The sequence below is a fragment of the Brachyistius frenatus genome, unplaced genomic scaffold (genome assembly GCF_029030835.1).
Source record: "Brachyistius frenatus isolate BFR_SWC_R1_liver_20210118 unplaced genomic scaffold, ASM2903083v1 Contig_18, whole genome shotgun sequence".
In the NCBI taxonomy this organism is placed as follows: Eukaryota; Metazoa; Chordata; class Actinopteri; family Embiotocidae; genus Brachyistius; species Brachyistius frenatus.
In genome coordinates, this window is record NW_027210617.1 from 348,464 (window position 1) to 492,642 (window position 144,179).

Consider the following 144,179-nt stretch of genomic DNA (forward strand, 5'->3'; position numbering starts at 1 on the left):
GAAAGATTATGTTGCAGACATTCATACCGGCACAAATCTATGCGTTATCTGTCTGACAGCCTCGACAATACTTTAAATCAAATAAACTAATAAAATGCTACTATAAGTTATCCATTAACTTAATTTGCAGGTTAGATTGTCACATGCCGAGTACGTCTGAACATAAGCACGCATTCACTCATTGATGCCTACAGAGCTGACAGAGGGGATTTGTATTCATTTATTACTCCACTTTCAGAGGTTTAGCCATTTAGCTGATGGGTTTATGCAGGAAATAAAAACCTTGCAATGGGTGAACAGATTCAGAAGCTTATTGAAAGGCTCATACACGCTGCCTTTGTAAATACTGAACATGGGACCTTCTGATGAAAACCCTCCCTTGGGTTCCCTGTTGACCACTTAAGCAGAGTACATGTACATACTGTTCATAGTTGCTCTCACCACAAGCCAAAACTGAGAAGCATAATGAAAAGCCAAAAGTATGATTATTTGCACAAAATCAAAAAAGATGACCATGATCTGGAACCATTTGCAAATGTTACATAACCATATATGATAAGATGATAGGAGACTGCAGAGAGTATATATATACAGTATAGTGGTGTAAACTGATTCATATTGCAGGACACATACACACACAGCCATTAGCTTGCTCTAAGCCTGAGTCTGCTTCTCTGATCTGTTACAGTCTTGAGTAACACAAGCACAAAGCTTGCTGTGTGTGAGGGTTAGTGAGGTCCTCATAGGGTTGTAGATGTAATTTCCCAGATCAAAGTTGACGATACGGCAGTGAAACTGAAGATGTTGTGAGACAGCACTGATATGGGGGATACAATGGTCTCATTTACAGTGGGTACGGAAAGTATTCAGACCCCTTTAAATTTTTCACTCTTTGTTTCATTGCAGCCATTTGCTAAAATCAAAAAAGTTCATGTGTCTGTAAGGAGGCCCGGGCAGCTCTGCTTCGCTCTTCTGAACAGAACCAAGGGATTGCGGATTGTCACATGGTTATGTATGTTTCCATTCTCATTACTGTTCTTGATTATTTTTGTAAACTATATTCTGGATGCAGAGCAGGGAATCAGTAATTGCTGATAGAACCACTACTTTATTATTCGGAACTTTTGACCATCAACAAAGACTCTGTGTGACAGTAGATGCAGAAACATAAACAAAAACTGTGAATGAAACCTCAAAAGAATAGACAAAGAACTCCTCAATAAATGTTTTGGACAGAATTAAGAGTCTGTTATGCAAGGCCAGTGCTCTCTAATGAGGCTGTGTTCAGGACTTTGTAGAGCATGAATAATGTGTTTGCATGAACTTAACCAACTTACTAAGTTCTCTTACATAACACGGACGGCTGGGGTTTCGATGTGTGTGTGCTAAGCCAAATACCAATGGCGCTATTACTCAGTATATTTGTTCTTTGCCTACTGCCAAAAGGCTTTCATGTGATAATAAACAAATCAGTGAAGCAAATAGGGTCGACGGGGTGTAAATTTGTAGCTGCAGTTCATCTAATAATTTGAAATGCAGCAGCTTGACAAAACAGAAGGCTGGAAAGATCGGTTATATACCACTGGTGCCTTATTCAGCACAAGTTGAAAGACAAAGCAGGAGATCCAGAGACAGAAAAAAGGCAAGAGAGAAAGAGGAGCTGTGGCTCAATACAGCAGCCACAGAGAGTGGTGCAGATCCTTCCACTCTATCATACTGTGCAGTATGATGTAGTGAAAGGTGACAAATTAAGTTTAATGAACTTAATGAAAAAGAGGATCAGGATCTAAGTTCCTATCACTTAAAATGATGTCATTCTGAGCTCATAAAAAAATTATGAAAACTCATAAAACGTCCAAGTCACTTTCTCATTATTTGTGCCGAGAGTCAACGCTTCCTCGCCTCTTCCGGGGTTCTGCTGTATCCCAGAAACTATTGATCCTTCAGCTTTAATGCAATCATGCTCCCCATACACCAGTTGTTGACGCTGGGGTTTTAGACTAATGCACCCTGAATAAACACTGATGTGATCATGGGCAATAAATGAAAACAAACGGCGCACAATAACAACAGTTTAAATCATAAGAGACAACAGGTAAACAGCAGAAGAAAAAAAAAAAAGAAAAAAAGATATAGATTTGGTATGTCTACCTAATCAAAGCAAGAGACTAAAGTATGAGTAAAAAGCTTTTATAACATAGTAATCTGTATAGAGTATGTCTTCTCATAACGATGCCCACTGTCGACTGTTGAGCAAGGAGGGCACAATGACCTTGTGTTTTTGTGCATTACTTGACTAAAGATTTCCATTACACCTGATGAAATACCAAAGATAGCACAAGCTAAACATATTTTAAACTGGAGGAAATACTAAATTTTATAGGTAATTCAAAATGCACATGAATTTACACGTTCTGTCATATAAGCAAATTGTTTTCAAGTCATACAAGAGCAGAGAATTGCGTGTTATCAGATTCAAATCTCTGAGTCTTCACTGCAGAACAGAACCAGAGAAATCTTTAAAACAGCAGAGAATTACAGCTATCGCAGATGATGCTCAGTGTCAGAGAAAATTCTTTTGACTGCCTCAAGCAGAAACAACCGCCTTCAATGATAAGGACTCTCCTGTTCCTAGATTAATAGTATCTTTGTGAAATCTTCCAGCAGGATGAGAGTTAGTGTTTTATATCCTCAAAAAACAATGTTAGGAGAGGAGGGGGGGGGGGGTCTTGTAATCACCACCGTCCTGTACTGAATACAGTAAATAGTGAGTCACCAAATTGATATTACAGCTTATCAGAATTTAGTTCTGGTTTGTTACTCGAACAATAAACTAATTATATCTGTCAGCTTGATTCATCAAAGTCAGACGGCTGAGTTATTGGCTATGTTCTGCAGAAATGTTCTCAGTGGGCTGAAGTCTTAAACTGTCAATTTCTGTGCAGTAGATTGGCATTGACTTTGCAAGGGGAGATTAAAATGTCATGCTGTTGCGGGTTGAGAAACTGGAAATTGATGGCTTCCAGCGGTTTTCCTGAATCATTTCAGGAAGTAGTTGATTTCAGACATGCTGTTGCTGTTACTTCAGAGAAGCCTTTGGTTTTTTTCTCTCTTTGGAAAAAAAAACTGATTTACAGTGGAGCTTGAAAGTTTGCGAACCCTTTCGATTTTTTTTCTATATTTCTGCATACATATGTTATCACAAAAACCTGGAGATGACTTCTACTAGTTAAGTGTGATAATACTAGATTTTCTCTATGAAAACTGGAAAATGTGTCATGTCCACCTGCAAGAATTTGTTGGCATCGTCAAACACGAGTTGTGATGAAAGATTCAATATTCTTTAATGAGAGATGATAGCAAACCTGTCCAATCAGCTATGTCCTTTTATTTGTGTTTTCTTACATCTGCTTCTGATACTTCATATTACAGATGCTTGATAACCGTTTTGTCTTGTCAGAAAAAGAAACAAGCCATTCACCTTACGTGCAACTCAATAATCACTAAATTCATGCTTAATTTTCTTAACTTTAATTAATTAATTCATGACTCAGTTAAACCTTTTTCAGAATTGTTGTTGAGTGGAAATTGACACTTAGGGGAAAATATTTTCTCATCTGCAGCCTGTCACGGTGTGAAGCACTGGCTGGCTTGGTGAGAGATGCAGAGTGGAGGGAAAATATGAACCCAAAACTCCTTCCCCCCCTGAGGCTTTTGAGGCTAATCACTGTTTAAAATTTAGAGTGAAAGTTTGCTTTCTCTAAACACACACACACACACACACACACACACACACACACACACACACACACACACACACACACACACACACACACACACACACACACACACACACACACACACACACACACACACACACATTGCTGAGACATAGTAATGACAAGATTATGTAACCATAGCCACATTCACAGCTTTGTGAGGCTGTACATAGGTATCTAAGGCCTTTCAGCTGAATGCTATTATCGGCATGCTAATATGCTTTGAATGACAACATGCTGATGCTTAGCAGGTTTAGTGTTTACCATGTTCACCATCTTAGTTTATCATGCTAGCACTCTAACATTTGCTAATTAGCGCTGATGGCATTAGTGCTGCTGGTACTTAGTCATAAACCAAATTATTGGACAAATTATTATTTTGATCTGATGCTGGCATCAGACAAAATGTCAGGAGGTTTTATCTTCTGGAGAATGTGTCCACCAAAATGCATTGCTTCATCCAGTAGACGAGACATTTCACTGGATGAGTGAAAACTTTGACCTCTCAGTGGCCCCTTAAGGAAAAAAAAAAATCACAGGAGTATCAAAGCAATAGAGATTCAACATCTGGGGACCATTGGTACCTGTGGAAAATTTCATGCAATCCATTCAAAAACTGTGTTGAGAGGGATTTCACTCTGAACCAAAGTAATGGACCAACTGACCGAGATCACCATCCCTCTGGCTTTGCTGCTGGCATGGCTTCAAATAAAATGATACAAGTGAAAATACACGAATTTCCAGAAGCACATTGTACAAAATATGAAATGTAATATAGAACCATTTTTACAGAATAACTGTCCAAGCAGAGGAAAAGAGAGGAATACCACTACGATATTGCAAAGTCTAAAATGACATAGTCATGTAAAACTATTAAAACCCAATTCTAAGCTTGTAGAAACTAAAACATATAAGAGTGAGCAGCTGGTATTGTGATGACATTAAGTGCTTCTGATAAAAGGATTCAGTTATTCTCCAGCCAGTAGCGATGGATTAGCCATGAGGAGGAGACCTCAATGGAACACATGAGATTACAAGTCTATTGATCTCAAGGTGATCCTTCATGCAAATTCCCTTCAAACCCCAAGGAACAAACCCAAAATTCACTTTGTGCCTGTGCGCCTGTGCATTCATTATGGAAGAGAGCACTTCACAATGCTATTGAAACTCGTGCTATTCAATCTGTACATCAATGGAAATGTTCAAAAAGACCTTTGTTAATCATAGTTATATATCATATAAATTACTCGTAAATCACTAAAAACAAACAAAGAACAAATTCCAATTTATCTAATTGAGCTGGTGAGATGTAAAGGACATTGCATCTTAGGCCAAAAAAGGAACAAAAAAAACCTCACATTTCCCATTTTTCTTTATATAAAGCCTTAAAGAAACATATATTGAGGACTGAGAGAAGCATTTAACCTACTCTCCTTTTTCTAGTCAAAGACAAGACTGATGTACTCTGAATGTGTTCAAAGTGATGCCACTTCCTTCAACACAAAGAGACGAGAGTGTTTTGCAGCCTGCACTGTCTGGACAGAAAGACGATTTAAAGGCGCTTCTAAGAAGAGTTGTACTATTTACCTACAAAGTTCCTCAGGATCAATAAAGATGTTGAATTTCAGGAGTATCGCAGGGTGGATATCTGGCATTTTGTTTAATGTAAAGTAAGTGGGATGTCTAAATTATGAAGCAGGACTCGAGTTTTGTATTTACTGGTGTGCAGTTATACGTTTTAAAACCAAAACATTTTAGAGGGGTGTCGAGGTACATTTTGGTACCGAATGACAAGACATTTTTTAAATTTTAGATACCACAGAAGCAATTCAGTTAATGTCATGACAGCATCAAAGTTCAGCAACCAAACCTTTAGAAAACACAGCACTCCGGTGTAATATATTGTATATAATAACGTAATTATTAAAGACAATAGCTGAATTATAAGAAACTGTGAGTGTCAGGACAGCCAACAAAAACTTATTTACTGTAGCTGTGCTCGTACGTCACTCGATTTGCAGTCACAGAAGCAAGTAACAATTCATGTGACACATCATCATCACTGGCCCAATTTAAAACCTCAATTTCCTGTAGCCTCTAACCCTAAAGACACTGTTGCCTTCAGAAGACTAAAAACCCAATCTGTGTTCCTTTTTTTCTTCATTTTGTCCAAGGCCTCTCAAAAGAGAGTGAGAACAGAGGAAAGTAATAACTGGTTTCACTGCAGCATGTGCTACAACACGTGCTTTTTACTAAGACCTGAGTCTCATTGTTTTTGTCCCTTCTTGTTCTTCTTTTAACCATTTATTTTTGTCTCAATAGACCCTAAAAAGAAAAGTGTGTCGTAGTCTGAAAACTAAAGTAGTGGCATCAAATGTACCTCTTCTTCAGACAACCATGACTGGCGCAATTACAGAGGTCGATAGAAGAATCTTTTTCATCTAAACTCTGAGTAAAAACTCTAGAAATATCATTTCAGTACAGCATGAAGAGAAAAATGTTTGTGGTGCAAGTGGCTACCCTGGCGGCCTTAGAGAGCTTCTTGGCTTTGTTGGTGACAGAGAAGGACATGATTTACTTCCGTACATGAAGAAACTGAGAGATGAAAAGGAAGCTGCTTCCATAGAGAGCAACAGATTCTACTGTGGAATCTGAAGACGCATGTTGTGCCATTGAGTGTGTCATCTGTCACCATAACAACGAATGCCAATTGAGTGTGCATCGTTTATAACAGCCCGGGCTTCAGTGTAAACGTCAAAAGATCAGCTTCGGTTTACACAGTTAAAAAGTCGTACCTATCAATCCCCTGTTTATTTCAGCCCCAGTTACAGCCACAAATAACCGTAGCAGCCAAAACTATGAATAAATGTATGTCATGTAGGGCTGTGTTGTATCGTACTGTAGTATGTTGTCGAGAATACTGTTATGGGAAAAATAGCCTGAAATACTATAATATTATGTTAGCGCCATATTGCCCACTGTAATTGTAGATGACACAATCTTGGGTGAAATGACTGATGACATTTATGTGACTGTAACTCTGTGGAATATAATTGTATGAAGTGCGGCAGTGAAAACTTCAGCTTCATTTTCAAAAAAAAGTGAGCACTAACCTAGTCACCCACTGCAGCATAACCCAAGTCAGTTCTTAGAAATGACATAAAATACACAGGCTCATGTGAAGTGTTCAAATAATATTTTTCAAGGTCCAGTAGCACATGTAGCTTTCTGTGCAGGCTGAGAGCAATCGGTGACAAATTAATTTAATCTGTAGGAACATTCAGTCTGATTTATAAAATTCACAGTCACGTTGACATCCATAAAGATTACGAATGGTCGACTTGTCACTTCAGGCAATTTTGTTCAATTTTGTTTTCTATAGGAGCTCATTTCATTTATCAGTGGATCCTTGTCGGGTTCAGTTTCTGTGTGTGAGGATGTCAAGGGGAAACAGAGGCGGAGAAAACATCTGCTGTGCTCTTGTTAGGTAAATATATCAGGCTATCCATGACCTGTGTGTGAGGCACATGTAGAAGAGCGCAATCAGTTTAGGAGAAAATGGAAAAAGATCGAATCTGTTGTGTAGTCAAAAAAGGTGAAGCAACTTGAGGTGAAGCAGAAGTGAAGGCAGAGTCTCCTTTTTTTTGTTCTTGCAACTTAAAATAAAGACTATCTTAATGCACCAGTTGTAAATTGTTAGACAGTTTTCAGTGTCATATGGCTTCTCTGCAAATATGGCTTTGGTGTGTCCGAAAAAAAGAAATGAAAAAGATAAAACATTACTATAAACAAGAAAGAAAACGAGGGAGATCCCTGGAAACAGCAGCATGTGTAGAGTTTCAGCTGGTGTCTGACAATGTGCATTTCTCTTAATTTGCATAATTGTAATGGCTGAAGGTCATTCTGATCTTGTGTCTTTATGAACCAGTAATTAATCCAACAAAGTGAAAGACACTGACAAGTGTCTTGAATCTATCTTGAAATACTGAGGAAATTTCTCAAGGCAAGAATCAACAGATCTTTTATCTTGTGCCTTTCATTTACTGAAAGGCAGTTCTTTTCAGTGAACCTTACCTATTGCAGCTTTACAGATATGGATTTTCTTTTATGTAGCAGTTCTGTACCTCTTTGTGTGCACTGTACCATGGTGGACACTTTGCATTCAGCACTGACTTATTCAAATGTTGACATTTACAGCCCTTTTGTTCTTGCTCTGGTTTATGTAGTGACCTGACTTTCGCACTAAAAATGAAAAAAGTTGCAGTATACCTACACTAACCTCACTCTCACCTCATCCCTCCATCTCTGAATTAGACTTTCTGTCCCCATCCACCATTTGCCCACTACCTCAGCGAATCAGGAAGCTGTCAGACAGCCATGGGCAAATGCAATACTCTCAAGGGCTCTGACTGATTTGAGTAATCAAATATGAAGCAAACAGAGGGCGACTGGGGAGAAAGAGGTCATCCCTGCAACTAGATAGTGTGATTGTTCTGTGTACATGCCCCTAGCTGACTCTGTGTGACAAGAAGACTGGAAAATCAAACAGGTGGGAGGAGAAAGGAGAAACAATTACTTGCCTAAAATACAGACATAAAAGACAAATCTTGCTCTAAATGAAAAGATATGAAACACAACCATTCATTCACTTTGTATGAAGAGAACCCAGTCAAGCCTGGAAATATATTTACCTACCGAGATATGATTCAGATATGATGATATGCAGAGAAGAGTTTCTTTCCTACTTCATGGCAAATCTGTGTCATAAGAGCTGTACGCTAAGGTGCAAGCACACCTGGCCACCTGGGTGCCCAATTATAAGGATTTCTGTTAAGAAGAAAAAGTCAAGCTGTTGTAGCTTTATATCATATTGAGAGCTGCATGCCTTTTAAATGTGATTTAATGAATTTATGAAAAAAGTAACCATCTAAATCTTGTTGGTATCTGGTTATAGATGGAGGAGAGGGGTGATTTAATTACACTTCATGTCTTTTTGACAGCAATACTTTTCAGCATGATCTAAAATCCGTTGTCAGGTTGTTCAGCAAAGCTCGTGTTGACACTGAGACTATCAATACCTTTTGTTCAAAGTAAAAAGTATTGAGTGTCCTCTCTTTGAGTTGACAGCTATTTTCTTACTTGTTAATTTTCTCATATCCCAGATCCTGTTTTTAGTCATACATTATTGCACATAATGATTCAGATTAGCGTAAACTTTTACTCAATTCCAAAGATTGAGAGCCTCTGAAGAGGCTACTTATTAATGTAACAGTTAGACAGACTTTAGTATCACCTTGGAAACTGCATATTTGAAAGTCCCTCCCTGTTGTTCTCTGTCTTGCTCTCTGACAGTCAGTCCTCAGTCTTCATCGCTTTCATGTCAAATTATCCCTGTGAAGTAGTGACTGAGTGCAAGTTAATTATGAGAAAGACAGATAGAAGAAAAGAGCGAGGGCGGTGACTTGTCTGGCCAACACTCTATTTCTCCCAATTACTCTGCAGGCGGAGAGCTGCCCCCGGCTGACTGGAGCACCAATTAACATCCACAGTGAGAGGCTTTAGGAAACCTCTCTGAGTCAATGCTGTGACCTGACATTCACCCCGGCATCACTGCATATTAACAGCCAGCCAATGAGGCCATAATGAGATCACGCCCAAGCAGAGGGTGGAAGGTAGCCTGCATCTCTCAGGACAGAACTTTGGCACAACACACTGGCTGGGAAACCAACAGGAGCTCTGGATTGTGGAGACCAAAAAAGTGCCAAACAAAGTGAATGCTGTGCCAGAAGTTAACTGGAACCACAGTACTTCCACAGTGCCCCCAACAGGACAATTTGTGAGGCTTGGTCATAGGCCACGTCCAGACTGAACAACATTTTCAAATGAAAACGTATCAAACAATACATATGAGCTTTTTAGCACTTTTTCAGAAAAATTTATGTCCATACCAACATGCCTGAAAACGCATATCATACACATACACTGGGCATGCCAACAAAAACCAGTGTTACATCGCATTTGATGACCCATCAGATGCCATGACTTTAGGCTAAGAATATCAGGGCACGTACACGAATCTGATGGTTCGCCAAATGCCGTGCAACGCCAGTGCTCCATGTCGAGCTGATAACGACGCTGGATTTGTGAATTGTCAAAAATTTCTCGAATAATAGATCGTCTCACGTTCATGGAGGCAGTAGTAGAATTATAAAAAGCAGAATTTAACTGCACAACAGCTGAAACCATTGACAACTAGGACAGCAATGCCTTTCTTCTGGAAAACGGTAACATGGGCGTGACGAATCTGGGAAGGACATGTCGTGACTGACGATGGGTGTGTGCAACATCATTTTTCATAAGTCTGGGTTTCTGGTGCATGTAAAATAATCTAAACTCAAAGGTCCACTTCCCTGGCTTCTGTAGCTTTCATCCGCAGTTCTTCTCAATAACCAGGGTGCTAACCTTGTTGTTATGTGACTGAAGTTCCACCTGAGACAGCTGAAACGAAGTCACACCTATCAATTTAAAAAAGCTAAGATAATTAGCACTTGCAGCTCTACAAAGAAAGGGTGTCATAGCAAAGAAAGTGGAACAGTAAGGTATCACAAAGCCACTGACAACATGATCCCATTTCACCCTCTGGGAACCCAGCTGAATAGGAGTGTGCACAAAATGCCAGAGCAGTTATGAAAAATAGTTATGAAATTGTTGAAGCCACATAAAATACAGGAAATACTGTATATTACTGAAGGAACACAGGGTACTGTTTGATGTGGCAGGTGGAGCTGGAAATCTGCACAGTCCTGTCCCTTCAGCCTCACTGTAAACAGAGAGAGGAAGAGGAAGAGAGAGGAAGTTAATATGCAAGTTGAGGTGATGAGACATATTTGTGAGGGATGACAGCTCTGGCCTCTTATAGCTGTAATGAGCTGCAGAGCTGAGGTCTGGACCGCAGGTCATCAGGTCTCGCACATGCACACGAGTGTCTTTCTACACGTGACGATAACAATAAACACAAAAAAGTCTGAAACTGCAGGGGGGAGGATTCTTGTCTTTACAACAAACTGAACAACAACAAAAACAAATCCTGATTTTGTGTGCCGTGCTCACTGGAGAATCTCTTCTCAATTTTTAGCTAACACGCTCCAAAGACACAGAAGAGAACAAGATGACACTTCCAGGTCAGATCCATTGAATTTTGTCTTTCACTGGTATCAGATGCAGTCTGTGTGACAGATGCAAACTCACGAAACTCAGCCTTGAAGATGAGCAAAGTAATGTGAATACTCTGAGAATGTGACAAAGCACCTCTCACAGGTTCAAAACACTTGCTGCGCTCACACTTCAGGTGTTACTTGATTTAAAAATATATCCTGGGTCCTGCTGAATCTTTTCCTCCGTATATTGAAATAGATCTTCAATTGATATCTAATTTGTTTTGTGGTTGAGCAATAGGTTTTGCCATTTTGTGCGCGCACACACACACACACACACACAAAGCCAAACCGAGGCAGCCGTGGCTCGAGAGGTGGAGTAGGTTGCTCACTGACCGCTGTGTTTGTGATCCGATCACCCATTTCTTCCAGTCCACATGTTAAAGTGACCTTTGGCAAGACACTGAATCACAAATTACTTCTAATTGTATGTTAAGATAAAAAAAAAAAAAAAGATGATAAAGCACATACAATGACACAATACTATATATTATAATTTCCCATACGTTGTTGCCTCTCAGTGTCAGTTATATATTCCATTATAAAGCTTGAATTGTTAATGCATGTGGTGTTGCTCAATACCGACTGACCTGAAAACTAAGCACAAATTGTTCTCTCCTTTCTCACTGCACAGATCGATGTCAGCTGAACAGTATGTGGAGATATGCTGTTCCTTTCTTCCTTTTGCTTTCTCTTGCTGTCTCTCTCTCTTCTTGCCTTACACACCCCTCCCTCTCTCTTTTATCTCCATTAAAGGACTGAAATTAAATCTTTGGCAAACATCCTGCAGTAATCCTGGATTCCAGGACTCTGCACTTAAACTGAGATCAGCCTGGGATCACTCTGTCCTCTTCTCGTCTCTCGCTCTCTATTTTGCTATATTTCCTCCTCTTCTTGTATCATTTTGTTGAACATGCAGGTCACAGACTGAGACACAGTAACTGTTTTTTGTCATGGCACTCCTTTCTCTCCCAGAAAAAGTTTAATACTTTGTCGAGGGGGTCCTTCAGTTTCACTGATACATAATGGTAATCATTTAACACCACTTCCAATTAAAATCAAGCTTTTAAGTAATTGAACGTGTCCATGTGGTGGTTTTTATGTGCTTGAAGACATCTAATGAATCAAAGAAGCAGTCAATGGTTGAGCATTTTCCCTTTGGAGCTGAAAAACATGCATTCAGACGGACAGGGTTTTTATATGCCACATCTAGGGAACCAATCCAGTCAACTTTTCATATAATCAAGCTGCTGGTTTGAGCTGCAGGCGAGCAGCGGAGGGCTGGGTGGAGATAGAGGCAGAGACTATTTGCATAATTATAGAGCCGCGCATACGGAATGAAGGCAAAGATGTAGAGCTACAGCTAACACAGTTTAAGATATTAGGGGAACTTTCTTTAGAAAAAAAATTATTGTAATGTGTAATTTTGATGACATGGGATGAGTTTTGATTAGTTTAATCAGTCTCAAACAAAAACTTTCCGATCTCTTTACAATGATTATTTTTGTCATATAATAAAGGAATAATTCACACAAGATTGTAACCAGGTCTGATTTTTTTCCGGGGCAGAAGGTAAATTGGGCACTAATGTAATAATTGGTAAGGTGCACAGTTTTAATATAAAGACATAAGTGGAGTATTTATATCATCTAATACCTTCAAGCATCATGTGTCTGTCTCATTACCTTCTCACGCTTTGCTATGCTGATAGAGATGATTTTGGTTCTTCTACACATCTGTTTGGGGGTTCAACCGTTAGAAGTGCCATTTAGGATCTTTGATAATTGCAGATATAAAAGTCCTATGTGAACACGGCCTTAGATTGCATTGTTAAACAATGTTCTGCTGCACATAGAAAATCTGCTTATACTGTGTATCACAGGACATTTAGAATCTGGTGTGATTAATCCGAGGGAAAATTTGTAAATTGCTAAAATAGGAGGGAAAACATATTATAGTCACAAATGAAGTTTGCACTGAGCTAGAAATTATTCAAGCACAAGTCCAGCTTCAAGGTCAGACTTGTATGGACATTCAGCCAGTAACCATCCAGGTGGAATGAAAGTTTTTTTTTGACAGGACTTGAGACAGATCTCTGTATATGGTGCGAGTGAAGCTGAACATCATAACTGAGTGAAGGATAGTGGGCAGAAGATTTTGTCAGCTGGTTCAGTAATGAGTTCAGCTTGTTTGCACAAGTGTATTTTTAGCCTCTCACTCAGAGAGCAGAAACACTGAATATTATCTCACTGCTGTGAGAACAGATCACCTCAGGAGACAAGAGGTGGTGATAAAGTGGTGCAACATTCAACAGCATCGCAGCAAAACTAAGCACGACAGTCAAGCTACCATACATGATTTTTTTTTGACAATGTCTATCCTCTTTCCCCAGTAGTTCACGAGACGCTTAATGTTATTTTTTTAATGACAATTTGATATTTAATTTAGTATTTACACTGAGTTTGTGTTATTATTTCGGTTAGCCCGGGAGCAAGCCAGTTAGCCTGTTAGCATCGGCGTGTGAAGAAATTGAACCAGAGAGCACCGCTGACCCAAAGCTGCAACAACGTCAACACTTCCGGCCCGAGACGAGTCGGGTACCTCAGAATAAAAGCACCAGTGGTTCTGCCTTGATTCAGTTCATTATAACTGTGGTTTATTTAACTCACAAGTAAAGCAGTAGTATAGCTTTAAGACAAAAGGCATTATACAATGATGTAATAAAACTCAAAAATGACTGCCTGACATGTTATGTGCATTGTTTTTGGACATATAACTGAAGATATACATAGTCTCTAGAAGATTTACTTCCCCCATGATTAAAAAAAGTTTACAATAAGTATACTAAATCTAAATTGAATCACAATACTTGGGAAATTACCAGTACTAATAAATCAATAAATAACTCAAGTGTCTTGATAGTATCGGATCGAGACATAGGCATATTGTCTCAGCCCCACTTAATGGAGTAATCTCTAGTTATAAAAGAGGTGTTGTATTTTATGTGAACCTCTTTTGGTTGGAAAGTGTACCAGGAAAATGTGTATGTATAATTCAGAGTTGACCTCGTTAAAAAAAAACAAAGTATCCTCTGTCCCTATACTGATCACATCCATAGACATGAGTAGCATTTATTTACACATTATTCTTGCTTGAGTTTCGTAACTCTTTCAGCTACTGTGTCTCCATTGCATGTTCTCCAAGTGTGTGAATTTGGCACTCGGGCCTCTCAGAGCGAGGCGTGTGAGAAGTCTGACCTACATTAATGACTGGCTCATCCTCGTCCAGGTTTTTTTTAACCAATAGCAACACTCAAGCAGAATCAAAATAGAAACAGTAATTACTGAGTGAGTAACTCCAGTATAGTCTGCCCAAATGTCCCCTTCTCCTCGTGTAGGGTTATCTCAGCAGGTTAGACAGAGATGAGCAAAAGTGAAACCCAGGATTGAACCACGGCAGTGTAAGGGAGAAACATGGAGAAATAAACATGTAATGATTGTACTGTAAGCTAGCATCACTGTAACGGGCCAATCTCTCATTTAAAAGTAAAGTTAGCAAAGAACAACCAATGAGAAAAACTGCAGATAATACCTTATTCATAATGTATTTCTATGCCTCTAAAAAGCACTCTGAATTGTCTTGTGTCTGAATTATGCAACACAAAAATGGTTGCTAAGGATTTATAAACAAGACTTTATGGTCGAGGCAAAATTCAAAAGGAATTGTTCACATGTATGGAACTTATGTTCTGTTTGATGACATGATTGTACTTTTTTTTTAAATATAATTGGAGGTTTATCTTACATTGACCAGCACAGTTTTATAGAGCTATACAAACTGTTCATGCGTTGTATAATTTTAGATGTGAATAAAACTCTTGCCACAAATAAAGCATTGTGTCTGAATCACAACTCTCAGCAGCTCCTCTCGAGAGGCTTTGAGTAGTCAAAAAGGAGAATCTGTTACATTGCCAAAATACATTGTATGTTTTCAAAAAGGTTTTCATGAGACAATAAATAGTATGCTGACTGGGATAATAACTGCAGAAAAATTGCGCTCATTTTTCGAAGTTACATGATTTCAAAAGGGATCTGTTCCAACCAAAATCAAAAAGTCCTGCATGAGCAGGATAAATACTCTGTTAGCACTCACAAACAAGCACAAAAAAGAAAAAGCCCACTGTGAAGGGCACACCGATAGCTCAGCGGTAGAGATGGGGTTTGTGCAGCTGCGAGTGAGTGCGTTTGAAGGGGTGGGAGGGTGGGGAGAGCACGACACAAGCACGTGTCATGGCCGCCTGCTGTGGCACCCTGGTGCCTTGTGGGGAGGAAGAAAAAAAAGCGGGCCGATTGATCACCTGCTGCAGTCCACAGACCACAGAGAGACGCGGAGATAGAGGGAAGCAAAAATAAGAAAAAGAGGATTTAGGGATCAGAAGAGAAAACAAACGCAAAACATGATGAAGGGATCAAAGGAGAAAAGAAGGAGAGACAGAAAAAAAGAAGAGGGAAAAGGAAAACAGAGAGAGAAATAGATGAAGAGAGATGAAAGAGACTTTCTCGCCACCATAATAAACTGTTGTTAGGAAGAACCTGCAGCCAGAAGGACATACAGGTGGAGGTGGAGGGGTGAAACCATCTATTACCCTCTTGTTTCTAATGACATTCAGTGCACGTGTCGGGCACATGCGATGACGGAGGCGCTCTTTTCTTTGTTGATTACTGTGAATCACGTTCAAAGGTTGTCAGTGTGTCTTCTGAGTGAGAAATTATTGATGCCGATATCGAAAAAATGCTGCGAAGAGGAGGTGAGAGGGGAAAGGATTCACTAAGAAAATACTTTATTTACCTACAGCTGTTTGTTTTTTTCTTCCCGTGCTTACTTTTTTAAAGTGGAAACACACTTTGTTTCACAAACTACCATCCTGTTATCTACACAAAGAACAATCTCGGGTCTCTGTGTCCATGTTAATTGGAAGGGGACATTACTTATCAGCTTTTTGAAAGTGTCTGTATAAACCGCAAGTCATTTTTCATTATCCTAAAAATGTCTTCATTAAAAAGAAAAATCTCTGCTCTGAAAATGTATTCAAAAACTTCCTCTACATATTCGACTGCTGGCCTCAGTTTAACAAACTAAACACGTGCCCATTTGCATTACCAGGAGAGCTGCGTCTTTATAAACATGATTAACTCTCCTGCAGATTCACATGGTGTGAGGTGACAACATGAAGCCACCACACTCTGATGATGACTGCTATTTCTGAAGCAGCATTTCCGCTGCACACCAGTGGGTTCTTAATGATACTGTACAACATAAGAAAAACACAGCTCGATCAGAAAAACAGTTCATCTGAATCAATCCGACAGTCCAAATTGGAGTGCTTGTGTACTATATGAAACTGAGGTGTGCTTATAAGTACAAGGGCTGACAGAGCTGTTAATCACCTTGAAACATACTTCTCCTCCTTAAAAACATAAAACCCTTTTTTTTTTTTTAAAAAAGCAGGGTCGTGCTACTTTATGTGCCATTTCTTCTGAACCGGTTTTTCACAAAGGCAGGGCTGTGCCACACTCACAGACACGCAGCAGAGTAGAAGAGGCAGAACAGAGAGTGGAAACAGGTGAACATACAGTTAACATACTCGTTATGACTCCAAACTGCTAAAAATCGGACCAAAATATGAGCATTTTTAAAATGCACCCTACCTGTATCTGCCGAAAGTAGCAAGGATGCCCTGCTGCAGATCAAACTAGCAGTCCAACTCAGAGCTGCACCCCCGACCAGCACAGGAAGACAGGCTTTGATTAAGGTAAGAAATACGCCTTTTCAAAACTGATATTTGTAAGGTTCGGTGAACAAATAAAAGCATAGCCCTCTACCTTAGAGAACTATAAAACCTGAGCTCACCTTAACTGCAAAAAACGCAGCAACTAGAGATGCTGCACTGAATTACTCACTGAATAACAACAAATAAACAATAAACAATAACAATAAACTGCTGTATGTCGCAATACATTTCTAGCTTGTAATAAAGCTAGCCTAACCTCATAAAAATATTCCACTCAACACCTGACACCTAAAAAACAAATAATGAGTCAGCTACAGATGGAAATTACAGGATGGCCGAATATCAGCAAAGCATGTGAAAGGGAAAGAGGATGAGAGCGGGAAATGGAGAGCGATAATGGACGGGGGGACAGACGGAGGCATAATGAGTGATAGATGAGTTGTGAATGTAGGTCGCCAATACAGAAATGTGTGTCAGTGTGTTAAAAACAAGGGATATAACCTCAGGGTGGAGCATGACAGACAGAAAAAGAACAGTCCACCAAACAAACAAAAACACATGATTAGATGAACAATGTGGGAAAAGGTTGCTAAACGTAGCAGGAGAGTGGATCTAGAAGTCAGGAGAGAATTAGAAAGCAAAGAAGAGACAAAGTAAAATGAGAGAATGATGCCGTATATTTTATGGCAAATCGATTCTCTGTTTAATTATGTATGGCCCTGGACTGCTCGGGAATCACAATGTGTAACCATGCAATTAACAGTCCAACGGCGGGTTCAGTGCAGAAGAACAATTAAGCACAGAAATGTAAACATTGTTCAAATATTTAACTACAGACAGACAAGAGGTCATTTAATGTTTTTATTCAATTTTGTACTGCCACTGCAGAGATACTTTGTGTTTGAAATGGCCCTATTTTTCTTCTAATGCAGCCGAGTTAGATGTCTAACGTTAAAACATTCCTTTGTCTCCTGGGTTTGTGGAACATTTTAAACCAATGACTGTTGTGATCTGTGCAGCTTACAGCGCAAAAACAACTCAAAGTCATAGGTTTTCAGTCATTCTGGTGTGTCTTCTGTCCCCTCTCATCTCAAACATGTCAATATGTACTAGCATTTGAAAAGAAATACCTCAACTTTCCAACTTTCAATTTGAGACATAAGTACAGTGAACTTCAGTCAACAATCAGTCACTGAAGTCTCCCAGGCTCTAAACTGCAGTTTACAATGTTTGCCAAGTTCTTTTAGAATTGATTAACTAAGACATTGATTTAAACCACAAACGAAAATCTTTTAAACCGACCTGAGGCGATGGCTAATGGTAATAAATGAACAACAGGCCATTATAAGCCACAAAAAAAATCCCTTTGTGCATCAAAACTGTACTGTGCCTTCGAGGCAGGAGGTACACATATCCTACACGTTATCTAGTGCTCTCAGTCAGTGCTCACCAACAGTAACACAAACACAAATTTACATGTTGCACTGCATGGACTTCATGTTACTGCCTGGAATAGGGAGAGATAATGTGTGCGCATGCAAATGCATTGTCCCATTTCATGATTAGCTACAATGTTCCCATCAGAGAACAGCAGCGCCTCCGTTAGGTGGCCCACAGGATATTTGTAGCATATTTCATGCATCGTGAACAGAACATATAGTACAGCAGAACACACTGAATGTGTTTGTGCTGCTGGCTCAGTTCAGTCAGTGATTTCCATCCTTCTATTAATATAGCAATCTGTATGTCCTTTGATGACTCACTATATATATATATTTACATATTGCAGGCATGTGCATGTTTTCTTTTTTTTAAGCTTTTGTGGTTGAAAATGAAAAATAGTTGACTATGACTTGACTAATAGACTTGTTTTACTGGTATGAGTTTCTTTAGGTCTTCCTCTACCCATCTTCTTATTTCTATCTTTATCTTTTGTGTATTCCAAACTTTATGAATAGCTCCTCCATCTATTTGCTGCATATATAAATTTAGCATAGCTTATTTAAAGATTCACTTTGGTTCAGTAATCAAATTAACAAATTTGTTATTCAAGTTTGAAAAATCCAGAGCAATGCCAAGAGCATGGCATGTTTCTCCAATCAGCTCGAGGAAAGATTCATGCTGTTTTCTCATTTTAGATGAACACGTGTCAAACTTCAAAGTGCCTGTACCAAGCACAAGAGAAAACTTTGCAGGCAGACTAAGTGCAGATGACAAAATGCACAACAAACATCTTGCTCTGCCACCTCATGCTACCGAGGCCTGTAGCCCAAATCACAGCGCCAGCATAGACGGGAATGAGAGCAGCTGCGATCAAACTGGCATTGATAAATCAAACTTCCCCTGCAGTGATACCCATAAATAATGATCCGTGACCAAAGTTACGCAACACAATTAATTGGAAGCACAGCAGCATCCATTTGCATTTCCAAGAAGACCCAAATACCATCCCCCCATTAACTGCAGCCTCAGCGTGTAGTAGAGACAGTGTTAGACAAACTGTGTGTGGATTTGTGGGTTTCTGGAGCAGCTGTGTATTTTGTGTGTCTATGTGATGGTATGCATTTGTGCACAGGGTGTGCTGGACAAAAGTGTTTGAGATTTCTCCGTAGTAATTTGTCCACTCTCATCATCTTCCTAGATTTTGTCTGATGCCTCATCTGACTCCATAAATATGTGAAATTTTATAACATGAAAAAGCATACACAGCAACAGATGCAACCGTGTGCATACAAAATGTGTGTGTATGTATGTGTACCGTGTGTAGAAGATCAAAGTTTCCATGGCCGGTGTCACTCGAGCTGAAGTCACAGCAGAGACGTGTGGCTGGACAGGGTGCTACGCCAGGCTGAACTGGCAGCCACTCTGGGGCAGACGGAGGAGGTGACACTGCCATGGGGGTGGGACGGGTGGTTGCACTGCTGTCCATGTGATATCTAGTTTGAGTGGTTCAAGACATCAAACTGGAAAGATGAAGACGAAGATAGGATCAGATTTTATCAAAAGATATCCCTCAACGGCACTACATAACCTGTCACATAAAGATGCAGTCTGTTCTATAAAGGCTACAAACATACCACCATGTGAACACAAAATGTAGAGAACGCCTGAAAGAAATTCCTTTAAATTTGACAAAACTGCTCACTCATTCCCAGCGATTGATCTTCTGTGCTGTAAAGTTCGAGATGAGTGTGAAGCATCTACGTTTTAGAATTTGTAGCTTTTTTGCAGCAACATCCATATTTGCAGCATTGTTTACTGTCAATTAGCTTTATTGGACAAGAATGTTGACACATAAGGATTTCTTCAATACATATATATTATACGAGTTTGTGCAAACACAGATGTAACAGTAATTTGCTTGGTTCTAGTTATATAAATTCCTGAGGAAAAAACTTGTAAGGCATGGCATACAAACCAAGTTTTATGGCTGTCAGGTGTGTAATCCTATCTCAACCGGAGGGCGGGAGCACGATAAAAATAAATGGAGCACCACGTAATAATTATTGAATCAACTATTCTGCTCTCCTGGTCCTGAAATTTACCAGACTAACCCATCAAACGGTCTTAACAGAGACAAATAATGCGGTTTTGCAAAGATGATTAAATCTACTTTATTATAAGAAATTACCGTCTCTCTGATGGAGTTGGGATGAAACAGCCAAACTGTAACTGCCATGGTCAGCAGCTGGTCAGCTACGGTTTGCCTTAGGTATTATTTCTCATTACTCAAGTATTGAGTCATAATGATGCACACGTTGGCGTTAAACGTTAAATCTCTCGAGGAAAGCAACAGCTGTCGATTGACGGACAGCTGGAACATGATTGTAGGTACAAAGCATGTCTATGTTGTGTGTGCAGTTGTCGAAAAGTTACAGTCATATTAGGTATGAAACGCTCAAATGGGCATACATATTGCAACAATAAAAATCACAGAGGGCAACCTTGGGCCGCTTTTATACACAAAGAGAAGGACACTGTTGCTTAAAAATGCACGCCACATATTCAACAAGGTCATCTGCGTCAAAGCGAGTTACAATACAGCCCCTGTGGGTGCACTTCAGTTCAAACAGCCAGCGTTGACAGTAAGGAGCTTTGCAGCTTGCTTTTCATATTGCAGCTGGCAGAAATTATATTGAACTAAAATTTTTTTTTTAAAGTCCATTGCTATGTTGCTGATTTAAATTGAATCAAAGCTTTTACTCCAATGTGGAACAAAACTTAAAGAGCAGCACTTATACAGCAGTTTTAAATGTGCAGCTGTTTCATCAACGGTGCGCTGATGAAACAGCTGCACATTTAAAAGCTTGCTGGTTTGTAAAGTACCTTCTGAGGGAGAGGGAGGAGTAATTTTCATTAGTCATCCCTCTTTTGACACAGCGGGCTCATCTGAGAGAGAAGAAATGAGCACAAAGAAAGGAAGAGTAGTGTGATTGGAGCAGTGGGAGCACCTGTGTGCTGTTTGGAGGCAGAATGTGGGTCAAACTGGCAAAGCCTGACACTTTTCACCAGCAGTGTCAACAGAACATCCCTCTGCTCATCAGGACAAATTGAATTACCCTGTGACTTTCACAACTGCCTGTGTGTGCCTGCATGTATGCTAACACAGACATTTTTTTTTTTTTTTACATCTGCTCATCTTCAGCCTCATCACAAGAGATGTAATCAGTCAGCTACTCACCTGCAGGTACAACCCCCCCCCCCCCGCCCCCTCTCTCTTTTATTTGCCCTGTGTTTCTCTCTGCGTCATTCACAGCTTTGATGTCACTCTTGGCCTTTCTCTTTCATCCCTGGTATTCATCATTTTTCTTCCCTAACATATGGCAAAGTACTCTCATAAGAAAACAACAAGCCATTTAAGTGAGTAACATGACCTACATTGTTGTATAACCTCACTTTGTCACCTGAGATAGAACAGAGAGAAAATTGTTTAGAGCTGAGCACTTACCTAAACATTATGTTTCAGATTCAAGCAAAGATTTGCCCCATAAGCCAGAAGAAAAGCATAATAAAACAGTGTGGGCTGAGTGGGATCATTCATGAAAAATGGCAAGTAAATGGTGTAATATTCTTTTTAGATCAAAACCAGGGATTTAAAAAAAATTGTTTTTAATTGTTGGATAGACATATATATATATATATATATATATATATATATAAAAAAATCGAAGGTATATGTGATTATTATCAGTAATGTGTTACTATTGCCAGAAGGTGGGAGTAATGCACCTAAAAGCTCTTTCCCAAACACCATTAAGCATCAAAAGAAGAAAAGGAACATGTTGCGACCAGATGTCTGTAAAAGGCGTGGTGCTGTGATATCAGATGTTACGGTACAAAATGCATAAAAATGCAAAAACTGCAAGCAACATCAAAAAGTTCTGTGTGGAGCTCCTGCAAAAGAATACATGAAAATGAGGTGCAGTGCAAACTGACATGTAGAGCTAGCAAATCATCGGTCTACAACAGCTGTGCAAAGTCATTTCAGAGCAAAGCACTGAGCCGATGGTCCATCCACGCATCAACAATCAACAGCTAGCTGTGTCACCAAACGAAGTGATTTTGATGTTAGACATGCAGAGCAAAAAAACAAACAAAACAGCCGTTATCTCAAAGATGAAGCGAAAGACATGTCTCTCATCAGCTTTGTCAAAAGGAGTGGGTGTGGAAGTCTGGTGGTATTTGTTGAGTGCAAGTTTGTGAGACTATCTTTCTGTGTATGTGTGTGTGTAGTTGCATGTGGGGAGAGGGTCTTCCAGTAATAGTTGACTAGTTCCCAGCAAATATTAAAACTGAATTTTTGCTTAAAAAGTGAAGGTGTACGAGAAAATGTGGAGTGAACTGAAAGCTGTTTCATAAGCTAAACTTTTACATTTGACTGATGCTGATCAGTTGAAGACAACTTATATTTTTTAGTAAATGTTCATATTTGGACATAAATCTTCTTTTTTTTTGTCTGAGTGATAAAAATGTAAAAGAGAGCAAAAAGAGCAAGGCTTTACTTTCATCTGCGTGTGAGTGAATTTCCCTTTCCTGCACATTAGCGGCATATTATCAAGGTCACTGGACATGATACTAACACTTAGTCATCAGTAATTGTATGCGGGGTCAGTCACATAAGAGAGGCAGAGAGTGAGAAAGAGAGAAAAACAGAGAAGATAAAGGACAGCATCTAGTGCAGAGGCTGTAGAGAAAAGTGGATGTAGCTTCCTGATCTAAAAAATTTAAAGTCAGTGTAGAAATGCCTTAAAGTGCAAGCTCAGGGTTGTCTCCAAAATGCCTCTGGCTTTATAGACTCCCATTCAACTTCTGTCATGAAATACAATAAATTGTTTCCACAAGTCATTATAGTGTCACCCGCTTAAGTCACTGCCTTTTACTATTTTTCTGGCGGTCCATCTAAAAATAAACATGGATTAAATATTAGGCCTCAAAAAGCGGCATGTCAGGTTTGCGCTATAGTGGGCGGGGCGTAGTGTCCTCGGGTTCCCAATCGGATTGAGTCTGATTCACCGCTTGCTCCTCCCCAACTTGTCCAAATATGGTCATTTCTGGCTCCAAAATAGGAAGATGGCGATGGCCGAAATCCCTACGCCAAGCTTCAAAACGGCAGCTCTCAAAGCAATGATTTAGTGTGGAAGGGGCACTTACAAATCCACAGAAAAAAAACACCAATTTCTGCAGTGCCTCTCAGCTCAGTCGATCATTCTAATGTCTTTCAGCTAATTGTTTTGGTTTTCCTTTCTGCCAACTCATCAGTCAGCAAAGACCTTCAGATAACCTCAAGATGTTTTGCAAAACAGCATAAGACGGTGATACAAAAATCATCGCTAGTTATTTTTGCAATTAAAACCAATACCAATCGCCACGTACTTTTACGTTGCTCACTGCTCTTAGTCTGTTTTACATTATTTACGACAACATTGAGTAAATGTCAGAAAATCTAGCAGGAGCAATTTAAAGCAAGTGTCAAAAAAATGTTCAGCACTGTTCACTGATGTCACGAGCAGCTGCCCCCCTGACCTCAGAAAGTCATAGTTGGGAGTCAAAGCCATCTGTGATGAATGAGAATTTTTTACGGGGCTTGAATAGATCTCTGCTCTGGTTCGGTAATTATTGCCTGTATGTAGAGCTGAGTTACTGAGGAATTCCTCACTCTGCTCCCACCGACTGCTGTTGTTCCCATCAGACTGAAGATGGTTCACGAATGTGAATTATGAGGTTGTGGTGACAGAATAAAGGATTTCTGAGAACACAAGAGGCTTTATTATTCAATCATTCAGAAGCCAATATGTTAATGGACAATAACCATTTCTATGGTGACCCAGAAAAAAACTCTCCCTGTTCACTATTGGAAAGCATCAGCTAAGACTTGCACAGATGTAATGTACTGTGTACATGCATTTACAGTGTGTTAATTATGCAGCATATAATTAAAGCAATTTCTTAATGTAGTTCTTAGTATACAGTATATTGCATCTGTCCTCTAATAATTAATGTAATGCAGAAAAGTTTTTTTCTCATAGCAAGAGATGTTTAAATCTGATTATAACAATAAAGGGTTTGGCTGAAAGGGCTCATTTAATCCCTTTAAAAAGCTCAGCTCGTTAAAATTAACGCACGACTAATTCGGCCACACTGTATCTTCCACGTTCACATCCTGTACATAAGAGGGACTTGTGATTAAGATGCCACCCTGTCAATGATGTCACTCCAATAACAGCATGTGCACCAGCTCAGAAGGCTTTGACTGTTTGACTTCATAAATGCCACTGAGTCGGCACCACTGCTTTGGCAGAGACAGAGGGTGTGGACGCTGGCCATGTGGGCCAACGAATGAGGACAGAGCTGTGGCCACAGCGACTGCCAGTGGGGCATACAGCCATCTGAAGGTGTCTTATAACGATGCTACCAACAGTGCTTCTTGAGAAGTTGCACAGAGCTTGTTGCCATGGTAAAACAGAATGTTTTTACCGGTATTGATTATTGATTTTTTTTTTTAGATTGGTCAATATTCACTCTGCATCTACACAAGAAGAAGCAGCCCTGATCATACTCCAGGATGGACGCAGACTGTAAGTGGACAAATTATAAGACCTCCTTTGTTTACAGTGTTTGGCTGAACAGCATGTAAAAGTCACAAAAGGAAAACTGGGTACAAATACTTGATAAGAACATTACAAAGGATGTGAATTACAGGATATAAATCATGACGTACGGAATGGGCATCCACTTTACTTTTCTGACATGTTAGCAGTCTGCACGATGACAAATTTTGGGCTGCACGTGCAAGTTCACTGTTGTTACGACAGCAGCATCACGAGGATGGAGTGATCAATACACACCAGGAAAAAGTGTTTGGGCGGAGGGAGTTAAATAAATGTGAAACACTGAGTGAACAGAGAGTGTACAGAGGCCATTAAAGGACGTCATACTCAATTCTGCAGTTTATGATTTCACTCCACTTCATCAGCCTCAGGTGCACTCGGCTCAGCTTTGAGCTGAACTATAATGTTTTTTTACAACACTACTGTATCATGAAAATATGTACCACAAAAACATGTTAGTGGGTCAATTTTAGAATATTTGCCTTCTGTTCTATCATTAATCCTGAAAGACAGCTAAGGCTGATAGAAATGAATCATTAGTTTAAGAGGTAGAGTCATAAAAGAATTGCACAAATGTAAATTTTTACTTTACTGTCATCACAGTTATTAAGATTGATCCTCTGTGGACCTTTGAGCATTTTTATAAAATTGGCTATCTATCAGATATTTGACATTAAATTTAAAAAGTAATTTCTTTTTTATATTTTCTTATATCGGCAAGAATATCGTCATTGCAGAAACACTACATTGTACACTGCCTTGATTACACTGAAACATGGTGGTCTGATTGCATGTGTGGTCTCCATACTCAGGTGAAAGGTCAGGGCTCGACTACAGAACAACACTGCTTGCCTTCAGCTGCTCACTGTCAAAAAGGTTGGACTCAAAGTTTCCCATTCATGGCCTCGATCTACTTACTACACCAACCTCCAGCCCACTGTAAAGAATTTCAATCTTTACAAACTAAGAAGAATCCAAATATTTTCTTGATTAAATAGAAAACCAGCCGAGCACATCTGACAAATCTCCCCACAGATGGTCTCCTGAGTGTGACCTCAATATCTGCATCTTGTTAGAAAGTCTGCTGCCCTCACAATATGTGCGGCGGCAAGTCCTGAGTGGCTGTTAATCACCCCCAGAGATTCTCCACCGCCTGCCTGTTGCATGTACTGTAACACACTGACCTACTTTCTTTGTCTGCCCTTTGAGTCTTCTATCTTGCCTGACACAGTCATCCGAAAGGGTCAAAATATCACAAATTCAACCTTTCCCTCTGCTTTCCCCCTCAAGATATTTCCATCAGCCAGCTTGTGTAAGATAAATACTACCTGTGTGTACTTGCGTATGTAGGTGCATGCCTGCAAATGCCTGTGTGTGAATATGTGCACAAGAGTAGGTGTGAATGCATGTCCATTAAATATGTGTTGAGTAACAGAGCAGGGTAGTGACAGTATTATCAAATCATACAGGCAGACTGAGGTCTTTTGCAAGTACTACCACTTGTAGCATCACACTGACCAAACACACACAGAAACGCACAGCCACACACACACACACACACACACACACCTTCTAGCCAGCTCTTTCAAAGATTTCTCAGAAAGGCCATCTTGCGATCTCGGCAGAAGCGATCCGTGTGGCCTCAATAAGCATCGGACATCATCACAGATAAATACCACAAAATGGGGTCAACATTTTTTTTTCTTGTCAGGTAGCTAACACAAAAAACATTGAGCTCCACGCGGACAGAACTGTTGTGTCACTTCACAGTACACACATTAGGGATTAACTTATATTGATATATGAACTGATACATATTTTAACTTTTGGGTCATTCACATTTTGATGCCCTGCTGGAGTTGTGACGGTCACATATACAAGTCTTTGTAGTGTCTTGTAATCAACGAATTTAACTTTATAGGAGAGAAGATTTTCTGGTTTGATTGCTCTGATTCTATTGAATTTTTTGTTATTGTTATTTTTTAGTTGATCAATCTCCAACAAGCAAAATGGGTCATTCACTTTATGCTCAGTCACAGTCATCATCCTCATCATCGGCCGGAACTGACAGGAATGAACAGAGCTGAGTCAGGGCGGAGGAAGTAGGTTAACTAATCAGTTATCATCAGCAGCATGTGTTGAAGGTACTAACGTTTTATTTCCTTTTTATTTTATTTTAAAATGCATTAAGGCACAGCAGAATCTGGCAGCCAAAGCTGGCAAGCAAAGAGTAGACTGGGAGCTCAAATCAGAGACACTCACATCAAGGAAGAGACTGAGGAAATGTACTTGGCACAAATAGCTACAACTACAGTAGATTTGTTCATAAATGTTCTGTTCTTTGAGGAAAGTTGTGGAGAATCTGATCATCAATAAGAAATCTGTAGAATTGATACGGTCATGAATATTAAATCTTAATTCGATCAAATATCCCACGAGCTGACCACACGAGTAGGAGATTTGGGGGATGGAGGCACGAGTGGATCGCCACAGTGATAAGTGGCAGGTTATAAGGGCCTTGCTGTATGCTGATGGTAGCATGTAAACAGTCAGCTAGTAGCCTAACAGCTTAATGATTGAACCGCTGATGGTGTTTGGTGTGCGGATGAGGCCACATGAGGCTGTTCACACCTGGCATAACACGTCCTGGGAAATCTGATCACAAGTGGACCGCTGTAATAGCAGTTCACACCGGGAATTATGCGTCTCCGCATACGTCTTGAGTGACAACTTGTGATCGGATCTCACTTCCCCACTTCATATGCAAATGAACATGTACACCGCGTAAATATACAAGTAAACAAACACATGAACACGTACAGAATCAAGAGCAGAGGAGTCGAAGCGACAGGCATTTAACACAAGAAGACATCCTTGATCAGCGGAGCCTCATTCTACTGCGCTGACCCGATTGTTTCAGACTCAGATTATTAAATTACTCCCACCGGGTTGAGAGGGCCCGGCTCTGGGCTGCGGTGGATAAATGAACTGTGAGGGGATGCAAGATAAACAAAAGATGTTCAAAAAAGAATAGACAGAGCGTCAGAGCGTGTAACGTCACGGTAACATGTTGAAGCACCGAAACAGATAGAAACACAGCAACAGGACACCGAGGGCCACATTCAGTGTTTCTATCGCTTATTTAGAGGACGTCAGCTGAGTAGGTTTCTTTTCAATGTGGCCCAGGATGCATTTAAATGCACTGTTAAAAGAATGTGTCCATGCGTGTCCCAGACCACATCCGCATGTGTCTGAGCAGATCGGATCTCTGCGTTCACACGTGAACTTAGAGCTGACCACTTGTGATCTGATCACCCAGGACAGATGTTGATACTAAATGTAGACAGCATTTAAAAGACCTGTATAAATGATATACGCTGTAAAATGCACACTGGTTGTGCACATTTTCTCACGTACATAATTATAGCCCTTACCAAAATCCATTGCATACCCAGATGAACGTAAGATTTTTGTCTGTGAAAGGTATATCATCATACATTAAAAAATACACAAAATATAGGACACACACACACACACACACACACACACACACACACACACACACACACACACACACACACACACACACACACACACACACTAGCAGCTGCACCCCGACTCATATGAAAGCCTGATTTAAACAGCAAACAGTGATAAAACAGCACCCACTGACTTGTTATTTACATGCACAGCAGGAGATGATGATCTTATAGCAAACATACACAAAATAAACAAAAACATGATGTAACAGCAGCTGTGCACTGGCTGTTATGAAAACCAGATTCTCACATATCTTTAACCCTCAGATGCACCATCAACCAATTTCTGCTTGTTTTAGAGGGGAACACAGGACGTGTATGTATGTGGATGTCTCAAGTTTATTATGAAACTAGTAATTTGATGCGACGCTTTAAAACTGAGCCACTACAGCCACAGTCGGCTTAAGTGTGCTTTTATATCTCATGTAAATCACGTTGAATCGCACCTGTGTATAAAATTAGCTGTACAAATAAACTTAGATCGGCTGCACGTTAAGCCTGGCGCTGTTAGCCGTTAGCCGTTGGCGCCCCCCCCTCACCTTCTCTTCCTGGCCAACATTTCACTGGAGTACTTGTTCATTATCTGTCCTGCTGCCAGATGTCGATTCTGATCTGCTAGATTACGCTTTTTTTGATCAGCTTCATTCATAAATATCTTCGCTCTTGCGTCGCCATTTGTCTTCAGCTGTTTCCTCTTTGTGGTGTCCTTTCACCTTTGACCTGACAGTCTGACCTTAAGCTTCGAAGTCATTTCCAGGTACTGAAAGTTTGGTGCCTCAGATCAACAATTAACCACTGACTGAAATTACAATCTCATTACAATACAAAAATGAACTTCAAAATATAAATTTTACTTCTTTTTTTTTATCTGCCAAATCTGGCATGGTCAGTATTGCTGCAAGGACACTTCCTTTGATATTGTAATGACCCAGGGATTCTTAATGATAAAATATTAGTCAGAAAGATGAACACTAATTTAGTGCAGATCCTGTGTCCCATACACCGCACAATCCCAGGACCTGCTATTTACTTGGCCATAGTACATGCCATTAATATTACACACTAAAACATACACAGCAGAGGGGACAACAATAACGCCCAACCTTCCTCACTCGTGGTGCCGAATATGAAAATTAACACATTAATTCAGGGCATTCTGTGGAAAATCCCATTACCTATCCCAACACACTACAATATTTGGTTTCACCTAGAGTTATTGCTAAATGGTACTTTGATATTAGCTCAGAGGAAGTTGTGGCAATGCATTGTCTGAAACTATGCACCTATGAGCTGTGTGTGCCAATAAATAATTGATGTGAATACAGACTAAGTTTGATCTGATGGTATTGCTTGAAGGAAAATCAGGGCATTGCCAAAGTCTGTGGTTTCATTCTCAGGTGACCAGGAGTGTTTGTAAGAAATTTAATGGCAGCCTATCCACTAGTTGTTGAGGTTTTATCCAATCTCTAACGTTGGACAGATAGACACACCTTGCCTTCCCTAAAATCTCACACCATTTTGTTTAGCCATGAGCTGTGATAAACAATGTACTGAGAGGGAAAGGGACAAACAGATAAAACTCATAACATAATATTATTATTTAAACGTAATTAAGTTTCTAGAGGGCCTACAACACAACCGTTAGGGTACACTGAATACCCAACAACCTCGAGACGAGTAGTCAAACTCTTTTCATTTTAACAGAATAATTTGCCACCCCACATTTTAAATCCGATTCTACAGCTGAACACAAGATTAGACATCAACGTGGACATTTCTCCTGTGGACTTTGAAGTACGGCGACACAGAAACCTAATTTCCAGCAGACAGAGGTATATATTATGTGTGTCAGGCTCCCAGCCAGGGTTCACAGATTGCATCCTCAATGAAGGCATTGTGATTCCATATCTTGTGAATAAACAGCTGTAATATGTCAAGATGTAGCTCTTGAGACAGTCAGTTCATATACCTCAGTCTCTGCTCTTTGTGAGGCGGTGGGTTCCCCCTGTGGTTTGTGACGCACCTCCCGAATCTATCTCCCGCGCTCACCTGATCCCACATAGAGTCATGTCATTCTCGTGATTAAAAACGGGGCATACAGAACATAAGAGTAAAATTAAGTCTCTCAAGAGTTTTTGTACTTCCCCGTGTTCCAGGAACTGAGAACATTTTCCCTTTGAGGCCTTTAGTAGCATGTTGTTTCGTGGTGACGTTACTCCATACTGTGTTCACTGTATGGAAACCTCATTTAGCTTCCAGCTGCCATCTGTGAAAACATTGATGTTAGATAATTCCACTCGACTGACTTGGACTGACATCCACCACGTTGTTACTATTCTGTAAGTACCTGATGCATCAGGTAGGCTAAGAGGATCTTTTTTTTTTTTTCATTTCAGCAGACAAAAACACATAAAAGTTGAAATATAAAGAAGTGTTATATGACAGATTAATAAAATAAATATATCAGTAAAATAATTTGAATATAATTAGCTTTCTGTCTACTTTTTGTCAAGTATCAGCATACATCCATAAATTATTTGAGGTTTATTTCCTGCTGACTTTATTCATTTCTCACTTATAGAAAATGTGAAAAGCAGCTGAAGAAGGCTTTCTGTTGATACTTGTGTCTATTGAAGGAAAAGTTTGAAACTGGTTTATTTGCTTATTTGCATGAGACGAGAAAATCATTTCCACTCTCTGTCTGTTCAAGATAAAGGCTTCAGACACTGGTCAGTTAGCTTAGCTTAGCTTAGCATGATTAATTTAGTTTCACATTAGTGATACAAGATAGAGAGCACATTTGGAAATTAAATAACGTTCCGTCTTTCTCAAATCCCAACGTTCAACTACTGATCTCTTTCTGTCAAACGGGATCCTTCTGGGGGTTTCATCTGCTGCCAGGTGCTGCACTTTCACCGTTCTTATATTGCTCATCTCCAGATTGCTGTCAGGAACTGTCGTCTTGGATCACGGATTATTAAATCAAACATTTTTTTATTTTTAAATTACACAGATCCGACTTGTTATTTACTTTATCTAATGAACTGCAGAAATGATGTTTACAGTCAGCGGCCCAATTTCAAGCCGCGCCTTGGGCTCATCTGTTGTGACTCATTAAATGATCCTCTGCTGTCGTCATGATTTTCCCGCTTGTTTAGAAGTTACTGCTGCTCTGACACAGAGAGGCGGAAAACAGAGCGGTCTCCGAATGCCACAGATGGTGGCGGTGGGGTTGTGTGTCGCGGAGCGCATGTTAATTTGTGTCTTGTTATGCATATGCAACACCTTGAGTACAATGACAAGAGCACGATTAAAAACAAGAGGAGAGAAAGAGAGAGGGGAGAGAAGACCAGCACATCGTTATTTCTCTGTACTGGTCTCTTCTGTAGGTTTATGAAATTCAAAGCCTCTGTAGGGTTTAAACGGTGACTGTGACAAGTTTCTGATGAAGTCACGAAGGTCAGACTAGTCACTGGTGAGATGAAGAAGCTCTATTCTATTCAATTTGTTGCTTTCTGGATGAAGCCCCAGGATCTACAAGCATGTGAAAGCGTTTTATGAGAGCAGCAGCATTCAGTTTTTCTCAATGCTGATGCTCTCCTTGACACGGTGCATAGTTAGAAGACTCCTGGGCTGTCAGGAAATCAGAAGAGTTCAGTGGCTTTTGTAGCAGTCCTCTGAATAAAAACACATTCATGCATATTGACTGTGTAAAGCTGAGTGAGAAGCATTGGTAAAAGACAGTGGGTTTGTGGGAAATGGGACACGGCACCGGTGGAAGAGCCGCAGCTGAATATAGCACATGACATTAATAAGAAATATGGCACTGCTTAGAAAGATTTACAACTCCTGTGCTGCTGATACAAAGCAATCAATAGATGGTGGGATTGCCAAGTCATTTTTTTATTTAACTATTTCTATTCTTAGTCGTGGATTTTTTTATTTTTTTTATTTATACACATATACATATATATTTGTAATTATTGGTGAAGGTTAAGGATGACTAGCAAATAAATCATTTTATTGTAAGGCGTAACTGCCTGTGTTTTTTTACTGTGCATATGGCAAAATAAATACAAATCTCTCACCCTCTCTTTGCATGTTGTCCTGCAAAGAATCTGGTTCTGTCAGGTTTTAGTGACGCATGCGCTTCTTCTAAAGACTCACACACAACACAGAAAAGAAAGGTAACTGTTTCTAAACTTTGGTCTACTTTATGCTTAACTTCTTTCTCCTGAATATCTGGCATGACAAAATTGTGGGAAATGTTTGTTTGTTAAAGACTGACAACATACGGACTGGCCATTTTTTCATGTGACATAAGAATTAACTGAACTCCAGTAGCTGATATTAATTTCTTTGCCTCCCCTTTATCAAAATAGAGTACACATACACAACATGTATAAAAAAAAAATTAAAAAAAAATGCAGGTTTGTAGAGACTGAAACGAACTTTGCTGGATTAGTTGTTCTCCCCTGCTTCCAAGTTTTTGTGTTCAGCCAGGCTAAACATGTCTGAGACCGAAAGTTGTGCTGAACACACATACATGATATTAATATCAAACTTGGGTAAAAACATTTCCTTTACACATATTTCTATTCCAAAGATATTTGTGGAGATGGCGAGAGAGAGGAAAGCAGAGTGCAGAACGAACAAACCCAACCAAAGAGAAGAGAGGTGTGTGCAGAAAGATGAGGGCCACTTATTATTGTGCCTTTTAATGGGCAGACTGCCAGGCATCTGAGGGAGTGGGTGGGAGAGAGTGGGAGAGGAGAGAGACACATTGAGAGAGTGGGTGACTTGGAGAGGGTGCAGGAGCACTCAGGAAATACTGGCCTACATTTTTTTTCCAAGTGGTGAATTGTGCTATAGCTACACACGCATACGCACACGCACACGTGTACACACGCACACGCAGCGCTCCTGTCAGATGAACGCGTTTCACACCGGAATAAGACTTTGTGTATTTTTTTATTTAATGCCGTGTTAAATTGGGACAGACTGTCAGCAAAGTCAATCGGTTTCAATCGGTTTACTTTTTCTGCCAAAGCAGCTTTTAGCACGAGCAAGCAGAAGTAATTATTTTTGTCAGTTGTACACTCGTGTTTATTTCTTTTAATCAGTAACTGTTGGTGTGAACACTGAGTGGAGGAATGGATGAAGTAAGTTGTCATTGAATTATCGAGGCAAACGTGTGTCAGGAGCTGGATTATTGGTATGATGTTACAATGTTCAGAGTGAAAAAAATAAAAATAAATATGTGGATATACTAAATAAATGCGTGGGGTCAGAGGGAGTGTCTTTTAAATGGATTTGGAGCGACTCAAAACTCTAGTTAACGCAAACTAGACCCTAAAAACATGCACGTATCAGTCAGTGTCGGGCTGCAAAAAGATGTATTTAAAAAAATAAGAGACTAACAAATTTGATTGGTGTTATTCCAAACTGACAAAACAAATGCAATCATGATTAATGTACTGGAACACAATGGCAGGAAAGTTCAGTTTTTAAATGCCTAATTAGGCAATGTCAAATTTTTGGTCTCCATCATCGTTGCTATACAATGGGTTTTTGATTAGTCAAGTACAGAAGTGTCAGCTTGTCAGACAGAACAGTCACACCTAAACAGAAAAAAACAAAATTTACATTACAAGATACAGTTAATGGCAAATTCATGCTGTTTGGCAGCACCTGAACATAAAAGAGCTCCAGTATGTTTAAAGAAAGCCAGCATCAGGAACAAGCAGTGGTTCAGACAGAATAAATGAGTTATCACCTGTTTAAACACCCTTTAACTTGTCGCCTTACGATCATCGGCTCTGATACGTGAATGTGTGTCGTTCACGCTGTGTGCACGTCTGTGGGAGTATCATCACGTGATGTTTCTGCTGGCTTTGACTGTACTGTTGATTTACTGAGTCATCGGTGATTAGAAGCAGCAGACTGTGCAGAGCGTTTGCCTTCTCCTCACTGTCAGTCTTCAACAGAGAAACACTCACCAAGCTCTAGATTGAGCCGCTTCTTGGACGAGACATCAATGCTGCTGCTATATCAGGTCTACACCAGCCCACAGTTTTCCGCTGCTCCCCCTGAAGGTAAATGTGCTCCTAGTGTTTGCTGATGAATCTGGGCTGAGGGATTTTAGAAATCACAGCACAATAATAGCCTAAATAGCCCAGGGTTGTTGTGTCCAGCCTGATGTAATTTCATCAGCGTTGGAGCTGGCCAGGCACTGGAACGACAGGAGGCAGGAAGTATAAAAAGCAACTTTGTTAATGCAAAATGTCATGGAAAATTGTGATATTGGGCACTATATTCACTCTGCTGAGGCTCGGTTTCTGCTGTCAGATAAAACCCTTAATAAAAAACTAGAACTGCACGAATCTTTTCTTGGTACAACAGGTACAGCAATATCTTGTCGCATTATTTAAGAGTGTAGATGTTACAAACACATTAAAAAAAGAAAAAAATCGAATTATATTGCAGCATATCTTGATCCAAGGAGCATTTTCCTTTCGGGTGTAAATTGGGTCATTTTAATGTCAGGGGTCAGAGCTGATTGATGTAGGTTTTTTTTTTTGTCTATGGAGAGTTAAAAGGCTGCGTTGGCAAATGAGTGACAACTAGGTCACGCCTCGCTCGCAGCACACAAACAGGAGCAAAGACATGGGTTTGTATGATGAGAAATGTTGAGGGCGCTCTATTAAAACACATGCCTGTTTAAACCACCTCGCCATAACCTTTAGGTGACTAAAAGCAACCACAGAGTTGTCAGCTCTACATCCCACTCACACAAACAAACACATCTCTAATGTGGACTGCTTCATAACAACAATAACTTAAGGGAGAAGTGTTAGTTTCCATAAAACCATAAAACATGATCATATAATGTATTTAAGAAAGGTAAAAACACAAAGGTAACAACATTTTGAAAAAAAAAAAGTTCTGAAAAAATGCAGAGATAAACATCTGTACAAAAATGATTGTTCACGAACGATGGGCAGCACCATGACATGCGCAGAGGAGGAGGAAAGTATAACCCCAATGAGTAAATGTTACAAATTGTGTCACTTGATCAAAATCAACACCAGTTACGCACGTGTGCGTGGTGACTTTATGCACATCAAATTTTGTGTCAAACTCTGCAAATCTGCAACAGAGACCTTTAAAATGCTTCAGGTACCTGACAGCAATGAAGCTATGAGCCGGGCGAGGTGTTCTGAGTGACATTCGCGTCACTGTCAGCGACTGAAGAAGGCGGATCAGGGCAGCCGCGCAAGCAGGTGGGTTTTTATTTCGGTCAGTATTACTGTCAGTATTTTATTATGTAAAAACTGTTGATAAAATAATAAACCCAGTCAATAAATCAAACCAACAACCAGCCAACAAAGCCTTTGAAGGTCAAATTTGTGCTTTGAAGTTGTAAAAATCAGGTGAAAACTGAAGTTATATTTTTATAATTACTCAGATTCAGCCGTTTTCTTCTTGCCAAGAATGAATTCACATGTTACAGAGGCTTATTTGTTTTTTTTGAATGAGGCAGAAAAACACTTAACAGCTTCAAGGTTAGTTCAAGCGAAGCTTATTGATCTGGAATACCGTTTATTCTCTGGGCTCTGTAGCCTTCCTTTGAATCCACCGGCGGTGTCAGGCTTTCAGCTGCCTCACTCTGTCTGTCTGTCTGTCTGTGTGTGTGTGTGTGTGTGTGTGTGTGTGTGTGTGTGTGTGTGTGTGTGTGTGTGTGTGTGTGTGTGTGTGTGTGTGTGTGTGTGTGTGTGTGTGTGTGTGTGTGTGTGTGTGTGTGTGCGTGCGTGTGTGTGTGTGCGCTCGTGTCACCTCAGTCAATTTCCTGACTGATGAATATCGAGTGTTGACATCTCTTTGAATCGGAGTGTCAGTTCAGTGAGCACAGCAAGAAAACTCAAAAGTGGTTCATTGTCTGCAGTCACGCTGTCGGCCGCTCCTTCTAAAACGTGTCCGTGTGTGTGTGTGTGTGTGTGTGTGTGTGTGTGTGTGTGTGTGTGTGTGTGTGTGTGTGTGTGTGTGTGTGTGTGTGTGTGTGTGTGTGTGTGTGTGTGTGTGTGTGTGTCAGTGTTATCGGCTGATTTGAGTATGTGTTTGGCCTCAGCTAAACTGCAAATGCAGGGCACGAACAATAGCTATCAATGCCATTATTGTCAACCATTATCTCTCCGACCTGCCCTCTACCGTTTGCGTGTGATTTTTTTTTTTTCCCCCACCTTGCCTTTCGACTTGCGAGAAGATGCGTCTGAAAGAAAGTGTGACAGCGCGTTGTGCCCTACACCCATGTGGCTCGGGAAGGACGGAGTCATATGGCAGTAAACAATGACGTTGTTTACGGGAAGTAAATGGCAGCAGATTAGCCTTCAGCTGGTGTGGTGTTGCGGGAAGATAAGTGATCCTGGGTGAACTTGGTCTAATTGATACTTGTCTTCTAGATTCGTGTCAAAGCAAACACCAAAATGAATTGAAATCTGTTATGATATAAGCAAATAAAAATACCAGTGACATCAATATTGTATGACCCATCAGGCTGCATTCATGTTGACATTAACCCCCTCATTTATTTGAATGAGGACAGTGCTCAAACATGTGTGGTACCAAAGCCGATAAAAGTTCTGCTGCTACGTAATGTAACACCATTCAGAAAGGTGCTGCATCGGCCAATCAAATCCATGGAAGAGCATGTTCCTGTGATTACTTGTCCTTTACGTTGTGATCTTTGCAACAACAAAATTAAACAATGAAGCGCAGTAAAATCCTTCTTGATGATGTTATGAACCATCCTGCAGTGTTTTGGCATCTAATAATTAAAGGTTCTGCTCCTCAAACTCAACTTCATAGATCTCGTACAATCAAATCTGATCTTTTTAGTACCTGAAGTAACACGCCCCTACGAATTAAGCCCTTTGCACTGCCATTAAGCAGAGCCGTTTTCAGTCTATTTGATGACTCCAATCACCATATATGGTACGGGAGAGCCCTTCAGTGGCCCCTTGACCAGCAGGGGGCTGAGTCTGTGACTGTGGTCAGGAAAGGAAACTGCCATAAAAGTATAACCCTACCTCCCAGTAAGCAGAATAAAAAAATTAAAAAAAATTAAAAAAAATCCCTTAAACTAAATTGTCAGACACTTGTTTTCAGTTCTCGTGTCAGGCCAGGGCTCAGTCGTCTGGTATGGGGGAATTACAGTTCCCATGGTAGATATAGATAGGTCCATCACAGCGATAATACAGCTGAAAGACGTCTCCATATCCGTGGTCCCTCCACCAGGTGCAGAGCTGCCGGTTCCAGCCACAGGCCAGGGAATAAAACAGCTCAGGATGCTCCATGCCGATCATGGTGAAGAAGTCCTGGTCACCCAGGTGGCCCTTGAAGCGATACTGGTCTGCGAGTTTGGCAACATTGCTGGGCTCCAACAGCTGGTTGTAGAGAGCTGAGGCCCTCATAGCACCGAGGTCCAATAACATCACACCACTGTTGAAGCCTGGGAGGCCATCAGGAGGAGGCTCTCCAACTCTGGTCTGAGGGTGCTCCTTCCGATACTGCCAGAAGGTGTGTCTAAGGGGAGAAGAAAACGTTGTCAGCTGTGGGTTTATCAGTGCGAGTTCGTCAAACACTTAGAACTAAACAAGCAGCAGATTGTGGGAAGTTGTTTACATGACAACAGAGAGCAATGCAAAACTTTTAGTTTTTTTTTTTTTAACTTGATAGATTTGGAGTTGTAATGGCTGATCATCTGGCTTCAGATTTGTCTGAGAAGAAATTGATCCATTTATAAATGACTGCACTACAGCTGAACTCGTACTACTACAGTATGAGTGAGCGGTGCTGCTAGATTGGGGACAGTTTCCTACCCTTTTATTATTATTGTGGGAACTTAGTAAAAGCTGAGATATACATGAAAGAGGTGCATGCTCATATCGCAGTCGCGTACGAGGGTGGATCAAAAAGTTCAGAAACGGCTCCTGTTGTTCACAAACGGTCCACAGCACTGTGAGTCATAGAGCACAGAGAAGCTGTAACATTCGTGAGTAAGTACACCAAGTTTCGTTGCTCGATCAAAATCAGCACCAGAGTTACACGTGCTTTTGTGAGCAACGAATGTTTTCCCTCAGAACTTCAAAGTAAAACTTGGTGTTGACAGTCTGACCCTGGGAGACGAATTCATTGCGCAACACCCTGTGAAGCAGGGATTATCCATGAAGGAGCAGTCTCTGAACTTTTTGATTTCCCCGCGTACCTATGTAACTTCTTTAAAATCAGCCCAAATTCTCCAACACCAGCCCATGTTTGGGATTTACCTGTCCAACAGCACTTCCACCCTTGTGGTTCACTCACAGGGGGCCAAAACTGGCAACTGACAGCTGGCGTTTATGGCATATGCTGCCATATTGTGTATGTGAACAGGCTGCATTAGCATATCATTTTTGCTGTCATATGAGCGACAGATTAAAGTTCAATGAGCCGCATGAGGCTTTTGAGCTGTTCAATGAGTAATTGCACGTTACCAGGTAGTTTACTGGCCGCAGCAGCTTACAAAGTATCTGTACACTTCCATCACAACTCTTGAGGACAATGAATAAAGGTGTGTCCAGACGGAAGGATTGGAAAGATTAAACTCACACAGTTATAAAATCAGCCAAAGGATGGGCTCGGCAGCAAATCAAAACAGGCTGTATAAATGAAACGCATATTAAGGTTTACAGCCAAAAAAAAAAGCTTATTTGTGTCTTTGGCTTCCTCAAGAAAAACTTGGCAACACAAGAAATGTTATGTTATCAACACCACCATTTCCTGTCTGAACACTGTCCTCTTGTACTTGTACACCAATGGTGAAATGCCTCTCTCACTCTATATACGTTTGGGCTGCTGTATGTTCAGAAGGCTGAGGGGCATCTGTGGTTCAGTCCACGTCTGTTGAACAAACAACACTGTGGCCAAACACAGGAAGAGAGTTGGTCCAGGAGTGTCAGAGCATGGAGTGCCAGAGGCCGGTGCCAAGTCAGCACCCTGTTCTGCCAACATACCAACTCCAAAGTAGCTAAATGACACACAGAGCCTCATTCAACACACATTGGTATGCGCAGATTTAATGCGTGTAGATACAAGGTGAGACACTTTGAGATATATTAAAGAAGAACTATTTGTACGTTGACCTAAGACTGTCGTAGCAGCTGCAGCATCAAGCACAAAAAGCGTAACACTGGTATCAAGCATAAAACCCCCCCCCAAAAAAAACAACCTTGCACCTGAAAAAGATGTGGTTTCTCTGCGGCGGCAGTAAACACAACACATGTTGATGACTGTATTCAGAACTGAACAAGATATTTACGGCTGATGAACAGTAATGTTAACCACCAAGGACCAGATGCGCACACTATCCAACACACACACACACACACACACACACACACACACACACACACACACACACACACACACACACACACACACACACACACACACACACACACACTGGAGAGCCTCTCGGTGGAAAGCTGCCAGCTCCGCTTCAGCAGGTACACACCGCCAAGGGGGCATAAATGCGCTTCTACAGACTGCCAAAGCTCCGCCGGACTTCTTCAAAAGAAGAGGGTCTGACAGAAGCTTCTCACGGCTGGTTAGCTCTGACTAGCAGCTCTATGTCCTGTCCAAGCTGCACTCAGTGGCGGTCACCACCCCTCCACCCTCTCCCCCCGTGGTCACCTGACCATCCGTGTTACACGGCCATGTCTCCTGCAGTTTTTATTCTCTCACTCCTACGTTGCATTTTTGTAAATATGGAAAGTTTTGTTAAATTTTCATAGGTATAAGTTTTGGTCTGTTGTAATAGAATACTGTATATATTCATGCCAGAAAATCTGTACAAGTCCTGTTGTGTATGTAGGTTGTTGGAAAAATGTGTTTCGGTTACGTTATAGCAAAGGATTCTTAAGGAATATGTACCGTGTTCATCCAACGTTTCTAAAACACTGGATTTCAAAGAGATGATGTAATGGCATGAACAGGACAGATCGAAGGTATCTGTGTAAAACAGAAAGGTTTCTTAACACGAACCAGATGTTCAAAGTACACAAAGCTACAGGAGAGGAGCTACACTTTTTTACAACTCTACACAAGTCGATGCCACAAGTAGAGGGGTGGGATGTTTGGGTGCTGGGACAGTCCTGCGACAACCAAAACAATTAGACGGCTACCTTTTCAGCGCTGAGTGTTTGGCTGCTTGTTGAACACCTGATGTATAAGTATGCAGGAGTTCTTGAATTCATCGCGCAGCAGGGACAGATGGGGAAAAGAAGAAACGCATGGAAATAAAAGACAGGGTCAAGTGTCTAAATCTGTCATGTATGCTGCTGTGGTTTACATTTCTAGTAAATCTATGGAGACCGTTTCTTTTGGGGAAGAGAGGGTTGTGTGTATGCTCATTTAAAGAAAGTACAAAATGCTCCTTTCCGTGCACTGACTAACAGCTGGTGCAAAGATGTTCCACTCCTACTGAATACGAGGATGAATGGGAATGTACCCTTCCCTGCATGCTTGTACACACACACACACACACACACACACACACACACACACACACACACACACACACACACACACACACACACACACACATATATATACATATATGCACACGCCATTCGATTGAGATTATTCTTAGTACTGGCTAGGCTGGAGGAAAGCGACTGTAGATTAAATATTTTGTCAGAAAATACAAAATTACCTTCGACCCGTGCTCTGCCTGCCCTCTTGGTGCACATACATGTGAGAAAATTTAGCAGAATGATTGTGCTTATACTCTCTCTCTCTCTCTGTGTGTGTGTGTGTGTGTGTGTGTGTGTGTGTGTGTGTGTGTGTGTGTGTGTGTGTGTGTGTGTGTGTGTGTGTGTGTGTGTGTGTGTGTGTGTGTGTGTGTGTGTGCAGTTTGATAAAATCTAGAGGGAGCAACAGATTCTGTCACACTTTGATATTATTACTGACCCGTATTCAGCAGCTGTAGCATGTCCCCGCAGTTTTATACAATCTGCTGGCTCGGTGGCTGGGGATTTCTGGCCCCTGTGGAGCATTTCTCATTTTGACAACATACGCTGGGTCTACGTGCCCGAGGACACATCCAATGTGAGTGTGGCCCGTTTGGGAACATTTAAAAAGACTTTTCCATTCTGCTGTTTTGACATAAGAATGTATTAAGTGGAACAAATTGCATTTACTTTAGTGGCATCGTGGCCATAATGTACGACTGACACCATGCCGGTTATTAAACGTGACAGATAAGGTAATGGCAGACAGAATACACAGTGCAAATTTAGTGGAAAAATGCATTCCACAGATGATCTGAAGTAAATATTGGGCTTCAGCAGACAGTGTTAGACACATAAATGGACATCTTCAGAAGGCGCACACCTTCTATGCAGCCAGAAAGCCCAGCTGAGGCTGGAACTTGTCAGTATTAAGACATGATTGTATTAAGACAGCATTGGATAAATGTTTACTCTTCATTTAAGTATCGTTTCAACTTCTTATCAATCCACATTTTGAGATAAAACCAAAAGAAAAATGAGTACCTTGATTATAACACATAAGAACCACAAAAGCCAAAAGGATGATCGTGCATGTGATGAGTGTACAATGTTGTAGTTCTACGATGCAGGAGGAGACCATCAGGATGCATGGATATTTGCATTTCCTCTTATACACGTACAAAAAAAAAATATAAAACTGAATCCTAAAGATCTGCAATGTACTGCTCTATAGTGTTCTGCTCACCTCCACCTGCTCGTGTTGCAGTTCTCCTTTACAACAGTCGGGGAGCCAAGAGGAAACATTTCACATGTCAGACATCCACAAATCAGAGTGTGTGGATGAATTTACCAGTGAGAGTGACTCTGACTCTGTTTAGTTTCCAGAAAACCAACGACACCAATCTACATGATTGAATCATGTCAATGTGACCTTTACTATACCCCAACAAAATTGTAAATGTCAGACTCGATAGCAGTCAGAAAGACACGTTTACAACTACCAGCTAAACTACCCACACTGCTCTCAACAACTCGTTTTCATCCACAAAAAACGTTTAAAGCCTTTTGCCACCATTGAAATACAACCTGTGTGCTGCTCTTATGTCACAATAACTTCAGTATAAACTTTATACTCTGAGATAGTTTCTTTTGCTTCAGTTCTTAATGAACACAGTCACTTTGGTCTTGAAGATGTTCAGAAATTTGAGCGAGCGCTTCAGAATGCAGCTCTGTTCTCACACTGACCTCAGTTTATTGTGTTCCTTTGTACCAGTTCACTCAAGCTGGATTCAAGTCAAACTAAGCATATAGCCCTCTAGCATAGATCAGTGCCCCTACTCCACTACTGACAGTTCACTCCTTCTTGCTCTCCTGCCTCCAATTTTCACTGCCAACCTTTCAAGTCAAGTATCTCTCTCACTCGCCAAAGAGTGAAAAGCATTAGCAGGTGACAAGGACATTCTGTACGGCCATCTCATCTGAATCTGTCCTCCACACTGTTCAGGACAAGAAACAGCATGCTGTCTGAAAGCCGTATAAAACGCTCTCGCTGACAGAGGAGAGTCTGAGGCACACAAATGAAATGTCTGGTCCTTTTCATCACAGAGTGGTTTGGTTGCTCCAATAAAAGAACATTTCAGCATTGATGGGAAAGAGTAGCCTTCAAGCAAGAAAGTAGAAAATGCTGCTGAAGATTTAAAATCAAAGTTTACAGAATCACGAAAAAGGAAAAAAAAAAAAAAAGCATGAAAAAAGCTGATTTACTGCATAGCTGACAAAACAGCGATTCACAAACTAGGAATGGGCCTTTCAAGCAAAACGATTACTTGATATTTGCTGGGAACTATTCAGGAAGTATTATGAAGTTCCTCAAAAAAAAATTGACTGCTGTATATTCATCCTTTCATGTTTCTGTTTGTACTGTAGCGACTAATCTCACAGCACTTCTCCTTTTGTCCGTTTAATGGCTGTTGGCAAACAGCTCTTAGGTGCTTTACTGCCACCTTCTGGTGGTAGGAACTCATTACTGCCAGGTGCCAGTAAAAACAAAGGAAATAAGATAAGGTAGTTGTATAAACAAATTTTGGAAATCATCCCAATCCCAAACTACAGTGTGTATTGGTGATATGACGGGCTCCACCTGGTGGTGCGCAAGGACCTTGCAGATGGGCCCAACTAATGCGCAAAGTCCTAAGAATTGTTATTTAATTTCAATTTATTACACACAACAGCTTCATTCACATCATGTTTATGGAATATTAGTTGTTAATTATTTCAAATACTTTAAAAATTAAATCGTTATGTGCTCAGCCACATGGGGTAATGTCACCATCAAAGCCAAAGTTAACTTGACGCAGTCTGACTGGGACTACTCAGTTGTTGATTTTAGCAAGGGGAATGAGTGGAATTTTAAAATGGCAACCAAGTCCAAAATACAGTGGAGGGACAAGAGAGCTTCAAGTTACAAACAGCTGTTTCTATGCATCTCCTGCTGCTGAATTTGAGTGATTTTTGTGCTCTGATTAATAAATGTTGTCTTTGATTTTCAAACAGTACCCTTATGTTGTTGTTATTTAGCCTTTTTGAACCATTCCATGGTTAAAACAGGATATACTGTTTTATAAAAGAAATTGTTGACATCGTCTGCAGGGAGACGTGGTATTTAGGAAACTTGGTTTGGTACATAGAGGTACATAGTCTGAAAAGTTTGGGAACCTCTGTAGCGTAAGGTTTATTCAAGGAGGTTATTGTGATGGTAAAAATCCTCATTCAACAGGAACATTATATCTACCAGTTGCAAAACCTAATATTGATCAGAACAAAGACAAACAAAGATGTGTCGATGAGTGCGCTCCATAGTTCACAAGATTAGATATTTCATTTTCACCATCTTACAGCAAAAAAAAAAAAAAGAAAGACGTGGGATGTATCACACAAAGGAGACTCAACACGCAAAGCATAAAGAGAGTGACTTTCTTCTGGCTCATTCGAAGTGTTCGTGGCTTTGAGGCTGTAACACTTATGTAAGTGGGTCTTGCCTCCTGGGTTTTAAAACATTACAAATGCAGCTGCGGGGAAGAGACACGGGGCATTTTTTCTAATAATGAACTTTTCAGTGACAGGATGAGCTCCGAATGTGGCTGGTGGGAGGATGCGTTCTCCTGCATAATGCTCTGTCCATTAGCACCAAAACAGAGTGAAAGCTGAGAGCCCTCTCTACTCAACGCAGGAAAGCACTCCAGTGGAAAGGATGCACACACGGCCTCGCAAATAGCAAGTTTCAAAAATGAAAGTATTACAAAGTCCGTTGGACACTGGCTGATAGCTAACGAGGCATTTTACAGGGATTACTAACTGGTAGCAGATCTGCTTCTCAAATGTTGACTCGGGCTGATTTATATTCTGCATGAAAGAGTGAAGCATTTCATTTGGTGTGAAATGCTTTGAATTGTAACCAGACATTGAACTGGACATGACCAGTCAGCACTGTTTGAGCAAAAATCCTTAAAGAGGACAAGTATCCTCTGGATTTTTCAGGGATATTTTTTATTCTTATTGCAGCCAAGTTGTAGCTGCTAACTGGGTGGACAGTGATATCCTTCAGAGTCTTCATACCACTGCGATAAACACGAAAACATTCAGGCCGATCTTGGCTGGTCTGTAAACACAGACACCGAGGGCCAACAATTTGTGTGAAAGTTTCCCACCAGTGCAGCTTTGAATGCAAAGAGGCACGCTCTCCTGCCGCGCTGCAGTGTGTTTTAAACAAGTGTGTGCAGGCCCACAGGAACAACAGGAGCATGGGACTCCCAGCGTTGGTAAACCACTGAGCTGACAGAGTGGCAGTGCAGAGATACAGATCTGTGTGGAGACGCTGGAGTCAAATGGAGCCTGGCAGTAAAACTGCACCTCCACTTTTAAAATGACTGACATTATAACTTAGGCACGACTATCTTTACTGTGACGTGTTCACTTGAATACAATTTTTTCAACTGATCACATACTTATTTCCCATCTTTGTGACTCGTGACAGGCATGTCATGCATCAAATCGTAAAAACAAAACCACAGTATAGCTTAGAGACGATAAATGTTAGTGTAGTTACCCATTAGCAACAGGAGATCATTCATGTAAAATGAAAATTCCCCTTACTCCGAAAAAGAAGAATTATATCTTGATTCCTTGTGCACAAGGAATCTTACAAAAAAAAAAATACAAGACTGATAAATACGGCTTCCAGTGAATGACATGAGAATGGTTTAAAAATAGTAAAAAAGCTAAATATGAAAGCAAACTGAGTTATGCTTATTTACGCTCTTTCTAAAATCAAACAAGTTCTGATTCATTGTTAAAGGCTCCAGAAGAAACTACCTGCCTGTGTTTATAGCAGTAAGCTATATCTCGCTCACTCTCTCGCACGCACACACACGCACGCACGCACACACACACACACACACACACACGCACGCACACACACACACACACGTCCTGTTTTGATGCTGTTCCCGGGTGGAAAACAGCGAGGTAGTCTAAACGAACCAGGACTGTTTGTTTTGCTATCTTGGAGAGGGATGGAAAAATCTGCTGAGGAACAAAGAGCCTGAAAGTCGGAGGCCCTTGTTTACGTGCGCACGCACACAGACACACACACACACACCAGGTAATGAAATTTGCAATGACTGTTTCAATTGACAGATGAGGATAAAAACTTAACTATAATTCATTATCTTGATGAGCTGAAAAGTCAACATAGAAAAATAGTTTCTGATAGGAGGGCTGAAGTAGGAGAATAATGGCTATGAAAAGCTGAGGTGTGCTCATTCCCAGAACATCTTACTCAACAACCTTCCTGACTGATAAAAGAGACCTACTGTGCCAACAGACGCAAAAGGATATCTCAACTGCACAAATGTTTCACGAAATATGTCCAGCTTCTCAATAACAGCCCACTTTTGCATGACCACTGAATGTTCTACGAAACAGCAGTCGTACCATAAATTTGCATTATTATAATTTATAAATTACCCTCAAAGATATCTGATAAAAGAATACTCTAAGTAAACAAGACCGAGCATTATCTCACCAAACAGTTGATGTCTTTGGATACTTGTGACTCTTCTGCACGCACATTAATATCAATATAACATGAATGGAATTTATTGAGGATAGAAACAATCGTCTGAGAGGACAAGCTGTTCTTTATAACTTGTTCACAGGAATGAAGACGAAAGGCGGAAGGAGTTATTCTCAAGTCCTGCAGTGCCACCATGGGACGCTGCAGTCTCAAGTCAAAAAGGATTCAACAAGTTTACTTGACTGATGTCAAGTTGACAATGAACCTGACACCGAGGGCAAATAATACAGGCACTTAGATAGAATCAGCGTGCTGCCAGAGTTTGCCAGTTTGAGGAATGAACAGATTGTTTATTTACCCCAGACACTTCTAACAAAGAGAGATGAGACACATCTGACTCACAGGATGAGAACAAAACATTTCCTGACAATAGCCGACTCTCTGCTTGGATCCTGCAAAATCCTCAATTATTTATCCGGCATGAGGGACTCAAAATAGCGTATTCATGAAAACGTCTCATCATTCTGTCAGTGTTGGACAATTGACCAACTGTGCTAGCTGCTCTCATTGATCCCCGTCTTCCAGTTTACAGGGTGGGTGTGAGCAGTTTGCGGTTTTATATCTCACAAATAACGGAGGGACGTGATTACACACATCATCAGAAAGGCCAATCATCGTTTCTATTAAAAGCTGCATTACAACTTTTAAATTGTTGCTGCTAGTTGAGAAAGACAGACACCGTTTAAGTTTCTGTGAATCATCGGCATGAGAGACTTCTGATGTCCTTTCTCACTTTGAAACTGAGACAAACTAACTGTGAATATGCAAGTAAGGCCCAAAAAAATAAATCCATCTGGGGTTATACTGAGATTTAACCTATTACAGAAAAACAAAATCAGGACAAACTGAGAGAAAATTGCTTACGTGGCTGCGAACATAAATTACCGGCGTGGAGATGAGATAACAGCATTACAAAATCAATTTGATATCGAGTGATATGTTTGACATATGCACAGTTCTACCACTTCCTGACAGATGTAAGACCAGTGATCATTTCATTCATTGCACAGTGCAGAACTTCACTCTTACTTTTGGTTGGAGACAATTTTAAAACAAAGTAAGGATGTCCTCCTGCAGAGACTGCTCTCCTGACAGATGCCAACCCTTGAGCCAGTCTGAGCCAGAAAAACATGCACTGACACTGAGTGGACAGTTAAAAATAAGAGCACCACAGTGAGAGCAGCAGGGAGCCTCAGTCATGTGCACGTCAGCATCTCACAAGTCCTGACGAAGCAGTGGACTGGGTCTGCGTCAGCTGACACTCAAAGACTGCACACTCAGATTTTAGTATCCTGTTGGCCTGACAAGTTTGCATCACTAGGAGCTGATGCGTTGTGACGCACTGCCTACCTGTACACTGGTTGCATCTCTCTGGCGATGCCTATCACCGCTCCGGGAGGAAACCGGTCAAATTCTTGGAAAAAGTCCCTGATGTTGGTCTTGTATTTCAGGTCCAGGTCAAGCTGCACTATACGAGTCAGACCTAAAAGAGAAGCACAAAACACTGATGAGGCAGGGACACACTTAAAAAAAAATATACACGATTATTCAAGAACATGTTTTAACAAGTAAAATAATAGTTGCTGATTGACAAATATAAGCATTTTTTTTATTTATTTTTAACCAAGTTTAATAAATGATAAAAATGAGTTCTCCATAATATATCCCAAGAAATGTACTTCTCAGTCAACTGTGCAGGTAGGATCAATTTCTGTTTCCACTAGCATGTCATGCAGCCTGAATGATCACTCTGTATTCCTGGACGGACTCTACTTTATTCACCAGAGTTATGGGAAGTAAGCAGACCCTTAAAAAGCTTAACACAATTGAACCTGCAGTGGTGTATTTGACCTTTTCTTTCTGCAATGTTACTATTGACCTAAATGTAAGTGTCAATAAACTGGAGGGAGAAACGTATAAAAACTCATACTATAAAAGCACAAACAGCACATGTGGCAGCTGTGAGCGCACACACAGTCAATGAGGAATCACGGCACCTTGTTGTTTGTAGATTAAATTGTAACTACAGTAACCAGGATGTTCAGGCTCTCATCTGTTCATTGTTTCAGCTTCCTATGTTTTGCTGGTTGGCATGGTGATGAAAAGATGGGAAATACTCAGGAAAGGTGCACCATTGGCGCAACATAATTACTCAACCTATGAAAACACTGACTTGCCAGCTCAGCTGAAGATGAACTGTCAGAGACAACAACCTGCAGCTTACTGGCAGTAAATATGTATGGGCTGGTTTGACAACAGCTGTTGACTGGTCCAGGTGTGTGCAGTGTGTGTTGGTATTAGTACAGCTTGTGTTGATAAACTAAAATGATGGGTCTAATTTACAATAATAAGCCAGGTTGTAATTTTTTTTTTTTTTTTTTTGCAATAAGTGACTGAGATCTTGACTTTTAAATGAAAGCTTAACATATTTTAACTCTGTTTTCAGTTCATCGTTATGCTGGTGGATCTTCAGAATCCTTCAGGTACAGTGGGTACGGAAAGTATTCAGACCCCTTTAAATTTTTCACTCTTTGTTTCATTGCAGCCATTTGCTAAAATCAAAAAAGTTCATTTTATTTCTCATTAATGTACACTCAGCACCCCATCTTGACAGAAAGAAACAGAAATGTAGAAATTTGTGCAAATTTATTAAAAAAGAAAAACTGAAATATCACATGGTCATAAGTATTCAGACCCTTTGCTCAGTATTGAGTAGAAGCACCCTTTTGAGCTAGTACAGCCATGAGTCTTCTTGGGAATGATGCAACAAGCTTTTCACACCTGGATTTGGGGATCCTCTGCCATTCTTCCTTGCAGATCCTCTCCAGTTCCGTCAGGTTGGATGGTGAACGTTGGTGGACAGCCATTTTCAGGTCTCTCCAGAGATGCTCAATTGGGTTTAGGTCAGGGCTCTGGCTGGGCCAGTCAAGAATGGTCACAGAGTTGTTCCGAAGCCACTCCTTTGTTATTTTTAGCTGTGTGTTTAGGGTCATTGTCTTGTTGGAAGGTGAACCTTCGGCCCAGTCTGAGGTCCAGACCACTCTGGAAGAGGTTTGCTTCCAGGATATCTCTGTACTTGGCCGCATTCATCTTTCCTTCAATTGCAACCAGTCGTCCTGTCCCTGCAGCTGAAAAACACCCCCATAGCATGATGCTGCTACCACCATGTTTCACTGTTGGGATTGTATTGGGCAGGTGATGAGCAGTGCCTGGTTTTCTCCACACATACCGCTTAGAATTAACGCCAAAAAGTTCAATCTTGGTCTCATCAGACCAGAGAATCTTATTTCTCATAGTCTGGGAGTCCTTCATGTGTTTTTTGGCAAACTCTATGCGGGCTTTCATATGTCTTGCACTGAGGAGAGGCTTCCGTCGGGCCACTCTGCCATAAAGCCCCGACTGGTGGAGGGCTGCAGTGATAGTTGACTTTGTGGAACTTTCTCCCATCTCCCTACTGCATCTCTGGAGCTCAGCCACAGTGATCTTTGGGTTCTTCTTTACCTCTCTCACCAAGGCTCTTCTCCCACGATTGCTCAGTTTGGCCAGGTCTAGGAAGAGTTCTGGTCGTCCCAAACTTCTTCCATTTAAGGATTATGGAGGCCACTGTGCTCTTAGGAACCTTGAGTGCTGCAGAAATTATTTTGTAACCTTGACCAGATCTGTGCCTTGCCACAATTCTGTCTCTGAGCTCCTTGGACAATTCCTTCGACCTCATGATTCTCATTTGCTCTGACATGCACTGTGAGCTGTAAGGTCTTATATAGACAGGTGTGTGCCTTTCCTAATCAAGTCCAATCAGTTTAATTAAACACAGCTGGACTCCAATGAAGGAGTAGAACCATCTCAAGGAGGATCAGAAGAAATGGACAGCATGTGAGTTAAATATGAGTGTCACAGCAAAGGGTCTGAATACTTATGACCATGTGATATTTCAGTTTTTCTTTTTTAATAAATTTGCACAAATTTCTACATTTCTGTTTTTTTCTGTCAAGATGGGGTGCTGAGTGTACATTAATGAGAAATAAAATGAACTTTTTTGATTTTAGCAAATGGCTGCAATGAAACAAAGAGTGAAAAATTTAAAGGGGTCTGAATACTTTCCGTACCCACTGTACATTAAATCACCATCTTCTCCATGCACAACGTGTCTCAGTTAAAATGTTACATTTAATTCAGCTTAATACTGGTTAAAGATGCCCAGAATTATCACAGCACAAAGTGTGCAGCAACACAGAGACTGTGATTTAGTTTTTCTTGTGTCATTCCTAAATTATTAGAAGGAAAACAGAGGCCACACTTAAAATGAACATAATCACTGACGAGTTCACATTATGTGCAAGCAAAGCAGATTTAATTTCATCATGTTGAATTTCTCAATTAAAAGTGTAAAACTGGCAGCATACAAGCTGCTAGGTTTGTTGCTTTAACTATCCTTATGCCAATATACCATCATTAAGTTTCCTAATGTGTACATCAATGTTGCTCAAGTCATTAGAAAACAAAACAAGAGTTTTCTTTAGTTTCATTTGATTTTAAAAACTGCATCCTTGCACATTTTGCAGGTAGTGACTGTTCAAAACATTCCATTATCAATAATTTTCAACATAATATTGAATAATATTAAACAATAGATGTCCCACGATAATTAAATTGTACCATATTATTCCTCATTATTTTAATTTGAAGGTAATTACAACAATAAGTTGTCTGAGTGGCATTCAGCTGTTACACATGTTAATTGTGTCTGTGTTATATTGTCTTGGGGTAAAAATACACAATTGAAATCCAAAGCAGGACTGATTTAAATTACAGGACAACAGCATAAATTCTAGTAAAAAAAATAAAAATAAATAAAGTTCGTCAAAGGGAATAAAGGGACTGAAATACAAAATAAAGAATTCCCCTGTAACTGTAAAAAAAAAAAATCACGGTTGGCTGAGAAGTATGCGCTAAAAAATATTCACGTGCCGCTTCCTCTTGTAATAAATGATGGAAAAAAGATGACTCAGCAATGCGGCAGCAACCTGTTTTCTGTGCTCTCCAAACAAGGAAGCTGCCCATCACAATGCCTTCATATACTGTGACAACAGAAAGGGGCCGGGAGCCGTAATCTCCGCGTGGTCAGCGCTGTTTGTTTGCACTAACTGGGCTCAGTTGGTGGGAGAGGAACAGGAAGAGGGCCTTCAGTTGTTACAACATGATGTGATGTGGTGGGTTTGCTGTTGGACCAGTGACTCAACACAAAGGTCCTGTGGAGGTAAAAGTAGCGCTGGAGTTTTTAAATCACTGCATATTTTTACATTCATCAGAAATGACTAATGTGTTTTTTACTAAAGTTAAGATATTTTCCTACAACTGTATGTGAAATACTTCAGTGTTTTCCCCAGAACCTGGCACTGTCAGGCAGCACGTAGTCTGCTGATGCCTAATTATATCGTGTATTAAAGTGCTCCTGCCCCTGACAAAATGCTGGATTTTATCATCGTAAGAAGAACAATAACAATTTATCAGTGACTGAGCAAACGTGTCTAAGTTGTAGTTGTTATTTTTCACTCGTGCCGGAGCTGTCGCACATCCTCAAGTGTTCCTTTTTTTTTTTTATTTCCCCTTGGGGATTAATAAAGTAACTACCTAACCTAACCTTCCTGGTACTTGAGCACGTTTTGTTTTGACATTATAAAAGAGGTTGTTTGTGGTGGCACCTTCAACAGCATCTGTCTGGCTGCATAATCTGCAGACATAAAGAGCAACAGAGTCCAAACTGTGAATGAAGCAAACTGTTTTTATTTATTTTATTTTTATTTATTTATTTATATCTCCATTTTACCAGCCACCATTTCTTACAAACATGTTTTAAATTCAAATGTAAGTGTTGATTCGGTGGTTAACCTGTAGGTGTTGTTATGCTGTGACAAAATCTACTATTCAATAACAAATAAAATGATCATTATCAAACCACTTTGCGATAAACAGAGGGATAAAGGTGTTCTGATGTTAAAGAAAGTGTGAGACATTGTAACAGCTGTCAATTTGTATTTTAGTATCTTAGGTTTGGCTGATGTTGTGCATGTGCAGAAAACTGGATATGAGCCTGAGGAGTTGAAAGAGAGAGCTAAGAGAAGGACACAGAAGGAGATGATTTTCTTATTTGTCCCTGACCTGCATCTTTTCCTCCTAATTCACAAGGAGATATTTAAGAAGGAAAATAAGGAGAAAGGAAATGTGATTTTTTTTTTTTTTTTTTAGTAAAAACCTTTACATTTTCTCATTTTGTACTGTATTATTGTCCTAAATTCTGATACCTTTGCTGCATTGATACCAATATTTGTCCCCATCAGCCAGTCATAAAAAAAGGAACTGTCTGGATGTAGCCAGTGCGCACATAAATCAAACTTTAATCGACTTTGTACGCACATTTCATTTGTTCAGCTAATTATGTTACATTTACATTTTACAGCCCCAGTATCAGTTCATTTATTGTTTCAATTCTTGCCAATTTTTCCTGAAAAATACCTGGATTGTTTTCCAAAGAGTTGTTGTTTAAACTATCTCTAACCTGGATTTACTCTTCATCTCTTCCCAGCAGCTTGAAGAGAACTCAGATCTCTTTAATGATGGCAGATCTCAGCTGAATTCTAGGTCAAGGAAGACTCCAGGAGTCTATTGTGAAGTAGAGACTGGCAGCAGGATGAACTACAGAAACAGGAGGTCAGCCTCTCTGATCGAACATAAAACTGGAGTTTTGTCTTTATTTACTGCTCTAGATAAATGGATAAATAGAAAATATGTGTTAAATTTTAAAAAATTTCCCCTCGGGGATTAATAAAGTATATACCTACCTACCTACCTAAAACATGGGATATGGGTTAAAGTCCTTCTTGGCTAGGTGTGTGTGTTCTAAATCTAAAGCAGGAATAATGTTATTACTGTGGCTAAGAGTTCGCCCGAGGCTCTGGTCACATCAGTCTAGACCTCAACTCAGCCACAGCATCACAACAACAGCAACAGTGTTACGACATTACATTTTTTTCAGGAAGAAAGTGGGTCAACCTTATTAAGCCCCAACAGTTGTCTTGATGTGAGTACTTAGGAGCCTATCTGTAAGGGACATTGTCATCTGCTTTTACCAACATTCACTGGAAAACGCCCCATTTTCTTTTCTTTTTTTTTTGTAAAGGAGATAACTTGAATTTCACATTTACTTTCATTAAGTTCAAATGCATCAAGAAGTTGAGGTGTTTTCTATTTGAATAAAAATTGATTACTGCAGTCAGGAAATAAAGTATAGAAAATGAAAAAACAATAAGCTTAAGACCAGAGAGTCAGTGTTTATCATTAACCAGGCAACAATAGTTACAGTGCCTCTTACCCAAATATCAATTTTCAATCAAATTTTTTTCAACTGGATTATTGGACTTACTTTACTCTGTATCTGCTGGATGTGGAAGTAAACAACTGTTTTGTGTTTGCAACGTTTAAAAGAAGTCTCTGCAATATCAGTTTTTTCAGCACTGCAAACAAAGTTTAAACTTGAACCAAACTGCTGGATGTTACTTGGTGCCTGTAGGATACCAATACTTCTAAAATGTTAGCTGAATGAAAATTTAAATATGTTGGCTGGAACTGTTGACCACTAAAATTAAATGATGTTGTGCACACTTTTGCCATCAATTTATTGACCACAAACAGTGTCACGGAGCGGCCCGTCACTGACTGCATGAAGAGCACTCAGATACACATAGATGCGTGCACACACACCCGCGGTTCATTCACACTCCATGCCGATTACTACGTCGGAATCCGGGAACCGTCACGGTTATTTGACTGTCAGGAAATGATCAAGGGGTGCACATTTAGTATAACACCGCTAGCCAACTTACTGTGGGTCGACTCTCCTCCTGGACTAGTCCCGGCGTCCAGTTCAAACTGAAGGCAGTGGCCAACCAGGTGTTTAAATACGCCTTTAACGATACGCGATTGGATGACGTCTTTATGATGCGACGATCCCCGTCATTAAAAATATCGTCTTAAACATAACAGACAGGTTTATCTGGGAGCTAGTGGTTGGGCTCCATGAAGGAAAAAAATATTGTATTTTCCTGTTTTGGGTTCTGCAGCAGGCAGGCAAACTATAACCTCTGGGTGTAGAGATTGGCTGCATTGTACATTTGAGGGTAATAAATTAGCCTGATGGGAGGGTCTTAGGATATTTAAAGGGGCCTCCTTAGGATGGAGGGGGTAGTGTGGGCAGAGTTATGAAGAAGGTAACAGCCATTTTGATGAGTAAATTGTTGACTTGTACAAACTTTTTGGTCTAGAATTATTATTATTATTTTTTTTATTGGTTTGCAAACATTTGTGTTGTTTGGTACTGGGTATTTTCCTGTAAATATATTTTTGCCACAAATCTGCACTTTTGGGAGACAATAAATTGCACCACCGCTACCTACGACTATGCCATTTTTTTTTTTTTTCTGTTTTATCAAAGGACTGAGGTTGAACCCCGTCACAAACAGTAAACAGAACTGTTGCCGTGATGTCAGTGAATATAACTGAAGTGGTTTACAAGCTGATGTGCAGGACCAATGGACAGTTACCAGAAATATTTAGTTGAAGTTATTGCATCATATGGGGGTCAGTCCAGATACTGAGAGCGAAGGTTTCCATTTCTCTCTTTGCCTCTCATGGATATGTAATACTGGATCAACAAATAAATTACCAATTATAATATTTATGTATTTTTTGTTTATTTGGTTTCTATACTTTTAGGATATTTTAGGTCATATTGATGTAGAAATATAGAAAATTCTGAAGGGTTTGCAAACTTTCAAACACTACTATTAAGTGACCTTTCAGACACCTGAACAAATCATCAGTAGATCAAAGTAAGATGAACACAAATGGACAAACTCTGCATGCATTATTAACAGAAAAATACATTTGAAGTGTATCTGTTCTGCTTTTCACATGCACCATGTCACCAGGCTGAGTGTGAAAAAGTCCAGGGCTTCATATTCAACCCTCTTCTGGTCCACTCATCAGCTACCCTAGTCACGTTCAAACCAGGCTTGTTATTTTATATGCAATAAACCACAGGGAAGTTATTAGCCCCGTGTTATTAACTCTGAATGGACGGGGTAGGAAGTATGATCATTGCAGGGGTTTTCTAAAAGGAGATGAGTAGACTTCTGAAAATGCGTTTTAAGTTTCCAGTAACAAGTTTTTTTTAATCCATTTCATGGAAAAGATCAACTAAATTAAAAAAAACAACAACAATATATGTATTACAACTGTAAAAGGTATCAAAAGTTTGACCAGAGGCAAATTCAGATAGAATTTAAAGTTTACTGCAATCAGTCAGTGTGGTTTATTTTTTTTTTCAAAGATAACTTTTTAGTGGAATGTTTCCCTTATTCAGATGGTGCAGTGTAGACAGAGAGGAAATGTGGGAAAAGAAAGACATGCAGTAGAGGTCGAGCCGGCTGGGAATTCAACCAGTGAAACACTGCTGATGGCAAATGATCAGAACACAAGCATCTCAGCAATGGGTTTGCTCATCAGTCACCGTTTCTGACATCAATCTGGGAGGTAATTTTAACACAACAGGTCAGCTACTGCCTCACGCCGAGTTAGTGTCTTTATCACTTTTGTAAAGCAGTTCACACATTAAAAGTGGCAATTCTACCACAGGTGGAAAACAAAGGGCGATGTTGTAGGAATCACTCAAGTCCCAACATGTCGAAACCTCCAGAGGGAAAAACAAAAACATGCAACACCTGTCCACTAACAAAAACAGGAACCTTATCGTTAATCAAAACGGTTTCCGTTACGCAATCTTACCCAACCCCCCCCCCCCGGGGACAGATAGTGAGAAAAGAGATTTCTGTTTTTAAGGCATTTATCTTATATGACTGCTTCCGTTATGGTAAGCTTGTCATTGTTGGAATTTTAATACCACGTTCTTATTAGACACTGTCAAATATTTGACAAAGTAATCTTCCCTCAAAGTCCACTTCATAGTTTCATCCCCACATCTCATTTTCTCCATCACCAGATACGGTTTGCTCACAAGTCCATTTGGTACCATTTTTCTTTTAAGCATTTTGCCACCAAAGGTCTTTCTTACCCACAAACACATTGCGATTAGTAGTAAAAAAAAAAAAAACAGTGGACGGCGACAGATAATAATCAGACATGACAAACACTTTAATTTTCCATATATGTAGCTCAAACCATTTCCTCTGAAATCTCCTCCAACAACCTAATTAAACTGCCTGAAATCAAAACATCTCCCACTTCACAAGTTTGTGAGAACAAAAGTGATGTTCACAAATAAAAATAGCAGCCGCAAGTGGGAGGGATGGAAGTTTGAACGTCCTCTGTGTCATTAATATGTTCCCGCTGATAGACAAGTCTTTTTTTTTTTTTTTTTTAAATAGTCAAATCATAGAAGGGATGGTGTAGAGGAAACTGCACCCGTGTGGGTTTTTTCCCCACACCCGCTTACCCCCACCTGCCTCTCCTAAGACTACCACCTTATGCCCTTTCTAGATGAAAGCATTCTTTAAATAGAAATGTGTGAGCACTCGGACACACAGTACAGCCGGGCGGCACACGGATAATCAATAAGTATGTTAGGGACACAACGTGAGGCACAAACAGACACACACAACTCCAGTCTAACTGCTTGTCATACAAAACCCCAAAATGCTTCTTAAGAATAGGTTTAAAATCTAGTCTGAACAACTTCACACTCTTCCACAAATTACTTTTCAGAACTGACAGCTGAATGACAACCCTGAACTCAAAAATCCCCCCCAAACAGAATCTGTTATTTAGTATCCTTTTTTTGCCTGAAGACATTGAACTCTTCTCAGAATTTTCCTCTTCTGCTCCTCAAGTGATATCATCCTTAACTGTGTAATGTGAAGAACATATTTTGATGAGCAACAAAAAAAACCTTAAAGAAAGTGAGACGGCGCTCTGCTGTCTGCAGTACAGAGACTTCAGCTTTCATATGTGTGCCTCTGGTGACTATTCTTTGAAACCCCAAAGCCAAATGGTTTGGTTTATCTGGGGAGTGACGCCCCACGCTGCACACCCACTAAGTGAACCACAACAGCGCACAGCAGAGGAGGTCGCTGCCATCGGTCAGCGCCAACACAGGGGGCACTAATGTGGGCAGCAGTGACAGAGCACATCCTTCCCTCCTCACTCCACAGGACCTCTGCAGCGAGCCACGTGTCTGTTAGATACCTGCCCGGACTGCCTTTTCCAGCTGTGCACCAGCAGTGCCCAGTTAGAGACGTGACCACCTGAGTGAACCGTCTGCCAGATAATTGAAGCAGAATAGAGCATAATGTCATGACAAAGTGATGTAAAGAGTAGCTCTGACACAGGCTTGGATCCTGCTTCACTCGCAGTTTGGTTGACATACTGTAACGATACTGATGTATGACGCTGTTAAAGTTTTGTTTATGTGTGGGTTTTCCCTTCCAGGACTGACATTTTCCTGTTTGTGTTGTTAGATTAAAATCTGACACTACAGCTATCCTCATCTATTCTAAAATGACCAAAATCAGCAGTTTAATAACTGAGAAGTTATTAGCAGGTCTTACTTTCAGGCATGATTTTGTGCATGGCTACAGACAGGAAGAAGATGGAGTCGCTGTAGTAAGCTCCAGAGCCGGCGCTGAAATGCTTCTGCATGGCCTCCACAATGGGGAAGAGCTTCTGTGTGAGAGCCACCACGTCATGAAACAACACCTGCAGGGAAGATGAACAAAAGGGGAATCATGCAAACTGCTGTAAGCCTGGGGAGATTTACATCTTATTGGTACATATTGTTAGTGTGAGGTTTCGGTTCTTGTAATACGTTTTAAATTTGTGTTTTAGAGGCCTTGAGCTTGGCTATCACATCCACTTTGAGAAAAACCTTTTTCAAACTCATCCTCAAGTAATTATCTTTTAAAAGGACAGATACTCATTCCAAAATCATGACTACAGTATATTAAAATACCTCTAGAGCACATTGAGGTAAAAGTATGGCAACACTTGAATTAGTCTGTATTACCAAGCAATTTACAGCATGCAGCAAGATTTTGTGATAAGAACCAGAGATGCAAGAGACATTTTCCTGAACGAACATCTGGACTTTTGTAAATGTGAAGTCAACAAATAAAGAAGAGCTATAGAATCACAGTATGTAATATAAATTTCCATCATTGCCTCTCATTGCTGCTTCTTCTTATTTTTAAAATAATGTAATTATCATTAAAGTTTTCCTGCACGAGGGAAAATAAATAAGTTGGTTTGGGTATTTTCTGTTTAAGCCTGACATCAGTGAACGTGTATGTTCAAGGATTCAGACAAAATCTGGACAATATGTCTGTCGTACTATAACCACAGCGATGTGACTCGATGGGCAAACATCTCTGAAGGATCCCTGGCAGATTAAGGGAAGCTCTCAGCAGTTTGCTTTAAGCAGCGCTGTCCTGGACTACTGTTGGTAATGTGATGTAATGGCACATAAGTCACAGCTGTAGGTAGAATAAACAATGTTTCATTGATAATGCCCCTTCATTGTGACTCCAATGTAGATATTAAAATGCCATGAATTCATTATATTTTCTTAAACTCTCAAAATAACTAAATCAGACAAGGTGCTTCCTCATCATGAGAAAGTATACATTAGGAAACGTTACAAGAGATAAGACAGCAGGGAGCGACTCCTTTTTGTGTTTCTTTTACATTACAACTAAAAAAATAAAACAAATGCTCTCCTTGTTTCAACTGAGGACAACCTCAATAGATTCTAGTTAACAGTCAAACCAAAGCAAGATATGAGTAAAACCTACGGAAAAAAAAAAAACATACTAGGCTTTGACACAATTATGCATTTTCCAGCAGGAGAGAAAATAAATCCTAAATACAACTTATATAGCAGGTTTATTCGAAAAGATTCTGGTAGTCATTCCAAAGACTCTTTTGTATGATTTCCTGAACAATTCATATGGAAATAAAGACAAATCATGTCAATGACTTTCCCACAATGAATGATGCAAGAAGACCTTAAGCTTAAATCTTAAGGTATTTTACATATTTCTAAAGCTGCTTTTCCACCTCATGGAACGGCCCTGCTCGACGTGACTCTACTCTTTTTTTGTTTTTGGTTTCCATTGGACTTAAGTTGTGGATAGTACCTGGTATTTTTTTGGTATCACCTCCACTGAGGTTCCAAACAAGCCTGGTGACTGGCTGGTCAGAGAGACTCGTCACTCAACCTGCCATTATTAAATAGAAACAGCTGTTGATCAGGACAAGGATTGAACATTTGGTGAGCGGTTCCAATTAGGTTTGAAGAACATCACATTCTGTTTGCAGACGGCTGCCGATCCTTTTAGTTTGCATAATATGCTTCTTCTCCTTCGACACTTACTTAAGTAATATTATTAGCACAAGAACCAAACTAGCTGCACTAAGTTGACCTGAAAGGCTGGATGTGTTTGGCAGTCGTTGTGTTGCTTTTGGAAGAGATGCCAGCACTGATCAAAATGTCCTTTTATGACTTTTGTGTCCTGAAATGCTCAGCACTACTTTTCCTGACCCGAGTATAAGGGGAAAACTTTGAACTTCAAGACTATAAACACTGACATCCAGAACAATATGATTATTATTATTATTTTTTTATACATATCCTAATCTAAACACAAAAGATGGAAGTTTAATATGCTATGCTGCCATTTTTACCTGAACTGCACTGGACAAGCAAACATAATCCAAAACCCTTCATAACATTTATTTGATCTATGTCATACGTTGATGGTGGTTTTAGTATTGACTGCAGCTTCCTGAATGACTTATTGTCTTTAGTTTACACTTGCAAGTTACAAAATATTCACATATTGCATGTAGACTTCCAAACAAAAACCCTGCCATCAGGAGCAAGAGGTTAAACTGGGAATCATATCATAACACTGCTTAATTTGTGTTCAGTCATTAGGACAGGAGGACACACTGCTCAAGAGTCCAGTGTGCTGTGTGAAGGATGGTCAGCAGAAATGAGCATGTAGCCTCTGGGTGGTGCGACTCTGCAGGCTGTTCATTGCAAATGTCAAGTGGGTCATTGAATTCGCTGCTGAGGGGACGTAATGGAGGCTAAAATTCTTGCATAGCTGCTGTTTTATCCTCATGTTGCTTAAAATTAATAACTAAAAAGGAATGAGCCTCAAGATGAGCAGACAAGAAAGTCAACATGGTCATGCACACTGCCTCTGCCGGGCCCTGGGGAGTACCCGTCCCATCTGCAACCATGGAAGGATTCCTGTGGGTGTGTGTCTGTTTGTGCACAGCAAAAGAGGCAGTGGCCGCTGCGCTTGTGTCAGAACATCACTTCATAATTCATGATCTCAGACCACGATGTTTAAAAAGCACTGGTCTGGAATGATTCCATGAGACTGATTAAAACAGTGGGTGTACAGCCTGCAGGTACAATCCAGGCGGCATCTGAATTTATGAAGCATGGAACTTTGATTTTAAAAAGCACTATAACTTGAGCCTAATTATAATTTCATTCTATCACTGTATAGTAGATATATTAACTCAGTGATACAGGCAATATATAAGCTATATGGTAACGTGTGAGTTTCTCCCTTTTTAAATGACGTCATCGGTGATAAAGCGCTCATACTGAGGAGAGCTTTGAGAAAATTGAAGGGGCCTGAAGGTAAAGAGTTTCTCGTCGACGTATGCAACATACGTGTGCACGTAAATAAATGACGACCAAAATGTTTTACAGTGAAATATTAGCTTGTCATTACGTTGTGGTGGACACACTATGTAATGGTTAGTGTTTCTAAATGACCGCAAAACTAAATTGAAATTTCTGCACCGCTATTTCTTGTTCAAAGAATTTATCGTCCGACACCAGTACCAATACATCTACAATGAGCTGTAATATATCGTCCTGATACATTCGTCTTTCTCGCTCTAAATATTACAAAAACAAAACCCAGATCCAGTATTTAGTCACGATCTGCAGCCTGCAGCCTGCGGGCTCAAAACGGCCAAGATGCCAAGCTGAGCAAACCTCTAACCAATCCAAAGCGGGACTGGGCTCCGCCGGAGATAACAGAGAACCAAAACATCCACACCAGATGTTTTACACCATGAGACTCTCCTGAACAAAAAGGCCCTCGTTGCTGAATATCTGCAAAGTGATAAGTAATTTGTAAACAAGTTTATGATCATGTGCTCTGTGAAGGTAGACAGAAAGAGCAACAGAGACGGGGCATGATCCTCTTTGTCGGCAGTAAGTGATGGGGGTCCGTTTGTCAGGTCAACACTGCCCCCATGTGTCCTAACTTTAAATAGCACCTACTGGCAACGCGTTTCTCAGTTGGAAGCTTTTTTAATTTGGCTTAAAGGTGTCAGTCAGGATAGTCAAGTCAGTACCTGTCAGATTGCTGCACAGCATCTGAACTGAGGAGCCCAATCATCTCTGTAGCTTTCTGAAACCAAGAAGAACGCCACCTTCAGTGATCAGACCTTCTCTAACAAACTCTTTTTATACTCCATACAAAATTGTAATCACCTGTTTAAGGCAACAGTATGAATGCCTTCCAGGAGAGACTGTCCATAAATGTGTGCCTTTATACTTTAGTGTTTCTATTAAGGCCTTTCACCTCCAAAACATTGGCCGTCGCGTGTATCAGACGAAATGTAGCAAAAACTAGTTTATTTCAAACGTTCGCCAAACTATTTAAGTCCGAGGTTATGAACTGTGAAGTTTGCTGATTGTTTCCAAGTTATTTGAAACATTTGATTTTTTTTAAATTTGTTTATACATGCATTTTTTATTTTTATCCCTCATTATTTTTTATTACATCCATTTCCAGCTGTCTCCATTTCTCAGAACTAAAATAACAAAAACATGTTCAAATTCAAATAAACCATAAGGATTCTCAAATTATTTTTGCAAATGGGATCAAAGTTTTCATTATCTGTTTCCCAAATGTAGGATTATATAAGAAATCCACCCAATGTATTTTGCACAGCTTAATTTCTCTTAGAAAGATACTTGTAACTCAAACTGGAAATACTTACGACTCTATTCGAGGTGTGTTTGTGTAAAAATTATTCTCCAAATCAGAGGTTAGCTTGTTAACACTTTTTTTTTTTTGCATCTGCAATGTTGAATGTTAGCTAATAATGTTACAAATTTAACTTTCTGTAAGAACCAGTGACTCTGCTCACACAGGACTGTGCTGTTAAAATAAAAGATCGATGCAACAGCGGACCAAAAAGTCTCAGACATGTTGTTTGACTACAAAGATCTGAATACCAAACACCGATATCCCCTGAACAGAGTCAGCGTCAACACATTTCAGACAACCTACCTCGTATCTAAATGTTGCGTCCAGCAGAAATTCCTGCAGCATCCTCTCTCCCAGTTCTTGGCTGGGCTGGTCACTCACAAAATGCAGCACCAACACCTCTCCTTCCAGGAAGTGTCCGTGTTTCACCATTGACAGCAGGGCCACTCTGAATTTATCTTGCAGGCTCCGGCTCCTGTCCACCTTGGTGAACATCATGAGCGCGTGGTAGCGTTGGTCACTGTCCCCCTTCCTGGGCCTCAAAGCCTCGCTCTCTCCTCCTCCCCCATCTCGCTCTTCACCTCCTTGCTCCTCTGATCCCGCTGGGTTTGAGAGACTGGTGTCGACAGTGAGGTCCGCGTCGTTTCTGTTGGTGTTGTGGCTGGCCTGGGTCTGCTTGATCCTCTTTGTGGTGCTGGAGAAGTTCTGCTTCTCCGAGCCAAAATAGTAAAACGCTACGACAGCAAGGGCAGCAGCCAGGAGAAGCACGAATTGATAGGACCTGAATGTACTGATCCTACCCATGATTCTGGCTACCAGTCTTAGGAGGCCCATATCTCCCTGTGTGTGTCATGAGAATGGGGGTGTAAAAAGGAAAACAATCACCATTTTGTGTTCGTTGAGTTCACGGTCTTTGTTCATAATCTGCCAACATATTCCTGCAAGAGAAAATAAAAAATACTTGTTTTAGGTCGAGAGCCTTGATGCACAGAGAGGTTGGTGACGACAACAGCAAATAACATGAATCAAAAACAGTAAAAAAAAAAAAAGAAGAAAAGAAATGAAATTTAAGCACTAACAAGGAGAACATTATCGACAGTAAATGAAAGGTACACAATGCAAGTGGAAACTTGAGTTGTTGTTGTTTTTTTAAATGCTGCTGTATCAAAATGGTTTTGGTTTGACACAGCTGAGTATCTAAAGTTTGAATAACAGTTCACTCAAAAATATCCTCTACAATCCAACTCGGGTGCAAATAAACAAAGCACATTAAAAAACTTTAATTTAATCCTAAATAAATCCTGTACCACATCTGTTGTTGCAAATACAAAAATGGTATGGTGGTATGGTATGGTATATACTTTATTAATCCCCGAGGGGAAATTTTTTCGCCACAACAGCATACATACAGGAGCAATAATAGAAACAATAGAATAAAATAATAATAGAATAGAATAATATAATAGAAAAGCAATAAAATAAAAAATATAAATATAAAATATTTGTCCCTGTGCACGTCTTTTCTTATGCAAATGTTTAAAATAACCCAAAAAGGAGGATCATTAATCAACGACACCGATTAATAATTTCCCTTCCAGGTCATTTAAAGATGTAACATAGATGGTTTTTACATTTTGCATGGTTATTTATTTATTTATTTTTTCGCATACTGGTGCCAATCTTTCATTAAATGACTTAAATGACAAAGTTAAGAGGGACATTTCCAGGTCACCATGCACAGAATATAAAACTGACTTCTCCGGGTACATCAGAGGTACATCCACTTACCTGTCTCGTGTCGTTGATCTCCGAGTCCACTTTGACCGCGTTTTGGCGAATTAGACGGTCCCGAGTTGCCTCGGTTTACGCAGCATCTTTTGGCAATACTTCAACTACTACTCTGAAATGTCGCCCGACCTTTCTGAAAGACCATATGTTGAAACTCACCGCAGCAACGTGTTGACAAGCCAAACTAACGAGGCTGCTGCTGCTACGTTAGCAAGCGACGACTTTGCGCCTACAGATGAGGGTCGTTGGAGCTGACCTCCGAGAACGTTTGTTTCACCCGAGCACAGACGTAAGCACGGTTTGGTTTGTTTAAAAATCGCCGGTGTAAATGTGCATACCTCGGTCCTTCTAAATTCGCCTCGGCGTTTGCATAGTTGTGCGGTTTCAAGGAGGAGAACCTGCACTAATATCAGTTGCAGAAGCCGCCAGCTAACAGCCTAGCAACAAGATCATGTGACACAACTGTAACCACGCCTACTTCAGTTTCAGCCGTATTCCGAGTCACGCTGCCTTTAAGTGCTATCAGAAAAAAAAATAACTTTATATATTCTTTATATCATCATATCATTGGTGAAAGGTATCGTTGTACGTTTATTTAAGTTCTCTACCCGAGCACAGGGTTGAGGTACATTTCCGTTTGATGCTAGTATATATAGACGACTGAAGCTTCCAAAGCAATACTGAAGAACCAAATAAGCGACTCAATAAAATAAATTTAAAGTACCATTAAATATTACAAAATAATATGAAACATAATTCAGGTGGTGGTAAATGCAAATGAACGGGGGTGTTATTCAAACCGTGTCATGGAAGTCAACGTTTTGCCACCAACGGTAAATATCACCAGAAACACACTGGGATAATTCGTTCGTCATAATTACGAGTCTACAAACGGAACGTGAAAGCAGCATCGCAGCCTCACGACAGTTGCGGCAGCGGCATTGTTGCTCTGGTCACGACCGTTGTGTTGTCCGCAGCAAAAAAAAAAAAAAATACCGACCACTTTCTTTGTATCTGCTGGAAAAATGCCAACGTTTGCGCTCGCCTGATGTATTTTTCTTTGTGACCTTTTACATTAGCTCGCGTTTTTTTTTTTTTTTTTTTTTTTTTTAATTTCGGGCCCGTTGCTAGCATTACGCTAGCATTAGCTTGATTAGCACTCGCGGGGAAAAAAAAAACAACAAAAAAACAACAACAACAAAAAATGAATTCCAACACGCACGTCATTCAGGTGACCAACGTGTCCCCGAGCACGACGTCCGAGCAAATGAGGACTCTGTTCGGATTCCTCGGAAACATAGAGGAGCTCAAACTGTTTCCGCCTGAGTGAGTATCCTAAACTTACCCGTTTTCTCCGGTCGCCTCACGCTGAGCTGAGTTTGAGGCCTTGCGGCTCCGAGGCGGGCCTCGCTGCGCGGCGTGCTCCATGCTCATGTTTGCCCGCGTCTTCGGTCCCTCTCCTCAGCGTCGACACGCTCAAACTGTCCTCCTTTTTGGGGGTGTTTATAATATACGCGGTTGATTTTTCACCTCTTCTGCAGACGCCGGGATTGTAAACTTGATTAATGGAGCAAACGATCAAGATTCCCATATTAAAGGGACGCAATTAGTGATTGTTGATTGTCGATGTTATTGACATTAAACGTAATGTTAGAAAATAAGGAACATCTTACTTTGTTTTGTTTGATAAAACTAAGATATTCAAGTTGTATATTTTTTGTTTTTGTTTTGATTTAACACATTTTAAGAATGAAACAATTGTGAAATCCACAAATGTCGGACGTGATTTAAATTTCGATAAAATTACAGAAATTGTTGCCAAACATTTGTTAAATCTATCGATTACTTTTGAACTGATCGTCATATCAAACAAGCTATATAACAATTGTTACTATTGACCTGTTTTTTTGTTTTGTTTTGTTTTCCACATTATTTGAGGTACCATCAACTAATCGATCAGCAGAGTGGTTGGTCAATTAATTGGGACATTAATCAGCATTGAAATTGTTGGTCGCACCCCTCTTTGTTGCATTGCAGAGCTCAGCGAGATTATTTCTAATTTTAAATTCACTTCAATCAAGTAATTCGAAAATGAATCAAAACATTATTGTGGCAATCCATCTGATTCCTCAGATCTCACTTGGACATTTAATGAGCAGCTGTTAAATGCAATACATCGTAGCACGTTCTTATTGGCTGTAGTGGAAAATAATTGTTTCTGCTTTGTATTTTCTTCAATTGAGTTACACCTGGCTACTCTACAGGTAGGAAATGTCAAGGATGTGCTTTCCAGGCAATATTAGTTACTATTCAGAAATTTACATGCCACAACCTTTAACCACTGGGGAGGGGGGGGTTCAACTTGACTTATTTAACTTTTATTTGAATGGATACTATTGTGCTGTCACGAGAACATAGTAACAAATGTAACTTGTAAGAAGTGATATCATGAAATGATAGCGTGTCGTACCAAACAGCGGATGCAGGGAGCAGAAGAGACTTAGTTGTCCCTGAGGACACAAACTCTCAGTTTGCAGAAGGCATGTTGGGTGTCCTTGTTTGTATTCTTTGCACAACGTATCTGTATTTTCTTCCAGTGACTCTCCCTTGCCTGTGACCTCACGTGTCTGTTTTGTAAAATTCCTTGAGTCTGAGTCGGTGGGAGTCTCTCAACACCTGACCAACACCGTCTTCGTGGACAGAGCCCTGATCGTGGTCCCTTTTGCTGAAGGTGGGTGTGTGTCTTATTCCCATTTCCCCTCACATGGCTATCTCTGAACGTACATCACAATGTGTAGGCGTATCTGATAGAATTGCAAACAGTCTTTGAGCCATTGTGACTTGTTTTTTTTGTTTTGTTTTTTTTAACCAAAGCTAGAGAAGCTTTTCAGTGCTTGGCATTTCTAGGTATGTAAAAGGGAAATGTACATTTGTGTCTATGTCTTACAATTTAGCTGTAAACTTCTCTCTCTGTTATTTGTGTTGTGGTTCTCATAGTGGACAAGTCATTTGCAGAGAGCCCCTTCCTTGCTGGCTGAAAGTGGTCCTCTGCTGCCATCAGGAGATTAGAAAAAATAATGGCACCAGGCTCGCAAGCCCCTTCTCTCTCTTGTTCTGCAGTAAAATATTAACTCTTTATTTTTTTTTCTCTCTCTGTTCAAAGCATTTTTTCTTACAAAAAAAAACAATAGCCACACAACTATTAAGGCAAATGAGGGGTTTGGGGACAGGGTTCAAGGCAATCTCGATTCTTCACATGTTCAAAGGATTTGACAAATTTTCAGATAAAATGTGTGTCGATTAGAAGGCATGCACCAAACTAGGGATGCCCCGAGCAGGTGGAACGGTGCCAATCCAGGCATTTCTTTTTTTAATTTAAAATTAATTACTGTAGACTGTCAAGTCTGAACCATTTCTGATCCTCTGTTTATATTTTAACCTCTTGCACTCTGGGAACAGCAGCTGTCAAAATGCCCTCTTGTGCTCGGAAAAAATAGGGAGTTCCAGTTTGATATATATACATCAGAGAGAGAAAACACAGTAGCTTTAACAAAGTTGTCCTATTTGCCCCCATTTCACCAACATGTTCTAGGTTTTATAAACTTCTCAAAGACCTGCAGTTAAAAACGTTAAAGTTGGGGATACTATATGATCGGTGTTACCTGTAAGTTGATTTACTGCCACAGATCCTCCGTCCACTGATATTATCTGCAACACAGTCAGAAAGAATTAAACATCCTTGCACGTACACGGGTGTTTCCCACCTGCCTTTGTTTTCTGACTGCAGATACGTTGAGCAAACGTATCCAGACTCGATTGCCCTTTTGAACGAAAACTCTTCGAGGACTGTGGTACAAAGTAAAATATAAATACTGGATCAAGACTTGGTGTTTTGTAGACCCCAAATATCAAACAACCAAAAAGGAAGAGATGTTCGGGACATCCCTACATCCAGCACAAAGCATGCGACATAGATGAACTAATCAGCTGTGCATGCTAGACTAGATTCTGAAGGTGTGTGCCGTCATCTACACAGATACGGGAGGGGAGGCGGGGTTGTGAAATTTTATTATAATCTGGTTATTGAGCAGGATTAGCACACAAACTGCCTTTGGCGTGTACTTGCTTCTTGTGCTGAAGCCTTGTGTTATTTCACACTGTAAATTTGTGTTCCCCGATTTTCACTAACACACACACACGAGATAAAAGTAGTGTTATGGCTCTGCTTGATGTTGCCGTAAAAATGCTTTTTATTTAAAAAAATATTTTTTTTTTTGAATTGAGCCTCTCCACACATGACTCTGAACGAGTTGAGTGAATCTCACGTTTAACAGTGGTGTTTCTTTTGTTGTTGTGTTTTACAGTTCTTTTTCCTGGTTCAGCCAGCCCTATATACCAGGCCCTGCTGAAAATGCCACCAACAGTTTTGTCTTCTGCAGCCTTATCCTGTTTCTCAAGTGTCCTTTCTGTTGTGTGTGTGTGTGTGTGTGTGTGCGCGCGCGTGTGTGTATGTGCGTGCGTGTGTGTGTGTGTGTGTGCGCGCGTGTCTCTCTCTCTCTCTCCCTCTCTCTCTCTCCCTCCCCCCCTTTACAATGTAAAAATGTCAGATTAAAAATGGCCTGTTTTCAGATTGCACAGCCATGGATGAGCATCTCTCATAAGATTTTCCCTTTGTTTGGTTTTCTTCAGCTATGGGCATATGTTACATGATTTTAGCACGACTCTTGCTGGTAAAAAAAAAAAAAAAAAAAGCCCTTAACTGTTTAGTGCAGATTATCTTTGACATTGTTTAGTGTTTTTTTTTTTGTGTGTGTCATACTATTGGCTAAAACCTAGCAGTACTGTATCTGGTTAGCAGTACTTTATCTGGTTGCCAAGTAAGTTTTTGGGTAGGATTGTATAAAGTAACTGCCAATAAAAGGCCAGAACACATAAAATGACTGAGCCTTTTCTGTTTTTGTATTGGTTATGGTAAGTGATGTTGAAATGTACCCTTGTGTCTACACCCAAATCATGAACTTTGTTTTCTGTATCTCAATGTTTTTGTGTGCTTTATAGCGAAGCAGCCGGCGCGAGTCGCTTGTTCATAAAACATCTAATGAAAGTTGAGAGCACATCCCACGGGACAACTGGCTGTGCTTGCTTACGTTTGGTTCATGACTTAAAAAACAAGTACAGGTGATAAAATCTTGGCAGTGTTGACCACAGTGTGTATTGTGACTTTTAAATTTATAGTTGCTAATCCTACAATCATACTTTCACAAAAAAAAGGTCAGGGCTCAAGATTTACAGACAAGACAAAAAAAAAAAAAAAAAAAAAAAAAAAATCTATATACATATATATATATAAAGAAAAGAAAAGTGGATTTTTACTATTTTTTTTGTTTTTACTACAGAGTAGTTAGACTGAGGTGGCTTGTCTGCAAGTCTTGTCTGAGTGTTGTCTATGGTTTTGTTGAGCATGTGCTGAAATGTGCCTGTTTTTCTCCAGGAGTCATTCCTGATGAATCTAAAGCTATGTCGCTGCTGGCTCCAGCCAATGCCGTGGCAGGAATGATGCCTGGGGGAGGCCTTCTTCCAACACCCAATCCTCTGGCATCAGTGAGTTTGCACATTCAATTTGTATGCATTTATTTTGGCATTTTTCTATCACTTGCCAAGATCCTGTGAACTCGTCCCATTGATGTATTCCAACACTCGGTGTTCAAACAATTGGCTCGGACATGTCGGAAATTAGTACTTGAGTTGAAGAAGGTAAACGGGAAGGAGATGCAAAAGGGAACATGGGACATACCACACGTTAATATTGTTGCTAGGTAAAAAAAAAAAAAAAAAATTGCAATGAAAGCATACATTAGTCTGTTGAATACAAATTAATAGTACCAGTGCTGTTTTTCATTTGGTGCGGTAGTTGGTAACATCGGTAGGCACAATAATACGGTTCATTTGAACACACTGCTGATAGTTTGGAGTCGGTAATGTCCAATTCAATTATTATATAAAAAAAAAAGTGGTAATTGGACACGTGTTTAGAATGCCGTCCAATTTCTCTGACTTCCCAAACGTGACGACGCAATTCAGAGGCATTCTCTTCTTTCTTAAAACATCGTTTACATGGAGGATTTTTGCTCCACAAAAAGCAAACGCGGCATCTTAAGGCATCTTTCATATATTTAAAAAAAAAAGTGCTGTAAATTGAGCAAAGTTTCCAGAATGTCGTATGTCCCAACACTTCAGATGGGAGGAACACCATTCGGAGGTCTCGGAGCTCCCAACATGGAGCAAATGGCCGCCATGGGAATGCCAGGACCGAACATGAACCCCCAGGTGAGGATCAGCCACCGTTACAGGTGCACCATGTTCAAACAAAAGCTCCCGCTGACCATAACAATCCTCCTTCGCTTCTTTCTCAGGCTCTCTCTGCAGACTTCCTGAAGCTCATGCAGTCCATGGACCCAAAGTAAGAAACCACACACAGTCTCTTAACGGGATATGCAGTTCAGTCAGCATGAAATATTGTTTTGCGAAAAATCAAAATTATTGATGGCACTTGCAGATTGAATCCATTAGCAGCCGGACTGAACCTGAATCCAGGAATGAAGACGGACGCCTCCAACAAGGAGATTGAAGAAGCCATGAAGAGAGTCCGAGAGGCCCAGTCTCTCATTTCTGCAGCCATTGAACCAGGAAGTGAGTACCGTGTTCCTTAACGTGCATGACGGAGAACTCGGATCCCGAGGACTGGAAATGACTCTTTAGTATGCCGAACTTAATGCAACCTATGTTTTATTTAACAGTTTACATTATATTTGGTGAAATCGCCCGTGTGCTGGAGTTTCGTCCAGTGGTCTGTGGAGTGTTTGTTCTTCAGTGTGAGCGGTAAGTTTGGACTACCTGGTAGATGTGTGACTTTTTTTATTTTTTTTATTTTTGCAGACAAGAAAGACGACAAGCGCAAACATTCCCGCTCCCGCTCTCGGTCACGACGCAGGCGGACCAGATCCCGCTCCAGACACAGGTACGTCGACCTGAATGAAAGACATCAGCCGTGCGGCGAAATAATGGGCTCCGGTGTCACAAACTAGGAATGAATGCTCAAGTTTCTGGCAGTAATTTACGTTCTCAAATGTGTCACTTCTTATTTTGAGCAGACGTTCGAAGAGCAGGTCTCGGCGTAGGTCTCATTCAAGGAGCAGGAGGAGGTCCAAGAGCCCACGAAGGAGGAGGTCCCACTCCCGGGAGAGAGGCCGCCGAAGTAGATCGAGGTCAGCAACTCCACTCTCGTCCCGAGGAGCAAAACAGCTCCTCCTTTTTCATTTTATCGACCACGCGTTGATCCCTGCTGCAGAATTGGATACGCAGTTGTCGTCATGAATAATTTGCGCAATATTTTGAGCTTCGAGAACAGTCCGTGCATTTATATATATATGCGTTATACATATGCGTTTCCTGTTTCTTTCAACGCGCTGATGTTCCGTTTGCTCTGAACAGGGAGAGGAGGAAGGAGGAGAAGTCGAAGAAAAGGTCCAAGACGCCCCCCAAAAGCTACAGCAGCGCTCGAAGGTCTCGAAGCATTAATCGGTGAGCTATCTGGATAGTTACAATCTAAAGTCCACAATAATGGCTATAACTTAAATTATCTTCTTGTTTCCTACTAATTTCTTGTTTCCCAGGAGGCACAGGCGAAGTCGCACTGCCTCTCGGTCCCCTCGGAGGAAGCTCTCCAGGTCGCCATCGCCCAGACGGTGAGTTTTTCCACGTCAACCACAGCTGCCGTTTGCACCTGCGATTTTGTCGTTTGGAGCGCAACCACTAAAAATGATGCGTTCGTCCCGTTCACAGCCACAAGAAGGAAAAGAAGAAGGACAAGGAGCGCGAGAAGGAGCGGGATCGAGACAGGAGGGAGGTCAGGGACCGCAGCAGAGACGAACGGGAACGCTCCACCAGCAAGAAGAAGAAGAGCAAAGACAAGGAGAGAGACCGGGACCGCAAGTCTGACAGTGAGAAAGGAGACGTAAAGGTACGTGTAGGGCCGCGAATTTCTCACCGACATTGAATGAAAGCTCAGCAGATGCCGACATGTAACCGTTCATTAGGACTGTGTGCCACAGGTTACTCGAGACTACGACGAGGAGGAACAAGGTTATGACAGTGAAAAAGAAGGAGAGGAGGAGGAGGAGGATGAGAGGAAGAGCGATTCTGACTCGGTCTCATCCCCCAAAGGCCAGGAGGAGATGGAGCGATCCGAGGGCCAAATCCCTAAGAAGTCCAAACTGAACGGAGATGATCACCACCAGGAGGACATGGAGATGAGCGACTAAGAGCCTCCCGAACCAGAGCGCGTTATCTTTCCAGCCCTTTTTATATTTTTAATATAGGCCACAGTATGTTTGTGCCTGATCACTCAAAGGTAAACAGATTTTTGTTTTTGTTTTTTGTCTTAACTGTAGAAGCATTGTGGAGGGGGTTGTTGTAAAAGCAGTCGGATCATTTTTGTAAAGACGTGAAAAAAAAAAAACTAAAATATGAATAACAAAAAATGTGGTTTTAAATTGTTATTGCTGTACTTTTTTAAGATCTCGTCTCCTTTTTATTTTTTTTTTGTGTTGCCTTTCTCTTCAAACCTCCTGACAGTAGAATACACGGCATTTAATCTGTAAATATTATACTCGTCAGGTTTCAGCGCTTTCCTCCTTCAGACTGCTGGTCACTCACCACTCAGCCTAATGTTGGTTGTTTTGTTTTTCGGTTCTTCAATCTTTTTGCTTTAACTGTAATGCACCCAGTTGTGTTTCAGCTCTGTTGACCTTCCTATTTACGACCCTTTATAAGTGTACATTGCAGATTGAAATGTGTTGTTGCAATAAAATACTTTGTCTGCAATAGGTTTTCCAAAGGAAACAATAAAATTGAGTTAAACTGTCGACTCGTGTCCCTGAAAGAACATATTAAAGCAATATGGTGGCAATTTGCTTTCTGAAACTGCTGGTTGCCTGGCAACTCCTAAAAGTCAAAAATAGCCCACACCTGACTGCCTGAAAATGTATTTTTACACTTTTGAAAGGCTTAAACACAATGAAGTTTAGCAGGTGTTTTTTTTTAAGTCAAACGCAATGACCTTCACTATTTGGGAGAACTGCAATCAGTCACTCCTCAAACACGTCCTCAGTCTACTCTCCACCAGACACTAAATATGTGGATGTTAGGAAGCACAGAATCCAAACTTTGTTAGATATGTGGATATTTATTTTAGTACGTTTTATATGAAAATAGTGTCGTGGACTTAAACAACAGCTTTTCTTGTACAACTGACATGGAGATGGATGAATAACTTCCTACAGAAAACATGTCAAATTCAAGCAGCTGAAGTCAGGAAGGAGCATCCAATAAAACGTAAAGCATTTTGTCATTGAGGCAGCACACGTCCAGCAGCACTTGCCTGTACTAAGGAATGTAATGTGAGAAATGAAACCGCATTTGTTTTGTAAGACTAAACATGGATATAATGACCATATCGTTTCAATAGTAAGTACGCTGAAAGAACTGAGCCACCAGTACAAAAAGTAACACCCTGCAGAAACCTGTGTGTATGAACATTTAAGAGCTCATGAACCACAGCAGCACCTCTGAACACTCCTCCTGGCTTTAGTACCCACCTCCTGGCCTTTAACACTAAACGCTCCCTGGTGCTTTGTGCTTTTCAAACACCTGAAATTATTGTTGGTTCCACACATCTGAAGGATGTTAATGGTGAATCACGGAGGGAGAGAAATGACAGGAGAATTAAAGAGATTCAGTTTTTCTTCAAACAACACAAGTATGTACAACAACAACAACAAAAAAAATCAACTTCCACCATTTACAAACCAATAAACTCTCAAATGAATTCACATGATGCTACATTAAAAAAAAAAAAAAATTACACAATTCTTCCTCTTGTGGAGGGAAACTCATCAGACCAAAGGACACACACACACAAAAAAAGGAAAAGACAAATCAAGAACTAAAACATATATTTATATACTGCGCAGGGAGGAAGCCTGGTGTTTTTGTGTAAAAAATGGCATGAATGTTGTCGTCGCTCAGTCCCTAACATCTACCCGTGTTCTTTTAGCAGTATCGTTACACGGTTTAAAAAGGTGACGTAAGAAACAAAAGGCTTGGTTAGCACAACTTACACTCGCTGCCACTCAAAAAGAAGGACTCTGTGGTACCATAAAAATCTGCAGCATTACACGCATCGCTTTGATGATACTTCGACATTTCCAACGCAGGATTAAAGATTCAGTATCCCAAAGTGAGTGTCTACGGACTCGACTGAAAGTAGAGTAGCTGTAGTGGATCTAAATAGTGCCCAAAAGTTCAGTGATGCTACTCCAGGCCCATGAAAATCAACGTTTACACGCACACACACACACACTCGCTCACATACGCACAAGTTTATAATGTGCAGAGTTAAAGTGGAATTCTAAAAAAAAAAAAAAAAAAATCTGATTTTGACCTACAAAAACACTCAAATTTTAAAAGGACATTTTATGTCCACTACTGGGAACTAAAGTTGATAATGTTGAGAATAATTTGGTGTAAAAAGAGAACTTTATTCCCCTACAGGCCTGCAGGTGATTACATATACTGTCATTTGAGGTTTTAGTGACCTTAAATCCAATGTTACAAAATTTAAAATAACCAATGTTTCTTTTTGCATTTTAAGATTCTCTTTTTTCAGGAGTAAGTAGGAAAAGAACCTAAAAACTAAATTTGAGTGGAATTCCTCTCCAGCGCCTCACACAGTAATATCAGTGCTTTACTACAGGTCAATTTAAGACAGTCCCTTTATAAACAGTACTTACATACTTTAAAACAAAGCATCAACTGAACCGCTTCCTCTTTTTCTACTCATACCTCATATACAGACAACTCACCCGCTCTGTCGTCACTCACTTTAAGTTCAATGCCCTTTCACTGATGAGATGTTTCCGACTTCTCAAAGTTTACCTGCACTCCCTGCCTCGCCTGCTGCGTTTCGATCAAATCTGAAGGTGAGGGTCATAACCTGCAACACCCCACCTCAAAACACGGGGAGGTGTCGACCTCGCTGTCAGCTGCGATGACCCGTTCTGGTCGCGTGTCTTGTCGTCAGGCTGCAGTCTGTATTCAGAGTCGGGGTGGGTGAGAGGATCCAGAAATCGTAAAAAAAACAAAAAAAAAAAAAAACAGTTACCGCTGTATTTTTCCCTCCGGTTTCCTTTTCAAAAAGTATGTTTTGTAGCATAATGTCGCCTCGTCGCTGTTTTGCTCTTCAAAGTCCCGCGTCTTGAGGCTAAAGGTCGGGGAAGCGGCTCGGGTCTTCTTTATAATCGTTGGGAATGGTAAAAATGGATTCATCAAACTTGTCATAGCGAAACTCCTGAAATGTCACCGTGGCTGTGATCGTAGGAAAGACAGGGATGTCTGCAAGGAGGCAGGAGGACAAATTCATATTTCAAACATCTTAGACAAACATTAAAACCTTTCGTTTCACATATGGTTCAATATCTCAAAACATGACATGAAAATATCCCTCTCAATTACCGAACCACCGTCTGCTGATCCGATATGAATCTCTGCTTACCGAGTTTGACGGGAAAGCCGGGGGGGAGCTTCATCTGAACAAACTCCCTGAGTTTATTAAAGTGCTTGAAGGGTGCAATCACCTCCAGAACATTCAGTAACCTGAGGGAGGATAAAACCAGGGTTACAAGCAACCAAATCAAAAGAGAACATGCACACTTTTAAAAACGGAACAACAACAAACTGAAAAGTCTTAATGCGTGTAAAAGAAATTAGCACAAGTTCCACTGAAGTCTTCTTTTCAATTCATTTCAGCAGATTCATATTTTCCCTTTTCATCACCACCGAGCACATGCTGGGAGGAAATAACAACCGTCTTGAGGGCGGCTCAAAGTGAGGACTCACGATTCAATGCCCAGAGGGAAGTCTTGACTCATGGCTATCGTGGCTTTGAAGTTCTTCTTGCTCTCTTTGCAGACCAGCTCTCTTCCCAGATGAGGAGCTCTGAGGGGAGAGCAGACGGTCAGAATATGTTTTCCAATCGTCTGAACAGATGTTCCTTTCATTAAATTTAGCACTCAACAGACGTGAAATCACTTTTTGATGAAACAATCAATAACGTAAGCTCTTGTATTCACAAACCAACAGATCTGCAGATTACAGTATTTAATTTAACGTTGTGGTGAAAAGTCTGGAGATGAGGTCTTGGTCATTTCAGATACCTACTTTCCATTGTCAGCCGTGATGTACTCTTCCCAGGATATAGTGTTGGGTGAGGGGGCAGTTAGAGATTGCCTTCTTGCCGGCTGGACAAAAAAAAAAAAAAAAAAAAAAAAAAAGTTAAGGTCAGACCTCAAGACTAAATAACACTGCTAGACAAAACTAAATGATAAAATGGTCCAGCTCAGCCAATCAGGGCGGTTCATTTGTAAGATCTGTGAGCTGCCAACTTCTAATAAAAGTCACAGGAAGACCTCAATTAACAGAGTCAAATCTTTTTCATATCAGACTTTATCAGTCTTTTTTTGCCCACGGTATGTACCTTGCTTTAATGGATTTCCACAGAGCGATGACGTGCACAGTGAAGGCCACCGGAGGGCCCCGATGCTTCACTAAACCACAGCCAGCTCTGGCAGCAGCCTCACACCCGGAACTGAATTATGTTACAGGTAAAAATAACACTGAAACTCTGTAGGGACAAATACCGAGACTTGTTTTCTTTAAACTGCTTTTGTACCCATTTCCTTTTCATCTTGAACATTAGTGTCACTGTTCTTAATCATTTTCACGTTCACTGGCTGCTGTTATTTGTAGAAATACAAACTTCTAAACAGTAAGAAATAAAAGCAGTAATGGACCCTCTTACATGCTTCACTGTATAGTTTGCTGAAGTAGGAATAATTTTACTTTTTTTTGTTTGTGGTTGTTTACTTCCTTTTGATAAAACAGTCACATCAGCTCAACCTGGGCTGACTTTAGGATCCAATCCCAAGAGGTAAGAAATGTGACACCCGGAATACAAAAAAAAAAAAGGCCTGTTTAGGCATCACCTTCAGTAAACTTAAATGGGAACTGTACAATATAAGGTAGTTTGTTCAAATTCAGCACCAGTGCAGCTGTAGTCAGATCGATATAGAGAACCAGATTGGATTTATTCACCAGATTTTTATCACACACACTGTGAATTTTCCCACCGGCAGAGCAGCATCAAAGAGAACTCTCTTCAAACACCCAGATAAAAACATGCAGGAACTTCTTCCTTATGTTTAATAATCTAAGCTTCCTGAAGAGAACGGTCTCTCCTTAGAATAAGTGTTCTTCTTCGGTATCAGTGTATTTTCAGTCTGGACAGCCTGTTCTTGCTGAACTCTGTTGTTATGACTAAACTTGACTTTCTCCAAAAATGAACTTGTTGTTCTCGCCAGTGTTCCAGTTAGAATAATTGGTGTCACACCAGCTGACCTCTCTTTTGAAAGTCGTGGTTAAGTACAGAAACTAGGGCAGAATTATGTGGAAAAATGTATTGGATGGGGAGACATCTCCCTGTGCCCAGAGACGACTGAATGAAGACGTCTGAGTAAAAAAAAATAAAATAAAAAAAAAAAAAGGCCAAAGCTTTACACCTACACTTGTAGACACCACGGAGGTGTTATGGTGATTTTTTTTTTTTTTTTTTCCCTGCAAGTGCTCGCTCTCACACTGTGCACCGGCCCAGGCATGTTGTTGTGACCAGGACAGAGTACACACAGGCTGTTGAGACCCTGATCTGCTGGTATGCCGGTCCCGCCACCCCCCACCCCCATCATTCCATGGCACCGGGGGCTTTAGCTTTCATCCGTGTGATCAATAGCACCAAGCTCTGCCCGAAAGCCCACCACGTTCGTCTGTGTCCACAGACTGACCTGGTCTCCAGTAAACAAAGCTACGTCACAGCAGCTGCTTATCTCACCCACTTCCCATGCATCAATATAGGGAGAAACTGTTTCCACACCAACACTGAGGTCCACTAGAACACAGCCTTTACACTTTGAACATGAGTGGATGTTAATTGACATGAGTAAAAAGACATGTATTGATGGACGACAGTGGTCACTGTGATGAGACAAAGCTCAGCACAGAACAAGGGAGAGTCAACAAAAAACAAGTGAGCAGTTAAAAGGCATCCATTGAGTGTTGGGAGGCTTTGTCTTCCCTGTGTGACTGGCTTTATGTTCAGCGTTTGGACAAGGGCTGTCTAAGCAAACTCTGGAACATACTGTAGTGTTCGGCTGGAGGGTGAAGAGGCGAGTCTGTAAATAAGGTACAGCATTGTAAGTTTCACCACTGGGTGGCGGTGCTGGGACTCAGATCCATGCACTGTGGGTGAGGAGGAGGAGGTGGTGGTGGTGGTGGTGGGTGGGGGAGGGGGTGTTCTGGCTCAGTGATTGGGGCATCTTTTCACTGTTTTGATGTCAGAAACAAATAAAACATCAAAGACAACTCAGTGGGGACCCAGACAGGAATTTCTTCAATAAACCATGCTTGACAGAGTCTGTCAGGATGTCCATGCTGTTTCTGCAGGATTTATCTGTGTACAGATGCAGGAGTGAAGGACTGTGGGATTTATTTGGTCTCAAGAGACTCAATTCCTACCCCAAGGTTCCAGCTGGACAGGACAGTTTCAGGGCTCGGCTGGTGGTTACGCTGCAGGTGTAAGTAAACCGGACGTTTATCAACGGAGCGGACCGAGCTCCGACTGCTTCTCATCTTGCAGAACAAGTTCTCAAAGGTGATTCACAAAGTAACTACATGTTCCTTTGCTGGACGTAAACAGCTGCACTCTATGGCCTGTTCTTTTTACGATGCTTTATCCATAGAAAACTACCAAGCTTTTTTTCCCCCAAAGGCAAAGATGCATGATGTCAACAGTTATGTCGGAATAAATGACCTAAAAGGCAAATAAAAACAGTGCATATACAACTTTAACCAGGTTTTACTGACTCATTATGTAACTTCATCACTGAATGAGAAGCTGTAAGAAAATAAACTGGGGGGGGGGGAGTAAGAGTTACATTTAAACAGCTGCATCAAACCTGTTGAACTAGTATCTCATGTGCAAAACAGAAACATGGGACGGAGTTTGTTGTGCTTAATGTCACTTCTTTGAATAAATACAACTTGTGTGCCACTTCATTTATGAAACAAGAGGGCACTGAGGGCCACATAATAAAACAGCATCGATCACTGACAGGGCGGTGGTGATGTAATGGTTCAGGGTACCCCAGAATCTCAACCACAACATTGCAATTAAAGATGAGAGGGGCACTGCAGCAGCACCCACAAGTAGTGGCCTGAAGCTTTACACGCTGATCCCTCAGCTTGATGGATATCTCTCTACTACATCATCCAGCTGAAATGACACTAAGCCAGAGATGATGATGCTCGACTCACCTCAAAGTTCTGCTCGATGAGGTTGCCTCCTTTGCTCAGACTCTCCATGATGGCTTTGTTCCTCAGGATGTCCTCCTCGCTCAGATGCTCTCGTCTCTTCCTGGACTCGAGCACCAGGCCATTCACAGAGTAGAAGTCTGCCAGAAAGTTTCCCACGCGCTCCTGGAGATAGAAGAAACAGTGAGATAAGTTCCCCCCCCCGCTGAGCAACCAATTTCCCTTTTAAACACATGTGAAAAGGACAAAGGATGGAGAGGACAGAAAGCAATACCCTCATACCTCATTCACTGCCGACACGACCCCCGCCCCGCCTGTGTTGTTTTTAACCCGAAGCCTATCACCTGTGGTTCCTTCCTGGGGTTATCACTGTTACCACTAGTCTTCCTTGCCTGGTGTGGCAGATGTAGCAGGAAATATGATAAAGAAAGTGGTGGCAGTCTGTAGCACGGACTAGCAGAACTGTAACTCCCAAACAAGAGTTATATTCTATTCTATATTCTTGTATGATAACAAGAGGATACTGAGAAACAATGTTTACTTTTCTGACTAATAAGACATCACTATCGTTCGATCGTAAGATGGCGCCGTGCTAGCGGCGCGCTGGTAAAGACCCAGCGGGAATACCGGGAGTGCAGCATCATGTGTTTCACCGAGACATGGCTGCACTCACATTTCCTGGACCACAGCGCGGCCGTACCCGGCTTCAGGACTGTTCGGGCGGACAGAGACGTTGTGCAGAGCGGCAAGAAGAAAGCTGGAGGGATTGCAGTCTATGTAAACGAGAGGTGGTGCAATCCCGACCACGTGTTTGTGAAGGAATGTTTCTGTAGCCCGGACATTGAACTTCTAGCCGTGGGGATGCGCCCGTATTATTTGCCGAGAGAGTTCACGTCCGCCATTGTCTGTAACCACCAGGACTGTGAGGAGGTGGACACAGGAGGCTAAAGACGCTCTGCAGGACTGCTTTGAGTCCACGGACTGGGATGTGCTGTGTGGACCACATGGGGAGGACATCAACAGCATGACGGACTGTATCACAGAATACATCAAATTCTGTGAACACACCACTGTACCATCCCGGACTGTACACTGCTTCCCCAACAACAAGCCGTGGATCAGCAGTGACCTGAAGGTGCTTCTTAATCAGAAGAAAGCAGCCTTCAGGTCTGGGGACACGGAGGATCTCAGGAGAGTTCAGCATGACCTGAAGGAGAAGCTGAGAGAGGTCAAGGACTCCTACAGGAGGAAGCTGGAGGCCAAACTCCAGCAGAACAACGTGAGGGAGGTGTGGACCGGTATGAAGGAGATTACTGGGTTCAAAGGGAGAGAGAGAGAGACAACCAGGGGGCTCCCTGGAGAGGACCAATGAGCTAAACTGTTTCTTCAACAGGTTTAGTTCACCACCCTTATCTGTCTCCTCCACACACCACACCTCCCAAACGCTTTCCTGTATCTATAAAAAATTATTTCATTTGAGAGAACAAGCTAAAAACATCACATACTGCGATCAGGTTTACGTCACACACCGTTATCTGTGTCGTTTAATTTCTGTTTCCGGTCTTTCCTAAAGAATTTATTCAATTCCCAACTTTCTCAATCTGGAACACAACACTCAGCATTCCTGAGATTCCTCCTTGCAGATGGGATCCTGTGATCCACAGCGGTGTTTCTAAAACCTGAGATAGTAGGAGTTATGACACACCGTCATGACCACTGACACCCACCGTCTTGTCTTCTCTGAAGAGCCAGCCAGTCTGCGCCCTGGAGAAGGTGATGGACTTGGTGGAGAGTGTGGCCGAGTAAACGTCACTGCTCATCAGAATGTCCACTTCCTCCTCCGTCTCCATCTCCGACTCCTGAAAATGCCGGACAGAGACATCAACACAGGCATCAGCACAGGCACGCTCATTATGTGGTGTAAAGCAGAATGCTAACATAACCATTTAAACGGGCTGAATAACATGGAAGACAAATTTATATAATGAAGCTTCCAACAACAGATTTTAGTATTGCTGCACGATACTAGGGATTTCAGTGTTAGCATTTGACCAACTAAAAAGCTTAACACTTAATGTATGCACAGCTCTACGTTCTTTCACTGCGACAATGAACATGCATATTCCATGTGACTTAAATCAGCGTATTGTTAAGTCACATTGGACAAAAACATTTGACTAAATGAATGTGATGTAAAACTGAGACTCTGCATTATGGCTGAGTAGCTCACTTTTTGCTAGCACCCTTTCTTCCTATAATAAGGACAATGGGAAATGAGGACTCTTAACCTCTAACCTCCAGCAATGGGAGCAAGTAACTTTGATCTAGTTTGGTTCTCCAACACTGTTCAAGAGCAAGACATGTTAAAAACTATTGGCTGACTTTTCAAGATCACCAGAGTGGAATTGCTTATATTTGAATTTCCCTGGCATTTTTGTCTAGTTCTGCCCTCAGGCCAAGTGAGCGAAAGGAATATCAAAATATGTGCCACGTCATTTACTCAGAGACATTAATGCTAACCGGGCGATGGACATATTCAATTTAAATGGCCTTTACTGTAGCAACATCCTTCGAATACACCCGCCATTGTTTTTCACACGACTAATAAGGCAGCAAGAAGCCAGTATGCTGTTCTTTCCAACCATAAGTCACGAATGAACGTCGCAAGTTCAGTGGGCCACTAAAGGTCTCACACACCTCGTGGTGTATCCGCTGGTAGACCTTCTGTTCGTTGTCCAGCACAACAAAAGACTCGGCGGGGACGGCGTTGCCGTTGAAGATGAAGCTGAGGTCACCACGCTGACATTTCATGTCTGTGAAGTCTATCAGGGTTGTATCCAATCTACAGACACACATAACGAACATACACAAAAGGAGACCAAAATAGGGTTTAGTGTGAGAAGTGTACAGGAGAAGACATGAAAATGAAAGAGGAAGATGACAACAAAAGACCTGCGCTGACGTTACTTTTGGCCAAATCAAGCCAATAACAAAAACTGGAAGCAAAAGGAAACGGTGGTAGATGTCACACATTTAGTCTGAAAGTTCAGAGACAATGTGTATGGTAATCACTGCCGCGGGATACCAACAGCGCATTTCAGGAAAAAAAAATTTTTTGTGTGTGCATGCGTGTGTTGTCAAAGTGGGTAGTCGTGGAATGAAGCATGACAGCAGAGAGAATTACTGATGTGCTTGTGCAGACCAGACACAAAGTGGTAGGTGCTGTGGGTAGGTATGACAGGCCTGAAGCGCTGTAGCACTCGAATGTAAATGAACTTGCTGTGACAGTTATTTTCTTTCACTCTCTCTCTCTCTCTCTCTCTCTCTCTCTCTCTCTCTCTCTCTCTCTCTCTTTTTCTCCCTTCAACTCCAGGATAATAAGAGGGCATTTTGAATACCAAATTAGACAGCCAGGAGCAGTTTCACAGAATAATGACGAGCTCTACTTCAAGGTTACAAAGACGCAGCACACAGACACACCAACACACTATTTTATGAACTCAATTCAATATTTTAATAGATTCAGTTGATATGTTATGATAAGCATCTCTGTACGTGCTAGATAACAGGGCAGCCTGGTGTGTCACACATACAACCCAGTGAATACCTCTAATCCATGTCTTAATGTATGTGCATACACCGCCGCTGGGGGACTTAACCCTTTCGGCTGCTGAGCTTCGGCACGGTGGCGGCTTTCTGCCCACAAGACAATGAAGCACAGCAGCCTGGATTCTCACTGTAGATGTGTTGCTGTGACTGTGCGTCAGCGTGTGTCACCGTAGGACGGATTTCTGCTGACGTCCATTGTAAGCGAGCTAGTCAGCACAGTAGACTGTACAGTCGGTCATCGTCCGTGAGGCTGTGATTTAAACTGAAACCAGAAGTAAGAGATCTGTGCACAGAGGCATCATCGTTCAGCTTCCTCATACTGCGGGCGATGATTTCACACTCTAGTTAACCAAACTAAGTTCATGAGTGGAAATGGAAAGTAGAGAGGAGAGAAAGAAGAGAGGCTGTTCTGTTCAGCACAAGATGACAAATAAACTAGTATCCATTAAAAGTAAAGTGCATCAATACAAGGCTTCCTCAAAGAATTACTATTTGATTTGATCAGGTTTCCATCCGATGGTGTTCTTGTTGGCTTTACAAGACCACTAAATACTGTTGAAGGAAACTGTGATGCTCATGCAATCAATACCTGGTCTCACACTTATTCAATTAAGCATGTTACTTGTAGTCAGATAGAATTTGTACATGTAATCATATCATACACAGAGTGGCGGAGAACAGAAGGAGACTATGTGGATCTGCAGATTGTTAAAAGGATGTTCAGTCAGTGCTGATGGTAAATGTGATCAATTGAGGATATCAATTCATCAATAAGTTTCTGGGAAGTTGCTGCAAAACCTCTTGTTCTTCTGACACCAGCGTTGTAACTTGACATCATTTAGCCAGAAGAACTGCAGGCTAACTGAGCTTTCTGAGTTGACAGGGGGCGCACTGCTCAAAAACACAACCAAACCTTGTTCACTTCGCTTGTGCTGCAACAAGCTATGTTTCCAACAGTGAAAATGTCATCCCTAGACATATGTGCAGAGGACATTATGGATTAAGACACATTTTACTCTGTTTTGACTAACATGGATATGCATTGGAGCCAGAATGTACAGCTGAATAAATGCAGCAGAAAGAGGACAGAACAAAAATTGTGCAATGAATTTCAGCGTGGGCAGTTTTTGTTGGATGCTGTTGCAGCTCAGGTGCAATACATTATAGTAAATGTAGGCGCTGCTGGCGTGGCTCTGCTAGCAGGACAACAGAGAAACAAAGTTTTCCCAGTCAACATAGCATACGTTGAGGAATTTATTGGTCCAGTTGACAACATTTACCATTAACACGGAGTGGCCAATTTTTCCTTTAAAGGCCTGAGGATGGAAATATGTTATCTTCCAAGGTTAGGGAGTCGGGAAACCGTGTTCTATAAGTATGCAGCCGAGTTATCTTCAAAGATTAGGGAGGGAAAGCAGAGACAGGCAGACTATTGTCAGAGTATGCAGGGGGGTAGTAGCTCAGATAATTTGGTGTTTTCCCACAAACCGCACTCAGCAATACTTCAGAAGTAGACCAGGTAACCATGTATAACTGTTCACCAATCCGTTTTATTGCATCCTTCACAGAGGAGCATAGATGCTGAGGTTTGAAAGAATATGTCGGAAAATAAATCCTTTGCTCTGCATCCTGAATCCAGGCCCTTTACATGTCAGATTTATAGTTTGTACTCTTCATTATCTGAGAATAAAAACTGTGTAACACACACGTGGTGTCTGTGACTGCATTCCTACAAACCAAAAAATTAATATTTTGAATAAGTTGAAAGAGAGAAAAGAAAATCCACTACAATATATTGTTCCTCTTTGTCTTTAAGCATCAAAGTTCCCCTTAAATGAAAAAGCATTTGTTGACAGGACTTGCCTTATGTTGATGCCTTGCTTGTAGATCTTACACGCATCTGAAGGTAGGATTCTGGAGAGCAAAGGCACTGCAACATGAAAAGATACAGTCAGGACATGCAAGACGTCTCGGAAGTACCTAAATTTAGAAACCTCACTCAAAAATTAAGACCGCCATCCACTTCAAAGCTGCAGTAGCATATAGCCCTGTAGAATAGAGTGCCATATGCCGGCAATAACATGTAGCTCTGTCGCTAAATATTTCATAACCCACTGCCCCCACCAGGTTAAGTAACCGAAAGCAAGAAACTCTCCCTGCTGTTCCATCACTGTGCAAAACTAAAGAGGTACTTTAACGGTCAAAAATAACTCTGTGACGTTGAGTATTGGAAAAAAGCAATCTGAAAATCAAGAAGCTCTTCTAACCCAGCAGAGTGCTGTACACTGTGCAGTCTAAACAGGCCTGAAGAGGCACCGAGCCAGAAATCCATCTGATGAGAGCCCAGATCCATGTGACTGTGTTGCCTTAAACAAACAGTCTTCCCTAAGCACATAAATCTATAGCTCTCCCACCTACAAATATAATGTTCAGACGACTGTCACCTTTACCGTTACACCACCTCCATTTCCAAATGCACTGTTATACAACCAGTTTACATTTTGTTACTATCGTATGTGCATTACATAATCTTGCCCACTTTGTCAATAATTCACAAAGACACAGTGAGTACACAGAAGTCGGTCCTGGCTCACATTCTGGGGCTGGTCTTGTGCAGACTAAGCAAATTCTGATATGCTAGTTTTAGTCGATACATTTTGTCGACTGCTGCACAGTATGTCCCATCTACATTTTATCATTATGAAATGGTACCAGGTGAGCCTCTGTGTACATTCACTGCAGCTGGGGACACAAGTGTGACTCTGGTATTAGCACAGATTACAGGCATGATAATAAAAGGTGGGACATCCACATGATGCGTCAGTTCTTGTCCAGCAGGAGGTGTAATTTTTTTCCTGTGGCCACTGGGCCGCTCCATGTGCCTCATGACTCAAGGTTAACACTGACAGACTGAAACCATCCATTTCCCTGTCTGACGTCTTTTTGTTGGCGTTTCAAACAACACCCTTACTTATGGCACATGGTTAATTTCCACGGTGAATAATGTTTGAGAAACTAAGACGTTCGCTGTCAGCCTCTCTATCACAGAACAGCAGAACAGACAGTGGGATTAGACTCACCCCAACTCTGGAAGTCCCAGTGAAGCTCCAAGTAAAAGTCTCCAAGCTGTGAATGAAGACAAAGAAAATCAAATAAGAAGTAAAACTACATGAGTGGAAAAATAGATATTCATAACTTGTCATTATTAAAAAGATGCTGTATATAAAAGGATAAGTCTGGTGCTATTTGTAATTTGCGTTCTTGTCAACATATCTGCTGAAAAGAATAAACCATAAACATTTTACTTTGTCTCTCAATACTTTCTGACTTTCCTGGCCTGTCTGCAGCTCTCAGCCCCAACCACATTTGTTAACACCATTACAACCTCCAGGATCGCTCTTTGATACTCTTTGGCATGAACTATGGTTATTATCAATTATTACAGCTGTGTTTTTGGACTTCACCGAGACATGCAAACAGTGTTGCCTGTGTGCTGTCGGTCAGTGAGTTGTTGAAAAGTGAGCCTGTTGCGTTAGCTCTGCCTCGCCTCTCTAGCAGAACAATCACCGCTGGGTGATGGAAAACCCGTCTCTACGCCACAGACACCCAGCACGTTCATTTCATAATACTCCAAATGAGAGGGTTTCCAGCAGTGGGTTGTGGGCTGAATCACCATTGTGTTACCTCATCCAGCCACAAGCCACAGATAGTGACTGAACAGACATTTAAATGAAAATCTTTGTTATTATTACTTAAAAAAATGAAATCTCTTTTATAAAATAGGCTGAGTAATTTCTTGATTTGATAATGATGGAACAAGTTACGCAGTGCAACACTGAGGCCCACTGATGTGCTCTTAATAGATCTGAACAACAATAGAGCTCTATGATACCAATACTTGTTACTGGGGCCAATTCATTGTTGGTTTTGGACTTTAAATGAGATTTACTGAAGAAGAAAAATACAGAATATCAGCAGGCTTATCCTTGGACAGAAACAAAAATGACAGTATGGGAAAACAATAAAACTTTACAGAAAAAGATGAACAATGAGGAATTTGACGCACATAAACAATAAAAGAGACATCATTCAACAAAAATGAGCCAAATGGTGTAGCAAAGCCTTTCACTCTATGTGGACCTGAGTAAACATGAGCCTCTATGTCTGTCCAAAACAAATTACTCCTGACTGAAACAACTCAAAACAGCCTAATTATCTTGTAAGGCTGGGATGTACTGATCTCAGCTCCACCACTGGTGGTCTAATCCAGCCGTCCGTGATGACGTCAGGCTGGCGGAGGATCATCGGGTCCCAGAGCTTTATAATCTCTACGAGATGATTACACAGAAAAATCAACTCTGCCTCATCAGGCAGGAAGGATCTCATCGTATCACGTAAAACACGGGCTTCAGCTGCCCGTCAAGGGACTGCAGGCAATAAAACAATAAGACAGAGGGTTAGGTGAAGTGCTATGACCTCCTTAAACACAGTTAAAACACTCTGGGTTTTAGACACTGTGCCTCTTTTTGTTTGCTCATCTGTTTACTTCCTCCCTGACTCTCTTGTGGGGGAGGCGTCGCTGCACGGCTGACCCAGAGGCTAAACTTTCCAGATGAGTGCGCCTACAGTTTGGCCTCCATCACGTCATGTTTAGCAACGACAACAATACAGAGACTCCTCCAGCAGTAGCTCTGAGCAGTATATATGTCAGTCTGTACATTACTCAGTGTTTACAGTATGTGACATCATATTAGGCAGACGATTCCATCAAAGCCACCGGGATAATTTCAGTGGGAGTAGCATGTCTGTGAGAAGTTACATGTTTACAGGGTGTGTGTGTGTGTGTGTGTGTGTGTGTGTGTGTGTGTGTGTGTGTGTGTGTGTGTGTGTGTGTGTGTGTGTGTGTGTGTGTGTGTGTGTGTGTGTGTGTACGTACAGATGATGTCACGTGACACAGTCACGAAGGCATTGTGAGGCTTTACTTAGCCTTAATGTCTTTGACTCTGACCAGTTGATAATATGTGTGTATGTGTCCCTCGTGGCTCTGCTTTGTTGTAATGACAGTATTGACAGTATGATAAACCTGACTGAGGTCTGGGAGGGATGATTATATCTGTTAAGGCTGTGTATTTAGTAGATCTAAGCCTGCAGATGTGCTTTTCTGAATGCAGCTGAGAGAGGAGAGGAAGAGAGAAGAGGTTAGGGGGATAGGGGTGAAAAGAGCAGAGGACAAGGACACAGTGAACATTTCTCACATCCTTTTGGACTTCAAAGGGGCAGAAACAGGATGAAGAATCAAAGTAAAATAAAAATCAAACAGGACAAAATCCAATGGGAGCAAACTGAAGATGTTACGAGAAGCACTTCTCAGTAAGGACTACGTACCTCTTGGAGGGCTTTCAGCAATTTGGGCCGCTTGTCCTCCACACTCTCCCTGGACTGCTGCTTTAGCTTCCTCAGCAGTGCTGTGACTGAAAGAGGTGGAAGAAGAGATGAAAAGAAGCACAACTGAGACCAAAAGCATCAACACTGAGGTAGTTTTTTTTCTGCGTGGAAAAAAAGCACTGGCTCAAGATAAATTTTTTTCCAGACAGAGGAAATATTAAAAAGTGTATTGGATAACATGTAATTTGTTCCCGTAACAGCTGACTGTTAATTTTTTGAATAACCTTTTGCTTTACTGAATCTGATCCAGGAACTTAACTTGCTCAAAGTACAAAAATTATTCACTATATTAAAAAACTAATTTCTCCACCATGTTATAGTCATTTTTGGCAAATGGCAACTGCTCTTCTCCACAAGGCCTGAAATACAGACTGTCCATCAGGATTAGTTGGCTGAGGAAAAGTGAACACAATTTTCTCAACTTTAAAGAGTGCTACACTCCACTTCCATGAGGACATTTTGTATAGCACCTGCAGTCTGAGTGCCTTGCAGACCTTCCTCAGTTTTGTTTCAAAAGGAAGAAGGTGATGGAGGTTTTTGGTGTGTGACTTGTTGAGCCAACAGCATATGTTGCTGTACTATTCTTCATCTCCCTAAGCAGCTAAAATGTGTCAAAAATATCAGTAAAAGAGTATTTGTGGTGGCCACATAAATGGTGCATTAATGGACCACCACAGAGGAAAGTGATAGAGATTCTGCCCCCCAACACAGCACAGGTTGTCCTGTGTCATTTTGAGGGTTGGGGTTAAAGCAGGCTGTTTTTAATGCACAGACCAAAGCACATAAGCCTATTAGAATATACTGTAAGTCATCCTCTTTATCTTCACAGTTTGTCTATGGAAATCCTGTTAATGATGAAAAGGCTCAAGGCAAAGAGCGTAGGGTTTACAGTAACAATGGGTCTTGGTTGAGAGATGTACCAACTTCCTGGAGCCAGATGGGACACTTGCAGACTAACCAATCCCTGTGTCCTGACTGCAGGGACCAAAACCTTCCAAAGGGTTCAAAGGAAGCAAGCCCGGCAGATATGAAGCTGCCTTTTAATGAGCTGCGCTTTTAACCTTCTTAATGACCTCGGGGAGAAACAGGCTCACAGGAGACTTTTAACCATGATGGGTCACATTAACCGGCATTCACAGCTCTTTATCCAACTGGTTGCAGCAGACTTGCTTGTTTATGCAAAAGAAAAAAAGACATAAAAAAGGATCCACACCCAACTACCAAGCGTTTCTTTAAATGTTATTTGCTGTTTATTAGAGAGTGGGGGCATCTGTTGCTCGTTGACATAATTGTGATGCTTTGATGAAGCCAGTTAGGGAATAAATGACAACATGACTGTGCCGGTTATAACCTCATGGAAACAGTTACAAAAAAAGAAAATGTTTGGCCCGTGACAACCCGACCGTCCTACATTTTAATAGGGCTACAAGCAACACTGGACATATGGCATAATCATTAGCCTGACTACTGCCTGAGCTGCTCTATGTCAGCGTGGCGAGTCAACATAAACAAACATGTTGTTCATATTGTCTAACTGGTGCTCCCCACGTAGCACAGAGAGGGCAGAGGGCTCAGTGGTAAAACTAGGCCAAATGAGAGCACAGGCACGCACGCACATACACACACTGACACGCATGACGACACGCGTGCCAACTAACATAGACACAACTACAGGATGAGCGTGTCTTTGTGGCCCGGCTGTCTAATGAGTGCGGACAAGCTCTGGATGGGGCTTCTCCTGATCCCCACCGCCTCACAGTAGGACAAGGAAAGGAGTACAATCTCACCATCTGGCCACAGACCACCCAGCCAACACAGGCTGGGAAACCGATGCCGACCGCTTCGACATTAAACCAAACTGACTCTCCATGCTGGCACTAATTTGCCCAGATACTGATCAGTCCACTTTCCTGCCATTAATTAGGTGAGCGAGCTCAGTAGTTACACCTCCACACACTAATGGAAAGAGACAGAGTCAGGCCAATTTTACCTTTACATCACCACAAACTGCTATTTAACAATTAGTCTGCTTATCTTAAGAAGCTTACAATGTCTAATTAATACTCACAAGCTGAAAAGGAATTTGGCCAAACTTTGGCGTGGGAGATTTGGATCTGTGCAGAAGTAATCATTTAGTTTTAATATTTTGTTTTATAGTCGTGTGTCAGAGGGTTTATTTAAATTAGGCTTCACTTTGCGATGAAACTATATGTAAGGGACTCCAACACAGGCTAGTTCAACAAACAATGCATTTAAAAATATTATGCATCTTCATGTTTGTTGTTTATCAGCTAAACTGGCCAGTGTAGACAAACTACAAGAAGTGAAGTGGGTGGTCATAATAGGTCAGAAAATTTAATTTAAAAAATCATATCCCTGGCTTATTTCACCCTGGCCTTTGAATGGACATTTACTCAAACACAAACTGAACATTGATGGTTAGTTGCAGCCAGAAAAAGAACATAGTTTTCTGCTAGATACTATACTTAATTCATGCATGAGTCATTTGATGGGTTTGAGGTCATAATGGGATAATAACATATTGAAAAAAAAGTCTGTATTTCAATCAATTGATCTTGATTACACGCAAAACACTCCAAACTGTTTTTCAAATTGTGAATATAGCAAGAAACAAAGAAAGCAGAGCAGAAAGCTTATGTTTATGAAAGCGATAATCAACATAAGGGAGACCAAACAAAAATCAACCAAACTTCAGACAGTTTCAACCTAAACTCTTCATCAGACAGTTCTGGTCAAGCCTGATTTTTTTTTTTTTAAGATACCGAGACCATTACTGTCTGACAGCCACATGCAAAAGCAGTTCCCTGTCTAATAACACCAACACGACTGAGACATTCTTCAAATGAGCTCCTGAAACTGACAACACAGCTGTTTGAGAGAAATGCAACTGAGGACAGAAATAGCTTCCTGAATAAAAAACACACAGCAAAATCTATTACCGAGCCACATTTTCTCATCTTGTTCAAATGGAAAGCCTGAAGTGACAAAACTCAGGTGACAAATGCACCTAGTCCCAACAAATATGGTTTGATATCGGTGGAAATTAGGCAGACATTGGCTAAAAATAGCATAGCAACAGCACTAAATTATGATGTTTTTGTTAATCTTATTGCTCAGAAAAGAAATAGGTAATCAAACAATAACTATGAAAATCAACTGAAATACAGACCTCTATAACGGCATCAATAAAATGTTACTCTGCTCTCAGCACTATCCTGGCCAGGATGTTTGTGCGCTGTAAAACAGATAAAAGATCCTCTGCCTCCACTTCCCTGCCAAAGTCCTAACAAACGCTGAGTCAGCTCACACTGAATAACCGTGAGGCAGAGCTCTGCTAAGCTAACACTGTGAAGGACTCTACCTTTTTCCTATTCAGCGCAATAAATGTAAAGTTCTATATACGGAGGGCTGAATGTAAATGTTTAACCGTGTGCTGAGTCAGCCATTTGTCGCGAGCTGCCACAGCAGTGGACTTGCCCTGTACTTTCGAGTGACATTAAAGATCTCAAGGAGGCAAAGAGAGTTAAACAACAACCGTCCTTCTCGGTGGCCGGGTTTTTGCTTTAGTGCAACCGAAGCCGGTGTCCCTTTGACTCCCAGCACCTGTCCACTGATTCGGGTGACCTGCAGATTGACCTGCTGTACCCATCTGCCTGTACCTGTTTACTGATCTCCAGAATTAGCAGACAGAAACAGGCCCAGATACCAAGAGTGTGTCTGCAAAGTCCTCTCGCAGGCTCAAATCCAGGAGGTGGGAGTCTAGTCCTGCTATATCTTGTTTCCAAAGGTTTGCCATTCTATTGAGGACTTTGAATCACTTTGGGATTTGCCCCTCTCATTGTGCCAATTTGGTGGGGCAGCAGACACCAAGGGCAAGATAAGGTTTGTTTTACAACCTTTTTTCACAGTTCCCAGCCCCAGACCATACACAGACTTGCTGCATGCAGCAGCACAAAGCAATCATTAATGGTGATTGTAGAAAGCAGGAAAATATCTTCAAAGAAGAATAAAATAGAGAGCTATGCCCATAACACTAAACTGCATGGTGGTTTGTCCAAGCTACATGAGGCAATACTGCCAGCAGTGAGGTAAACTGTCACTGCTGACTTGATTAGAGGCTTCGGTCAATACAGACACTTGCACCTCCAAGTAAGGTAAGGTAGGTGGCATTAGAGTTAATTACAGGAAGCAGTCGATGGAGGCACTTTAAGCTGCCTCTCTCTATGATTGCTCAACGTTGGTGCCAAGTGGCTGCACTAATGTGCTCAACCCCCTGTTTTACACAGTTCTGCCCTTCTGCTTCATTATTGCTGCACCACAAATGTCTCACTGTAAAATTGCTGTATCAGTGTTCAGCTAATGATGGACCCAGAAATGCAGTTGATGTCTTCACAGTGCAAGTGTAGACCCCTACTGATATGATACCAATAGTCAAAGGTTAAACTTCTAGCAATTGTACAATAACAAAACACTCCTTTGCTCACACATTTGAAAATAGAATCCCGACTAAAAACACAAAGATATTCACATTCATTTGTCTTAACTGCACCAATATTTGATGTACTACCCTGCCAGCACACATGTTGATCAGCATAAGACAACCGATACTGTGAAAAAAGTCAAATTAAATTACTTCAAATACTTTTTAATTGTACTCAGCAAAGTCAGTCTAGCTCATTTTCTCCTTTTTTATACTTATCAATAGACATTTGGATTACCAATATTGTACCTCTTGGATGCCAAAATCAGTTGTTGTTGAGGCTAACTGCCCCCTCTCACACACACTATGACCAGTCTCACAACAATACTGCTTTCGAAAACACTAATCAGAGTAAACAAAATTATAACACACAGCATTGGAAAGAAGAAACTAAAACTCAAAGTCAATTAGAATGTTATCTATCCCTAAAAAGCCGTTATAAATCAGCAGAACATCTCTACTGTCAGAGACAGAAAGAAAAGACAGATCTGAACCAGTTCAGTGACCACAAATTGAAACTGAAAAAAGGAAGACAAAAATAATCATTGCCACCAAAAGAAAACAGAATATGTGGTTACTGTTCAAAGGGTGAGGTTGAAACAGGATGGACTTCCTCCTACAATGTAAACACTCAATAAAATAAGGAACATTTACTTTAACAGCAGCTAAATGAACTCTCCAAATTAAAGATACTCGCTGTAGAAAGAGACAAGGCATTTCTTGCTGCTCTATGTGTATTAACATGCCACAACCTGAGGGAGAGTGAATAAATTCTCCCTATTAGAATTGTTCATTATACAATATTTGTAAAAGTTAAACTCTTTCCAACCATTTAGACCCAGTTCTTGACTGGCTTTAATTAGTCAATGATGTATTTATACAAAGTTGTAGTTACAAGCAACAGTGAAATAATAGAAAATGTTCTGTGCATTCTCTGACCAGTATGAACTGTGTGTGGAAAATGGGTGAGACAGGGGCTTGAGCCTCATCAGCCTATGAGGAGTGAGAGAAAACTTCTAATGAATTGCCTTTCATTGGAGTACAAAAGCCAGAGGGCCTTGAGGAATGTCCCCTCTCTGAGGGACAAAGGAAGCACTGGGAAGCAGCAGTGTGGAAGAATGTGCAGGGCCATTTGTTGATCTGCATCTGTTGATCAAAACTTTTCCGATGCTTTCACACAGGAAAAACCCAAACTGAACCCCTCCCTCCCTCCCCCCATTGAGGCCACTGTGATTTCTGTAAACGAGCTGGCTAGCCTACATAATATGTAGAATAATGTAGCAGCTGTGGTGGTGGTGTCTCCAAGATGTGTTTCAGTGTATTACCAGTCAGTTACTTACTCATCTGTCGGTCTCCATAGCTAATGGCCTCAGCGAGGGGGCTCCATCCCTGAGCGTTCTTCACCTTCACCGGTGCATTGTGGGCCAGCAGCAGATGGGCACACTCTGCAAGAGGGACAGTCAGGTACATAATCACCAAAGACAAAAAGACAAGACACAAGCACAAACCGAGGACGAAACAAACTAATGAAGAACTGTTTTTAGTCTCCAATTAGAAACAGGTTTACAGTCACACATCTCAGGGATTAAAGGTTGCACTCACAATGATTAAGGATAAAGATATTAGAGATACAGCTGTAATCTGATTTATTTGCACTTTAAAAGGAATCAGCAAATCTGTAAAAAGTGGTAAACTGTGAATCAATATCAAAAGTTTTTTAAAGTTTTTTTTTTATCTTAGTTGCACTTCGTTGTATTTCACACTTAGTTGTATTTCTGTTAGAAAAATTACTCAGAGGCTTGGTTCAAAATCAAACATATATTCTTGCAAGAAGGAGCAAATACATGCACCCTCAAAGAGAGGTGTCCAGCTCCTCCGCAGGGCAGCTTTTATACAGTTGACAAACAATTAACAGTCACCCCCAATTCCTTTGTATCTGCTTTCGTATGGTAATATTGATTAGATTTGCAGGTCACAAGATAAGGACACAGGGGAGTGGTCAATTAGATGTGGAAAGTAAAACAAAAAAGAATCACTTGCAAATAAGAGAGAAAACCAAAGAGACTTTTCAGAGCCTGCTTGAGAAAGAGACTTTCTGGAGCCACAATGCAAACAAGAGGAAGAGACAAATCTTTTCTTTCCATTAATTTCCCTCGGAGTGATAAATATAGCCACATTGAAGGATAACACTGTGATGGACTGGCGACCTGTCCAGGGTGAACCTGGCCTTTGCCCAAAAGTGAGCTGGGATAGCCTCCCCCCACCCACCCACACCCACACACCCACACACACACCCGTGACCCTGTTCAGGATAAAGCGGTTATAGATAATGGATGGATGGGAAGAAGGATAATGATTTTCTGACCAGAACAAAACACATCAAAGGTTTCTCAGAGATGACTCAAAGATATCAGGAAATTAATTTTCTTTTAACTAGTGATAGAAATCCACAGAGAAACAATGGACAAAAAAAGTGGTGTGGTATTTACCAAAACTAACCTTTACTGAAAGACAAATGGCCAGTTGGTGAATAAGTACTAACTTGAGTTGTCTTTCTGACAACCTGATGATAAACATCTAAAACGCACAATGATATTCAAGACAAATACACTTGTTTTTCCTAAGAAAATGCACAGTACATGTTTGTTTCAAATCTAAAAATGTACCGTCTCCTGCAGAGTTTAGCAGCACTCATCATTTCCTATGAACCTCTTGCCAGGTCCTGATGTTGCTATGGTGACTTACACATTACACACACGAAAGCGCTATGTCCAGCTCTAACTTTGATCAAACTCCACGGGGGGAATCAACCAAAATTGAGATCTATAGCACTCATACAGCTCTACTTCTGCTGTTCCTGTTTAGAAGCTGCAGCATGCTTCTGTGTAATCTGACGCTCTTACTACAAACCTATCCGACCACTTCACAGTATATTCCGATACAGGTGTCAGCTGCTGGCTAAAACATGTGTGATGCAAACTGGAGATGTTTTCTGTGGCATTAAATCAGTGATTTAAAAATAATCCTGGTTTTCTAGAGGGACAGATTGTTTATAGGATTGAGATGACAGTTGACCCATTAACCAACGAGCCATATGGGACCTAGAGTTAAACGAAACTCAGCATCCTCCTTCTGAGTCGACACTGCTATAAAATGAGGACGAATTCTCAACAATCAAATGTCAAATGGCACAAAAAGACATCCCCTGGCACTTTGGAGAGTCACCCTCAGAGCTGTGCTTGTATTCCAACAACTGGAAAGCAGCCAAGGAGCCTCATCCCTTTTCTATGGCAAGTTCAGCAGCAAGAGCAGTACAAAATCCCTCCACTCTCTGAGCAGCTTGTCAACAAACTACATCCGGCCAAAAATGAAGCCTGTTGTTCCGGCTCAGCTGTCAGTTTTGCCGTGACATCATTCATTATAATGCTGGCATCTGTACAGCTCTATCTCAGCACTGGGCAGGAGCAGTCACAGCCCTGTGAGCAGCAAACCACACGAATGCAAAACAGAGGCTAAGTGCTAACAGTCCACTGCTGAGTGGTCATGTAGGGCTTTCCCTTGATGGGACCAAAACTTTATTATAGTTGTTTGACCAGCCTTTTTAATGATCACTTAGGCTGACAAAAGCCGCATAGACACTGGATGCAGCCCATCTGTCATGGCAGGCTTTACAGTTAACCCTATGAGTCATATGAACAAATTCAAACTAGTTACTGTCCTCCTGTGCAGACTTGTTTCTCTGTTAAATATCAGAATGAAAGCAATTCAGAAATCGGCCTTGAGTTGAGTCAACCTGATGTAATCATCTCTGCCTTATGAAAAGAGAGCGTAACACAGTCACAACACCACATCAACTATCTACATACTCACTATGTTTTATTAATGAGACAGAGGCCAGAGTCTCATGCATTCTTAATGACACGCAGGGATACATTTTGAAACTCTTCCTAATTAAACATATTATCCACACAACAAAGAGGAGTGGAGCTATCCCAGGAGTGGAGAAATTGCTGAAAAATAAAAGGGCATGTTGTGACAACGACCAACGCAGATGGGCTATATTCTCCTCAAAAGTAATTAGCACGAACACCAATGCACAGCTGACTTCAAAACGGAAGCATGGCAAAGAAAACGAAAATGAACATAAACAGGGTGCAGGGAAGCCATTGTGTTCCCACCAGTGATGCAGCTGAGTTTCAAAGACTTGGCTCATGACTAGTCTGAATGCAATTTGCTTTGCTAAATATTGTACAAATTCTGAGCACTTCAGAAAGATTGACTAATACTGGCCCATATTGTATGCTTTAATTAAATAAAGAAGATGTGTTGGAAGCAGAAAGGGCGAATTCAGCTGCATAGTGCATCACAAACAATGTAACATCAGCAAACAAAAGCGCAAACCTCTGTTTATACAGCAGTCCAACCTGGGACTGGGCTCTGGGATGGAGCAGCTGACAACAGAGGTTGATGTTGAAAAAATGCAGGCTGCCAAACACACGAGCGCTCGCTTTCTGACGGAAACCTTTTTCTCCATCGGGCCTTTGACATATACATCACTCTGCTAAATCCAGTCCTTGTGTAATAATAAGGACAACATTTAGCAGACATACATTACATAACCATGGAGATAACAGCCAGGCCATGTGTACCGAGCTGCACACCTGCTAGCCCGAGTAGCTTCTAGTCTGGGTTTCGGGTACAGCGAGTAGACTTTGTGGATGAAGTGATGATGTTTGGAGGGACACAGGGTATCTTCACTAATTGTTTTCAGTGTGTTTTGTAGGGGTGTGCCATAGCGTATTGTTATTATGTTTTAATAATAAAAACATTCACATTGTCATAATGGTGATATTCCAACTGGTTGACATAATGACATCATATTGTTACGCTGCCTAAGATAGCACAGCAACAAAAGCACAGCTAGGAGAAGCTGCACGGTGGAGGAGCTGGTACCAAAAGTAGGGAGCGAGTTTAGTCGTGAAAGTGGTTTGGTTACAAAAGATCAGATGTACAACAAAACACCGTAATATTTGAACTTTTACTGAATAATTAAAGGAAAACTGTTATGCTTAGGCTGAAATAAAACTAGAACACCTATTTTTTTTTTTTAAATAATGAAATATTTTGTCATATCATCATTTTTAGCACAGAAATAGCCTGAAATATTGTGATATTATTTTCGGACAATATTGCTTACCCCTAGTGTTTTGAGTAAAGTGCAGGTGTTATGTTAACCACCTCATCTTCTGAGACAGTGACTGCAACCACCTGCCATTTATGGATGTATTATTGTACTTAGAATTCCAGGTACAAGCTTGTTCCTGCTTGTTGTTACTGGTGAAGTAACATGATCTGTGACACTTTATCAAGAAAGTTGTCACTGATGGATCTTGCTCTGATATCTATCCAGTTTACTGTGGGTGGAATTTCTTCAAATAGCAACAATAAAGTTAGAAGGAATCCTCATAATACTTATGAGATTTCAGTTTTGAATCTTAGCACTGGTTAATGTGAATAAATGAATGAACAGTGTTCCCTATTTGAGCAGTATAACTTTTAGATGTTCTAGTAGTGGCATATGTATATATCACAGTGCTAATGTGTTCTTGAAGGATGATGGGAAAGAATAATCAAACAAGTGCAGCTCATTACTTTTAATCAGATGGAAAATATCTGTCTGGACACTTTAACAATTGGCCGATAAGTCATTAGCCCTGGTTCACTGTCTGATTCAATAATACGCTGTTGTGAAAGTATTGATAAAAGGAAGTCTCCCTGTGAGCTGCTGGATTGATTACATGTGCAGCACCTGTACCGAGGTCCTCTTCAAGTCTCATACAACTCTGAGAAGAGAATGAGGGCGCAGGATGGTGAAATAAAGCACTGACCTAATGCTACACTATGTGCATTGGCGACTGATGGGGCTCTGTAGACTGTGGGGGAAAGAACCCCCCCCCCTATTCTAATCAAGCCTGAGCACATTTTCAAACCTTTTTTTTTTTTTTTTTTTTCCCTATCAATCACACACTCAGCAACCCAATAAAACAGGAGTTGACGAAACCACATTATTGCAGCCTCTCAGGCAAAAATGGAACTGTTTTTTTTCCAGATTGACTCAAATCTATGATTTTTTTTAATCAAAAATAAAGGTGTGTATACATAGAAATATATATATGTACACCTTTCTATATATATATATATATATATATATATACACCATATATACACATATAAATATATATAAAAACCTCTAGTCTTACAGAAAATACCTCATAAAATGTGCATGTGTACCCTCTCAGAGGGATACTGATCTGGCCAGACTGAGACACTGATACCAAACACTCTCTACAGCTGTTATCTAGAGCTGAAACCAATTTGAAATATCCCACGATTTTATCTTTGAGGCTAGATATGAGATAATATTCACAACCACTGGACAAAAGAAAAACGTGTTTATTTTCTGTCCTTTGAGGGAACACGATAGAAAAAAAACCTGTCTTCTACCTCTGACAATGATGTCAGCTGTCTGGACTTCATCACTGTGTGCTCTGCTTTTGCTTCTCTTCCTCTTTTACATGGAACTTCCACCCGAACAACCTTTAAAGTTGTTCAAAGCTCCCAATGAACAAAATTATATGTATAACTGCCATTACTAGTGTGGTAAATAATAAACACCCACACACACAAAGCCATACACAAAGAGAGGCTTTTCCTCTGCATCACAACAGGGCAGCCACACCCAGACTGTGATCTCATGCTGTAGCCTTCAGCCTGTCTGGCCTGAGCATCCCAGGAGGACAGGGAAGCAGCTCAGGCAAGAGATAGGCAACCTCATTAACGCAATCAATTCCATGGCGTCCCATCCGCCACTATACTTCAGCTCTCCGCTGTCTGAATTACCAATAGGTAGTGGCAGGGCCTTCACGCCAAAGACAGGAATTGAACTTTGTGAACGTGAAATCAATAGAAAGCCATGCTCCAGAGACAGACACTAAACAAATAGGAGTGTGCAGCACAAGTAACCCCATGCCTGAATTGTTCGCAGAGAGCCTGCTGCAAAAAAGGGTGAATTAATTTTTCAAAAGCATGTTCTGAAGTCTCCCTTTGAAATTAAATGTAAGCACTGACTCACAAAGGGACAGTGCCTTAATGTTTTATGTGCCTGATTTCAGTCCAGCCAGCACTAAAAACAAAGCCATGTAAAGAATTCTACAATGCTGTGACATGTCATGATAAATTCATCATATATTCTAAACTCACGGTCATTCTATCATGTCTTAAAACAAACACACACTTTGTATCACTTTTTTATTTCCAGGGTCTTCTGGAGGAAAACACACAGAGCTGTACTGTAGCCTCTGTGGGAGAGACAACAAAAATAATTTTGTGCCGTCTCTTTTTCAAAACAGCTTCAACTAAAAATGATCACAACAATGAAGTCACCTCTTCAGCAGGAGAAGCGCTGGCAGAAAAGTAATAATAGCAGACATAGCAAATACTATGCAAGCTGAAAATTACATCTCTTATCTGGACTTCTTACCCTGTGGCAGCTTTAAACTTTTAGTCTTTGAGCCAGCTGTGTAATAGCAATCAGAACAGGAGACTTTAGCTCCTGAGAGGATCCTACTTCTTGCAGTGTCAACATTATCCAATCCCCAATTATTAAATATGATCAAATGCCCTCCGCGAATGAATAAAGTTGGAGAAAAGCATATTACAGAAGGAGAAAGTTAAATCCTGATTTTGATCAGGAGAAAATCCATTAACACCACCTCTTTATTCATGCATAGGCATCTTGCCTTCTGGGATTTGTAAGACAGGAAAATGAACTGAGACACACACAAACAAATGTAAACACCAACAAAGGACATGTACGGTGCACAGAGCGATTATTTTAGAAAGCTGCAGAAATACAGAGAGGCAAAAATAAACCACATGGAGGTAAATGTTTTAACGCTACTCACCTTTGTGTCCCATCATGACAGCGAGATGCAGCGGTGTGTTTCCTGAAGAAGGGAAAGAAAACAGAATTTGTACACTGGAATAAAGAGACGAGAGACTGTGACTGGCACTTTGCCTTAAGGACTGTCACAGTTGGAGTAAATTAGATGCTTCAATTGGAAGGCTGAATCCACTAAATCCCAAACGATATGCTAAGTGTGTGTTCTCCTACCATGACAGGCTATATTACTGGCTATTAACCAACTGCACCCCCAAAATAAGCTGTATTTAACACGGGTGGGGGCATGGCTTGTTAACAGACATATGCATTGTCAGAGTTGCACATCAGAATTGCCCTCATGGAAAATAACATTTGTGCCAGGTGTAGAGAATCACAGGTTTTCTTCCCAGAATGTAAATTGTGCCACATAAGTACCGGAGAATCCCTTAAGAGGAAGCCACAGTGCCCGCTCAGCTCCTTCAGGCTTCTTCTCACAGGGGAGGAGCGGTGGGCAAACATACACAATGAAGAGAACCTGCATGGTAGAAGCCCTGATGTAGGTGAAATTACAGGCTGGAGTTCAGCTAGAATATAATGGGATCAACTGCAGGGCAAACAGGGCAGGGGCACAACACAGGACGTTTTCTGGGTACGTATAGACCCCAACGGTTCACTGGCACTTAAAGGATCAGTTCACCTTAATCACAAATATTTTCTCACTTACTAATGATGCCATCAATCTGCTCAGGTTTGAGACATCTGTCCTTGAGATTTTTGCTGCCAAACCAACTCAATAGAGGTGAAGGAAATGTTCTTTGTAAAAAAAATATAGTTGACCTCATTGGCCGTGCTCCCTTTCCAAAAGTATAGTCCCATTTCTTCTAGATAATTCAGACCTTGCTTTCAAAACTGGTCACTGGGACTATTTTTTTATGAAGTAAAATAAGAAAAAAGTAGTGCTGAATGAAAGACAGTTTATCAGTTTTGATCACAATGAATTGTTTTAAATCATTCATTAAGCACAGTGTTACAGGCCTTTAAATGATTCTGTTAATATCACTGAAAATGTAATACCTCTCAGTCAGATGGAGAACAAGAAACTGAACTTCCACTATATATCTATTTTCTGAGGTAATTTTTATAAAGAGATTTATTAATAGAAAATATCAGGTTAATCAATAATAATGATAAACATTATTAATATATCCCTTTTTTAAAGAGACTGACAAAGTGTTTCATAAGCCAAATAAAAGCATTAATGACAAATAAAATATCAAAGACTAATATCTATTAGCCTTATAATATTGGATCCCACTGGAGTTGAATAGCAGTTTCAATTCCAGTACTTGTTTTTCCATACTGGTGCAATAAGTGAGAAAAATGTTGTAATGAGGATGAATTGTATCCGTTTGTATTTTTATTACAATTACATGTACATTACATTTGTGTCTATAGTATGTGGCTAACATTGGCCCAAAGAGAAGAATGGCATAAATAATAAGGCTTTATTTTGTGTGTGTTTTGCTAACATAAAATGGAGACCACCTCACTAATTTCAGTGACCCTTCGTCAACTCGGCCTCAGCTTATCCACTTGAAGGAGTAAACACAGAGCTGCCACTGAGCCAGACTAACTGTCAGCAGGGCGGGAGACTTTTTTTTTTTTTTTTTTTTAAAGTGCATGTTTAAGTTCCACAACAACACCAGAGGCCGATGTCCTGTCTGACACCGAGCTTTGAAGACAGACCACATTCCAGTGCTGCTGACACTGAGCACAAGTGCAGGCCAACTTTTTTTTGTCTGGGTCCCAGAACAAAACGCCCTTGTGGTTCTGTCAGCTCAGGGAGAGGGGGGGGGTTATTTGGCATTTGTGGTGTTATCTGAGCAGACTTTGTCTCACAGAAGAGTTGCTATCAGGCAAAGTTTCACACAGGACGCCCTGACACATTAACGGTCGGCTGTTGGTGGACCAAGTTATCATCCAGTGTTGATTCAAGATGACTCATCTCAGAAGGCTTTTGTGACTATTACTGATAAATCAGAAAGGCCCCATGTGGCACCTCATCCAAACTATGACTCTTACACACTTTCTGTGAAGCTGACTTGAGGGAACTAGATTTGAAGAAACGGCAGAGTAGTGAAATCAAACCATTCCTCATTTTAGAGGTTCAGTTCTCCCGGCCTTGGCAGGGAGACGCCTCGCCTACTTCCACTGCTGCCGGAGACTGATGGCCTATGAGCTAAAATAAACTAAGCTGCACTGGACCTTGAAATTGGTCGATCGTGATTGTTTTTAAGGATCCTGCCTTCAGGTGGGGAAGGGGGGGGGGGTGCTAATGTGATAACCGGCTGTGAAAACTCACCATGGACGTCTTTCTGGGCGATGTTCTGCGTCCGTATGAGCGAAGACAGACGTCGGACATCTCCTTTAAATACACATTCGTGCACCGGAAAGTCCTGCCCTGTTCGGATGATGGGGTTTTTGTTGTTGTCATCGATAACATCCGATGTTGACAGAGTGTTGGTGTTGGCGTTAATCTGCGACTGCTGGTCCTGCTGCTGGGCGGACGACGACTTGATTAACTTGTGATTGCTGAAGATTTTACTCGCTCTGCTCTTGTTGTTCGTCTTGGACGCGGTGAACGTCCCGGTTGCAGCCTCCTCGTCCGGCTCCAGTAAGTCCTCGTCCTTGTTCGGCCTGTGGTCCTTGCGCTGGGAGCGGATCTTCTCTCCGGTCATTTTCTAAGCGGCTGACGGAGCAGAGGGTGTCGTCGCTGACGATGACCCTCCGGGCGAACTGATGCGATTCGCCAGTTGGAAGTCTTCACGCAGAGGCGCTGGAAATTGTACAACATGAAAACACTTATTTCTTCCACCGGGCACGCAAAAACGACACGTTGTTCGAAGACGAACAAGTAGCAGCGACCGTTCACCGGTTTGTTGGGAAAACAAACTGTTCGCTCTTCTCCTGTCGTCCAAAACTGTCGCTGGTTGCTGCACAACATAAGCGGCTCCAGTTGACTGGTGTGAAAGCATTCGGTTGATGTCTTCCGCCTCGTAGTATCGCGAGAGTTCAAGAGAGGTTACTAGCGGTCACTAGCTGGGACTGCTCCTATCACACTGGTTAACAAAGATTTTGTCCCATGTAAGAAAAAACGACCTATTTCTTATATATATATATATATATTTTTTTTTTTTGCATGGAGTTTGAAAAGTGGAACCAGAACATTGCTTGGCAGTAAAGAGGGATTTGCTGGAATCAAATATAGGCGGAAATCACACATTTGTACATTTTACAAGTCATTTTATACAAAGAAGTTGTAAAAACAGGCCTATTTATGAAAAAATAAATAAATAAAAAAAACAAAAAACGTTGCACTATTGTTTAGTTAGTTTTAATTTCATTTAATTATTCTATTTTATTTTATTCTATTTTATTGTATATACTGTACTGCGCAGTAAAATAACAGTAAAAAATATTAAATATAAAAATGCACAGTATAAACAATAAAATAGAATAAAATAAAATAGAATAATTAAATTAAATTAAAACTAACTAAACAATAGTGCAAAGTTTTTTTGTTTTTTTTTATATTTAAACAAACAAGAAAAACAGACAATGGTGTTACTGTTGTGTGATGGATTTTGCCAGAGGTGAGTTATTGTACAGTCTTATTGCAGTGGGCAGGAATGATCTCCTGTATCTGTCCTTGTGACAGTGGAGCTGGAGGAGTCTTTTGGAGAAAGTGCTCCGCTGTCCCTGCAGCAGGTGGTGGAGAGGGTGGTCAGGATTATCCAATATGGATAATAGTTTCCTCAGCGTCCTCCTCTCCACGACCTTTTCCAGGCTGTCCAGTTTGTAGCCAATGATGGATCTCCAACATCTTGCTGCACACATTGAAGGATCGAAGTTTCCTCAAGAAAAAGAGTCGACTCATCCCCTTCTTGTAGACAGCATTGATGTTGGTCTTCCAGTTCAGTCTGTTGTCGATGGAGACACCAGGTACTTGTACTCCTCAACCATGTCCACCTCCTCTCCCAGAACTCTCAGCGGTTGTGGAGCCATCGTCTTCCTCCTGAAGTCAACCACCATCTCTCTGGTCTTGGCCACGTTCAGGAGCAGGTGATTTCTGCCCGCCCACTCCACAAAGTCCTCCACTACTGCCCTGTACTCCTCCTCCCGTCCATCCCTTATACATCCGACCACTGCAGAGTCATCAGAGAACTTCTGCAGGTGGCAGAACTCTGAGTTGTACTGGAAGTCAGTTGTGTATAAGGTGAACAGGAAGGGGGACAGAACAGTTCCCTGAGGAGCTCCAATACCACTGACCACCGCATCAGACAGCACACTGCCCAGACGGACAAACTGTGGTCTGCCTGTCCTGTAGTCAGTGATCCAGGAGACGGTGGACGTGTCCACCCCCACCACCCGCAGCTTCTCACTCAGCAGCAGTGGCTGGATGGTGTTAAATGCACTGGAGAAATCAAAGAAAGTGATTCTCACAGAGTCACCGGTTCCGTCCAGGTGAGACTGAGCTTGTTGCAACAGGTAGATGAGGGCATCGTCCACTCCCACATGAGCCTGGTACGCAAATTGCAGCGGGTCCAGTGAAGATTTCACCAGCGGCCTGAGGTGTGCCAAGACCAGCCTCTCCAGCACCTTCATCACATGAGATGTGAGGGCAACCGGTCGGTAGTCGTTGAGGCCGGATGGAGTCATCTTCTTGGGGACTGGAACCAGGCATGACGTCTTCCACAGCACCGGGACTTCCTCCTGCTTCAGGCTCAGGTTGAAGAGGTGTTGTAGGACCTCAGCCAGCTGAACGGCGCAGGTCTTCAGGACCCCGGGGCTGATGCCGTCAGGTCCTGCAGCCGTGCAGTCTCTCCAGCTGTCTCCTAACCTGGCCAGTCGTCACAGAGAGTCCACACCTCCCTCACGTTGTTCTGCTGGAGTTTGGCCTCCAGCTTCCTCCTGTAGGAGTCCTTGCACTCCCTGAGCTTCTCCTTCAGGTCGTGCTGAACTCTCCTGAGCTCCTCCCTGTCCCCAGACCTGAAGGCTGCTTTCTTCTGATTAAGAAGCACCTTTAGGTCACTGGTGATCCATGGCTTGTTGTTGGGGAAGCAGTGTACAGTCTGTGGTGTGTTCACAGAATTTGATGTATTCTGTGATACAGTCCGTCATGCTGTTGATGTCCTCCCCATGTGGTCCACACAGCACATCCCAGCCCGTGGACTCAAAGCAGTCCTGCAGAGCATCTTTAGCCTCCTGTGTCCACCTCCTCACAGTCCTGGTGGTTACAGGCTGCCTCTGTACCAGAGGAACATACTTTGATGTCAGCAGGACCAGGTTGTGATCCGACCTACCAAGGTACATATATACCAAGGTACATATATATATATATACCAAGGTACATATATATATATATATATATATATATATATATATATAGGCTTTACAATTGGTCACTCAAAGATGATGACAGATAGAGAAAATTCTTCCTTGTTTTTTGAAAAAATATCTATTGGTAGGCTATAGTCCACTATTCTAAGATGTGACTTAAATATATATTGTTTAGACTTATACTTTATACATACTTTTTTGTTCTTTTATACAGCCTACAGTCTATGGGTGCGTTCGACTTCAACTGCGCCTGACTTCATCTGACTTGATGGTTGGTGAGAGCTGCAGGGGAGGCGTAAAAAACGCTTCAAATTAGTTTCAAATTAGCACTAAAAGGGCCACCTGTTTTATTTTGTAGTACACAAAAATGTTGCAAAGTGTTCTAAAATACAGAGGGGTGTAAAATAACAAGTTCATACTTCATACTCATATACTAGATTTAAGTATAAAATTATTCCATGACATTTAAGATGTATTTGTTTTTAATCCACTGCATTTACTTGACAGCTAAAGTAACTGAAAAATGAATTGCACTCCATATACAGACCAGTCACCCACCAGCTTTAGGCCTGCCAAAAACTGAAACCCTTCTGGTCACTCATAAGTGATTACTAATCAAAAACTCTCAGAACAGCATCACTCCAAACAGCTTGGCTATATTTGGCCAAATCTCAGCCCACTCTTCATAGAGAGGTGACCATTTCTCTCTTTTTTCTTTTGCCCGAATGCCTAATTTTGCAGAATTGGAGGTCTGAAATAAGCTCCAAATTCCATATATGGCTCAAAGAACCGAAATATATGCTTTACCTGGAAACATTTTAATCAAGATTTATTAGTAAGGAAAATTTTTTTTTATAAGATAAGACATTACCCTTCATGACAAATGGGAGGCATGTTGCAAGACCACCTGAGATAGTGGCAGCTGCTGCTCTACAACTTGCTCCTTATGCACTTTCTTGTATTCTTATAAAAATGCTGTCTGCAGAAAGCGAATGATGACACTGGTCTGTTTGTGTGTGGGGTTATGTTTGCATTGATATTTTATTTCACAAAAATTGCCTGAATCACATGGTCATAAGGGTACTTCTCTTCCCTTTTCTTTTTTGTAACACTCTAAAACAATAGACACTGTTATTGTTCCTGTTTCTTTTTCTGGATTTTTTTTTTGTGTGCGCTTAGACTTAATAAAAAGACGAATACAAGACTAATGCTTGTAATAAAGTCATTTTAAAACTGCAGGTATTTTCAGAAAATTAAACTTTACCTATCAAAACTACTTGTAATACATAAAATGGTACCTGTGAGTATTTATTGTAGATTGTATTATTTGTCTGTAATATTATTACTACATTATTGTGAAATCTGCATTTTACTGTCACCTTTAATCAAGGTTTAGGTCATCTTATCAAGAGTAAAAGTTACAATTTAACATAGCGCTGGGTAGTTAAAACTGTAAACATTTACCACAGTTTATATTCATTTGTTTTATATTAATCTACAAAGTAACGAGTGACTCCAACTGGCAGAATCTAGTAGAGTACAAAGTACAGCAATTTACAAGTGTTCGAGGCATATGAACATTTTCATAATTTAAAACTATATACCTCAGTGACTGCTTCCAGTTTTCACCTCACAGTACTGTATATTTCCTTGCACTGTTTCACACTGCCTCTAATTATAATTTAAATGTGTACCTGAAACATCAAGTGAATGTTAATCCTCTCCGAAATATAAATTTAAGAGATGCATAAACAATTTATTGGACCAGTGCCAAGAGAAATACAGGGATACAAGGTTAAATGTTTGTTTTACATTTTAATTTCAAGAAATATTAAGTATGACAAGCAGCAGCCCCATATGGATGGGTGGATGATTACTTCCAGTCCTCTAAACTCACTTCAGGGTGTAATCAGAAAAGGTAAATGTGTTTGTCCCATGACTGGATAAGAGAGCTCACTTAGAGTAATAAATCTACCTGTTAGTGTCTCACATTCACTTGATGTCGATGCCATTTTGAGGACTCCACTCACTGCATGCACTTGTAGAAATGTGTTTGACAAACTACGGTAGCACCCACTTGGCCAGGTTTCAGACAACCACAACCAAAGCATTCATACGTACAGAGCACTTCCTCCCCCTGTGGTTCAAGAAGGGAAACGCAGCTTAACTTCCCTGTTATGTGAACCACGAGGAACAAAAATGCACCAAATTTAATGCCTCCTGTTGCTACTACATCTGTTTTGGCGGTGGTTAACAAATGAACTACAATTTAGACACTTCACCCCATTCTTTTTTTTTTTTTTTTGATTTGACTTGACTTTTTGCCTGATAAAACTGTATAAAATATCATTTAAATGTGGTTCTCGATAGAAACCTGACTGTTTCACTCATCAATTGGAGAAGTAAATTTGTGATAAAATGAGACGACATGAAAAAGTGTCACCTTCCTGACTCAAGCAACAGGAAACGTTGCATCAGTGATACCTCGCATACGGAACACAAGAACGTAAACAACGTGCAGCGTCACATGGGCCGGACGCCCCCTACGCCACAGCCAATCAGCGCCGCTCTCGGCTTGTTGATGAGCGCTGATTGGCTCAGGGGGCCAAGTGCAGCGCACATCTCCATTAAATGGCTTTTCCCTTTAGCGCTAAACGGTAATGCGTACTCACTCTGAGTTCACTCCGGAACATATTTGGTGGAGCGCATTGCCATGGATCAAACGCACCAACAAGACGAGCAGAGCGATGTGTTTGCCGGTTTCCGTACGGCCTTTAAATCTTTCGCCACAGAGGCCATACACGTCGGCCAGGAGCCGGAACAGTGGAAGTCAATGGCTGTAGTGCCGCCGATTTCCCTTTCTACCACGTTCAAGCAGCAAGGACCAGGAAACCACGCCGTAAGTAGACCGACATGACTTGGTTATTTAAGGCTGTGGGAGAGGAGGGGGTGCTGGAAATTATCTGGCACGCACGTGTGTGAAACAAACCCTATTAAAGTGGGCTATAAAAGTGGGGATCTTTTTTTAAATTTTTTTTTAATATGGACAGATGTCCTTAATGTTTTATGATAACGCGTTTATGAGACAGAATCGGTACAGTCTGAGGCAGTCAAGATATGCCCAAATCCCAAACCCTTGTACATTATGTGAGACATGCGTGTTCAAATATGTAAAACAAAATGACGATGTAATGGGTTATTGGAGGCGTTTTAAAGCTGTCCTTTGGGAGTGACGAGGTACATATTAAACACCTACAACCTGGGAAGTGTCAAACAAATCACCACAGCTGTGACTTTGTCACTCAAAAATGAATCTGCCTTGATAGTGACCACTTGATTTATTTTCTCCCTCAGTGTGGAGATGAACCTGCCCTGAGGCCATGTCTGGGGAGTCTGGACTAAAACCAGCAGATAGGCAGATACCTATACAGTTTTTCCCCTCACTATCATAATCTCTCTGTCGATAGTATGGTGGCATCTCTGGCTACTACTTGTTTCTGTTAATGATTAGCTGGTAGGTTATTCAGAAATTACATATTACAAGTCTGGCACACAGACAACACATAGAAGGAGTTGTTGAGCAGAGGCCATGTAGGTACTCTCATGTCTATTTTTCTCCCTTTAAGGTTTCCCGGTTTTAAGACTAATCTTGGGGCATATGTACGGCATTAACAGCTAAACGTTCAAGTTAAAAAAAAATATGCCAACCCAATGCACATGCAGATCTCCTGACCGTTTGGTCTTGTTTCTTAAACAAGGTTTACTCCCACAAAGTTCTGACTGAGCTCACAGGGATGGGAAGTCTGGAGTACATATTTATCTTTCAAAAGACCTGCTGCTGTTTGTTCAGATATGACACATTCAAACTAGAGTAAACTAGTCCAACTAAAACTAATCGTATCTACAATCTGCTTTACTAAAGGGTTTGCTGTGAAAAGTAAGTAAGCAGATTTTCTATTGCATTTCCCAACCAATAAAATTTTACATCACAGATCAAACAGTCATATAGCTGAGGGTTGAAGGTCGTCATAGACAACAGATAAAATTAACATGGTAGTTTGATGTTACAGATGCCGCTATTCACAGTCATCTACACAAACCCTTTGTTCAGAGCTATTCAAACATTCATTGCTGTGGGCAATAGACTCCACTCTTTATATAACATGTTGTTTGGACTACAACAGTGGGGCCCTATAAATGCAAATGTCTGTCAGTAACTGACTGATTGGGTTACTCCACTGGTCAGCATTTCATACATGGTCCAGCCATACAGTAGGTTTTACCCGAGTCTTGTTTTAATTACATACTCTGTTGGAAAGTGTACAGAAGAGAATACTTTTTAAAAACTTTCTAAATAGTACTAGTATTAGTGGTAGAATAATTAAATGGTACAAATTTCATTTTTTTTTTCTTCTATGTAAAACGTATTCAGCAGTGGAGAAATAAAATACTGGGTTTGGCCATGTTTTTGTCATCTTATCCTGTTATTTTAACTTGAAACGGATTTATGATCACTTGTATAGTCAACCTGTCTGCTTAATGACTAGGGTCTCTTGTTGTTTGAACACATGTATAGTTCAGTGTATTATGATAAATGTTGTGTAACGGGATTTTTCTAAAAATCTTTTTTTCATGGAGGGGTTTGAATACAGCCGGAGTGGAAACCCAACCAGAAACTGTCTTGAAAAGGCTGTGGCAGCGCTAGATGGAGCCAAGTACTGTAAGTGAGACTATGTGTTGATCATGTAAGGTTCCCCAGAGGCACAACGTATTAGAAAAAAACTCGGTGCATAAAAAAGTGGAACATTTGGGGTATTTCAGTCTTAAGTTCCTCTGATAAGATGAAAGGAAACAGATTTTTGGCCTTAACAACTTTTGGGATCCCCCCCCCCCCCCCCCCTTACAGGCCTTGCTCTTGCCTCAGGACTAGCAGCCACAGTGACCATCACCCATATGTTGAAGGCAGGTGATGGGATCGTCTGCATGGATGACGTGTATGGAGGTGAGACACCCCTTTGTAACTTGGGCAAGTGTGTAGCCTACCACGTACAGCATCTACCACGATACCTAGATGACTCATTTGTGTTGTGAAAGCACATTGTGAGTTGGATCAGAGGTGTTAACAAAATTTTACTTTCTTACTTACAAGGCACAAACCGCTACTTCCAAAGAATTGCAGCTGAAGTTGGACTGCAGGTGTCATTTGCTGATTGTACAAAACCAGAGCAGCTCAAGGCTGCTCTGAAGGCTAATACTAAGGTAAGTCAAGGTAACTCAGAAGAAGAATACAGCATTAAGTTCAATGTTCTCTCCAGCTGTTGTGTTTGTGTCAGTGTTTCTTCCAAAAGATTTTATGATTTTCGGTTCTTGGTAACCATAATAGACATCCTTTTAGTCTGGTTTTAAGTGCATGTTGCATTATGAGGTGTGTGCATTCCCTTTGTGTTCCCTCGAAACGGTGACTGTGAATCAGCACGTTGCGTAATAACGGTCTTCATGTTAAATACACCAGCAGTTGAACCACATGACTCACTCCTCCTAAATATGGCACTGAACTGAAATGACCCCCTCTCTTTGCACATGCAGCTGGTGTGGATTGAAACGCCCACCAACCCCACAATGAAGGTCGTTGACATTAAGGCCTGCTCTGAGTTGGTCCACGAACACAACAAAGACATCGTGGTGGTTGTGGACAACACCTTTATGTCGGCCTATTTCCAGGTCAGACTTACAGATGTGCTTTTCATGCTCTTTTGATTTTGATTATCTGCTGCAATTAAATTCCAGTCCATGTGGAAACAAGTTGTGGAATGATTAACTCGTGTTTGTATTGTACACCTGTAGCGCCCCTTGGCTTTGGGAGCTGATATCTGCATGTATTCAGCCACCAAATACATGAATGGTAGGTTATGTACATCTCTTCATTTTATTACTTTTATTACATTTTCATCAAAATTTGATACAAACATAGTATAATCTTAAAATGATCCATGAAACACAGGAGTGCATTAGTTTCCTAAATAATCATGTTTCCCGTTACTGTAACAAGTGGGAAACCTCCTCTACATTCTTACTATAACAGTAAGAAGATGAAAAGAATGTGTATTTAAATATTATACTTAGAAAGAGAATATTCTAATCCTTAAATTAATTGGATCTGTTTTTTTCTGGACCCTGACAGACCTTTGCACACGTCTGTCACTGACTGAGTGAAAGACTAACTACTGCTCGGTCAAATGTCACAACTATCCATTTTAAATGAAGAGCTCATAGAATGTGGGGAAATAGAGAAGCCCATGACGTCCCTGTCCCCTGCAGCTTCCTCCAGCTCGTCAGAGGATCCTGTGCTGCTTCGCGATCTTATTCTTTCAGCCATTAATCAGAGTTCATGACCAAAGGTGAAGGTCGGGATGTAGACAGACAGTAAATAGAGAGCTTTGCGTTGCAGTACAGCTCCCTGTTCATTACTACAAGTCCTGCACGGCAACAGTATTCAAATTAAAAGCTATTGTTTAAAGTAAAAAGCCCTCTGGGATTTGATATTTTCCATATTTACCACATTTCCAACTTTTGTCTCTCATTTATATTGGGTAAATTAACTCATTACATGTTCGCTTTCAGAGAACAAAAGGGGAATGGGGGAAAAAAAAAAAGAGATCAAAAGTAAAGATCAATGGTTTACAAAGCTCATTAGGTCGTATCAGGGCTACTTTTCAAGGAAAAAGAAAGCGAGTAAACGAGTGCAAGCCGAGCAGTCAACTTGTCAACAGTCAAAATGAGAGAGGAGGATCTACAGTTTATGCTTCACCAGGAAACATTTCATTATCACACGTAGACATCTGCAAGCCCCCACTATTTTTGATTAAACTGGTCTTTTTCAAGGATAAATAATAACTTGTCAGTAAGGCTGCCAAAACATTCACATTTTAATCTAATTTACCCAATTCATTTTAATAAAGCAACATTTCTAAAAATACCGGGACTTCATTCTTGTGAAATTACAATTTATATCAAAATATTCAAATTGTATCCTGAAGTTGTCAGTAAGGCTTTATCGCACCGATACTAAGAACATACAAACATAATTTTTTTGATCCAATATAACCTGGATGTAATTTGGACTTCTATTTTGCTCCTGTCATCTCTTCCAGGTCACAGTGATGTGGTGATGGGCCTGGTCTCGGTGAACAGGGACGATCTGCACGAGCGACTGAAGTTTCTGCAAAATGGTGAGTAAAGGCCTAAATGTGTTTGATGTACAGGTCACACATCGTCCATTGGTTTCTCAGATATACTGTACTGTACAGTAGGCTAGTGCTGAAATGCTGTGTCAGTTGACAGAATATTAAAATGTCTTGATGATTTGAGTCATTTATGAAACACATGCTGGCTCCAGTTTTCCAAGTTTTGTAAATTAAATTAAGTTAGATTTAAGAACAGTTCTAGTCTTTTATATTTATTTATTTAATGTCCCTCTCTGTCAAACAGATGGTGAACTGATTATTTAAAGCTGACCTGCATGAACTCATTAAACAACACAAACTTGCTCCTAAGGCCAAAGTTCAGCACCCAGTTTCAAAACCTTTTCAGAAGGACGTGTTTCTTCATGCTCCTGTTGTGCGCCTGATCAGGCTTTTAGGAAGCTTTGTTTGTGACCTCGAGGTCTGTTTTCTTTCTTTTTCATGTGACTTTGCCTTTGGTCAGCGTTGGGCGGTGTGCCGTCCCCCTTTGATTGCTTCCTGTGTAACCGTGGACTGAAGACGCTACACCTGCGGATGGAGTGTCACTTTAAGAACGCCATGGCTGCTGCCAAGTTTCTGGAGGCCGATCCCAGAGTGGAGCGCGTCATCTTCCCAGGTAACACATTTTACATGTACCACTCATGTACTCCTAAAGTCTTTGAGACATGCCCCAACAGCCAAACTGTACAAACCAACCACCCTGATGTGGTTTGGGAGAATGCCACAATTGGTTACAAAACTTGAAAATCTCTGAAGACACAGTTGTTGCGTTACACATCGTCACTGTGGGTCATTTAAATTCACAATGCCTAAATAGTGACCTGTCATGCTGATTTATTACAATTTCCTCATTAAATAGAACAAGTTAGTCTGTTGTACTTTGATGTAAACAAGTCTAGGCATAACAGTAACGTCATACTTTTCCAATTCATTATCCACAACTTCTGTACACACTTTCAAACAAGCACTTAAATCCACATGGCTATATTTGAAAGAGAAAAAAACACAAAGGAGTGTTCCCTGTTAATGTAAGGCCCAGCCCACTTGTCTGTGCTATCGGTTAGAGGATTTGTCTACATCAATGACTGTTTTTCAAGTTCTCCCTCTCTTGTCACAGGCCTGCCCTCCCATCCCCAGTATGAGGTGATGAAGAGACAATGCACTGGATGTCCTGGGATGATCACCTTCTACATTAAAGGGAAACTTGAGCATGCCACCGCCTTCCTCAGTAGCCTCAAAGTAATTTGGCAGTAAATTCTATTTAATCTGATCCGTTTGATTATGTGCTGACAAGTGTGTGGTGTTGTGAGGTCTGAAGGGATTATGCAAAATGACGGATCAGATTACCAGATTGATTGGGCACAGGACCGCAGCTCCAAAGGAACTTTAGCACAGCAGTTATGTCAAACTTTCAGGCGAAGACATTTCTTTTCCGTCTTGTACAAGACCTCGTGTCCAGAGATGAGACAGTGGTTAATGTTTTACACAAGAAAAGGTGCTATAACTATAATGCCATCATGATCCACAACAAAAAATTTGGACCTGATGTAATACTTAAATTAGTCATAAAATCATACAACATTTTCACATTAGAAAAAGATTCTGTCGTTGACACATTTCAGTTTTGTGTTAATTTTGACAAATGTGCTTCAGTAGCTTTTTATTTAATTCTTGTCGCATCAACAAAAGGTTATATTGCTCTTTACAGTATGACACGCCTCTTCATGCTTCCTGTTGAAATGTTAACTAATTCCTTCTTCGTACTTGTTTGTGCTGATGTGATCACATTATTTATGTCCTCTGTTGTGTTCTTATTTCAGATGTTCGCGATAGCCGAGAGTCTTGGTGGTTATGAAAGTTTAGCAGAACATCCGTAAGTATCTCTGCAGACTTTTCATAACAGTGCATTTAGAATAGAGTTTTAGTACGGCACTAATAATTATTTTAGTGTTGTTTTGCAACACGACTGTAATCTGAAACCCTTTGTCGTTACCTAAGCTGCAGTGAACATGCAGTACCACAAGGAGGCAGCAGAGATCACAAGGAAAATCCTCTCCGACTCACAAACTTGAATTGAGACATTGCTCTGATGTGTTATTGAAACCTCAGGATGTTTTTCTGTTTCCAGTTCATGTGTCAGTTACACTGTCCTCTCTCATAATTTAGAGCGATTATGACCCACGCATCGGTGCCAGAAAACGAGAGGCAAGTGCTGGGGATCAGTGACACACTGATCCGACTCTCTGTGGGACTGGAGAATGAGGTCGACATTATTGCAGATCTGAAGCAAGCACTGTCTGCAGCTGTAAGTATCAGACATTGCTGGAATACCACAAATTGGTTTCTTACCAGTCTAAATCAACTTTTAAAATGGTGACACCGAGTTGTGGGAGACTATAAATCTTGTTAGCTCTCAGTGAGTGATGAGAACCAGAAAGTTTCCTCCTGTCCCCAAAGAAGAGATCGTTTGGCCTGGGGAAGTTTGGCTTATCTTCTGAACAGTAATTTGTCACACATTTTTTAGAAAGAGTCCTAAGTTTTGACTTGTACAGAAAAACCAAGGTAACTCAAGTGTGTCTTGTCTACTTGTTCTAATGAAATGTAAGCCTCCAAAACAATCGCACTGTTGAATCAACTACTCTAAAGCAATTTAAATAAAAAAAGGTTGAATGACCGTTTTAAATGACATTAGTTTCAGATAGGCATAGATGTTAAGATAAGATGTTAACTGATTGTATGTTTAAATGCCTGCCATATTTTGATGGGAAACAGCAGGGATTTCATACAGGTGTCAAATACTGAGGTCGATGGTGCATTTGTATTTATTAGTGCTACCCATTAAGAGTTCAGGTGATTCTTCAACACTTTTTTTTTTTCCCAGGGTTGGTGTTGTTACTGCTGCTAGTTGCGACTTCTTGCTGGAAAAATATTAGCTACAGCAATCAGTTATCCAGCAAGCAACAACTACAATATAGATAAATCCATACACTCAGAAATATAACCGAGTTCACTTATATCGTCAGAGCATTTCATCCAGTAAAGTGTTAGCCTTGTGCACCAAAGCACAAGAACTAACATGAAAACACATGCAGGGTTTTTTATTTTATTTAAGAATAAATGCATTTTAATGAGAGTTTCTGTTTGCCACAAACGGGAAAAGCTGACCAACAAATAATCTGACAAAAGTGCACTAGTAATGAACCAGAGTCTCTCTGCACCCCCACAGCTCACCTTTCACCCAGATGCTTATAGGTTGAATTCTGTGAAGGGCATCCATCTGTGTGACTCACTTATGATGAATCAAAGCAGAGATGAACCTGTGGCTCAGTGTACTTTACAAGTCTGAGTTTATAGTATCTAATCTTGATTATGTGCAGCATGTGAGGAACCAATTTCTTTTAAAGTTGGGACCAAACAAACAGTTACTCGTTTCCGAAGTTTGGTTTCCAAGCGCACAGCAAACTTCTTATTTGACTTGAATATTGAAGAAAATGACATGCATGTCAAAATGATGACATGTCAGGTCTGGCGAAGTGGTGGCAATATCTCGGGAGCATTTAGGGAGAGCCAGGCCAGGAACGGATGCACTGCAGGATGGAGTTCTGTGGGCAGTGGTTGCACACTGTGCCCATATCCACCCATAAAAAAAGAAAAGAAAAAACTCTTTGCACTTTCTCAGCAAATATTTGTTAATACCGTTTATAACTCCTGAAGCCAGACTTCTTTTTGTTGCCCTATTAAGGTTTGAAAAAAATGTTTATTGATTCACACACTCATATTCTCAGTTAAAAATACATTAGCTGGATTTATTAGCTGCCTGTCTTTTCTTAGTAGTTTTGCGGTGGAAAAAAATGTAAAGTATTTCTGCCTGTGAGACCAACAGATGGCTCATCAGAAGTACCGCAGCATTCTCAGAATCCACTTTCAAGTTCACGGCTGAGTTTGAGCTCTTTTCACCTCCGAGAAGTGCTCTGCACCATTGCTCTCATAACTGGCAGGCGTTGTCCAGACATCTGCATTTTTTTTAATCACACCTCTTTCTCGAACGGCTGGCGTCGACATCTGAGGTTTTACTAAACCTCTGTCTTTCTCTGTGATAAAACCTCAGCCATTGTGCCAGACTCAAACACAGTACTTGAATCATTTTGTTCAGTGTGGAAGTTTTATGGATGGGAGTCCCAGTCTATTTTATGTTATGCATAGATGTATTAAATAGAAAAAAAAAACAATATAATGAAACTACAAGAATCCAGCAGCTCATTTAGAATCAATTTGGCCCAAGTTCATTGAGGCTGCCACAATAAAACTGTATTAACTTGGCTCCAGTGCTGATTCACTAGTTGGATGATTTACCACTAATTCCCACCTGCTGACTGCATGACTATCAGCAGGGAATTTGAATTTCCTAAAACCCTCCTTGCTGCCTCATTCAGCCGTGTCCTGCCTGGCGGTCTGCACCTCCTCCCCTCAGCCTTCCTATAATGTCACTGAATCCTACTACTGCCCATCTGGAGCTAATGGAAATTAAATGGAGACAAATATCTCTAATGACTGTCTGTGGTCCCAGGAAAAGGCACCTCTGATGGGTGAGACAATTAATTGGATGGGACGGCAGGTCAGATTGGGGCAAGCGGTTAAGTTTCCCGTCATGTGCTCTCATCCGAGGGTTAGTTTAGAATCACAAACGTGGCTGTCGGTTAATCATTTGGAACTCTGTAAATGGGTCGGTGAATTTATAATGTCGCTGCTTTAAAGTGCTGCTGTGGTGGGACCTCTGTTAATCTGCTTTGGCTCACCTTTATGGCACACATTTTGGAATCTTGTCTCAGCTCATCAAGCAAAGAGAAAAGGAATGACTGTGCTTATTTTCTTTTCCCTTTTGATCCAAGACGATGCTTCTTTTTAGAAAAAATACAGTGCGCCATTGACTGAAGCTTCATGTCTGTCTGCTGCTCCCTGGTTGTGGACTGTACTGAGAATTGATTTCACTGGTCATCTTTTTTCTTTTGTCTTCAATAGCATCCAAAGAAGAAGTGAAATGTCTTCAGGGCATCCTTGAGGCTGAGGCTGAATCAGTTAAAGTGGGGATGAAGAGCAGAGGTACCTGAAGTTGTGAGCCAGTGCAGATCAACATGTGGAACCTCAGTTCATTGAGATTAATCTTTCAGGGAACAACTTGTTCTTGAAAAATACAGATTATGGTATTTGTTAATAATTAACCATTTTTACATATAAATCTTTGTAATGGTTTTCCTAAAACATAATTTGTAATTTTATTTATCTTATGCTGGTTTTGGTTTGTTTATATGTTTGTGGTTTTTGTTTTTGTTTTTTTGGAAGACTTTATTATGTGGCAAAGTTCTGTTCAGTCAAGACTGACACAGTATGATTTATCAGAGGAAAAACACCACACAATATTCTCTGAGCACTTTTACGATTGAAAACTGTGCTTCCTGGTATTGATGTGCAGACATCTCCAGAAGTTATTGCAAACGTTTTTGCCACTATTTGAACATCTGAAACTGTAATCTGTATTGATCATTTGTTTTGATAAATCCTCATTCTAAAACGAGTTTGCTCTGTGAAAGACAGCTGTATTAAGGACAAACATGTCTTCAATCTCATGATGCCACACACTGACCAAAAGTCAGAAATGTCATTTACAGTACTTGCACTAATCTGATGTAAAATGTTGGCATAAACTTGCCACTGGCCAACTATTTTAGCTACATTTTCCTCCTTTTTTGCTATCTGCTTTTTACCACTCCCAAAATTCACATTACAACAGAACACAACAACAACCACCAAGCATCAACTTGAATGCTGAAAATGGCAAGTTCAAGAGGATTGTGACTGATTTAAAGAAATACAAATAAAACAGATTTTATTTTTTCCCCCGATAGCAGAATGATATATTAGTGCAACTAGACTATTCTCCTGACAAAGCACTGTGGAGAACTGTCTGGCTTTGAGAGCCCAGTATCACAGTGGTTCTTAGAAGCTTTACACAAATATCTTCCCGCCATAAATAACAAAACGAATGAACATAAATGTGTTTTAGCTGCAGATGCACAAGAATAACAGATACCATTTTGTTTGGGCAGAATTTGAGATTAAGCTTTATCAAGTTTAAACTGCCACAAAGAAGAAGAGTGGAATCGTACTCCTGAAACTAATCAGGCTATTTGCCAATAAACGTGGGAGGGCTCGATGCGCAAATGCCATATTCGGAGCAGAATTTCCCAGAAGTGATGACGATGAAGAACAACTCAAGGTTATTCCAGGAATATTTCTCAGATTCATGTTTGATGACAAGCTTTGTCTGTTCTCGAGGTCAAGTTAAAGCATGGAAAGCAGGTTTAGGACTCATATTTGGGTTTTGAGACTCAGGCACTCCCTAACTCTTCTCCCCTGTTGTCACATGTCTCTGCTCATTACTGTCATTAATGTAAACAAAAAACTATTAAAATCACTTTGCAGTACAAGTCTCTGTGTCTCACTTCCACTCAACCATACAGCTGCACAAACAGAAGCAGTGTGACAGAGTTCAGCATCAGTAACCGAAGCTAGTCAACACGCCACATTCAATTTAGCTTGGATCGTGGGGGATGGAGGACAGTTAGCTGCTGTCTTAATGACCAATAGTTCCAGCTGTCTGTTCCAGTTCTCCAGTAGACGACCAATTATCTTATTTGAGGTGTTGGTGTTACGCCCCTGAAAACGGGGAGAAATAATCACGGGTGATGTTTCCTCAATGAACGCATTTACCGGAATGACTTCCATACATTTCCAATATACACTTTAACAGAACAATCAACATTTTCACATGCATGCATTATCTCGACAGGTGGATTCACAAAATGGCTGCATCACTCAGTGACGTTACTTTACTACTCTCACTTTACACGTGCGAATACACTTTACACTGCTCGACAAAACTCATTAACTTACCCAAACACGACATACACATTCTCTCGTCACCTCGGACTCATCAGGAAATCATTACAAACACTTCACTGTAAAACAACATTAACATACCTGAAAAACGGGGAGAAGTAATCACAAGAGTGATGTGGTGATGTTTCCTCAATGAAGCATTTACTGGAATGAGGAGAACACCTCGAATTCCCGGGTTTGCAGGTGAAGACAAAAGCAATCAATCTCAGGGTAGCTGATCAGGCTACCTAGCGGATGATTGATAAAACAATAATGAATTAATTTTGAACACAAAAATAGATTAAATAAACAATGAATAAATCACCTGATATTTCAACCTATTTATGAATATGAATGGGCTCTTTTTAAAATGATAACAGCTCATCAATATTTATACTCGTCACACTCTCCTCTACAAAATAAATGTCGTCTCGACATTAATACAATTAACCATTTTCTCTTTCTTTCTTCTCTCAAACTTGACTTGGAAGATCTTCTGTGAGTTGGGACTCAAAGGTCAAAGGTCACAGTTCGATGATGGTCAACAGCCCATAGTTCATAGTCTTGAGGCCACAGTCCCAGTCTGGTGACTGGCCACATAAGTAGTTTATAAGTTGTCTTTCAACAGTCCATTAGCTTTTCATGGCAATGATCTGTAAAAAAAAACAGTCCATATATTGTCCTTTGACAACAGATCAGGGAACCGGTCCATCACTTGCCCACGACAACAGTCTGTACAACAGTTTCTACATTGTCCCTGGGGTTAGTCACATATGTCACGTCAGTAGGCTCACATTTGCTGGAGTCCATACATGAAGGAGGGCTGGAAGTAGTATGGCTGCAGGGGTGGCAAACTTCTTTTTATTTCTCCTTTCTGTCTCGGTAGCACAAGCGATGTTTAACCTCTCTAGCAAAAGCTCATCTGCGGTCTCAGTATCTAGTAGAAGGGGCTGCATGTCTATCCCAATACTGTCATTCTGGAGTCCAGTGAGTAATGTGTGCAAACACATGCGCTGAACTAAGGTTGGATCGTAGTTCAGTCCCGATTCTGACTCTTGGGAAGCAAACAGTACTTTCTGCTTCAGATCTAAAACTCGCAGGAAGAAGCTCTGAGGGCTTTCTTTGCTGTTTTGGGCTTCAGCAGCTAATTGTTTGTAAAGTTCTGTGGCACTTTTTTCTTGAAAGTGGGAGCGCAGGATGCGCCCAAGTGTGGGGAGCGTCAAGTGGGGTTTTCCTTCTAGATAGCGGCGTAACTGTGAGCCTGGGGAAATAGCCCGAATTACAGCATCTACTATCTCCATTTCAGGATAACTTCTGTTTAGTCCATTTTCAATCTGATGAGCAAGGCTGGAAAATGTCAGTTTGTCCTTCTGACCTAGTTCGCCAATTTGACCTGAGATTTTGAAATCTTTGCGCCAACATGGACTCGGCTGCACATTGATGGTGGGTCGGAGCTGGTGCTGCGTCTCAGGACCAGGAGAATTAGCAGCGGACTGCTCCGCTCGTACATTGTTGTGCTGTTCTGCAGTTCTTTGTTCGTCTATGTTCCTCTTTGTCTCTGCCGTTAACACACTTTCCTCAGCCTGTGCTGTTCCAGGATCTGTGCCAGTGGTTCAGGTCTGTGATCTTATCTTTTAGGAGTAACAGTTCTGACACCTCTTCTCTGCCAAGGTATTTCATTATGTGCGTCACAACTGACATGCCTGATTTTCCTTCAATCCTTGTTCTCTGCTCACCAGAAATATGTAGAAAAATCACACCCTGCCAGCAAATCGTCTTTTGTCAGTGTGTGTAATTCTATCGCTATCTCGTCCTGCAGCTCTTCCAAGGCCGTCATGTTCACAGGTCAGTAGAAACGCTTACTGTGCAGGAGTCGACTACGAAGTGGATGTTCGTTGATGTCCTCGATGATCTCTGACTGGCCTCTGTGACATGAACTCAAGTCCACAGCTTCTAGCTCTCCTCGAACAGCAACACCTTTCACACTGCGCCTGGGGTTGTGTAGTGGGAGGGGAGGGGAGGGGATTTAGCTGCCTCAGGGTTCAGTCGCCTGGTTGTAGACACCAAACATCTAAGGAGCGATCCCAGCTGTGCCTCCAAAATGTTACGCCCCTGGAAACGAAGAGTGATGTGGTGATGTTTCCTCAATGAAGCATTTACTGGAATGAGGAGAACACCCTGAATTCCTGGATTTGCAGGTGAAGACAAAAGCAATCGATCTCAGGACAGCTGATCAGGCTACCTAGCGGATGATTGATAAAACAATAATGAATGAATTTTGAACACAAAAATAGATTAAATAAGCAATGAATAAATCACTCGATGTTTCAACCTATTTATGAATATCAATGGACTCTTTTTAAAATGATAACCAATCATTAATATTTATACTTGTCACATTGGTTCAGTGCAACTTGAATTTGATGTTGACTATATGCATGTAATAGATTTTGTAACTCTGAGGAGTTCCTAAATCAGTTAATGTAAGACCCACCACCTCTCAAAACTCGACCAAAGAAGTCTAAATTACAGCAACCATCACGTGGCTCAGAGTTAGCAGTTTGGCTCTACAGACATGTATTCGAGGTGGTGGTCAAAATGGAAACAGGACTGGGAGAGGCTTAAAAGTAAAGTTGCCACTGAAGTGTTTGAAACACTTTATCAACACGTACAGCCGTAACTGCAGTTAGATTTTATCAGTGAGTGAGAGGGTTGTTTTTCCTGGAGGATATCATCATTCAGCTGTGGTTTTCAGTTTCATCTCCACTCACAAAGCCAGAGCCTTTTTTGGTGAGCATCTCTCAGATTAATGTTGAACATTAATAATAAAAAAAAAAAACCTTTGACGATGCAACTAACTGGAAGCATGACTGCTTATGTTGTTACTGTGTGTTTATTTTGCAGATATGCCTGGTAAGTGCTATCAACAGTTTAAACAAACAATCACTAAATATGTGACAAAAGTCTTCAATGTAAACATAAAGTAGCTGTTGTGACTCCCACTGTGTTTTTTTTTTTTTTTTTTTTTTTTTTTTTTAATCTGTTGCACCACCCTGTTGCCTTCACTGGAGGCCATCTGCAATTCATCACATCTGAAGTCAAAGATGACATTCATGCACACAAATATGTAGATAAAAGATCTGAAGCTCAACTTGCTGTGTTAGCCCAAAATGCCTGCAGTGTTTAAAATATGGACTTGGGTTCCCAGAAGGCTTGCATCAACCACAAACAGTTTGGACAGGGTGTCGGTGCTGTATTACCAAAAGATACTAAACAGTTGTTGAGAGGCGAAAGATAGAAGAGTGGTCAGTGTCTCTTTCTCTAGATAAAGTGCTCACTTCTTACTCTTAAGGGGACAATTAGCATTTTCCTTTTAAGTGTATTTTTCACCTTAAACCATTCACAGCTGTGCCTTTGAGTACATTTGCTGATGATGTCATTTCTCAAAAAATATATTTTTATAGCTCATCTCTCAACCACATCTATATCCTTAAACTTGTTTGATGAAGTATATCTTGGGGTATAACTCACCTAAGTTAACCAGCCTGTTTTTATGATGGGTGCACTCCGCTTAGATTTCCATTTAAATTCCTATCGCTAAAGGAGAAGGTCAACAAAAACTGTTTTGCAGTTGATTGACGCCAAATTTGCAGTGTGACCATAATAGCCGAGAGATTGGTGCGAAAATGCTTTGAGCAGGAAGTCTCCGCTTCAACTCACTGCCCTACTCTCTCATAGCCTAGAGCCAAATTCACTACATGAATATATGGGTGACTGGGAAAGTGTATGGGAAACTCTTGAAGCAGTCTTTAACCAATTGACATTGAGTATCAATTACTGTACTCTATGTTGTGCTTCAAAACTTTACCACCGCCGACATTGTTGGAACTATTTTAACATCATCACACTGAAGGGCTGACCAGTGGGTTTGACCAAGTAAACCTTAATGCAAAAAAGAGTTTCCAGACTACAATCACAGTGAAGACTAAGGCTATGAGCAAAAGTTGTGTATAGCCGGGCTAACTCTCTCCCAGATTTCCTGTCTCTTTCCACTGTCCTTATCAAATAAAGGCACAAAACACCCCAAAATGAATCTTCAGCAACACCCACAAAAAAATAGACCCATTTGTGTCCAATATCAACAATGAAGGATACCCAGAATCATATTGTCTGTACAGAACACAGGACATCTATTGAGAGAAATCAAACAATACAATTTGTGTAGCTGACCTTCAGTGTATTACAATTAATGTAGAGTATCATGGTATATTTCTTATAACATGTTATAAATGTTCCATTTTATGGCATATCTTGGTTACAAATAAACCTGCACTGAATTTCATCTCACACTTGATGTACTCGGGCAAATAAAAATGGCCATATTTTCACATATTAGAATTCAGTAGTTTAAAGCAGAATTATCTTCTTGGTACTGTAAAAGTTTATATAAAGGAAGATTCAAAACAGCATTCCTCTTTTGTTTGTTTTCGATTAAAGAGAACACGTTTTAAATGACAATCATTATTCTTTTCAAAGAGTACATCTACTATTAGATGTTGAACAATACAAGTGTTGTTTGTATAGAAAACAATAGTTACCTTTCTGAAGGGTTTCAGTCACCATTCTTCTCTCAACCACTCTGTATATATAATATACTATAATAATTACACGCATATTGATTCTGAATGAGATCAATTATGCTGCTATTCTGGGTAGACCAGAAGCAGCAGCAGTCGTTGATCTTGTAAGTGGTTAGTTATGTTAAGCCATTAATACCCACAACTGGCCTGCAGCAGAAGTCAGCAATCTAAAACTGGACAGTTTACAGATTTACAATTTATAGTCAGTGGACACCTGCAGAAACCCTGCTGCCATTAAATATAATGATTTGAAGGCAGGAAGGGGAAACCTGCAGGGTAGAAGATCAAATAAAATGTATTCATCAAATTAAATAAATATATTTAATATATATATATATAACCCCAATAACCCCACTCAAACAAAAAGAAGACATACTCTCCATTACAACTCTCTCCTGCTTTTATGTTCAACATGAAATTTTATTTACTGAACAGATACTATTGTCACCAGAGATTTAATTAAAGTTTGATGACCTGTTTGGTCTGTACGACAACCAGCCTTCAGTTCCAGTAGATATTGATCAGGGCAGAAGAATGGCCTGCTGCCTCCGAATAGAAAGGTCATGAGTGATTCTGTCAGGAGAGCAATCTGTATGCACAATAAAATTGTTCTAATGCACGCACCATTTGGTGAAACTTCTATCCATATTGTGCACAGAGTTCGTAACTTTTTGGCATGAGTGGCTTCAGTGAACTTTAAGGCTCCCAACAGCAGACAAATCAAAGATGACTTTGTCCTTTTGCAAAAATGACTTTTTCTGTGTGATTAAGTCATTCACATAGTAAAAACTAAATAAGCTGTAGTAAATGATCAAAATCAAGTTTGGAGGCCAATTTTGTTGAAACATAAGTTTGTCTGTGGCTCTCACTATATTTACACAAAGATCATCATAGGGAGGGATACAAGAACACACAGCTAAAGAAATATAAGCAAAACATATAAACGTTACACCACGGCAACCCCCAGTCCACAAGCCATCTACATACAGGTCAGTTTGTTGCTATGTACTGTACACACAGGGCTGTGGTGCAGGAGCGTAGGCAGTGCAAACAATGAAGGAATGCATATTGGATGGAAAACATGTTACTCTATATTCAGAGGAATTTTTATGAGCATATCTGCAGCACATTGAGTCTGCCACATCGGATAATAGAAGGATATCATGTAGATGCTGAACAGAACTGGTGTTTGTCTGACCACGTTGGAAATAAAAAGTGTTTGCTGCTGCTTTGAACCGTCGCTTTGAGTGCAAGTTTCATCTTCATAGACGAGTGAGACGTGGTCTCCTGTAAATGGAATAACTATTTTAAGGCAGTCTTCTCTGGAACACATTTATCGTGTTGCACTCAGTTGTTCACAGGAAGAGCAACAGAAATAGTTCTGTAACAAATGTTAGCTACAGAGAGAAGTTCAAACGCTGGCCACTGTCTCCCCTCTGCACAGCTTCCCAGTTTCTGAGTGAAGTGAGTGTGAATGTAAGATTGATGGTTTGGAAAAGTTAGGGTGGCTGTGTCCAATGACCTCTCTAACTCGAGGTTGGAGAGGATGTGGAGAGAGGAAGCTATCCGATTACCAAACGAGCAGTGTGGAAGAAGCACACTGGCAGCTTTACACTCCAACTATAGGACAGTGAAAACTAGAAGAGCAATCTGACACAGAAACTGTAGCTTCCAAACATCAATCCAGATCATGAGTTCATGAAATTTAAGCTAAAATTTCCATTTAAGAAGTCATGAGTGGGTTTTTCAAACTGAATTACTTCAAGAAGATTGTAAGTAAAACCTCACTTACAGTATGTATTCTATTATCTCTTAATGCGGAAACACCACAGCAGTAAGAACTCAGTATAGGCAAAAAAGGAAAGAAGGAAAGGATGTCACGGATTTCTGTTTAAAGGACCCGTTTGTGAGATTATTGTAATATAGAAGTGAGGGTGCAGATTGCAACCAACGAAATACTCGGTCCGTCTAAGAGTGTATGAAAAATACAGCGTCCCTCTCAAGAGCCAGGTTTGGTTTGTCTCTACTGAGCTACTGTAGCAAGATGGCAGTGCCTCCTCAGAAGGGGCTCACTCTCAGGTAACAGAAAAAAAATGATCACAGTTTCAGGTGATTATACAATAATACAAATATGACTATAAAATATTACATTCTACAAAAATAAAAATGCAACTAATGCATTCCTTGTGGGTTGAAATAAAAATGTCAAGACTTGTCTATGCACACAAAAGGTTTATTTATCTAATTTCCTTTACAAATTGGTTTAACTCCATATCACTGACCATTTTGGCAAAGGTGAAGTGTTCACAAACATGGATTTTAACAAATTTGTAAACAAAATTTGGAGAGGAATTAATCTTCCATGTGCATGAAAATAGTTATAGATCTTTTGCTTCAACTCCTGAATAATGGAAGAGAACAACAAAACAGTTGCATTTATATCTTGGTTGAGTGTATCATTTATTTCTGCCAATACATCAACCTAAATACGACACACTGAACCTGTTCCTAAGCTGAACAACTTGTGGCCTTAAAACAGTGAAGCAGCATTTGATAAAAGTTAAAAATCTCACAAGACATGTGTTTGAGTTCTCACGTTCATGCTTCCTTTTCGATTCATTAGTGTTTGCCATGCTATATGTTCAGACATTTTAGTGAGGTTGCTCTATATACGATGTTGAGACATTACTTTGCCAAGCAAAGGGCAATAAGTATATGCATTTATATATGCACTTTACCCGAGGCTAAAATCTGTACCAAAACAGCATTACATGCTGTCGTCTGCATACCAGCATGGTAATAGATCAAGCAGAAAATTGCCTCTTGTTCCTCATTATTACCCTCCATCTGCTAGTTGTAGAAGATCTATGTATTTTCCTAAGGAGTCATCAATATGTTGACGTTTGTGCTACCTCTCCAAAGAGGACCAGGTCTAACAGGAGTCCACCACATTAGAAAGTAGGATAAAGTAAGTCCTGAGTAAGGAAATAAGTCGTCAGTGTTAACATGGAGGAGATGGATGTGTAGGCAGGTTGAGCTAGAGGGAGTATTTTCCCTGCTCATGACCCTGTCGAGGAGAGATGCCGTATCAATTATTCACACTCTGAGGTTTGTTGTGTTGTTGAGCAAACAGACAAAGCAGCTTCTTCTCTCTGGCTCAATCTGATGTTTCATTTGTTTCCCAGAAGTCCTCGACTTTGCTGTTAGAAATTCATCATTCTGTAAATAGAAAAACATCTCACCCAAAATAGCATCCCCTCCTCTGTCCTCAAAGAGGAGTCTGACCTGACCTCTTCAGAACTATTGTGACTCACAGCCAACTATGACCGAACACTGAGACCACCAACACAAATATTAAGGCATGTTTTGCTGAAGATGACAGCTCTGAGTTTTTAAAAAAAAAAAAAAGAGGATAAGTTGCAAACATGGGTGACTGTTTAAAATGGTTCATAATACTTGGAAAATAAAGGCTGTTTGAATAAAATTAGAACTACTGCCTAAGTTAAGTTGCAGCTCACACTCATGTCTGTCCAAACTAATGATACACAAGATGTAGGGACTTTAAAGGAATTTCCTGAAAACTATTAAGTGCATATTTCTGACCACCAACATGGATCCAGTTTATCATTGGGGCCGACTTAATGTTTGTGCCAAATTTGAATTCAGTCTTTCAAAGTGTTCCTGAGTTATGGCGTTTAAAGGAATGGGACTGACTGACTGACTGACAGACAAATAGACTTACTTATGTATGGACGAATGAACAGCCTTAATACATAAATGACCTCAGCTGTTGCGCTGAAGCATGACAATTCTATAAATACAGGCCACCACTGTCAGTCACAAAGTTCAAAACGTTTATATGAATTGCAGTAATCATTACCTGAATATGGCTGGTGTAGTTATGATCAGTGGTGGGAAATAAGTAAGTACATTTACTCAAGTACTGTACTAAGAGCTTTTAATTTTTTTTTAATTTTTTTTTAATTTTTTTTTACTTTATTTCTGTTTGATTCAACTTTATACTTCCACTTCACTGCATTTCAGTGGAAAGTATGAGACTTTCTTCTTCAGTACATTCATCTGAAAGCTTTAGTAACTTTTAAGATGAAGATTTGAAACAATGATTTTTATAAAAAGCTTTTAAATACAATACAAACTTTAAAGATTACACCAGTGATTTCAAACCTTTCTGGCCTCTGACATAAACTTATTTTCTGTGTACAAACCTATATCAGATTAAACTAGAGGTAAGCTATTTCTACTTTTCAAAACCGTGAAAACAAAGAAAGAGTGCATTTTACTTGACGAGATGGCCGTGTACCTGCTGCACTTCATCATTAAAGGTTTTTTTCCTCTGGTACACTCACTGTTGGAGCACATTTACTCCTGTGGTGATAGTGTTGTGGAGAGGGAAATGTTCCTGATGCTGAGCTGTAATGTACAGTCTGTACCAGGAACATGAACCAAAGTGATTTTAAACAACTCAGAGGACATAATGGAAACCCCAAAGATAGAATTTGTTCCATTTGAGGTGTAAAAATAACCCAGAGAATTTTGGAAGAGGGTGTATGTTTCTGCCCCACACGCACATTGATGGACTTCTTCCTGAAGGAGCCCATCACAGCATCATGATCTGCATATCAAAGGCTTGCAGGGGATATTATCTGTGTGTGTGGGTTTATGCAAGATGTTTACTGAGGCTGTTGTCATCCATCTCTGTCTGCTCTATCTACTTTACTTCTGCCGATAGCATATGAAAAAGTTGATCAAATCTGAATTTGATAATTGAAGCAATTCACCTGGTAAATTAAGGCATCTTGAGTAATAGTGTGGACACCAAAACATAATTACAACACTTGATCACAAAATAATCTAATCTGTGATGCACAACAATCAACACTGATGATACCAAACAGTGTGGGAGTATCTTAGACATTTTAGCTTCAATAACTTCTCTGTGTAGGAAAAATGTTGCACTCTGGCATTGATTGATTAAGTATGTCACCAGATTCAAGGATATTATTTATCTTCCTCTTGAAGCTTTGCCATCAACGCTAGTGTGCAAAGAAGAATTAAAGAGGAGGTGTGAAATAATAAAAAATGTAAAATGTAAGTATGCCACAGTTGTAAATTACACTATACGAAAAAAGAGGTATTGTGTATTTGCAGTCGGATGTGCAGATAAAGAAGACATTTTGGACAGCTGTACGATAATAGATATTTTCATAGTGTTGACGTTACGCAGTTACCGAGTTTCTCAAAATCGAAGATTCACTAACTTTGGACCTGCACCTCGGGGGATAAGTGGGAATTGCAGTTTTTGGACTTCACCTGTGTGTCATCAGTCAGCTGGCAGTTGAAGAACGAGTTAAAGAGCGAGCCTGTGCATTAGCTACGACCACCTTCTCTGGAGTAACAGTGGATAATGGAAAACGGTTCACTGATTGTGCGCGGCTTGGAATTTTTCCCAGGAATGTTGACACGGATACCCGGCTATTTGAAAATGTTATGATACTATTTTCTTTTTACATTATTTGGGTGTTTAAGGGAAGCCGGTTAGTAACTATATGTTATATGTATCATGTTGAGAAATAAGAGCATCAGCGCAGTGTGCTTACATTTTAAACAATGACAGTTTGGATCAGCACTGAGGAGACATACATACATACATGAAGATTACATCTGTACAGAGTAACCTAAAGTCAAAATGGTATCTTCAACGCCAGCTACTTCAAAGACATTTTCAACATCGACTGTATTAGCTCAGCTGGTTACCATGGTTACTGCAACAGCAGATTCTCACAGGCTGAACATGGAGCGAGAGGCACATTTGCAGTGTGATCTTTAGCTTCTCCTCATCAACAACGGTAGTTTGTATCCAGCTGGGTTGAAACTCAAACTGGAAATTGAAAATGCAAAAAAGCCAAATAACTAGTAAACAAGTAGTTGCTAAGGGCCACAATGAAGGAAAAACACTGCAACAAATACCTTATTTACAAAACAATATAATGGTGTACTAAGCAGAAACAGCAATATGTTAAGTGTTTATTAATATGCAGTTATTGTCAGCTATTATGACTTTTAAGAAGGCATATTTGATTATGATTACATAATGTTATTGTCATACATATATTATTACTACAGTGTTTTAATGGTATCTCTTTACATCCTCTACATATGGGTGCTTCAGTTGTTGAAAAATACATGAATAAACATTACATATTAAAGTGAAGTGTTCCTGTAACACATGAACAAAGGCTTTCAGGACAACATGACAGATGCTGAGGCTTCCTTAGAGAGTACAGAAGGTCAGTGAATGGCTTTATTTGTATTACAATTATATGAATTGTATGGTCAGGCCTTCACAGTCATCAAAACTCGACTCCTCTCAACAGGTGGCACATTTTGAACCGACTAATTAGATGGCACACTCCACTGTAATGACCAAAACTCCAAATAAGGGATTATCTTTTGAAAGAATAAGGGTTTATTGTCTTCAGTAAAGTCACAGAGACTACAGAGAATCTATGCACTGAAGATGCACCTTATGGTCTGTCTTATAATCTGCTTCTCATCTGCAGCCCCTATATACTATGCAACATTTTTCATGTATTCGGACTGTGACTAACTGGTGTTTCAGTCCACTGGATAGCTTGATACATTTGCTCTTACATCAGTGTGTCCTGCTTGTTCACTGTGACAGATTTTCAGCAGTTTTTGATTGATTTTCCTGCCTCAGATGATTTCAAAATTTGTGTTCAGCTTGCCAAAACACCACATTGGCATTCAAAGCTCCTATGTGATAAGGGCACGTAATAACATCCTTGTTTTTTGACATTTCACTGGTTAACTTTATTCCTCTGACAGCACTGAAAAGACCACTCAGACTTATTTGTAAATTTAGCACAAGGCTTTACAGCAGACAGTGATTAAACTATACTGTATCTTTGGAAAGTCAAACACTTGGAACACTTGGTATTTATTGCTGTACTATCAAGCTAAAAGTGTCACCTTTCATCTCAAATGTTATCTGTCTGGGTGAAGTAAACTTCCACACATTTCACTTTTAGCTGAGAGCAGCAGAGATTTGGGGGTTGCTGCTGTTCAGATAAATTATCCATGTTGGTTTGTGGCCGGTGATTACAGACAAATGGGAATCCATAAAGTTTCCCTGCTGCAGCTCTGACAATGAAAACAACTCAGATAAAAGTGTCACTAAATGACTGAAACAATGACACAGCTTTTTTTCTTCAACTAATACATGCACAACATATTTTTAAATCATCTTTGACTTTGCACACTTGAATCAAAGCCAATATAATCATAGATTTTTTTTGGAGCAATTCACCAACTACAGCAACAGTCCAACATTTATTTTGCGTCTCTTTGATTGATTTTCTTCTCTGCTGATTTTCAAAATATGCACAGTTTGATTTGGTGATTAAATAAAAAACAAGTGTAGATGAGCAGCGTACTCGATAACACCAGACACAAACCCGCTTTCACACTCTCAGGGCTGTCATATTTCCATCAGCTGGTGAATGATGGTGCAGATTTATTGTGGCCTCGTGTCTATTTGGCTCCTTTGATGGGTTAACACTCCATAAAAATGTGTATGTGTAAAGACACACATCAACATGATTTATGCCCAAGAGAATCAAAGTGTTTGATGTCAGAGTGAGGAAAGGCTGGACATTAAAAATCATCAAAGAGAATAAAATTACATCACACCTCAAAGTGAATCCAGAAGTGAGAGAAAAAATAGGCCTCAGTACAACATGGGGACACCTTTCAGTCTTTAATTGGGAGAGTAGAGATTGGATTTGTGATTAAACAATACCAGTGACTCATAATTAAACTCAGAAAAAGCTGCTTCTGCTGATCCTACAGCCATATGTTTGATTGTGCCAGAGGAAAAAAAAAAGAAGAAAAAAAAAGAAGAAAATCACTGAAGACTATTTTCACTTTGGTGAACAATAAAGTTGTATTTCATTCAAAATTAAAAGCACGACGGGGCACATTTGATCAAAATATAGTGCTAACAACTCGACAAGCTAACAGGTGATACTGCCACAGAAACAAGAGTCACTGACTAAAAGTTTGATGTGTGCGTGATGCAATAACATTGAGCAAACAAATACAAATACAAACTGTCTGTTGTGAAGAGCAGGTGTAGTGGGGCAGGCAGAGATGGGGATAGTGTTTATGTGGATGTTAACACTAAGGTAAATACAGCCAAATGCGCATTAAACTGTCTCAACAAAATAAGGACAAATTTAGTGGCACCTGGTGGTGATTGTACAGCTAGTGGTCAAGTTTAAATTGAAGTTGGATGAACACAAATCAGTAGGAACACTTTCCTGTCACAGAACTAAAATCTAAGTTCTGCTAACCACGGCTTCGTACTGAATTTTTTTTACATGAAACACCGACTGAACTGCAACGGTACTGTCTACTATCTTGTCACTCGGTATCAAACTTTGCTACATCCACATTGACAGATTTTCATTTTAAAACACATAACGTTTGTTGCATTTACACAGGATTAAATCTTACATTAATAAAATGTTACATTAGAACACCTTTTACTCTCTCAAACTCATTTTTGGCCACTCACCAATAGAAGTTGTGTGTGTTACAGTAACTGAGCAGGGAGTGGAGGATCCTCTCGGCTGGCGAGCCACCATCTTCCGATAGTATGTGAGGAATTTAGGGAACATCGGTTAATTGTAGCAACGGAAAACAATGTGTGTTACGCTCTCACCCTCTGAATGCATGACAACTTTAGATTTGTATTGAAATGTTTGACATAATTTTCTTTTTGTTAAAATGGATTCTATAAAATTGGTATTGAAAACAGTATCGTTCAGGAAGCAGTATCAAAGTCAAAGTAAGTGTATTGATAATGAAATATTTTTAATGATACCCAGCCCTAGCTGGATCCACAATTTTTCATGACAGCTTGTAGGTCAATTTAAAATTCTCTCAAAGTCATACAGATGGAAGACAACCAAGCTGAGATAATGTTTGAAAATGCCATGATTGATTATGTTAATTTTGTTACAATGTGGTTCCCTCTCCTCTGATCAACTGACATAAAATCAACTGGCAACAATCAGGTGATTTGCACTACAACAAATGGCAAAGACAAATTTACTGCGCAGTTCGAGAGCGGTAAACACAGAAATCAGATCTGAGAGGAAAAACAGAGTGGTTGATTCAACAGATGTGTACTTAACATGATCGATTAGATTTCAGTTTGTTATGATGGTTTGATAAATCTGTTTGGAAATCATAAAGAATAAGTCAATAATTTATAATTTAGCTGATGTCTAAATAAAACCACAGTTTGAATATTAAAGACATGTTTGAAGAATGGTACTGATATCATAAGGGGACTTTTTGTTGATCTCATTTCAGCAGTGATAAATGCTTCCAATGATGCTTTCTCCACATTAACTTGATGACTCCTTTAAGATCTTAATCGATTTCTGTTTCACAAAGAGCTATTTACTGCATGGGCAAAATTATGAAAAAGAACCACTTTACAAAGATGGAGGACACACCCCATTAATACTGAATTTGCATTCTTGACAATATGAGACAACACCAATTTACTATGCCATTAAGAGTGCTGCTTATTCTGCTAGACCATGCTTGAGTAGAGCAGACAGGGGAGCCTGTTATGGGCCAGAGGAAGCATATTTATGGAACCTACATTTCACTATAAGAGTAATAAATTGGCAACATGTTCCTTTTACTTTCTGTTATAGGTCAGAAAAGTACTCTATGCTGCAACAGATCATATAAAGCAGGTGCATTAGGTCAAATTGTGTAGTAAATTTTTGTTAGGCTCACTTTAGAACAACTTAAAGCTTCAAGAAGAAACGTATACACTAAACCAAATGTATTTTATGCCCTATAGCTCCAGTTCTCCCTTTTAGTTTTCCGAGTGCTTTCAAAGTCACCGACCACATTTAAAATGTACTAAAAGGTTTACAAGCCTGGAGAGGATACAACATATTGCCTGGTATAAATAAGCATTGTCACTATTCATAGAAAAACAGCGGCGATGAAGGTGAATCAATTGAAGTAATAAATTAGGTGCTAGATAGCTTTGCAGGCAGGTGGGAGAAGGACAAATGGAAGTTTCACCAAAAAACCAACCAACCACCTCTGACTGGCTGTGATACAAACCGGGTTAGCTGCAGCACCTAATACAAAATCAAAAACGACCTTACAGATGCATCAATATGACAAAATCTTTTGGATTTTTACAAAATCATTACGGCAGTGTTATATTGAAGAGCAATATCATAAACTACTGTTTCTAATTTAAAGAACAGCTCATAATAATTGAATATATTGTGTGTTTTATTAGTGTTATTAATATTAGTTTGCTGGACAAAACAAGACCAATATTTATTTATTTTTCTATAGTTCAAACAGTCAATACAATTGTTAGATATAACTTGTATTTCAATTTGAAATTAAAAAAGGATGACCTGTTTTACTGAGCTTTCTGTGCACATGCATAACTTTTATCATGAATAGGTTCATTAGTAAAGTAACACATATCTAGTACCGGTATATATATAATTATTTATGTTTGATATAAGGAACCCCTCTGAAGTGGAATATCTGCAAGCGGTGCAGGAAACGGTCTTGTGGCAGAAAATCCATTTGTTCTGATTCAGTGCACCACCACGCCTGCAGTTCAGGTCAAACTGGAAAATTATTTCACTTCATGGAGCCAATTTTCGTTCACGGCCTGTGGTCAATCAGACCATGTGAGAAAGTCACACTCTCAAATCAGCAGCAGCTCTTGGCTGCAGCAAACACTGCAGCAGAACGTCCGAGAGGAACAGAATGACCGAATTCTCTGTTATTCCTTTGTCTTCAATTAGATGGGAGCAAAGTTGTCTTACTGTGCTCTGGTGTTTTACCATGTACTGGTAACAGAACGCCACTTCAAAGATTCTCTACTAACCACAGATTAAGAGGTGAGGTGATTTATTGGGAGTCCCATCAGCGTGATAAAAACATTCACACTGTAATAGGCATCATGAGAAGAATATAAACGAGAGAACAACCCCCCTTTGATTTCATTGCCAGGCTTTCCTTTGAAGGAACTCTTTTGATGTCCAGTTATTCACGTTTTGGCCCGAGTAACATCTGAATTTACCCTGGACCACACACAGTCGATCATGGCCGATAAAAAGTCAAACATTTTGGTAGCTGTCTATGCAGCTCTTTGTACTTGAACTGACTGATGATGATGATGACTGATGTCCTCTTACATGTTGATGATAAACATGCCTTATATACACCTGCTATGTTTCTTCACCTTTTAGGTAAAATGTTAGCATTAGCTAGCTGCTACAATGACCTGATGTGTGATCCCACAATTTCTCCCCTTATGAAATATTATGTCTTAAAACTGCTACGATAAATATTTGTATAAGAACACTGGATCTCTTGACAAATCTATGTGAAAGGGGTCGATTGCAGTAAAAAATGCACAGAGAATTATTCTTTGCTTTATAGTGTCTTCCAGCTCATTGTTTTGAAATGCCTCAACAACTTTTGAACGAACTTCCATGAAAATGTCTTTCTTTTTTAATTTTATTTTGGACATTCAGTTTGAAGTTGATGTTTCCATCAGGATGAACTGTAATAACTTTAGTGATCCTTCTGTTGTTGCCTCTAATGCCTCCATCAGGTAATTTTTTTTTATTTGTTCAATAGTTTAATTAAAAACTAATCACGTCCATCACGTTAAGCTCTATTTTGTGTTTATTGCTAATTTGCAAATCTTTCATTTGCTTAGCTTCAGCACGCATTGTTATTGTTAGTATGTTCACATGCTGATGGTGGTATTTTACCTGAGAGCTGATATTTATTAACAATCTAAATTCATTTAGGGTTTGTCCAAATCCGCTTTTGCTAGTTTATCGGCAGATAATCAGAGTAAAAAATAAGTTGCATGGTTCAAAGTTAATTAATCGCAGTGTTTTTTGGGCGTAACATGAAATAAACCATAGTGTCATCTCCCATTCGCTTTAAAAGCCAAGTGCTCTGCCCAGGGGCAGATTGAGCAGATTGATGTAGACAATAACATTTTGACACTAGAATCCTTTTTTTTTCATTTGCATGTTTGGTCACTGTTGTGTGTTCGTGTGTGTAACAAGCACAGTGTGTGCGCATGTTGTTCACCCGCCTATGTATATCACCATCTTCATAATGCACCCTTAAAATAACAGTAAAATACCGCACCATTGACTTAAGACCAGGTATTGATGGTTAATCGTGGAATACCTTTCTAATGCCTCAAGACAGCGTTGCACCAACAATGTATCTCACCACACCTCATGTTAAAGACCAACACACTCATGGGAGTTTGCATTTGGTATTTAAACAATGTGGGTGCTGGATGGGAAAATGACAACTGTGTTGGTCTGAAAATAGCAAAGACTTGTTTTGCACTTACTACAACTTTGCAAAAACAAACATATACTTTTATGATTTATTACTGCTGCAAGGCAGAATCCCAATAATAGATCTCACTATACCATTTTTATTTTAAATAAATAGTTTAAGAAATTCATGACATAATGGGTGAGGTGAGTAAATTACATCAAACTGAAACCCTGAATAAAAGGTTAGGATAAAAAGAAGAGAGCTAATATTGCAAAGCCAAAAGCTCCTGCTACAAGATGAAAAAAAAATGCATAATGGAGCTTTTGCCTCTCCTCCTTCATTTAATGACTCCTTTCAGGAATTACATCTAGAACCTTATTTTATATTTTGTCGTTTCCCTCTGTGCTAAAGCCCTTCAAAAGACAATCTCCTCTTGTCTGTTGACAGCAGGAAGAACTTCCACAACCATCTGAAGTACCTGAAGTACTCCTCAGTCTAACTCCACCAGGAGCCAACGGCTAATCAGTATGCACTCTCATCTCAATTACCAGCAACTGCAGCACTCCTCCTCACCTCCTCCTCCTGAGGCTGATGACAACATGTGACGTAAGATGTGGAGGTTACATGATGAAAAGTCATTTCTATCTATATTTTATAAGATTTGCCATGTAGTTTACTTTTCTTTGGGAAAGCTGCAGGTGATGTTTGAAGGTTGTTTGGTTTTAATTCTGAACTTATATAAAAATGACTAAGTCAAAACTTAACGAAACTCAAAAATAACTGAAAACTCTAAGAAGAACAAAAACTAACTTGAAGGAGCCTTGAAACGAAGGGAAGCGAGTTAAAGTGAATCTAAATGGACCAAAAGAAAAACTAATCGAAACTCAAACAAAACTAAAATGAATCTACAAGAAAACTAAAATGAATCAGTGATCAGCTCGAGTCTCCCTCTTTTAAGCTGAAGAGGATGGGCAAGGATCTCAGGGGGATAGGAGGGGGTGTCATGAGGAGGGGGTGTCATGATGGCCCACGCTTAGCACGATTTGATTCAAACTATGTGTAAAAGAAGTCCCTTATTTCACTTCACCAACATAAGATTAGCTATATCATTACAACACAGATCACATTTTAAACGATAAAGTCATTCTACCTAATTACTCGTAGAGGTGAAGGAGAGTGGAGAAGACTGAGCGAGTGAAAGTGAGAGAGAGTGTCTGCATATTCACGTAAAGTCATAGTTTGCGATACTGAACACTTTCTATCAATGTCACACTGTTAGTGGAATCATCAGAGAGAACATTATAACAGCGTATATAGTTAGGAATCACAAAGTCCATATTTTGTTCTTGTAGTTCGTGAGGTTTTTGGTGACCCATGACCACGAGGGAGACGTGGATCTTCGAGATGGTCAATACTGGTGGTCATCTGGCGTCGGGAGAGTATCAATTTTGGACTTGGTGTATTGGAGCGGTTGTGACCCAAAATATCCTGTGGTTTTTGGCTGGCAGGATGTTGTCTCCAAAGTGACAGGTTTTATATACCTAAAAGGGTGTGGATATTGTCACTCCGAAGAAGGTTTGGGTTTTTATGAGGTAAAAGGGGTAAAAAAAAAGAAAAAAAAAAAGAAGAAGGGCCAGAGCAGTTTAACAAAAGTCTACATGTTACATCATGACGTGGGGGTTGAGAATTGGGAGAGGTACATCCAGGGTCAAATGAGATAACTGGGGAGGACATGTGGTTCTGGCACTTTGTGAAGGATACTTCAAAGTGGGTTCGTTACAGTTGGTTAGCAACAAGCAGATGCCAATTTGTCACAGATTTCTTTATATGGTTATCTGCTCCAGACACAGCATGCCCAGGAAGTACAGGAACACACACGTACACACACACACACACACACACACACACACACACACACACACACACACACACACACACACACACACACACACACACACACACACACACACACACACACACACACACACACACACACACACACACACACACACACACATCCACCTGCTCACTATGTCTATGATACAAAAGGCAGTCATGCTGAAGCAAAGACATAAGCCTCTCAAGCTACAGTTTGGCACATTTACATAAGAGGGGCACATGCAGGATGATATTAAAAGCATACATTCACAGTGATGTCACACAATAAGCAGGTAATCAGCATGATATTTACTAAATGTCCTGCTGTAATCTTTGTTGCTGCCGTTGTTAGTGCCATCATATTCTGGACAACATTCAGGTTTCGAACATGTACGGTTGCATTCGAGATGTTTCCATCTCCAATCAAGAATGAGAAATTATCTTTGCAGGTTTAGAGTCTTTGTTTCCACACTGGCAGGAAACCAATCACAAAAAAGTGGGCTTTTAAGGAGGCGGGGCCTGAAAGCCACAGAGAGGGCCAGTTTCAGATAAATGAGGAGTTTATTTAAACTCTGAATCATTGAAAGGTACTCTAGTGGATTCCCAGAAAAAGTTTTAAAAGATTTCATCCTCGTTTAAAACAGATCTGGAAATGGTACAAAAAGAACCTACCAGGCAAGCTTTTCATCCAAGAAGAATATAATTTCACTGAAAATTCTGTCAAATTATAAACCTCAAAACAATTAGCTATTCTGTTTGCAGGTCCAGTTACACAGATTTTCAGTGGTGCACATGTCCAAAAATGCATTTGTCATCAGGAGGAGAGTAAGCCATATTTTCTGTGGAGATTGTTGTTTTATGTTTGCTGTGAATCATTGTTGCTTTTATATTGATTTTAGCATGGGTTGTTTTTATTTGCATCGTGGTGTTTTAGTTGCATGTTTTTATAACCTACGATTTTACCAGGCACACTATTGGAGACTACCCTGACCTTAATGAAGCTGGTTGCAGTCACTGATCCGCTGCATCTGGAGAGGCTCTTTTGATCTAAAGGGATGAATCGTGAGTGCTGGCAGTACCAAACTGGCCAACAGCGTCGCAGGAGGGCAGGATCTCCCCTCCCTCCCAGGTGGACACCAATTACTGGAGCCACTATAAAAAGGACAGACTACAGCACAACAGGACGAGGGAAAAAAAGGCAGAGCGAGAGTAAGCAGCACAGCAAGGAGCACCAGGAAAAGTGGCCACGGACGGGAGGAGGACGTAAAGATGACAGGCGGTGGTGTCAATAGTGGTTGGAGGAACTCTGGAGAGGACGAGTGGCTGAACCAGAAGAAACAACCAGACCCTGACTCCCCTCCTGGTGGCAGGCTTTCACCTGCTGTTGAACTCTTTTTTAAATTATTATTATTTTGTAGTATTACAGTAGTAAACATTTTTATTTTTTTATTTTTTTTTATTGTGTCTTGGTGATCCCTGCCGCTTTCCCCTCAATTTTAAAAGAGCCTGTGTTTTTATGGAGACCTAGACTCCCTAAACTAGGTGGTGTTGTCAGGCAACTTTTATCTTCTATTAATCTCATTGTCAAGTTATAGTCTATTTAAATTATTTGATTTTAAATCCCCTCCCTACAGGGCTGACACATTCATATTCAAATAGTGGTGGTAAACCAGAATTGTGTGCAGGTGTCTGATCCGTTATAACTTTAGTAATTATATCTGCTGCATAATCACAGGCCAAATGAAGAAAAGGACTGCAAGCCTATCAGCTACTCCGTTTGTGGAAACAGCTGTTTGAACCAGATGTGCAGCTGGGGAACATCTGGCTCAAAAGACGCTGCTGTGAAACGGAAATTCCTTTTGTGGATAATTTCACTGTTTTTTGGAAACGACCCAACCTCTTTGCACGGGATGGGCTTCATCTAAACAGAGAAGGTTGTTTTCTTACAACATATAACTCACACTGACGTCCTGCCAACCGACAGAAACCTGATTTCCACGTCATATGGGAATCAGTTGTTGCTCAGTAACATTGCAGCGTCAATCCATAAAATTACTGACCGATTTCCATCACAGTTCTACATTTGCTAATGCACCCATCTCCATTCCGGTTATTATCAGCTGTCGCCTTAAAATAAAGAAATACCGAGCAAGTCTTCCCAAAAGTTCAGTCTCGCACAGTAATGTCACTCCGATCCCTCTTGTCAGAAAACGCAACTTGGTGACAGTCCACTCTCAGAATCCTTGGCAATTGTTGTCAAATTGCAACAACCTGTACTCATCGTGACTGTCTATCGCCCTCCCAAACATAAAATCAACTTCTTAACTGAGTTTTACGATTTCATGTCTATTGTTCTTACCAATCATGATAAGATTATTTTAATAGGTGATTTAACTTTCATGTTGACAATCACACTGATTAAAGGGCTTTGGATTTCATGGATCTTGAGTGACTGCCACCCACGCTCACGGAAATACTCTCGACTTAGTCTTTACTAAAAAGGTATTGATGTTGACATTTCATCCACTTCAAAATATCCCGCTCTCTGATGATTATTATTATTATTTTTTTTTACAATTTGCGTCAAATGACTGCCCTGACTGAGAGTGTTGTCTTGAAGTGTAACATTAAACAAAGCTATTGACAGTTTTTTTTACTCTATACTCTTGTTACTGATTTTAATGATAAATTGAAACTCACATTAGACACAGTCACTCCTGCAAAACCCCCCAAAATAAAATGAATTCATAGATCGCCAAGGAAATCTGCTGCTATTTGTCAGCTGAAAAAAAAACTGCAGAAAAGCCGCCAGATGATGGAGGAAAAGCAAACTGCAGGTTCATTTGGACATCTTTAAGGATTAAGTCATAACCTACAACAATGAAAAGAAAAAAAAGACAAGCCCATTTCTCAAAGATTATTTCAGAAAACCAACACAATGCACCTACCATTAGTATTCAAAACAACTCATCATATCCTAAATGTGAAGAATTCCTTTAGAAAAGAAAAAGTGAACGTCAGAGCTAGTATCATAAGCACCGACACTAGTACTTCACTAGACCTTCCTACCCGTAGACCACCAGCTATGATGTCATCATTTAGTACTATGACAGAAGAGGCTGTCAGTGAAGTAATTTGTCTGATGAAGTCCTCCACATGTCATCATTTAGTACTATGACAGAAGAGGCTGTCAGTGAAGTAATTTGTCTGATGAAGTCCTCCACTTGTGCTCTAGACCCCATCCCAACCAAGCCGTTTAAAACCTGCTTCCAAAGCCTCTCCCAAGTCACAGCAAGCATAGTGAACTCTGCTCTTAGTTCAGGAGCCTTCCCTACCAACTAAAGACCTATCTTTTTAATTAGGCTTTCTGGTGATGTTTATCATTCTGATTTTAAATTTTGATTATTGGTTTTATCGTCTGTGTTTTTCTTTACTTTCCTGAATTTTAATTATTGATTCTTATAACGTTTTTATTGTTGCAATTTTAATTTCTTAATTTTATTGAACCTATATTTTTACGAGTTTTACGTTATTTATTTTCTTATTGTTCTGTTTTGTATGCCTTTCAATTTGTTTGGATCTTTGCTTTTTATGTGTGTATGTTGCTCCGATGTGAAGCACTTTGGGCTATAGGCTTGTATGAAACGTGCTATATAAATAAAGCCAAGTTGAATAGAGTTACTCACACAGTTAGGATCATTATATACAATTATGTTCGCTCATTGACTTGCAATCTATAAATCTTTGCTCTATAATTAACTAAATTATTAGCATGGACCTTTTACTGAGCAAAAATACCCATTATCCCTATCAGTTAAGACAATAAAACCCCAGATGCATTCATCAGGTACTGTCTTGACTGATTGTAGACATCTGGTAGAAACTGCAGGCCAGGTCGGGCTCAGGAACATTGATATGGATTGTTTTATGAACACGTCTGCGCAGTGAACAGTAAAATATTCAAGGTTGCACCTTTAGCTAATTTGTTTAAACAGGAGCTCGAGCTTTCCCAGGCTACAGTAACTCCATCTGTTGTCTGGGCAGGTTTTTTCTGGGGAAAAAGCACTAATCACCTCAACAGTCAAGATTGATCATAGATCTGCAACATGTGTACTTGCGCAGCACGACTAATTGAGCTGTTAGTATACCTTAGCATTGGGAGTTCATGTCTCTACAGTATACAGACAACACAGT

The 144,179-nt window shown here is 40.5% G+C and overlaps 4 protein-coding genes across 9 annotated transcripts; 2 read left to right on the forward strand and 2 right to left on the reverse strand.

The window, feature by feature from the left end:
• Positions 1–36,864: 36,864 nt before the first annotated feature.
• xxylt1 (xyloside xylosyltransferase 1) lies at positions 36,865–64,943 on the reverse strand. 3 transcript variants are annotated; one of them, XM_069694668.1, is made up of 5 exons: positions 64,497–64,943; positions 63,594–63,646; positions 58,233–58,380; positions 47,965–48,097; positions 36,865–38,013 (listed from the first exon to the last, which is right to left on the reverse strand). In XM_069694668.1, the coding sequence occupies exons 2-5, from the start codon at positions 63,627–63,629 to the stop codon at positions 37,617–37,619; spliced, it is 714 nt and encodes a 237-aa protein (XP_069550769.1). In that variant the 5' UTR covers positions 63,630–63,646; positions 64,497–64,943; the 3' UTR covers positions 36,865–37,616. The 3 variants fall into 3 exon arrangements, with proteins under 3 accessions (XP_069550769.1, XP_069550768.1, XP_069550770.1); XM_069694667.1 differs by having other exon boundaries at positions 63,012–63,646; XM_069694669.1 differs by lacking the exons at positions 63,594–63,646; positions 64,497–64,943 and adding exons at positions 62,068–62,119; positions 63,008–63,090.
• Positions 64,944–65,412: 469 nt separating this feature from the next.
• On the forward strand, positions 65,413–73,419 carry LOC138618742 (serine/arginine-rich splicing factor 11-like). Of its 4 annotated transcripts, none has more exons than XM_069694665.1 (12): positions 65,413–65,822; positions 67,094–67,227; positions 69,988–70,097; positions 70,734–70,823; positions 70,910–70,956; positions 71,053–71,186; positions 71,433–71,514; positions 71,648–71,761; positions 71,988–72,059; positions 72,170–72,241; positions 72,339–72,516; positions 72,593–73,419. In XM_069694665.1, the coding sequence occupies exons 1-12, from the start codon at positions 65,701–65,703 to the stop codon at positions 72,815–72,817; spliced, it is 1,380 nt and encodes a 459-aa protein (XP_069550766.1). In that variant the 5' UTR covers positions 65,413–65,700; the 3' UTR covers positions 72,818–73,419. The 4 variants fall into 4 exon arrangements, with proteins under 4 accessions (XP_069550766.1, XP_069550764.1, XP_069550765.1 ...); XM_069694663.1 differs by having other exon boundaries at positions 65,414–65,822; positions 71,988–72,077; XM_069694664.1 differs by having other exon boundaries at positions 65,414–65,822; positions 71,988–72,077; positions 72,608–73,419.
• An 865-nt stretch (positions 73,420–74,284) lies between these two features.
• Positions 74,285–104,526, reverse strand: LOC138618745 (ankyrin repeat domain-containing protein 13C). The gene is made up of 13 exons (XM_069694670.1): positions 103,833–104,526; positions 101,493–101,534; positions 94,869–94,973; positions 88,968–89,053; positions 86,663–86,708; positions 85,446–85,512; positions 82,671–82,815; positions 81,701–81,832; positions 79,977–80,138; positions 76,773–76,852; positions 76,452–76,550; positions 76,108–76,208; positions 74,285–75,947 (listed from the first exon to the last, which is right to left on the reverse strand). Exons 1-13 carry the CDS (start codon positions 104,206–104,208, stop codon positions 75,817–75,819), a joined length of 1,572 nt encoding a protein of 523 aa, XP_069550771.1. The 5' UTR covers positions 104,209–104,526; the 3' UTR covers positions 74,285–75,816.
• Positions 104,527–109,474: 4,948 nt separating this feature from the next.
• Positions 109,475–120,596, forward strand: LOC138618746 (cystathionine gamma-lyase-like). Its single transcript, XM_069694671.1, has 12 exons — positions 109,475–109,769; positions 111,509–111,590; positions 111,777–111,872; positions 112,020–112,129; positions 112,457–112,591; positions 112,715–112,772; positions 114,022–114,099; positions 114,575–114,727; positions 115,229–115,350; positions 115,932–115,984; positions 116,278–116,416; positions 119,131–120,596. The coding sequence occupies exons 1-12, from the start codon at positions 109,584–109,586 to the stop codon at positions 119,146–119,148; spliced, it is 1,230 nt and encodes a 409-aa protein (XP_069550772.1). The 5' UTR covers positions 109,475–109,583; the 3' UTR covers positions 119,149–120,596.
• The last annotated feature ends 23,583 nt before the right edge of the window (positions 120,597–144,179 follow it).

Coding starts and splice junctions, on each gene's coding strand:
- LOC138618742 (XM_069694663.1), top strand. CDS start 65,701: ATGAATTCCAACACGCACGTCATTCAGGTGACCAACGTGTCCCCGAGC. Junction 71,187..71,432: donor TGCAGCCATTGAACCAGGAA/GTGAGTACCGTG, acceptor TTATTTTTGCAG/ACAAGAAAGACGACAAGCGC. Junction 71,762..71,987: donor GGCCGCCGAAGTAGATCGAG/GTCAGCAACTCC, acceptor TGCTCTGAACAG/GGAGAGGAGGAAGGAGGAGA.
- xxylt1 (XM_069694667.1), bottom strand. CDS start 63,542: ATGGGCCTCCTAAGACTGGTAGCCAGAATCATGGGTAGGATCAGTACA. Junction 48,098..58,232: donor GCACAAAATCATGCCTGAAA/GTAAGACCTGCT, acceptor CTTCTCTTTTAG/GTCTGACTCGTATAGTGCAG. Junction 38,014..47,964: donor GAGATGCAACCAGTGTACAG/GTAGGCAGTGCG, acceptor TTCTCCCCTTAG/ACACACCTTCTGGCAGTATC.
- LOC138618746 (XM_069694671.1), top strand. CDS start 109,584: ATGGATCAAACGCACCAACAAGACGAGCAGAGCGATGTGTTTGCCGGT. Junction 112,592..112,714: donor TTATGTCGGCCTATTTCCAG/GTCAGACTTACA, acceptor GTACACCTGTAG/CGCCCCTTGGCTTTGGGAGC. Junction 115,985..116,277: donor GAAAGTTTAGCAGAACATCC/GTAAGTATCTCT, acceptor CTCATAATTTAG/AGCGATTATGACCCACGCAT.
- LOC138618745 (XM_069694670.1), bottom strand. CDS start 104,208: ATGACCGGAGAGAAGATCCGCTCCCAGCGCAAGGACCACAGGCCGAAC. Junction 85,513..86,662: donor CTGGGACTTCCAGAGTTGGG/GTGAGTCTAATC, acceptor TTCATGTTGCAG/TGCCTTTGCTCTCCAGAATC. Junction 76,209..76,451: donor TTCCCTCTGGGCATTGAATC/GTGAGTCCTCAC, acceptor ATCCTCCCTCAG/GTTACTGAATGTTCTGGAGG.